The 144,179-nt window shown below is 42.6% G+C and overlaps 1 protein-coding gene across 1 annotated transcript; it reads left to right on the top strand.

Moving 5' to 3' along the window:
- Positions 1 to 58,358: 58,358 nt before the first annotated feature.
- Positions 58,359 to 140,952, top strand: LOC124722469 (feline leukemia virus subgroup C receptor-related protein 2-like). Its single transcript, XM_047247625.1, has 7 exons — positions 58,359 to 58,649; positions 78,314 to 78,538; positions 84,321 to 84,462; positions 102,988 to 103,208; positions 103,778 to 103,881; positions 131,848 to 131,958; positions 140,144 to 140,952. The coding sequence occupies exons 1-7, from the start codon at positions 58,359 to 58,361 to the stop codon at positions 140,487 to 140,489; spliced, it is 1,440 nt and encodes a 479-aa protein (XP_047103581.1). The 3' UTR covers positions 140,490 to 140,952.
- The last annotated feature ends 3,227 nt before the right edge of the window (positions 140,953 to 144,179 follow it).

Here is a 144,179-nt window from a genome sequence, read left to right as displayed (position 1 = left end):
TGTAGACTTAGAGAAAGCTTTTGACAATGTTGACTGGAATACTCTCTTTCAAATTCTAAAGGTGGCAGGGGTAAAATACAGGGAGCGAAAGGCTATTTACAATTTGTACAGAAACCAGATGGCAGTTATAAGAGTCGAGGGACATGAAAGGGAAGCAGTGGTTGGGAAGGGAGTAAGACAGGGTTGTAGCCTCTCCCCGATGTTGTTCAATCTGTATATTGAGCAAGCAGTAAAGGAAACAAAAGAAAAATTCGGAGTGGGTATTAAAATTCATGGAGAAGAAATAAAAACTTTGAGGTTCGCCGATGACATTGTAATTCTGTCAGAGACAGCAAAGGACTTGGAAGAGCAGTTGAATGGAATGGACAGTGTCTTGAAAGGAGGATATAAGATGAACATCAACAAAAGCAAAACAAGGATAATGGAATGTAGTCTAATTAAGTCGGGTGATGCTGAGGGAATTAGATTAGGAAATGAGGCACTTAAAGTAGTAAAGGAGTTTTGCTGTTTGGGGAGCAAAATAACTGATGATGGTCGAAGTAGAGAGGATATAAAATGTAGGCTGGCAATGGCAAGGAAAGCGTTTCTGAAGAAGAGAAATTTGTTAACATCCAGTATTGATTTAAGTGTCAGGAAGTCATTTCTGAAAGTATTCGTATGGAGTGTAGCCATGTATGGAAGTGAAACATGGACGATAAATAGTTTGGACAAGAAGAGAATAGAAGCTTTCGAAATGTGGTGCTACAGAAGAATGCTGAAGATTAGATGGGTAGATCACATAACTAATGAGGAAGTATTGAATAGGATTGGGGAGAAGAGGAGTTTGTGGCACAACTTGACCAGAAGAAGGGATCGGTTGGTAGGACATGTTCTGAGGCATCAAGGGATCACCAATTTAGTATTGGAGGGCAGCGTGGAGGGTAAAAATCGTAGAGGGAGACCAAGAGATGAATACACTAAGCAGATTCAGAAGGATGTAGGTTGCAGTAGGTACTGGGAGATGAAAAAGCTTGCACAGGATAGAGTAGCATGGAGAGCTGCATCAAACCAGTCTCAGGACTGAAGACGACAACAACAACATGTTGTTATGCAGGTCTAAGTTTTACTGTGCTATAAAGAACATGCATCTATGCTACTTTCGCTCGCCCGTCGTCCCTCCATCTCCGGTCTGTGGTTTGGTGACCTGAAAAATAGCATCTCAACAGGCGCGCGCCAAACACTTGTGGTAGAAAACCGCCACAATATTAAGGATCTAGTTATTGTAAAATACTAAAGTTTAATTTATCCTAGTATATGGTACTCTCTCTATTATATATATATATATATATATATATATATATATATATATTTTATACAACACTCTTACATAATTCCTGTTACGCTGAGATGTCTCGCTGCTCGCCGCTATTGACGACAGTGATGTGCGCGCCGTACGACATGGCCTCCGAGTTCTCACTACGCCTCATTGAAACTCCAGAGACTGGGTTAGCCATGGCTATACAAGACAATAAATTTATAGTTGCAACTTCTTTTTCTATGTTATGCAGTATTCGCGATCAAAGCACACCTTTCCAGAGGCAATGTAAAATGACCAAGCCAGGACTGGTTCCTGTTGAGGATTCAGTCGCCCAACACACGCCAGCTACACAGTATGTCACGAATATCCAAGTATAAGTCCCTGGTTATTCATCTGTGACAGTCACGAGCAGCACGCTAAATCCCCAACCAGCACATTGGCATGGTAGGCTTTATGCCCGCATTTCTCTCGTCTAGGGCACCATTGGAGTCAAACGCTCACAGGTTCACCCCGACTTGCAAGACAACGATGCTGGCGTAGCTCTGCAAAAAACTATACTGCCCATATTCATCCTCGAAATCACGCAATATACCACAATCTTGCAGTGCACTGACGCGTGCCTGCAAGCATTGGTATGAACGTCTCACGAACTGGTTGTGGCCGCTATGGAGCGTATCACGACTTCTCAGAACGCTTCTAAGAGCACGTTCTTGTATGCGCCCGTTTGTGCGACATCTCGTCACTCATCTTTATCCCTTAACATGGACACCAGATAGGAAAGGACAAAAACATTGCTCATGGAAAGGTAGTGCCTCTTATCGCAACGACAGAGGAGATCCCGAACATAGACAAAAAAAGTTAACAGCAGTAAATTCTTATGCGAGAAAACGCAGCGTGTTAATACTTTAACAATCTTAATCTATTAATGCAACGATTATTGTTCCCCGAAGAAAGGTTCATATATTTGCCTATTCTACTATGTACACCACTTACACTACTACTATAGCAAGGTTCATGTATTTGCCCATTCTACAATGTACACCACTTACACTACTACTATTCCACGAACTCATTTATGTGAGAGATGTGGTGGAGTCCTATGGACTTCTTTCCTTTCAGCGTCTCCAATTCATAAGCATTGTGGTGAGCTGCTCTCCTTATACGGTACGGGCCGTTGTAAACAGAATAGAATTTTTGGCATTTCATTTTTTGTTTGTTCGAAAGTCGGAAAGACTTAACGAGCACCTTTTGTCCAATTTGGAAGTGTCGTAGACGAGCTCCCCTGTCGGCACGTCTCTTCCTGACCTCTGCTGCAGCCCGTATCCTCTTGAGAGCCAAATCCACTATGGCTTGGTGCTGCGTTCGCGCCCATGGTGGGAAGTTTACGACCTCGGTTATCAAGTCCTTAGGAATCCGGTTTTTCAGTACTGTAATGGGTGCCAATTTTGTTATCCCATGGGGTGCCTCATTGATCACCTCCTGGAAGTCTTTAAGGAAAACGTCCCATGTCGTGTGCTGTTTGTTACAGTACAACCGGCACAAGTTTCCGAGTTCCTTAATAACCCGTTCTGCAGCATTCGAGCTCGGATGGTGTGAAGATATAAAAATGGGATCAATTTTACATCCACGCAACGTCTCATTCCATGTTTTTGACTTAAACTGTGGCCCATTATCAGAAATAATTTTACTCACATGACCAACCGGTGGTAGGAAATCCCGAATTAGGGCTCGTGATACAGTTCGTCCTGTCGCCCTCTTCAGTGGCGTAAAGGTAACGTATTTGGACGTTAGTTCAACAAACACTAATACGTAAATATATCCTCTTCTTGTTCTTGGCAAAGGTCCCATCAAATCTGTTGCTGCTAATTGTCTTAATTTGGTCGGTACGATTGGGTATAATGGTGCCTGCATGCTCACAGTGGTGTGCTTAGCCTTTTGGCAGTCTTTACACACCGACAGTACCCTCCGTATTCGACGCTCCATGTTTCGAAAGTAACACATGGTCCTTAGCTTGAGATTGCACTTGCGTGGTCCGAAGTGTCCATAGCTGAGGTGAGTATGCCATATAACCTTGTTTATTAGGTGTTCAGGGATGCATACCCCCCATTCAGTGTCATTGGCATAATTTCGGTGGAAAATTATGCCTTTCCGCAAGAGGTAGAACTGCCTGATGGTGGCGTGTCTTCTGTCTATCCACTTCTGTTTCAATAACACTAGGGCAGGATCCTGGTCTTGCTCCTTCTTGATGTCCTGCATACTACAGGTAATAAAATTTTCAAAGGCTACTTTCTGCATATAGAAAAGGCAGTAGTGATTTTCCTCCAGATCTTCTTCCATGTTGTGCTCAAATCCGATCGGTGACCGTGATAAGGCGTCTGCAATAATGTTCTGACTGCCGGGGATATATTCTATCGAAAAGTTGTACTGCTGCAGATATGATGCCCACCTAATGAGCCGCCTGTGATTAAGCTTTGCAGTCATCAAGAACTCGAGTGCCTTGTGGTCTGTGTAGACCCTCGTCTTGCGACCAAACAGAAGGTATCTGAATTTTTCAAACGCCCATACAATAGCCAGCACCTCTAACTCGGTTACTGAGTAATTCCTCTCACTCTTGGCTAGTACTCTGCTACCAAACGCAATTGTCTTCCACACCCTGTTTCCTTCATGTACATAGTCTTGGAACACCATGGCACCGTCCGCCCCCGTAGCTGAGTGGTCAGCGTGACAGACTGTCAATCCTAAGGGCCCGGGTTCGATTCCCGGCTGGGTCGGAAATTTTCTCCGCTCAGGGACTGGGTGTTGTATTGTCCTAATCATCATCATTTCATCCTCATCGACGCGCAGGTCGCCGAAGTGGCGTCAAATCGAAAGACCTGCACCAGGCGAACGGTCTACCCGACGGGAGGCCCTAGCCACACGACATTTCCATTTTATTTACCATGACACCCAGACCTGAGTATGAACTGTCCGTTACTATGCAAAGCTCTTCTGCTAAATTAGGGTGTGATAGGATGGGTGCCTGTAATAATGCGAATTTTAATGCTTTCCATTCGGATTCGGCCGCCTCATCCCATTCCCAAGGAATCTTATTTCCTGTAAGTTGATGCAACCTAGGACTGCTCTGAGTTTTGACATGTATAAAGCGGTTGTAAAAATTTATGATCCCCAAGAGCCCCCTTAACTGCTTCTTTGTCGTAGGAATGGGAAACTTTTCAATCGCTTCGATCTTTTCGGGATTTGGCGCAATGCCCTCACCCGTGATGATATGTCCTAGAACTTTGACAGAGGACGTCCCAAAACTCGATTTTTCGATATTGATGGTCACTCCGTATTCCTTGAATGTCGCAAGGAGTTCACCGAGGACCGCGTTGTGCTCTCCCCAAGATTTCTCCGCGATCAGCAAATCGTCCACATAGCTGGTGACATGACGTTTCAAATTATCGCTTAGTATGCCGTCCAGCCCCCGAATGAATGCGGCAGACGAAATGTTCAAACCAAATGGAAGACGACGAAACCGGTAACATCTTCCAAATGCTAAAAAGGCTGTGTACTGTCTGCAATTTGGATGGAGCTCGATCTGCCAGAAACTCCATTTTAGATCGACTGATGAGAAGATTGATATTCCATGGAAGTTTTGTAAGAGTTCCTCTAATCGTTCCGGTCTGTCTGTTTCGGGTTCTATTATGGTATTAATTTGTCGCGAGTCCAAGACTAAACGAATACTACCATCTGCCTTCTCGACTACTCTTAACGGGTTATTATAGGCTGAAGCTGTAGGTTCTATTATTCCTTCACTCAGCATTCGCGTAATTTCAGCTGCTACTTTCTGTCGATATGCCAAGGGGATTGGATAGGGTGGCACACGAAACTGGTTGTGCGGACGTACACGAAATTCATATTGGAAGTTCTTTATTGATCCTGTCTTGGGAAGGAAGACCTCCGTATGTTCTACTAGTAATTTATGAAGTTCTTTGCGGTGGTCGCACCTTATATTGTTTATTGCTTCCACTTTTTCTCCTATTTTCTCCTTTATTCCTCCCGTTATTCCGACTTCATTCTCATCCGTGTCCTCTGCCCTACCCGCAACGTCGACCCATTCTTCCTTTCTGTCTTTCAGACACGCATAGTTTATCCGTACACAGTTAGACGGTAGTTGAGCTGGGATCAGCTGGTCGTCGAACTTAATGTGGACGGGATTCCCTTTCCTCAAAACCACTTCACCTCGTCCTAGATCAACTATCGCTTCATGTTCATTTAGGAAGTCCGTTCCTATTATCATGTCTATCGCCAGATTTGGCACGATCCAAAAGTTAGACTCTATTTTGTGTCCTTGGCAGGAGAATTCCAGTCTTGTTTGTTGGGTGACCTCCGTACATTTACCCGCTAATGCCCCTTTTATTTTGGTTTTCTTAACCGATAGAACAGGCCAGTCCATCTCCTGAGAGCACCTCTTGTATGTTGCCTCAGATATTGCTGTTATGTAGCTTCCACTATCTATTATCGGATTCATACTCTTTTCAGCTATTGCTACTGACTCTTGAATGCTTCTATGTCAGATCCACACTTCCCGACAAGTGTCTGTTGGTACCTAACTGGCAATTTGGAAAAGCAAAATTTAATGATTTCTCCATTGCTATATGGACTATCTAAAAATTAATTCTTCTTGAGTAAATCATCAAGAAATTTGGTTGCGCTCCTATGCCCAGACACTTCCAGTTCAGGACAAAATATTATTTCCTCTTTAATCCTGTCTTGCGTTTCCTTTGACCAGTAGGTCCACAGGAATGCACCAACAAATTCCTGATAAGTCCGACACGTCACTGCCACACCCCGCATCTTTTCCGCGGCTTGGCCTTCGATGTGTCCACACATGAATTCTAATTTTGCCTGGGTTGGCCATGATGCCGGTAATGAATTTGTAAACTGCATCACCCAGCTCTTCGGATGCATCGACCCTCCATTTTCTTTGAACTTCTGGAATTTTAGTATCGACAGGAAGTGATTGTGATCAAAATCCTGTCTGATCCTCGCACTGGTGTTGTCACTCGTTTCCGATACTTGCACGTCTGCTGAGTGTCCTGTTCTATCTTGCTGATAACTGTGATGTGCTACCTCTGTATCACAGTGGAAGTGGCACTCAGAATGCACTCTCCTAAGTGGGCTGTAATTATTGGAGCTATTACTCGCTGTTTCTGCGTGTGCATTGTTAGTTCCGCACTCGGTCATTGGGCTAGAGCACGGCGGGCTTTTTCTCGGAGACACAATTCTGTGTATTCCATCATTGGTATCCGAACGCGCAGTGCTCGTGTGCCCGTTTTGCTCTAGTTTTGCTATCCGACTCTCTACTTCTTCCATTCGTTTCGTGGTGTTCGCAACCGCGATATTACCTTGAGTTTTTAAGAATGCTAGGGATTTTGAGTGGGATTGTGTTGTACGTCGCAAGCGCCCTGCGAGTTTAGAAGTAGCTTCCGCGACTTTGATGGCCCCTATTGCTGCCGTTTTGGCCAGGCCTGCCACTTTTTGTGCAGCCATTGACATTTGTTTTACTTCTCCACATTCTTTCTTTATTGTTAATAATTCCCCTCGAATTTCTCCTATATGCGAAATTATTTCCTGAGTGTCCTTCTTACGCTGTTCGTCAGCTTCTTCCATCTCCTTCTTACGTTGTTTCTCCTCTTCTTCCTTCTCCCTCTTACGCTGTTCGTCAGCTTCTTCTTTCTCCTTCTTACGTTGTTTCTCATCTTCTTCCTTCTCCTTTTTACGCTGTTCGTCAGCTTCTTCCTTCTCCTTCTTACGTTGTTTCTCCTCTTCTTCCTTCTCCCTCTTACGCTGTTCGTCAGCTTCTTCTTTCATTGATCGTAGGAAGCTCAGTATTGGGTTTACGTCATCTTTATGATCCTCTTCAAACGTGGGAGATGGAACTCTGGACACCTGGGCGCTAGAGCTCTGACGTGGCCGAGCTAGCCCCTGTCTGCTCTCGTTCATTTGATTATAAACTTCTGCTACCGTCTCGACTTGTGTGCCTGTCTCTGTTTCATCCTCTACCTCACTATCATAATCATGGCCGCGACGTTGCTCTAAGATCGCGTCCAAATCACCGTCCTCATCAATGACCCTGTCGTCCTGTCCTGCTAAAAATGTACCCATCTCATCTCCTAACCTATCCCCGTCAGTAACGTGCCTCTTATCCATTATAGTATCCACTTTTGTTTTAGCTTCGCTCACTAATAGTCGTGCCTTACTTCTCGTGATCATTCATGAGAAACAAAATTTATCTAAATTACACAATAAAAATAATCTACTCCCTGTATTGTTACACATAGACATAAAATTTCAACAACGCCACTCCAACGCTGTAATTATACGCACGATTTGTTGTGGTACAGAAACCGCACACAAACCCGACAAAGTGTGATGTGATACGGACACACCATCAAAGGAACACAAAAACAATGAACAAAAGAATATATACACCGAAAACAAAAACTGTAATCATGCGCTGCTACTTAAAACTAAACGTGGAACTACCAGAAAAAAACTTGGGTATTAATCAATAAAAAAATTAAGCAAAAAACATTCTGAGTGTCCCTACTACTAATAATACTTGCTTATCAGCGATTCACAGGAAAGATCCGAGGCTAAAGGTCGCCATTTTATGCGAGGTGCCGGGGCTAGCAGTGTATTTAACACTAAATTCTAGAATCTACACATGTAAATGATGCTCTAAGCCCCCCCTATTCTAACTCCGACTTTTGCTGTTGCACAAGGATTAAAAAAATATACGCGAACTGACTGTAATCAACCCTGCAAGTGGAGTAGAAAAGAGTTTGGCACCTGCAATAATTTTATTTGATAAATAAGTTAAATGAAGGAAGGTTTCATTAACGTAGTGAGAAATGATGGGTTGCTCTACCGATTAACAGAATGAAAGTTCTGTCCAAAATAACAATATGATTTATTAAGACAAAACACAAAATAATAAACAAAAACACATGAAACATTTATAATACATCAAATTGGCTCAAATTGGATACACAAACAAACGCTGTGAAGGTGAAGTTGTCCCTAAACTAGATTGTGAGGTTTATGACGAAGTGGTATGTGGAGCCAATTCCTTGCCACTCAAACCTTAAGAGAGACACACAGCTAACCCAACATTAATTGCTGCTACTCAAGACAGAATAAAGTTAGAAAAAGACGAACAGGCGCACTCTGCTGAGCTCTGATTATCACCTAGGAAAATCCCTATCTGCCGGTGCTGTGGACATACATTACCAAACTGTCTTCTTAACTGCCAGAACACGATCTGGCGTACCGGAGGCGATGGCTGGTTGCTTCGACGTCCTCGACCGGATGGCGAGAGCCGACTACCTAGAGCACCCGTACAGGCCGAACACACAACATTCCCACCCCCACGACAGTGGCCGTGGTTAAACGTTCCAATCAGCAACTCGAAAACCGGCGGAAAATTCCACTCCATTGCCGGAGCACTACCATTCCACCAATGGAGATTCTTGGCGCCAATTTCTGCGCTGATTTTGCTACGTCACGGAGCTATGCCCTGAGCCAGCCAATCACAGTTACTATTTTGCAGAAAGCGCGGGAATTTTCCCGCCACAACTGCCTGGGTACACAAGTCATTCCCACGCCTCGCTGGTAGCCCGCCAGAAAGTGTTTTCGCTAAGATTCTGCGAAGTAACGGAACCTCTAGCCCAGCCGCTACTTCAGACCCCTCCGGGCGTGTCTTTTGACAATGTCGGCGTCTGCAAAGCATTCACTCGACTTCCTCACACCCGTCGGCTTAACCCTTTCCAGATGAGGAGAGCCCGCCTGTCACCGGACCACCCGGGTGACGAGAGACGCTGCGTGGGAAGTCCGCATGTGAAGGAATAGCAACTTTTCACTGCATGCAATTAGAGACGAAAATCGTAAGATAGAAATATGAGAGGGGCTCATGCCACCTCTCAATCTTACTAGCCATACTTAGCGGTCTAAATTTCTCACCAAGCGCAGTGCAATGGTTTCGCTCATACATGACGTCTCGTCAGCAACGCGTCCTGTCTGGGAATATAAAATCACAATGGCGGAAGGTAGTGTCAGGCGTTCCCAAAGGCTTAGTATTAGGTCCTATACTCTTCTCTCTTTATGTCAATGATGTGTCATCGGTCCTGACCTATTGCAAATACCATATGTATGCTGATGACCTTCAGTTGTATCTAAGTGCGAAACCAAGCAATCTCAAGAAAGCTATTGAAAATTTCAATACTGACCTCGATGCACTGTCAAAATGGGCACAGGACGTAGGTCTAAAACTAAACCCATCTAAAACCCAAGCGGTACTTGTTGGTCACTCTAAGCTCATTAGCCCAAAACATCGGGAATCTGTACCACCTCTTATCCTAAATGGAACAAATAATAAATTCTCTCCCTCAGCAAAGAGTTTGGGAGTAATAATAGATGAAAATCTAAATTGGACAGAGCACGTAACTGCAGTGTGCAAAAAAGCATCAGCATCCCTTCATGTCCTACAAAAATATAAAAAACTCTTCCCTTTCGATCTGAGAAAGAAATTAGTACAAACGCTTATACTCCCAATCATTGACTACAGCGATATTATCCTACAAGGCCTCTCTCAGGAAAATTCCCGACGTCTAGAACTGGTCACGAATGCCTGCGTCCGATATATCTGTGACGTTCGACTTTTTGATCAAATTTCACCAGCATATGCTGCGTGCAGACAAACGCAGAGATTTCCATACACTCTGTCTCATCTACTGCCTTATAAAGGTACACTGTCCCTCATGTCTCTCCTCGTCCCTAACACCCATGTCAGAACAACATGACAGAAACACACTTTCCCATCATAATAAAATCCTCTCCGTTCCACTGCATCGCTCAGTCACCTTCTCAAAGTCCTTTACAGTAGCAGGAACCCGACACTGGAATAACCTCCCTCGTTATGTTAGAGAACTTAAAAACATGACTGGCTTCAAAAAACACTTAATGACGTATCTACTTAAGCAACAGTAATGCCTTCCTCTGTACATGAGTGCACTTCACGTCATTAGTTCCCTCTTTCCCCCTCCTTAAACCTCCCTTACCCAAAACTCGCTATACTAGTAAACATCTACTTTACACACCAAGATATTAATGTACATCTGCACAAACCTTCATTACTATTGCCAATCTTTCTCATGTTTGTCATTATTATTTGATTTTATTTACTGTTATTATTATTGCTTTCACCATAATCTGTATGTATAGCACCTGATGTAAAAATACTGCCAGCATTTACTTTATTAGGTCTTAGTCATGTTTATCATTATTATTTGATTTTTTTGTTTTACTGTTATTATTATTGCTTTTATCATAATCTGTATGTATAGCAACTGTTGTAAAAATACTTCCGCATTTACTTTATTAGGTCTTAGTCACTACTCTTTATTCATATTGTCACTAGAGTAAGCTAATTTTCTCATTTAAACTATGTTCATGATGTAACTTTGATGTGTGAAATGCTGCATGTGTGCAGCACTGGTCCGATGTAAGAGAGGGCCTGATGGCCCTAATCTGATCAGGTTAAATAAATAAATAAATACACTGTGAGAACGGCGGCTTGTGCACGCTATTTAGACTACAAACTTTCTCAAACGATTTTAAAGAAACTATTCGGTATACACATCTCATAGCCTCGTTTCTTAGTTTCATTATGAACTGCCTGTCATCTTGCTACCTTCGTGTCATGCAGTTATCAAGGGTACACGAGTGGGCCTTTGGCTCAGAAAACCCATATCGATGATGTTTCGTTGAATGGTTTGCACGCTGACACTTGTTGATGGCCCAGCATTGAAGTCTGCAGCAATTTGCGGAAGGGTTGCATTTCTGTCACGTTGAACGATTCTCTTCAGTTGTCGTTGGTCCCATTCTTGCAGGATCTTTTCCCTGTCGCGGCGATGTTGGAGATTTGATGTTTTATAGGATTCCCGATATTTACGGTACACTCGTGAAATGGTCGTATGGGGAAATCCCCACTTCATCGCTGCGTCGGAGATACTGTGTCCCATCGTTCGTGCACCGACTATAACATCACGTTCAAACTCAATTAAATCCTGATAACGTGCCATTGTAGCAGCAGTAACCGATCTAATTGCGCCAGGCAGTTGTTGTCGTATATAGGCGATGCCGACTGCAGCGCCGTATTCTGCCTGTTTACATATCTCTGTATTTGAATACTCAAGCCTATACCAGTTTTTTTTGCACTTCATTGTAAATCGCTCTCACTGATTCAATTTCTGTATAATCCTGTACAAATTGTGTTTTTAATAAGAAACGATTCAGTTGTCGAATTACTTGTCATACTGGCATAATCTTCTGTTAATACGATCCTTTGCATACTCGCTAGCCGTAACTTATATGTTCTGCGCGGTAGTCGTTTGTGCGAAGGCTTTCGGTGTAGAACTACACCTCTATCGTACTGTCCTGTCCTCAAGACAGCCCCATATAACAATCGTTGTCCCGTTACCTACAGCGCCTTCTAAGCAGCTAACGGCCAAGTAATACTGCACGCACTCTACATATGGTCACAAAATCTATCCCCCCTCCCCTTCCCTCCAAAGAAATTTCCTCTTCTGCTTCTACTACTGAGGGCAGATAAGATACAACTCTATGCAACCCTCTGCGCTGTTACTGATGGGCTCAACCCCCATATGTTGTGGTTGCTTCTTGGTATCAGCACTGGTTGATGACGGCGATTCTGCTACATCTCCTTCTCCCTCCTGGACTGCCTTGTTGTCCCCATCTCAAACTGAAAAAGATTTGTATCTTCTGGAATGAAAAAAGATATCGTGTACCATCCGTAGCTGATCCATATGCTTATGGCGGGTAATATCAAAGCACTCCGTCTTCAGGCCACAAGAGACCCATCGGGACCAACCGACCGCCGTGTCAGCCTCAGGTGAGGATGCGGATAGGAGGGGCTTGTGATCAGCACACTGCTCTCCCGGTCGTTATGATGGTTTTCTTTGACCGGAGCCGCTACTATTCGGTCGAGTAGCTCCTCAATTGGCATCACGAGGCTGAGTGCGGGTAACATCAACTTCGTCCATTATGACTTCCAAACCGCTCCTCGGTTTACATGCTACTGTCCCTGGGTACCATACTTTCTTCCGTATATGCACCGCTGAATATATGATTTTATTATAATTGTTGAATCACGTTTTCCTAGTTTCATTCTCTCCTGCAGTAATTATTTCATGCTTATGAGGTGTTGTTAGGGAAAATAAAGCTCTCATCCTCCATGCTTGCAGATGCTCAGTTGGAGAGTTTACTTTCGTGTGGAGTGTTCTGTAGAATATTAGAATCATCGTAGTGCATCTTCTACGTTGTATTCGTAACATAGATTTCTCATTCGTGCTTTAAATGTCCTGACGATATGTTCAACTACACCATTTGATTCATGGTTGGATGGTGTTACGAAGGTGCTGTATTTCGTTTCCCATACAAAACTTTTCAAATTCTGTAGTGGTAAGCTATAGGCCAATCTGGTGTAATGTAAAAGTTCTCATTTCTACCAGCAGGTAAACATGATAGGATATCTGTGTTATTGTGTATTGAGGAAGGAAGATGTTCTGTTAGATAACTGTACGCTAGTAGCAACGATGACCACCTTTGCAACTTAGTTGACTTTTTACCGGAATTCCCGCTTCAGGGTTGAATATCGTTACAAAGCTTTGTGGTCAGATAGTAGAAAAACTTTCCACTCATACAAATAATTATGGAATTCAGAATGAGATTTTCACTCTGCAGCGGAGTGTGCGCTGATATGAAACTTCCTGGCAGATTAAAACTGTGTGCCCGACCGAGACTCGAACTCGAGTTAGAGTCTCGGTCGGGCACACAGTTTTAATCTGCCAGGAAGTTTCAATTATGGAATTTCTTTGCAAGAAATATAGGGCCTATAACTTCTTTTTTTATCTGAGAGTAACCATGTTGCTCTGAATTGAAAGTTTGGAAAACTAAAGCAATGAGTTTATCCACATTTCCCTCTCTATGTGACTTCACTGAACCAAGTCCTCTATCGGAAGCATCGGATGCAACTACTTGGGCGTGCTGAAAAGTAACGCCTCCGAATTTTTATGTGAAAACCAACAAAATATTTTAAATGAAAAAAGCATTATTAACATCTAACATCTTTATTCTTCTGTCTACATATTTCCAAGCCTCTGCCTCAGAGGGCTCCGAAATGCAACCTGTAACATGGCGGTGTGTAATGTAGTTATGCCGGTGTGTGAGAAACAGCGTGCTGTAATCCAGTTTCGAATTCGAAAAGTTAGTCCACACGTGGAGCACCCTCTCCTTCAGCATGACAACATTAGGCCATACCACACCGTGTGCTACCACATCTACAACAACCTGACGCCTTAGGTTCACTATCATCGATCATTCTCCACACAGTACCGATTTGGCCACATCCGATTTTCACCTGTATCAAAACTTAGAGAACACCTTCGAGGACTGCACTTTCATAGTGATGAGGCGGTGCAAGCAGAGGTGAGGTTGTGGCTCCGTCAACAAAGTCAAACTTATGCAGTGACGGTATCTACAAACTGATCTCTCATTGGCAGAAATGTGTTCGTCGCCTGTGTTACTATGTTTGAGAAATAAATACTTAGACAGGAAGAATGAAGTTGTAGAATGTTACTAAAGTTTGTATTATTTAAAAAGGTTTGAGATTTTTCATATTGAAATTCGAAGACATTACTTCGCAGCATGGCCTCGTATTAACTGCTTCTTAGGGTTGTATGTTACAAAGTATTTAGAACACAACTGAGCACTTTTGAGTTTGTCAAAAGCCATCCGACAACCCTTCATCCAATTCCATTTTTCTCCGTTTCATAGCAGCTTGTGTAGCGTTTGGCTATTGTGATTGGCACAGGAATGAATTTTCTGTAATATATAATCTGATCTATGGTCAACGGCAAGATTTTCACATTTTTCGGTACTGGAAGCTTTGCAAGTGTTTTGTTGTAGGACGTGTACCCTCTCCTAATTGTACTTGGCCGCGCGGGATTAGCCGAGCGGTCTAGGTGTTGCAGTCATGGACTGTGCGGCTGGTCCCGGCGGAGGTTCGAGTCCTCCCTCGGGCATGGGTGTGTGTGTTTGTCCTTAGGATAATTTAGATTAAGTAGTGTGTAAGCTTAGGGACTGATGACCTTAGCAGTTAACTCCCATAAGATTTCACAAACATTTGAACATTTGAACAATAGTACTTGACATAGATAAGCTATCCCTTCTTGAAAAACGGAACTTTCTTCGTTATTAACGCAAAGCCCTGCTTTTGGTAGTCCTTTGCATAATTTCTCTAAGCTATGAAGTGTTCTTTTATAGTACTTCGTGATACTACTATGGCATATATGTAATTTGATGTTGCTGGATTCTTTTCTGATTAATTTATCTCGGTATATCTGATATATTCCGGAAGGTAATCTCTTATACAGTATTCATAGATGCCAAATGGTGTGTTATTGACCATTACTTTCTTGCTTTTTCCATCGAGTTGCAGCTGAAGATCAGTGTCTTTTAAATAGCATCTACCTCCATTTAATTTTGTCATTCTCTCTCTCGCTCTTGGGATTGGGTATGCATCAATTATAGACTGGGCATTCTCAGCTCATTCTGTTTCTCTGAAATTAATAAGAGTGTGGCCTGATGACTGTTCGTAACAGATTCAGTTACGCCCTTCCATTCCGAACTATTTACACTGAGCTGACAAAGGTCATAGGATAGCAACATACACATATACGTATGGCAGTATATCGGGCACACCACGTGAAAAAGGGCGGTGCATTGGCGGAGCTGTCATTTGTACTCAGGTGATTCATGAGAAAAGGTTTCCGCCGTGATTGTGGCTGCACGACGGGAATTAACAGGTTTTGAACACCTAATGATTTCCATTTCGGAAATCGTTAGGTACTTCCATATTCCGAGATCCACAGCGTAAAGAGCGTGCTGAAAATATCAAATTTCAGGCATTACCTCTCACCACGGATAATGCAGTGGCCGATGGCCTTCACTTAACGACCGAGAGCAGCGGCGTTTGCGTTGAGTTGTCAGTGCTAACATTGAAGCATGGAAAATCGTGTACTGGTCACATGAGTCCCGATCTCAGTTGGTAAGAGCTGATGGGAGGGTTCGAGTGTGGCACAGGCCCCACGATGCGATGGACCCATATTACCAACAAGGCACTGTACAGGCTGGTGGTGACTCATTAACGATGTGGGCTGTGTTTACTTGGAATGTACTGGGTCCTCTGGTCAAACTGCAACGATCGTTGACTGGAAATTGTTTTTTTAGGCTACCTCAAGACCATCTGCAGCCAGCAGCGATGCAATTTTTATGGGTGACAATGCGCCATGTAGCCGGGCCACAACTGTTCACGATTATTTTGAAGAACATTCTGGACAATACGAGCGAATGAGTTTGCAACCCAGGTCACCCAACATGAATACCATCGAAATTTTATAGGACATAATCGAGAGGTCAGTTCGTGCACAAAATCCTGCACCGACAACACTTTCGCAATTATGGATGCTTGCAAAGGGAGTGTGGCTCCATATTTCTGCAGAGGACTTCCAAAGGCTTGTTGAGCCCACGCCACGTCGAGCTGCTGCACTACTCCTGGGAAAAGGAGGTCCGGGGCGAAATTAGTTTGTATCTCATGACTTCATCGATGTAATTTATGTTCCACTTTATCATTTACTGCTTGAGGTACTGGCCTAGCCTTGCTACACTTAAGTATTCCGTTAGGTTTGAAGGTTATGCGCACCTTGCAATCCTTTACACTCCCTGCGGTTTCACAAAAATTTCTTTGTAATTTGTACATGGTTCTGCACATTCTTCTCTCTCATCCGTCACTTTTATTTATTTTGCTGAATCATGGAGTGTAAGCCCAAGGTTTCGAAAGAGGTCGAGTCTTATGATACTTGTAGCCGTTTGACACTACGTCACAACCAGTGTTGCTTCTATTATGATGTTATACTTCGCATTAACTGCGTAGTGTCGGTTTATTTTGATCTTTTTATCACTATAGCTTCTTAGCGTATTCTTAAATTTTCTTAATTTAGGTGATTCAAAAACATTAATAAATTGTAAAATTTATTATAGTTTTCGACGAACTTTCATCTACTTGGAAGTGTACGCTATTCGGATTTATTTTTTGACTACAGTTACTGCCTTAACACTACTCTATGGAGCTTTATGTATCTTACTTTCGAATTCTTCATCTGTCCTTTCATTTACTTCCTTACATGTATTATGCTTGATTTTCCTACCTTTGTTGTAGGTATAATTTTGCCTTATGACTTTTTGGCTACAATTAAAACAATTCCTTTAATTTGTAATGGCATACTTCTCTATCATGTGCAATGAAACGTTTGGAAAATGACTTTACTTAACTTTGCTTGTTATTGTCTGTATATCCAACCATTGTTGTATATCGACGTTTTTGCGGGTAATTTTGTGCTTCTGCCAAATGTCTATCTCTTTGAGATTTCTGGAGTCTTAAAATTCTGTTTTAAGGACTTCATTTTCTGTATTACCTAGAGTCCTTACTGTCTTTGTTCAAGTGCCTGAATTACATTTAAACAATCCTTTAATGTTGGGTTATTTACCATAATTAGGTCATTTGTGAAATTTGCGTCAGGAGCATGTACTGTTACCATCTCCCCATCTGTCGTATCCGCACATGACAGTTACTCTCAGAATTTTCTCATTTAAATTTACGGTGTCTGGTTGAATCCTGGAACACGACGACCAATTTCTGTCATATGATTTATTGTATGTCCTGCGAGTTACTGATAGACTGCAGCAGGTCCAATACTTGCATCGTAATTTCAAGTTGTTGCCACGTGTGAAAATCTACTCAACATAGATAACTGTTCGCTTTCTCGTACTGGAAGAAATTGGTTTAGTGCAGGTTAGGCATAAAATTTTTGTAATTATGTACAACTTATTTAAAATATTCTACTACACTACATTTTGTCATTATTGTGGCGTTCTGCACCACTGAGTCCTCGAGTCATTTTCACAGACTATTCCAACTGCACCAAGTCCGTTATATCCGTCTGTATAGCCTCGTCGCACACAAACAAGTTTGTCGCCAATGGGTGTAGCTACTGGCAATACTCTTTGTTGACAACAGTCTACGAGGTGCCGCTGGTACGTCTGTTTGAACAGGGGCGATATTCCTACCAAACAGTATCACAAACACATACACATGAATATTACAACTACCTAAATGCAGATAACTACATATGACCCAAACACCGATTTCCTCAGTAAATCGTTACGCAACTTTTATGTGTCTTTGTACAGATAGTCCTATGCTGTGCCCGTTTCTCATTTAGTGACTTAACTTCAAATCGATGAATACGACAATCTTCTTCTCGGCGTTGCCGTTGCTCCTTGGCGAGGTCTTGCAATGTCGCTGGAATACTTATTTCACATTGGACTCATCGTCGGTGAGTGTGGCCATTCCTTCGGCGAACAGGTCGATGCTCGTCAGCAGATAGTTGCGACAAAATTGCTGAGCTCGATGCAACTCAACACAACAACAAGCAGCGGGCCGTGGCTTCAAACCGATTTGCCCAGTCATATGAAACTGTGCACAATTAGATCCATGTGAATTCTAACGTGCAACATAGCTCCTACACTATGTGACCAAAAGTATCCGGACACCTGGTTGAAAATGACTTACAATTTCGTGGCGCCCTCCATCGGTAATGCTGGAATTCAATATGGTGTTGGCCCACCCTTAGCCTTGATGACAGCTTCCACTCTCGCAGGCTTACGTTCAATCAGGTACTGGAAGGTTTCTTGGGGAATGGCAGCCCATTCTTCACAGAGTGCTACACTGAGGAGAGATATCGATGTCGGTCGGTGAGGCCTGGCACGAAGTCGGCATTCCGAAACATCCGAAAAGTGTTCTATAAGATTCAGGTCAGGGCTCCGTGCAGGCCAGTCCATTACAGGGATGTTATTGCCGTGTAAGCACTCTGCCACAGGCCGTGCATTATGAACAGGTGCTCGACCGTGTTGAAAGGTCCAATCGCCATCCCCGAATTGCTCTTCAACAGTGGGAAGCAAGAAGGTGCTTAAAACATCAATGTAGGCCTGTGCTGTGATAGTCCCACTCAAAACAACAAGGCGTGCAAGCCCCCTCCATGAAAAACACGACCACACCATTACACCACCGCTTCCGGATTTTACTGTTGGCACTACACACGCTGGCTCATGATGTTCACAAAGCATTCGCCATACGCATACCCTGCCATCGGATCACCACATCGTGTACAGTGATTCGTCACTCCACATAACGTTTTTCCACTGTTCAATCGTCCAATGTTTATGCTCATTACATCAAGCGAGGCGTCATTTGGCATTTACCGGCGTGATGTGTGGCTTATGAGCACCCGCTAGACCATGAAATCCAAGTTTTCTTACCTCCCGCCTAACTGTCATACTACTTGCAGTGGATCCTGATGCAGTTTGGAATTCGTGTGTGATGGTCTGAATAGATGTCTGCCTATTACACATTACGACCCTCACCAACTGTCTGCGGTCTCTGTCAGTCAACAGACGAGGTCGGCCTGTGCGCTTTTGTGGTGTACGTGTCTCTTCATGTTTCCACTTCACTATCACATCGGAAACAGTGGACCTAGGGATGTTTAAGAGTGTGGAAATCCCGCGTACAGACGTGTGACACAAGTGACGTCCAACCACTTGACACGTTCGAAGTCCGTGAGTTACGCGGAGCGCCCCATTGCGCTCTCTCGCGATTTCTAATGACTACTGAGGTCGCTGATATGGAGTACTTGGCAATGGGTGGCAGCACAATGCACCTAATATGAAAAACCTATAATCACATAGTGTTGCAGGTGAACCACATGTTAGAGCCTGCGTAGTAGGCTATCCCGTGCAATCGGCGTTGCTAGAGGGAAGGCTAGCTTCAGGTGGAGTTGCTAACACGCGACTCAGGGTCAAAGCACATACCTAAAAGGGCTACAAAACGAGGCAACAGAAGGAAAAAAATGAATACAAGTGACGAACGACAGACGTGAACCGACTGTGGCGGTCAATTAAAACAGGAGAGTTGGGTCTGTTCATTTCATAAATAGAAAATAATGTTCATGGAAAAGAAGAATTTGCGTAGGCGAGGCGATTTCAAAAAGTAAGCTACGCACTGGCATGACAGGACAAGTAACTTTTATTGAATGATGCTCTACTTTTAATAGTGATGAACATACATGATTATTTTTCAACATAGTCACCACGTCTCTGTACTCGTAAGCATTGGTCGGAACGTTATACCAATATTTGAATTCCTTGACGATAGAAATTCTTTCCTGGACCACGGAGCCATTCGAGAACTACTGTGTAAACGTTCTCGTAGTTGGAAAATCTGTGATTACTGGGAATAAGTTCCTAGGTTGCCTGGAAAATGGCCTTCCTTCCCGGTCAGCATCATCCAGGCCTGTGCGGCCTTGATCAAATTGTTGACACTATACATTATGGACGGTCGTGATATTGCAGTTGGTCTATGTTCCGCCAGAATTTCACAGTGATTCAGTGTGCAATTTAGACATTTTGGCCTCAAGTATCATACTGTCTTCAACTTTGGAGTCCGTTTCCAGGTGCCACAGCACTTCACTCACACACTCTGGTCCAGTTATCAGTGCTGCAGCAGAACTGTGTCTGCAGGAAATCCAGTACACGTACTCACTTCTAACAATGTACCACACTTGTCGCGCAATGGTCTTAGTTAGCTTGGAACGAGATCTGTAACTTATGAAGAGCGTTCAATAAGTAATGCAACACATTTTTTTCTCGAAAGGAAGTTGGCTTTATTCAGGATTTCAATGTACCATATTACACTCCTGGAAATTGAAATAAGAACACCGTGAATTCATTGTCCCTGGAAGGGGAAACTTTATTGACACATTCCTGGGGTCAGATACATCACATGATCACACTGACAGAACCACAGGCACATAGACACAGGCAACAGAGCATGCACAATGTCGGCACTAGTACAGTGTATATTCACCTTTCGCAGCAATGCAGGCTGCTATTCTCCCATGGAGACGATCGTAGAGATGCTGGATGTAGTCCTGTGGAACGGCTTGCCATGCCATTTCCACCTGGCGCCTCAGTTGGACCAGCGTTCGTGCTGGACGTGCAGACCGTGTGAGACGACGCTTCATCCAGTCCCAAACATGCTCAATGGGGGACAGATCCGGAGATCTTGCTGGCCAGGGTAGTTGACTTACACCTTCTAGAGCACGTTGGGTGGCACGGGATACATGCGGACGTGCATTGTCCTGTTGGAACAGCAAGTTCCCTTGCCGGTCTAGGAATGGTAGAACGATGGGTTCGATGACGGTTTGGATGTACCGTGCACTATTCAGTGTCCCCTCGACGATCACCAGTGGTGTACGGCCAGTGTAGGAGATCGCTCCCCACACCATGATGCCGGGTGTTGGCCCTGTGTGCCTCGGTCGTATGCAGTCCTGATTGTGGCGCTCACCTGCACGGCACCAAACACGCATACGACCATCATTGGCACCAAGGCAGAAGCGACTCTCATCGCTGAAGACGACACGTCTCCATTCGTCCCTCCATTCACGCCTGTCGCGACACCACTGGAGGCGGGCTGCACGATGTTGGGGCGTGAGCGGAAGACGGCCTAACGGTGTGCGGGACCGTAGCCCAGCTTCATGGAGACGGTTGCGAATGGTCCTCGCCGATACCCCAGGAGCAACAGTGTCCCTAATTTGCTGGGAAGTGGCGGTGCGGTCCCCTACGGCACTGCGTAGGATCCTACGGTCTTGGCGTGCATCCGTGCGTCGCTGCGGTCCGGTCCCAGGTCGACGGGCACGTGCACCTTCCGCCGACCACTGGCGACAACATCGATATACTGTGGAGACCTCACGCCCCACGTGTTGAGCAATTCGGCGGTACGTCCACCCGGCCTCCCGCATGCCCACTATACGCCCTCGCTCAAAGTCCGTCAACTGCACATACGGTTTACGTCCACGCTGTCGCGGCATGCTACCAGTGTTAAAGACTGCGATGGAGCTCCGTATGCCACGCAAACTGGCTGACACTGACGGCGGCGGTGCACAAATGTTGCGCAGCTAGCGCCATTCGACGGCCAACACCGCGGTTCCTGGTGTGTCCGCTGTGCCGTGCGTGTGATCATTGCTTGTACAGCCCTCTCGCAGTGTCCGGAGCAAGTATGGTGGGTCTGACACACCGGTGTCAATGTGTTCTTTTTTCTATTTCCAGGAGTGTATATTCGGCTCTTTTGGCTACAAAACTCTATTATTCAACATGATCTCCATTCAGTGCGACGGCCTCATGCCACCTTACTGGGAGGGCCTGTATGCTCGCATGAAACCATACCTTCGATTACAGTAAGTGTTGGACGACTGTATTAGCACTACCAACAGAGACTTCCGGTTGTGCAGCGAGGTGTTTGATTGTGATCCGTCGATCACCTCGAATGAGAGTGTCCGCACGTTCCAACATTGCAGGCGTCACAGCTGTGAGCGGCCGGCGAGCACGGGGGACATCGGACTGGTTTGTGTAGTGTTGTTGCGATGATGACAGAAGTCTCGCCCAACGACTCATCGTGATTTTGTCTACAAACACATTCTACAGGCCCCTTTGAATATCTGCGATGTCATGTCTTACCCCGAAAAGAAACTCAATGACAGCTCTCTGCTTTGAATGTATCTTCGTTACAGGGGCCATTTTGAAGCCTATATATAGCGTCGGGATCTGGCGGAACTTCATGAAACTGTAGGGACTGAAGCGTGAGTATTCCACGGAGTTCCACTATAAATTCTTCGGTTTTTCAACCGAAATTGGCTAAGGAAATGAATGTGTTGTATGTCTTGTTTAAAACCCCTCGTACTTTTGAAGTGCAGTACTAAAATAATGAAGAACTTAAATACAGGTACAAAAGATAATATGTACACCGAAGTTATAAGAAAGTCACAATGGCCAGATTACCATAAGAAATTTTGGAAAAATAATATGAAGCAAATGGAAAAATACAAGAAGAGATTGTAGCACCTGAAGGGAAAGAATATGTATGACGGAATAAGAAATGTGCTACGTGAAACGTAAATCGGAAAGGCACCGGTAAGCACCAATATAAACCTCTAATTCGTCAAGTATGCGACTCTTCCCGGCCGGGTCGGAGAGTTTCACCGCTCGGTGACTGAGTGTTATACTCTCCTTATCCTCGTACCGTCATTACTGACACGAAAAAGCCGCTAGCTGGTGGAGCACGAGAAGTCTTCAGCTCATGAAACTTCGTACCAAGGTAGAATTCAAACTACTGTGTATTCTGAGTTTCCAAAACAAACACTGTCGTTTCTTATTTTCACTATTAAAATTGTCGTATAGGCACGAACCTGAAGCAAAACATTAAAAAAAAAGAGTTATGCATCTCCTCTCATGTAACACTGAGAGAATTATTGGGGCATCTCTTTATTCAGTACTAGATATAAAATATTTTATAAAAGAATAACACAAAGATTTGCAGTAATTTTAGAAAATATTTTGTTCGAGGAGCAAGCTATGGTTCAGGAATTATCTTTATTCAAGTACTACTCTTCAGATAATACGTCTGCCAGCAGACAAATAATTGAAAAGTATGTGGAATTTAATAGATAAACGCATCTGCTATTTGTTGACTGCGTGAAAACATTTGATAAGCTAGATAAGAGAATGTTGTGCGAAATATTACACGGGAAATGCGTACCATAGCACGTACTAACAGTTATTCAGCAGATGCACGAAGACTCCAAAAGTGTCATTGCCTGAAAGGAAAACGTTAAAGTAACAACAAATTTAGGCTAATGGGAAGGCTGCAGTTTGCTACCAATACTTTTTAATATGTATGCTGATGATATGTTGAGATAAATGCTAAAATAAATACAGTTTTACACCCAAAACTTTTACGGAAGACGTTATCTAATAACAACAATATGTACTGATGACTAGCTTCTTATAGCTGACAGTGAGGACATCTTTACAAAAGATTTTTAAAAAAATTAAGTAATACAATCTCGACGTAAAAGACAAAAGTCATGGCATTTAATGGTCAAGATCACGTCTCAAGAAAAATTGAAATAAACGACGACAACATAGAGAGAATGAATGAATTTAGCTTCTTGTGAAATAGTATCTCCTACACAAACGAAAAAGACATACCGAAAAAATCGAAAGATTCAAGTATGTTAATGGGACCATATACACAACAGCGAATGAAAGATAAAGGAAGAAACCCTGATAAATATGTATAGAGCACTGACAGTACTATCTATACTTTATGGCAGTGAGACTTGGACAACATTGCTTAGCATCTAATCCGATCTGATCCATTAGAAATGGTTTGTGTAAACCTGCGACTGTGAAAACAATAGGTTTTCTTATAAGTAATTTTTAATAAATATTCTTATAAATAATTTTTTCCAAATACAGTTTTCAGCAATCTACCTGCTGAAAAACTGCATATTGGCTTCTGTCTCTGGCTCTTCGGCCGACATTTGTTTGGTGGTTTTTCTGACGTTTCGCCACCACGAGTAGCTGGAATTATCAAAAACTTCACCCTCAATTGCTGGCGGTGGACTGGAGTCAACATCGCGGACGCAGATTGTATGTACCTGGTGCTCCAACGACCATGGGGCTTTTCCTTGGTCATTTCCGGTGCTGTTCTCCTCTTGCTACCTACAATGGACGTTCGCTGGGGACACAGGAATGCAGGATCAGTCCACCTTGAGGCTTTCTTCTTCCTTGTTGAAGGTATTCTCATGTTTGTAATTTCTGTAGCTTTTCTGAACAACCGGGTGTGATAGCTCTTCTCTACAACCAGAACTTATGTGCCGCCGAATTTTAGTATGAGATCGCCCTCACACACCGCGTGCTCTGTTTGCCACGGTTGATTTCTCCACCTACCCCAACATGCATTGCCACTTATGTCCTGTGATACTGGCGCTGACTGATCGTCCAGTGATTCCAGCATAAAGCGCATGTGCATGGTATGCGGTACATCCCGACAAATATGTGGGTCCCTTTTCTCCTTTTCCGACCTGAGACAATCTTTAATCTTCTCTGTCGGTTTATCAATAACCTTTACGTCGCGTTCGCGCAATATATGGCTGATTCCGTCCATCAGTCTGGATGATGGCAGAAAGGCCGCGCCCAACATTTCTTTTTCCGATGAATAATTTCGCCAGCTCTGTCTATGCCTGATATCTTGTGGTAGGACACTGCACCAGGTGCATGAAAACTACTACAACAATCAGTTTCTGTTTATCGTCGGATCACTACTGCTGTCGGAACCCATTGCTTCGCTTCTGCAATATACATTATTGTAACCTGTTGCGTGATAAAGTTTCAAGGATTGTTTTCACATTATGGTAAGTAAAGTTTAATATCGGTAACAATTACTTTTTAAATAAAGAAAAAATATAAAATAAAAAAACAGGAAACACTGTTTATAGCACATAACAGCCCACAAAACGGAAGTGGGAAACCCATTTACCATCATAGTTTTAATTCCTTACAAAGGTATCGTGGTGATATATGTATCACCATAGCTTTTGGTCCTAAATCACAAAATTAAAATTAGCAAAAAATAAATATAGTCAGTTGATCACAATTCTAATAGGATTGCAAAATTTTTTTTTCGTTGAGTTGCTGCAGAATTTGCGTCCGTGGAAGGGTCATTCCTCTTTTCTGGCTCGGGTAGTGATTTGACGGTCTGTGCAAGTATCGGACCGTATGTGCCGGTTTTAGATATATGCTGTGTTCCAGGTGTTCACCATCCTTTGTGATCAGAAAGGGTAGCTGTTTGTTCTTTTCTGCTTCCATCTTAAATTTTATGTTGGCATGGAGGCTGTTTAAGTGTCTTAGGAATTCACCGACCTGTTCCTCACCGTGGCTCCACAAAACGAAGGTATCGTCGACGTTTCTGTACCACACCTTAGGTTTACAGGGTGCCAAGACGAGTGTCTGTGCTTCGAAATGTTACATGAAGAGGTTGGCCACCACTGAACTAAGAGGACTACCCATGGCAACTCCTCCAAGTTGTTTGTAGAAGTTACCATTCCACTTGTAATAGCTCGAGGTGAGACATGCATGAAGTAAACTTTTTACCATATAGACAATACTGTAAGTACGTCATGCCATATTTCCTTCTATGTAGGAGAATAAATTTTCTATGCTTCATTTAACTGATGTGATGCAAAGGCGACCTTATGATCACTCCCCTCCCCTACTTCTTGACTTGAAACTCAATGCAACACATGATTGCTTGCATCACATGATTTGGAAGGCCAAGATTGCACTAGTTCCAAATTATTAAGGCTTTGATGGTCATTTGTTGACAAACTGCCTGCTGGCCTCGGTCTCGGGTTCTTGGGCCAACGTTTGTTTGATGATTTTCCTGACGTTTCGCCCCCACGAGTGGCTGGCTTTGTCAAAGCATCACCCTCAATTAATGGTGGTGGACTTGTGTCGAGCTCATGGCCGCAGTTTATATGTTGCTGGAGAGCCAACGTCCAAGGGCTTTTCCTTGGTCATTTCCGGGTCGATTCTCTTGTTGCCATCTGCAACGGACGTTCGCTGCAGCACACGAATGCAGGATCCGTTCACCTTGAGGCTTTCTTCTTTCTTATTGAAGCTATTCTCATGTGTGTGTATTTCTATAGCTTCTCTGAACAACCGGTGTGATAGCTTTTCTCTATAGCCAGAACTTCAGTGTAGGCGAATTTTACTATGAGGTCGGCTTACACAGCGCGTGCTCTGCCACTGCAAATTCTCCATCTGCCCCAATCTGCAAAGCTGCTTATGTTCTGTGATCCTGGTGTTGATTGATCGTCCAGTCATTTCAACACAAATTTTTTCCCATGTGTATGGTATGCGGTATATCCCCCGCGTGCTCGCAGAAGTGCCGCAACACGACGTGGCATGGACTCAACTAATGTCTGAAGTGGTGCTGGAGGGAACTGACTCCATGAATCCTCTTCTGAACAGCACGTTGCAAGGCACCCCAGGTATGCACAATAATGCTCATGTCTGGGGAGTTTGGTGGCCAGCGGAGGTGTTTAAACTCAGAAGAGTGTTCCTGGAGCCACTATGTAGCAATTCTGGACGTGTGGGGTGTCGCATTTTTCTACTGGAATTGTCAAAATCCGTCGGAACGCACAATGGAGGTGAATGGATGCAGCTGATCAGACAGGACGCTTACGTACGTGTCACCTGTCAGAGCCGTATCTAGACGTACCAGGGGTCCCATATCACTCCAGCTTCACATGCCTCACACTAATTATATGACTTCCACCAGCTTGAACAATCCCCTGCTAACAGGCAGTATCCATGGATTCGTGAGATTGTCTCCATACCCGTACGCATCCATCCACTCGATACAATTTGAAACGAGACGCCTCCGAAGAGGCAACATGTTTCCAGTCATCAACAGTCCATTGTCAGTGTTGACATGCCCAGGCAAGACTTAAAGCCCCGAGTCATGCAGTCATCAATAGTACATGAGTGGGCCTTCGGCTCCGAAAGCCCATATCGATGATGTTTCGTTGAATGGTTCGCACGCTGACACTCTTTGATTTCCCAGCATTGAAATCTGCAGAAATTTGCGGAATGGTTGCACTTCTGTCACGTTGAATGATACTTTTCAGTCTTTGTTGGTCCCATTCTTGCAGGATCGTATTCCGGCCACAGCGATGTCGGAAATTTGATGTTCTACCGGATTGCTGATGTCCACGGTACACTCGTGAAATGGTCGTACGGGAAATTCCTCACTTCGTCGCTACCTCGGAGATGCGGTGTCCCATCGCTCTTGCACCGACTATAACACCACGTTAACACACACTTAAATCTTGATAACCTGTAATTGTAGCAGCAGTAACCGATCCAACAACTGCGCCAGACACTTGTTGTCTTATATAGGCGTTGTCGAATGCAGGGCTTTTTCTTGCCTACTTACATATCTCTGTATTTGAATAGGCATGCCTATAGCACTGTCTTTGGAGCTTCAGTGTATTTCCTACTTACAGAATTGTGTTACGTCTGCGGTCTTGAATTTTTGGTCGGCAGCTTAGTTTTTAATACTAAGCTGTGAATGGCTGGAATAAAGGGGGTGAGGAAGGGGATGGGAGGTGGAGTGGAGCATTGGAGCAGAGGGGAGGGGCTGGGGAGGTGAAATGGGTATTGCTTGATAATGTCACACATAGGAGTGAAGATGTCACTGATGACATCACTCATGAGAGTGATGGCATTAGATCAGTTACCTTGGTCATGTTGTAATACCTATTTTGACCTGTTTTGTATATGTATCGTTATTTCTATGTCAGTTTGTAGTACTGCTTATGTATAATTTTGTATCTGTCATGGAAATTCTTTGACTATGTATACATGTTTCAGTTATGTGGATCTTTTAAACGATGTTGTTTAAAATGTGCTTTTGAATTTAAATAAGACTGAAATAATTGTTATGTAATGCGCTGTAAATGACTTGGTCCATAGTTAGTGAACATAGGGTTGAATGTAAAAGATGTGGGGAAGCCCCACAGCTACGGAAGTAGCCTGGCGGAGTGGAAAAGGTGTGGTTGGTGCGCAAGTGGCAACTCGTCCTTTGTGATGAGTAAGGAGTCTGGGCTGAGCAGTGCTGTGGTTAACACCTCTCTAGCAGTAGCGGATCATTGTGGCTCCTATTCCTGGAGTTTTGAGGCAAAAGAGCTTAAGGGCAGAATTTATGGGCCGCGGGTGCTGCATTATATAATTCCGACGCCAAGAAGATACGTAACAGGACGAGACCAACAGTATTGCTATGACTGCATCGCCGCCAGGTTAATAGCCACTGCAAATTATGCAACCAGTGCCACCAGCCTTCCACTAAATTGTTTATATTTGGCACTCAATAAATGGACTAGGTATTTGTGAAATTTTGTTGATTTTATAGTATTAATTGTGGTGTTGCTGAAAACTCTGTCTTACACCCGTAATTATCCCAAATCAAAAACCTGGATAGGAATCCTATCCTAGTAAATTTAATTCCGAGTGTCCTAGTTTCTTATGAAAAATTGGTTGAACTTGAATTTAATGTTGAGTTATCATTTGCACAGTGAATTATAATTTTGAGTAGGTCAATAGACTGTTTGTGAAAGCACATTTGTTATTTAAAGAGTTATAGTTTATTGTGCTTTACTTAATTAATAACTAATGATAAGAATACTTACCATTTCTAATACATACTGCTGTAGTCTTGTTAATCAGCATGGTTCTTCAAACCATGAAAGTTTAAGGATCTTCATGTCCAAGGCTAGTTAGTTAATGAGGCAATGCAAATGCTCCTTCAGAGCCAGTGTAATTAGATTTGCATTCTGTTTACTTGCTTAAATCCGAGTTTAAGAAAGAAATATTTACTGTGTTATCTGTTCTAATGCAAGCTGGTTTATGTACAGGAATAGAGACTCGGTATTAAGCAATGAAGTTATAGGTTGTGATGATTATCAGACGCCCAGATTTAAATTCAGAATCATTTAAAGGGTAATTGGTTTTATAAACTTTTACACCTAATTCATTTAAGGTATATGTTGTTGAGAGGCATCTGTTACTGTTTACTATCTCATTAGCCATTTCTTACTAGCCCATTTATCTGCAAGGTTAGATTACTGTGTTGTAATATGAGCAGTTGTAAGGAAAGAGTTTAGTCTCTCTCTGTGTGTGTGTGTGTGTGTGTGTGTGTGTGTGAAGGAAAGTTAGGTTAGCCTTAGCACTGCCTTCTGTTTTATCACTTTTCTTGACACAAGAATGCCTAATTAGGCTGGCGACCGGTTTTAGTACGTAATGTTACAACTTGCTTTTGTATTGGAAGGACGTCTGTTATTGACCCACCGTTTACTGCTGCTTACACTTTGCTGGAAGATTTTGGAAACGAATCCCAGTTTCATTTTTCTGTTTCCATTAGGTTATCTCACGGTCACATCTCAAACATTCCTCGCAGAGGTATAACGCTAGCATCGATTGTAGGTTAAGGTTGTCGGTGGTGCCGTTACATTGTGACACCACAAGTGTTAACAAGATGAGGCAGAATGCCCAAGGCATAACTACTTTCGTGTTTTCCCATTATTCTGCATATAATGCGTATCAGTATTTTGCAACCACGACTCTTAAACTGATGGTTTGTTATTATTCAAACCAGTCAGCAACTGCCTTCTTTATAGTTGGAATTCTGACGTTCTTGGTTCAAGTGGCTCTGAGCACTATGAGACTTAACATCTGAGGTCATCAGTCCCCTAGGACTTACAACTACTTAAACCTAACTTAAGGACATCACACACATCCATTCCCGAGGCAGGATTCGAGCCTGCGACCTTAGCAGTCACGCGGTTCCGGACTGAAGCGACTAGAACCTCTTGGCCACAGCGGCCGGCTATTACGTTCTGCTACACATTTGAAGGTATTTGGCCTGCCTCATACATCATACATATCATGTTGCATAGTCGTGTCATAGATGGCCCATTTAAGGATCTCAATAATTTTGAGGGAGTATCGTCTACTTCAGGGTCATGTTTTGAATAAGATCTTTCAATGCTCTGTCAAATTCTATTCACAGTACCAATTTTCAACTCTTTCTTAAGTACCTCCTTTTTCATAGCTACAATATTGTTTTCATTGCCTAGCTCTTGTATGCATTCCTTCAACAATTCAACATTCCCATGTTTGCCTAGCACTGACATGTAATCTGATCTCCTGATATTCGCACAGCTACTTGTCCGAAACTTTTCCTATAGACTATCTATATCTCTACATAGTCACATATATTTCTATAGCCTTGTTATTATATTCTAGCCATTCCCACTATGCCACAACTCACCAGATGAGCGTACGTAAGTAGCAGGGAGATTGCGGCGGTAGCGCAATTTTGATATCAAATAGATACGCAAATTAAGTAACTGATCGATTAATCTCCCTCTGACCCTACCCAGGCCCACCCCCGGATGGCGTCATGTGTTTTTTCTCAACCTGCAGGTGGGCTACCATCTCGTCCCCCTCCCCCTCTCCCCCACCAACCCTATTGTCGAGAATTTCGAATTTTGGCGGGAGTTTCGAATTTTGGCGGAAATTTCTTTGTCCCACGGCTGTGCTGACGTCCCAACCCACCCCCCACCCGGGAATTGGAGGGAAATTAAAAATAGCGGTACGCTTCCTGGGACTCGAACCCTGATCCTCCTGGAAGGAAAATCCAATTCCACTCCCCTAACACAATTATATCATCAGTGTCGCTTGAAATTGGCAGTAGCCAATAGAAACGCAGCATCCAATCACAATGGGGATATAAAGTGGTCCGAGCAGCTCTGCAGCCTCAGTTGCAGTCAGTCAGTCAGCATGAAGCACCCGTCGAGATCGTCCAGCGCCGTCCAGCTGCAGCAGCAACAGAATAGCAAGAAGCCGCAGAAGAGTCTTCGTGCTTATATCACCGCTTGTAACCACTCATCTTCTTTGCTCATCAGCAGATGCGACGTCCTCCAGCCTGTCGGGGTCAGCAACAGTGACGTCTCCCAGCCTGTTGCGACCCGCAGCCGCTGCAGCATCCGGGGATCCTGTCGCACACCTTGTCAGCTTGATGGAGCAGGACAATCAGCTGTTACTGTCGGATGAAGACACCCTGTGAGCCCCTGACTCGCTGATGTGCACCGGGGGTCATAATCAGCATGACGCAAGTTGATACTGAACTCCATAATACGCGCCATAGCAGAATGTTCCAGTGATACTGCATGGACAAAGTGAGGTTGTACTAGCTGAGAAGATACCAATTAAGCCTTGTGCACCACTACTCTTCTCTTATGTGTATAATCTAACCGCTAGTCGTTCGAAAGTTTACATATTGCAATAGAAGCAGCCATAGACAGAGAGTGGCGTGTTGTGACAAAGATCGAGAATGTAACTAAAAGTGTTAAAGTTCGGTTTACGGAGGTGGAATGAGATGAACTCTGTCGTCCAAAAGCCTACATCAAGCAGCAGTTGACCGTCAAGTATCATCCGTGCCGTCCTTCTCGGGACATTTGCTATGCTACTCTAACTCTCCCCTTTACAACAGTGTACAATGACTCAGCACTCCATGTGAAATCAGATGACACATCCATTTATCTACAGCACTCCAGCAACAAAATTTTTTTCAATCTACAGAGGGTGGCATCCATTGTGTTGGAAAGACTGAACAGATGGCTACCTTGTGTTAAAGCTGTGTATGGAGACATTACATAGTCAAGTATGAACAGAGAGCATGTAGACGACTTCGAACAGTGGGTCAGTATGGTGCTGGCGAAAACTAATGTACTATCAGTAAGTTTAAGATAAATACGTGCTGGAGTCTGTGCTTCAAGAAGGCTTTATTTTCTATATTCTGTATTGGTGTTAAAATAAAAAAAAAGAAAGAATATACATCATCACAACTGGTCTCTCTAGTTAACATGATTCACTTTCACCACGTAATGATGGAAAGGGAGAGGGGAGCGCGGATCTGGCTTCAATGTAATTTTATGTAGGCACACAATTATACCTAAATCCATGAATATTACAACCAATTACTAAAGGTCACTCAGAACAAGTTCAGTAAAGACACTACAAGCGAACTCGTTCAGGGCGGAAGAGTATTTGCCTAAAAATTTCAATTTTCGTTGATACGTACGCTGAAGAATCGGTAGCAAGTGCTGCACTTAACTATTAATGAATCTTGCTTTGAGAAACAACACCACGTTACTGAGCTGGGGGGAAGAACAAGCTGGCCGGTGTGGCCGAGCGGTTCTAGGCGCTTCAGTCTGGAACCGCGCGACCGCTTTTGTGGCAGGTTCGAATCCTGCCTCGGGCATGGATGTGTGTGATGTCCTTAGGTTAGTTAGGTTTAAGTAGTTCTAAGTTCTAGGGGACTGATGGCCTCAGATGTTAAGTCCCATAGTGCTCAGAGCCATTTGAACCATTTTGGGGAAGAACATTTACTATTTACTACTTTTTAAGTCTTTATTCTATCAATAGGCATTAAAATCTGAACTTTTCTGGATACAAGAGTTTAACCCGTATATTTTATGTAACGTGCAACATTGCCAGCAAATCAAATAGTTGGGGGCACAAGAATCATTAACTAATTATCACGTTAATACTATTCCACACACGTGGGCAAGTTGCACTAGCCAACAGAAATGCAAAAAATGCGGACACACGAGATTATACCTTCCCTGTCTTACACTCGCTCACTACCGTATGGTTATTCACTCGTCTACAACACATTTTCAGACCGAAACTGTACTTTACCAATGTGGCGGTTGCTCAAACCAACCACGTGGTGGGCAAGCAAGTACACAAAGAGAACATATGAAAAATAAGTAAAAGTCCCTCAAAATACTACTGTAAAAGAAAGACCTCATTAAAATACATTAAATGAGGGAACTTCCGTTAAACACAGAGCAAAAATACGACCGTGAGCTTAAGGCCCATGGTGCGTGGTCTGACCAAGGCACAAACGCAAAGTTCTTACTGAAATTTGACTAAATTATGAAATTAAACCCCCTTATGGGGTTTGGTGGTAATCTCACACCTGATTTCAACATCTGGACTTTATTATTAGCAGTTTTGAGATATTCTGATACCTTCGTTAACATTACCAAAATCGAGAGCTGCGTCTCCAAGTCTGTCCAGCGCCGCTACCCAGGAACAAGAGCGGCTGCGAACACCTCGCCTAACCGTTGTTCGTTCAAAAGGTGGTAGAGGGGATGGTTCGCCAACCTGACACAGCCAATACTCGTGTCTTCGCGACCTCTCTGACCTGACTTGCACACTATCTTTGCCAAACTTGTTCGCGTTTAGGGGTTGGTACTATCCTACCAAAGAACCACTCTACTCATCCAATGCTACGACCTCTGACCAAAGCTTTCTGCTACTTCACATTATATCTCTATACAGTCCAAGGTTGCATAAGGGAAAGGATGCAAGGAAACGTGACACACACGAAACAAAACTAAATAATTAAATAAACACCGCTTGGCCCATTCTCTACTGCTTGTTACTCACATACTTACTTCTGCAGAGTAAAAACACTCTCGCTATAATTCTCCTGTGCCGGAATTTATTGAGAAAAATATGGAATGCGACAAGAAATGGCTCTGAGCACTATGCGACTTAACTACTGAGGTCATAAGTCGCCTAGAACTTAGAACTAATTAAACCTAACTAACCTAAGGACATCAAACACATCCATGCCCGAGGCAGGATTCGAACCTGCGACCTCAGCGGTCGCTCGGCTCCAGACTGTAGCGCCTAGAACCGCACGGCCACTCCTGCCGGCTGGGACAACAAGTTCCGTTTCAAAACTACCAGTCAAATTACACATTCCTGGACATAACTACTGCGGACCTGGAACAAAACTTCATAAATGCTTGGCACGCGTTGATGAGGGGATAAATCTACTCGACGAAGCGTGTATGGAACACGACATCGCTTACGCAACAAATAAAGATCGTCATACCACCGATCGAATTTTACCTGATAAAGCTAAGACAATACGTACGAAAGGGATATTGGTATAGGTTAACGCACTGCAGCATTTTCAGCTGAAAAAACTGTGTGTGGTAAAGTTAAGTTAGGCTTGGGCGTGAAGAAGTTCAGCTAAGCTACGAACGCTGCGCGTAGGGTGCCAAGGAGCGTTGTATGCAGCTAAAAGCGCCCTGAAGCAGAAAGAAGAGAGAAAAAAAGATCGATTAAATCACCCAGTGTTCTACCAATACCCAAGACGTCGGGTGGAATTATTCCCTTCCTCATTCCTGCCCTTGCCGGTCTCTCAGTGGTTGATTCACTGGGTGGGGGTGCTAGGGCTATTGCCAGGACAGTCAAGAACGCACAAAACTCTTGGAGCAACTTCAGGAGGCACGAAGACATAACCGCACGACTTAGGCAGTAGCCATCGGAATAGGGCTATACTTGAAACAATATAAGAAAGGACTAGGTGTCTTCAAAAACAAGGCCCCCTAGCAGTCCTACCACACAGGGCGCTTACAAATACAGATCTATTTAAGTTTGTTACGAAGGAATTCAACAATCCGAGATTCCTAGGTGTGTTTATGAGGAATACCTTACCTAAGACTACGTGGAAATCAGGAGAATGCGGAACTGTGAATCTGGCTATAGCAGGGTAGCATATGTTAAAACAAGAAATGCAAATAACGTCTACTATTTCGACTTATTCGGTGACTTGCGACCCCAAGAAGAATTGCAACGATACTTCACAGGCAGAAGACATGTGTTCTACAATTTTCGACGCTACCAAGACTTTAATACATTCCTGTGTGGTCATCTATGCATCATGTCGCTCCTTACGTTTACGAATGATGCATAAGGACGGGTATTAAGCACCCACCTACCGGTCGATGTTAGGATGCAATGTTGTACACTCTGACTTTAAAAGAACGATCGTCTGTACTACGTGCGAATTACTTCCCACCAATTGATTTAAGCGTTGGAAATTGGAGCATCTCGCTGACTGGACTGGAGACATTCAAAACCATCCCAAATATCACAAAGCCTAACAATAAACTGCATCTGGAAATTATTGGTAAAAACGAAATTGTGGAAGCTGAACCTGGTGCATGCAATGTTAACGATTTAAACGAAGTTTTAAAACAGTCTGGAAAAAGGATTGAGCTCTGTGCAAACATCAGTACACTTAAATTTGAAATAAGGACGGTGAATGCATCGATTGACTTTAAGCAAAAAGGTTCAATAGGCCCACTACTGGATTTCACAAAGGGACATGTTTTGAAGACGGATCCCAATAAATTTTACAAATCTGATCAGACAGTGGATATTGTCCCTGTCAGTACAATCCGTGTTGAGTATAACGTCACAACGAACTCATATCTCAACGATAGATTGGTTTATTCAATTTACGGATTCTTCCCATCAGTTGGAACAGGGTATAACATTGTTGAGACTCCTGCCAACGCTAAATACCTTCCAGTGGCAGTTCAGACGCTGGACTACCTGGAGCTGCGTATTGTGGATCAGAATTATAAACTTGTTGACTTTCACGGTGAGGAAATCATTGTGCTACTACATCTAAGACAATATGGGCGTAAGATATAAAACCAGGCACACAGCACCGCACTTCGCATCAGAACGTGCGAACTACGAGTTTATTAAATCAGGAGGCTTGAAACCTCGCAATGACGGCGTCGCTCAATATATCTCACCCAGTGGAATATGATGAGCGAATCATACTCCAGGAATACTTCTCGTATAAACCTTATGCTTCAGCGGTATTTAACAAGAACACACCTACGGGTGTCCTGTCATCCAGCACCAAGGCGCTTTAACTCTTCCATGCAAGAGTTTCATATATTTGGATGGCTCCTTTAAGAAAAAGAATGGTAGTCATACAGTGGGGTCAAAGTTTACACGTAATGCCTTGGCATTCCTGTTCCAGGAAATACGTTATGGGGTAGAGATTGAGCACACACGTTATGATATCATAGCATCAATGCTTAAAACATATGTCTCATCATCACCCTCTAATTTGAATGGCTTAGAAACTGCAGAATGGTTCATAGACGAGCCTGCGGCAGAACAGCCCGCCGGAGTGGCCGAGCGGTTCTAGGCGCTACAGTCTAGAACCGCGCGACCGCTACGGTCGCAGGTTCGAATTCTGCCTCGGGCATGGATGTGTGTGATGTCCTTAGGTTAGTTAGGTTTAAGTAGTTCTAAGTTCTAGGGGACTGATGACCTCAGTAGTTAAGTCCCATAGTGCTCAGAGCCGTTTGAACCTTTTTTTTTTTTTTTTTTTTTTTTGCGGCAGAAGAGCAGAAGAGTACCACCTATTTACTACATGCATACCTCTAAAAATGCATATAGGGTACTTGGGGACATGCAGTGGATTATTATGAATGCTAAACAGGAGCTTATTCTGGTTCGGAGCGCAACGGATAGGATCTCATACATTCAAGGAGCTCAAGGTTTTAAAAGTTCTGAATACCGGTACATATCTGCCTTTAACTTTCCGCTCGTTGTAAGTTTTTGAGTACCAGTGCTATCGACAGCGATCAGACAAACATGGGCTATTAGAACATCAGTGCAGCTGTAAACACCAAGATTCATCACACTTGCATTCCAGACCAATAGAAGGTGGAATTTAGCAAATGATTCCACAGTATTTGACAACAGTAATTTAACTAATGCTAGAGTCTTCTTGAATTCCGAATTCCGTACGTATGTATGCAATGTTCCGTGCTTCTTACTATGAAGGTGTTGAAGAGGAAGGATGCGTACTCAGTCCACGGAAATCGAAGGAGCAGGCACCAGCCATCGTGATGGACTGTTCTAAGCAGAATGAGATAATTAAATCAGGACCAATAGATGTACGAATCGAATTTGAATCCTTATCAAATTTCCAAGAACACATTGCAGTCTATGCTCTAGTTCTACATGACTGTGTGATTAACTATTGCCCACTTACTGGTGTTATGCAGCGTACTGTATAAATGATGAAGTGCTGTGGCATGCCCAAATCATTTCACAATGACAATTTGCAATGTGAACGCCGTTGCCGACATTCAAGGTTTCCATGATGATGGGGGTAGACAATTCACATTTAAAAATGTTGCACTCATAGTATACACAGAAGATGCTGTTGTAATAGAGACATTCTCAACAAGAATTGCATCACCAAGGCCTTTCAAGGGCGTGAACTGTGTTACAGCACGGAGGAGTGTAAAGTGGCTAACACGTTTCTTTCATGGACTCTACTGGGCCGATCCTGGTATACCTTATAAAGAAGTGACGACGTCACTTCGAATATTCGATCATCGTGAGACCACCATCTATGTCAAAGGCGAGGAGAAGATCACATGGATGCAGCGAATCTTCAAGTCTGCATCTATTCAAGGCTTGGAATTCTACGGGTGTCCTGCTATCCGTAAGCTCAAGAAGAAGAAGATGTGTGAAAATAGTGCTGTATCTGCTTATGAAAATGTAAAATTATTTTTAAATTGGATTAATGAAAATAAATGAAGTTTTTACCTCACATTCTGTGTTTTTCTTTCTTTCTACCCAGCTCCTACTTAGATAGTAAGTAGCTTTGCCCAGATCTATGTCTGTAGCTTTGTTCAAGGACAGAAGATACAATTTCAGCCATGTTTGCTATGTGTCTTTGGAATCGGACACGAATACGGGCCGCCGTGCAGCACGATAGGCGAAATACCATGTAATCGTTTGCCTCCATCTTGAACGTCACGTCCCTCATGCTTTAAACTAATATCTTGTGCATCTTGCACAGCCTTTATATACATCTGGATGTTGTGAAGCAACAACAAAGATGTACGGTAACGAATAATAATTTTTTATTTGGACATAAAAACTCACAGTAGTAATACAGCTTTACATCCACAAATTTTGTTGTTTTTACAATACACGAAGTAATACTGATTTTAAATTCACAGTCCCTGTTACTGTTTGAATTATTTTTATTTGCAGTTCTTGGTTTTAAAAATAATAGTACTGATTGAAAAAAATTACTTTACATTGCAGTACTGATTACAGCTACTGCAGAGCTATAATTCTTCTCACGCTAATACTATTAATACTGAAAGTCCACCCAAACACAAGACTTAATTTATACTTTGAACTGGGCGGCTCCAAACATTTCCCACCTCAAGCAGCTGAAATAATTTAATAATAAAATGAGGCGGTTGGCTCTAAAATGTTCATCCCAAACATAATGCTTATATATTCGTGCCTAGATATTATGCTACTTATTCAGAAAAAAAGCAGAATATATTGTACACAGGCATACATATTTGTACAGGCGTCCACACTCAAACGCACTCACATGCATACACACAGACATACATAAGCACTCACACATGCAGGCACGCCATCCATCACACATACAATATTTTAACTACGATAAAAGGGCCATACTATAAGGTACAAGCTCTCACTCAGCCAGTCACTCACTCTCTCTCTCTCTCTCTCTCTCTCTCTCTCTCTCTCTCATTCACACCATCAGAGTCCTCCATCCTCTCTCCCGCTTCAAGTGAATAGTGTGAGTAGGGGAGGGTTTCAATCCCATAATCAGAAATGGCTCTTTTATCGTGAAGAGGTGATAATCAGGCTTTAGACTGCGACACAGTGTACACCTCATGACCTCACAATCGAATACTAGTATGCTGTGCCAAACGCGGAGGTTGCGGCGGAGCACCGCGAACGCTACTGTACTGGTACTGCAAGTAGTCTTCGACCGTGAGGACACGTGATGCCGCACATCGCACACTCTTAGCCCACCTCTGGCTCCATCTATTGTACGATATGCATACATTTTATATCTTAGACCCACAAACTCCACAATCGGTAAACCGTCGGCCTCTTCTTTCATTAAGTCGATAACCTTCTTGTCCTGAGGAACAATAACGTAAGGATTAACGGCTGCGTATCCCGACACGTCGAATACATTACCGTGACACATGATTACTTCATGTGGATCACAGTTCTTCACCCAATACATGAAGCTATCTGTATCCATATAAAGTAACTTTGGTTCCACGAAATGAGTCTTAGCAAATCCATAGTGGAAGCAGTCCATGTGGAGTTTGGAGATGTCCAGTACACACATACCAAAATAAATTGGTTTTGTAAATTCTACTGAAACCTTCGACATCTGCACAGCAACAAATTTCTCATTGAAAATAATGACCTGCTTAAAATTTGGGCTAGCGATGCACTTTCTGACTCCACACGGCACGTCCCATTTGGTCCTAATCAAAATATCGCATTCATATCTTACATTCTGTCTGGTTTTACTGAAAATGAAATTATTCATCTATTTTTAAAAATCTTTTTCGAAATCACTAGTCGCGCCCGCCCTCTTTTCGGTATTTTATTCAATATACTCCTTCAACCAGGTGGAATGATTGGAGGAGATAGCCCAGGTGATTCTACCTAGCTCCATTCCTAACCTGAGACACTGATGGAGAATATGATAATGAATTACACAAACCTCTGCTTGAGTCCAACAGAGATCATCAGTTTAGGGATAATGATTCCTTGCGGAACTTGTTGTTCTGGACATAATGTCAAATACCTTGTCATTTCAAGAAAATTAACAGCATATATGAGATCTGCCTCCACCACATACCCTACATCAGAATCAACTGCCAGACTCAATATTTTTTCACCTAATCCCTCTAATTCGTTTTCGGGCACCCACTGAAACCCACCACCCAGCAATGGCTGCATTATGGTGTGCCCATATAAGGTATTCAAATCTAAATATAGAATATAAGTTGAATCGAGGGATACGTTGAACCCTGCACACATACGTGGATTATTTACCTTGGCGTGTCTATGGACACATTGGAAAAGCCTTCCACGGATCCCGCCCTCAAAGAAAAGGAGCATATCAGTATCAGTCAAAAGTTCGTTGCTGCACCTCGTTTTCTTGAGTATTGCATCCAAGGACAACCCAGGTGCCATGTAATAAAAGATGGTGTCCAGAGGATGTGGCCATGCATACACTCCATAAATTTTCAGAAACATCCACAAGCAACCGCACGTCGGTGTCCACGTATAGTCTTGCGTATTCACCAAAATTTAGAATTTTGAATTCTCGCCAGACATTCACGGCATGCTCATAATCTGTACTAGTCATGGCATCGCTTGTGAGAGTACTGGTAAATGGAGAGATGTTGGGTAGCCTGCTTCCATCGAGTTTCGCCTTACTATCCAGATGCTCATAAGGGAAAAATCCTTTCCTAGCCACAAACTGAAACTTTTCCTCATTGGGGTATGCAGATCGGGTGATATGCATATCCTCCTGAGGTAGAATGTAGCCTTCATAAAACGTTGCGTGTCAAGGAAGCGGAGCGTAATTTTTGGCGTCATTCGTTTGGAGAATGAAATATACTTCTCAACACTCTCAGGCAGGACACTGACCTGACTTTTCTCCCAATCGAAGTTAACAAATTGTTCAACTAGAAAGTGAGCGTCTTACCCACGTAAATTATGGAAGAAAACGGGTATGTGCCATGGTAACTGATACCTCAAATTGCATGCTCTGTGAGCTGCACTGCGGAACTTTCCCGTTAGATAACAATGACCTCTATGGGGAGTTCCAGCTTTTCTATCTAACGGCAGCCCACAAATATGACGGTTAACCGCATCATTGTATAACTTTTTATCTTCCGCTGACTCGGTCATGGGGAAGTTGGTGCTGTAAAGCCCATCATCACCCCACGAGGGTTTTTCAAGTTCAGTGAGCAACCAAACCACAGGAATATCCCCGACATAAGACTTGATCATACGAACATGCAAGTTGGTATGCCACTGCATGCGGTACATGCTTTTACGTGAAGGTGGTATGTGAAGTTAAGGGGTTCTCTTCACAGCAGGTGATAGGGGCAAGGAGACATTCTAAGTCTGTGTATACAACAAACAGATATCGTTCCTGGTGGTGACCATTCTTGAATTTAATGAGCTCGTTTTCTTCTGCAGGCACAACAACACGTACCGGTTCCTTGGATTCACAGTCCTCTAGATGCGTTTTTAAATACTTTTTTCTGAAAAGGTGTTTAGAATCCTAAAGCAAATGTGTTTTTTATGTTCATGTTTCGACAATTGGCTTTAAAGGAGGCGGGCCATGTCTTTGATCCATATGTAATGCTGGTTATCAACTTCAGGGAAGAGCAACATGTTTACATGAATATCACGCTCACCTGCATATTTCGAAAAATGGAATAGTGCATCTAAAGTATGCTTGTCCTGCTCATTTGGCTTGCTTTTCTGATTCTTCTTCAGGCCATAAACATGAACTGATATTCTGGGATTTTGTGTCTCAAATTTTGGTATGTCCTGAATCTTTACAGGGAACTCAATACTGTCAAAGTTATAACATCCATGAATGTTAACATCTGTTCCATATCGAGATGTGCCCTCTGGATTTTGTTTAATTTTTCTTTCAAAAGCCAGGACTGACCATCCAAAAGAAGTGTTATACTTTGCATTTTGATTGTTAATACATACATGCTTATTCTTAATATCCTCAGGGAGTTTGATATAACTGGACAGCCCATTTAAGGGACTGTAGACACGAATATGGATGTCGAGATGTGGTATTTAGCTGAGTGCTTTAGCTGATCCTCTCATTTCCGTCTCGGAAAACCAGGCCAATATAGCACCCAAGGTGGCTTCACTGTGCCACTCGGCTATTGATGGACTCCAAAGCCATTAACACCCCAGTTGTAGTGCAAGTTTTCTCCTCAGCAGCTCCCTGCTGTTTGGGTGGGTGAGTCAACTCACTGCAGAGTAGTGCTTTGAGGAGCTCTGTCTCCAGCACTGGGAGGCATGCTTCTAGAAACCTGACTGGGTTGCGATACCCCCCAACCGGATCCTCAATTCCATTAAATGAGATACTCCCCTCAAAGGCCCTAGCAACCGCTAAATATTCTAGAGGGCTCATGACACCGCCAGTCTGATGTCCTTCACTATCAGGATGGGATAGAGCACTACCAGAGCCGCAGGTTCATTATCATTAATACCACAACTAGGAGACGACTGCGTCCAGCCGGTGGATGAAAGCATTGGGGGCGGGGCGCTTTCAGGTTGTGGCGAGGGTGCCCGTTGATGCTGCAGCATATTGAAACCTACACCATCATCATCCTGTCGGGTGGGAGATCGTTGCTCTGACTGAACCACACACAGTCGCCAGAGGGTATACAGTGGCTCAGGAGCTGGTACTGGAGCAGCTGTGAGCACATCTCGCACAGCAAGGAGTGGCACTTTGCACAGCGGTGCATGCTGCTAGGGTGCATGTTTGATATCTGCCCCCACAACTACCACTCAAGGTGCACATGCCACAGCAAGCTGTTGTTGTGGCAGTGTTGGTGGCACCTTTGTGACATGAATAACAGAAAAAATTAAGCACAATGCTCAAGATTTTTTGAAACATATGCTGTAAACAAACAATAACAATTAAGTACATAAGCATTCCAGAATAACAATTATATGCTGTAACGATAATGGTCACATTATAATCACCTTTTACACTCTGGACTCCAGGACTGAGCAGTTCAGACGATCTTCCTGGTTGTTCTCCCACCTAGTCAAATATCTCCAACTCCTGTTCCAGAATGGAGAAATCACAGTGCCTTTCAGGAGCCACCATCCCAGACTCTGACTCAGGCATTTCACCCTTGCCAGAAATGTGGTCCTTATGGAGCCACCGATCCATCTCATCAAAGTCGTCTACAACAAGATATTGATTGTCAGAAAAAACAGCAAGAAAGTTTGTACTGAATTTGACTACAGTGAGATATTGCTTATATATAACTACGAAAAAATTAAATAAATAGATTAAATATGTGGTGTCACCGCCAGACACCACACTTGCTAGGTGGTAGCCTCTAAATCGGCCGCGGTCCGTTAGTATACGTCGGACCCGCGTGTCGCCACTATCAGTGATTGCAGACCGAGCGCCGCCACACGGCAGGTCTAGAGAGACTTACTAGCACTCGCCCGAGTTGTACAACCGACTTTGCTAGCGATGGTTCACTGACAAAATACGCTCTCATTTGTCGAGACGATAGTTAGCATAGCCTTCAGCTACGTCATTTGCTACGACCTAGCAAGGCGCCATGTTCAGTTACTATTGATATTGCGAATAATGTACAGTCAAGAGCGACGCTCATCATTAATGGATTAATATTAAGTATTCCACCAGCTACGTCCGTTTTTCTAAAGTCTAATTTCCTTGTCCTGTTCCAGACCTCACGCCAGCCTGCGTGAGCTAAAACGCGTGCCTTTCGGCTTCCTCTAGTAACCCAGTGTTGGTTCTCCTGCCAACCCACAACAAAATAAATAAAAATTTCATACCAGATGAAATTGGTAGCTCCTCATCATCATTTTCGACGCATACCCCTACTAGAATCTCATTTTCCTCTTGATCTGCAGCATCATCTACAACAATGAGTAATATATACCTCGCAAAACTATATACAATGAAAAAAAGTCTAATGGCAATTTATTAGAATTGTACTTACGTTCTGCTGCATTTCAGTCTGCAACAGCAGCTCAATGTTCATCGGTAACTGCTCTAATGCTGCAATAGTGAGGTCAAAAGTCTAATAAACACTTGTTACGATCTGAATACATCAAGAGCTGTTTTGAGAACATGTTAACTATCAAACAGAATTTGGAGATGTAATTACATGATGTTAGCATAAACTCTTCCAGCTGCTGCTGCTCTAATGCTAGAACAACAGTAGAAATGTTATAAACACTTGTTACAATTTTAATACTTTAAGAGATACTATCACACACAGAATTTTGAGATGTACTTACATGATGGTAGCACAAACTCCTCCGCTTGCTGTAGACTTTCAGCTTCCAACTGGCGTTCTAGTTCTAACAAAATTTCGGAAATGAATGTTGTAATGGTAATGAAGAAGAACTTTTATAACGATTTGTTCCCAAAATGTATCACAATTTTGAAAAATTTGAATACTGTCGCAGTTTGAATTCATAATGTTTTTTTACAAACTCTTACATGGAAATTGCCCCAAATTTGGCCGTTTCCCACTAGCACTACCGCTGGCGTCACTGCTGGCTGACCATTTCATATTGCAAGAATTACACTGACACAACTGGGCAGCCGGCCGCTGTGGCCTAGCGGTTCTAGGCGCTTCAGTCTGGAACCGCGCTGCTGCTACAGTCGCAGGTTCGAATCCTGCCCTGGGCATGGATGTGCGTGATGTCCTTAGGTTAGTTAGGTTTAAGTAGTTCTAAGTCTAGGGGACTGATGACCTCAGATGTTAAGTCCCATAGTGCTTAGAGCCATTTGAACTACTAGGCACTGTCAAAGACTGATGATTATTGTAGTGGAGTTGCGTTTCATATACCTTCAGACTTCACCCTCTATTTTGCAGAGGACCAACAGGAACTAAGAGGGCCAACCAGTAGATTATAACTTGACTTATTTTTTTCTTCAACCAAGCTCGATGCAGGCGTTTGAGGAAAAAATTGCACCTGTGGGGAGAAGATAAAATCTAAGGAAAACATCCTTTGTTTGCTGGCAAGTGGCACCTTTCATGTCAAACTGCCTGCAGCAGGCCAGAAGACAGGGGCAGGCAGCCGTCATGGATGCGGCCTGGCTGGGAGGGGCCCGAGCCAGCAAGATTAGGTGACGCCTGCTACCTGTTGTGGGTGGGATGGGGGAGGGGGGGGGGGGGCTGGTGGCGCAGAGGCAGCTACAACAGTATTGAACTAGCCTGGCAGCGCACCGCGGAGTGTCTTATTGACTTGCAATCGCACTATACAAAGCAATGAAGCTATCGAAAGTTAAACGAGAGTATCCCTGTCCTTTGAAATGCAAAGCAAGGAAGCGATTAGCAGTCAAACAAGAGTATCCGTGTCCCATTAAATACAAATTACGTCCTTCCCAGAGCATAATTCTCCAATTTCCCATCCTATGAATTGTTTCATTCTTTCGATTTCTACCATCTATTTCGGTTTTAAAAACAATTTCTGTGAACAATTTCTGTTAATTTTATGTCCTCTGAACTGACAATTGATCTGTACAGCGAAAATTCGGAATTGGTGCCAAAATTCGAAATTCTCGCCAATACGGTAGGTAGGAGAGGGGAGGAGGGGGCTGGTGGAGAGGGTGAGGGCGCTGGAGCCCACGTGCAAACTGAAAAAAAAAGTTCAAATGTGTGTGAAATCTTATGGGACTCAACTGCTAAGGTCATCAGTCCCTAAGCTTACACACTACTTAACCTAAATTATCCTAAGGAAAAACACGCACACCCATGCCCAAGGGAGGACTCGAACCTCCGCTGGGACCAGCCACACTGTGCAGGCTGAGGAAAACACATGACATCGTCAAGGAGCGGGGGTGGGAGTGGCTAGGGGGACTAATTGATCAATTTCATTAATTTGCATAGCAATTTTATATCAAAATTGCACCAGCACTGCCATCTCCCGACTGCTTACATAATTCATCCAGGAACATAATCGAAAACGATAGTTTTTGCTCTCAGTGTGTTATGATGGGGGAAGCCATAATGTTGTATGGGTGTACTGACCTCGAAATTTTTTGAACCTGGTACACTCAGTGGTCAACGTTATTATGACACCTCACTGCTTCCCCATGTGCATCTTTTCAGGATGGTATTCAGCCGTGAATTGATTTAACGAATGACAGTGCGCCAACCCATCGAACAGTGCAGGTGCAGGATCTCTTGGCAGGAGAGGATATCGGCGAATGGGCTGGTCTGCCCGTTCCCTAGACTTAAATCCCACTGAGCACGAGTGGGGTGCCTTGGGGAGATGTATTGCGGCACCACCGTCTATATTTTGTCAACTGTGCTGGCAGAGGAATCGAGAGCTCTACCCCAAGAACTCCTTACCAACCTTGTATCCAACATGGGAACACGTTGCAGAGCATGCATTGTCGTCCATGGTGATCACTCAACCTGTTAAGAACCAAACCGGCCCTTTGTATTGTCCAGGGGACAATTATAAATCTTGGCGACTTCTTTGAATAAAAGCGTCGTTTCTGTTTGTCTCATTACGTACTTCTTCTTTCAGTTACTTTCTGTGCTGCACTGTAGCAGTTCTGTCTGTGGAAGGTCCAAGTTTCAATGAGGTATGTTACTTTTCATTGATACGGCATGTGAAAGTTACTTTCGTCCTTCAGTTTAGCGCACCAATGAATTACATTATCTCCACTGCATTTTAGGAGTAATTTAGTCACTCGGATTTAGTTGCAAAAGCTTCGCTAGTGTATCAGCTAGGATATTTATTAGTCTATTCGATGTCTCTGGCTGTAGTATTCCATTCGACTTGGAACCAATGGGCCACGATCAGTTATGGGGACAATGTTGCATATTGTGTGCTTCGTTGAAATTCCGCAAACAATAATGGCTCAATCTTCTCTGCCACTCGTTTTAATGGTCAAAATACAACCTCTGAGCTTAGATGACAGACAGCTATTGTTCTAACGTCTGACTCTTACTGTAGCTAGTTGAACCCAACGATACGCAGCAGGAAAGGAGAGGTAGTTGGAATTGTGGAAAGAGGCCAAAATGAGCGGCTGTCAGTTACACTAGAACACATATAACTTTATTTATTTGGCCAAACATTACAGAACAAATCCTTGAACTTAGTTATCGGCTGAATATGACACACTATCTTATGCCTTAAGGGCACAACCAATTTAATTTTTTAAAAAACGGCTAAAAGCCATTAACTCAAAATTCAGACGCCAAAGAGAATATTTAGAAGGCAGAAGTCATCGCCTCAAGTAAGTTCTATAATTTGGCTGAAGGCCCAGAAATTTAACACTTAAAAAGCAACAACCTTAATTTAAAGACGGCTCAAGGCCCATGATTTAAAACTCAAGGTAAAATTAAATTAAAAAAAAAACACAAGGCAGAAGGCCTTATCTTCAATTAGGCTTAAGGCTCCAAACAGTCTGATGCTCGAAAGACAAAGACCCTAAATTAAAAAACGGCTGAAGACCCCATGACTTAAAACTCAAGGTAAAATACACTACTGGCCATTAAAATTGCTACACCACGAAGATGACGTGCTACAGACACGAAATTTAACCGACAGGAAGAAGATGCTGTGATATACAAATGATTAGCTTTTCAGAGCATTCACACAAGGTTGGCGCCGGTGGCGACACCTACAACGTGCTGATATGAGGAAAGTTGCCAACCGATTTCTCAAACACAAACAGCAGTTGACCGGCGTTGCCTGGTGAAACGTTGTTGTGATGCCTCGTGTAAGGAGGAGAAATGCGTACCATCACGTTTCCGACTTTGATAAAGGTCGGATTGTCGCCTATCGCGATTGCGGTTTATCGTATTGCGACACATCGCTGCTCGCGTTGGTCGAGATCCAATGACTGTTAGCAGAATATGGAATCGGTAGGTTCAGGAGGGTAATACGGAACGCCGTGCTGGATCCCAACGGCCTCGTATCACTAGCAGTCGAGATGACAGGCATCTTATACGCACGGCTGTAACGGATCGTGCAGCCACGTCTCGATCCCTGAGTCAACAGATGGGGACGTTTGCAAGACAACAACCATCTGCACGAACAGTTCGACGACGTTTGCAGCAGCATGGACTATCAGCTCGGAGACCGTGGCTGCGGTTACCCTTGACGCTGCATCACAGATAAGAGCGCCTGCGATGGTGTACTCAACGATGAACTTGGGTGCACGAATGGCAAAACGTCATTTTTTCGGATGAATTCAAGTTCTGTTTACAGCATCATGATGGTCGCATCCGTGTTTGGCGACATCGCGATGAGCGCACATTGGAAGCGTGTATTCGTCATCGCCATACTGGGGTATCACCCGGCATGATGGTATGGGGTGCCATTGGTTACACGTCTCGGTCACCTTTTGTTCGCATTGACGGCACTTGGAACAGTGGGCGTCATATTTCAGATGTGTTACGACCCGTGACTCTACCCTTCATTCGATCCCTGCGAAACTCTACATTTCAGCAGGATAATACACGACCGCATGTTGCAGGTCCTGTACGGGCCTTTCTGGATACAGAAAATGCTCGACTGCTGCACTGGCCAGCACATTCTCCAGATCTCTCACCAATTGAAAATGTACATGTACACGCCATCCAAGCTCTGTTTGACTCAATGCCCAGGCGTATCAAGGTCGTTATTACGGCCAGAGGTCTATGTTCTGGGTACTGATTTCTCAGGATGTATGAACCCAAATTGCGTGAAAATGTAATCATATATCAGTTCTAGTATAATGTATTTGTCCAAGGAATACCCGTTTATCATCTGCATTTCTTCTTGGTGTAGCAATTTTAATGGCCGGTAGTGTAAATTTAAACAACAAAGCCTTATCTTAAATTAGGCTGAAGGCCCCAAAAAATCTAACACTTGACAAGCAAGGAACTTTAATTTTAAAGCGGCTGCAGGCTTCAGCTTTAATTCAAAACCATCGGCTATGAGCCATGCAAATACACACAACAGAAAATAAGAAAAGGCAGTGCAGCTAACGGCGCTCAGAAGTTTCGTAGGTCAGACAGCACTTGAAATACTAACTTTCACTTAGGTGAGACAGGCAGTCGGCTCAACCATTCTCGATCCGAGGACAACCCAACTAACAGACCCACCGACAAGGTAACTTGCGCTCCACTCGACCAGAACACAACCGGGAGGTCAATGCAAACGTAAAAGGCATGGACGCCCTCAACCACCCATATTAAGCTGTCGAACTACACACCGTGCTGGACAGCGACAACACGGTGAGGAAAGGACACTGCCTAAGTTTACGTCAACGGCCAGGGCAGGTAACCGGAACGTTAACGGCCACAAGGCAGAAAATTCCACTGGTGCACTTCAATTGCAAATAACCAAATACTGTTAGACTCCACTGTACGGTAGCTAAACCTTCGCCAACTCGAACACATACGGTGTTTCTCATGGGAATGTCCCAACAGCCAACGACGAGAACCAAATGGCACAATGTGTACTGTCTTGACTTGCTCGTAAATTAAATCCAAACTCAACTTTCGTTTCCAGGGTTGCGGTGAGCCACGGACCTCGTAGCAATGGGAACAGCGCCACACACTCCAACACTGCGTAGAGACCGCCAGCGGGGCCCGGCCAAACCAAGCCCCGCGGAGATTTCCTCGCTGCTCAACGCCAACCGACCGACTCCTTACACACCAGCATGGAGACAGCACAAAATAACTGAGCAGTCGACATCACAAGCTACACACAATTTCACAAACACTAGGGCGAAGAACGCAACCAATGCTAAAAGCAGTGACCGAGCAATGACATGGCCAAACCACGAGTTGAGACACACACCGCCCACACGTAAGGGACCGGCGAGCAAATACACGTCGTCTGGTAAGCCGACCAACCGACGATCAACCAAGACCGTCCCCAGTTCAAGTCATGTGTGCCGGCGACAGTCGGGCGCGTCATGGTTATCCAAGCCTCACTACTGCTCCAACCTGACCGACTTCCGCCGCGTCCCATCTCTACGACTCCCAGGTCCGAACTGCACTGCAGGCGCGTTCCAACTCGCTGCACGACAGATGTCAACGGGGAACTAATAGCAGTCTGTAAAGATAATACGGCAGGGCTATATTGATAAGCACTGCTGCTGCCGCTCACGGGCAGGCAAAGCAGCAACTCAGATCCAACAGAAATTGAAACAAACATAACGAGATGGCAGTATGGTAAAAAAAATGATGTAAAATAAGAGATGGCGCGAATACGAGCCACGCATGGCTCACCCAGTTCCCCCAATGGCTGCAGAAACAGCCTTTTCAACATGTTGAATGAGGCTTCCAGCAACACACACGGAGTGCTCTAGGTGAGCCTTCCTAACCCTTGTGCCATTTCCCCATTGGGTATCAGGTTCCATGTGCGTTCCTGCTTTTGATTCGTAGCATAAATTAAGACGAAAGGCAGGATGATGTTTTGATGGGTTTTCTGTCAGGTATCGTCGTGGATGTATCCACTTGTAAACAGCGGGTCTTGCAAACAAGGAAGTCTTTCTCTAAGATGTTGTTCTCCTCCCAAGTCTTACCGATTCTTCAACAAAGTATGGGCCTCTATTCTAAAAAGGCACACGTGTCTGCAGTGTTAAAGCTGTTGTCACAGCTGTTCATACATCAAAAAAATGGTTCAAATGACTCTGAGTACTATGGAACTTAACTTCTGAGGTCATCAGTCCCCTAGAACGTAGAACTACTTAAACCTAACTAACCTAAGGACATCACGCACATCCATGCCCGAGGCAGGATTCGAACCTGCGACCGTAGCGGTCGCGCGGTTCCAGACTTTAGCGCGCAGAACTGCTTCATACATCATTACTAGCAACTTGAAAGTTAAGAAGTATGTGTCATAAGGCGACCAGCAATGCATTCCACAAGTGGAATTTGTCGACTAGCGAGGAAAGAGAGTGGCTGTAATAGTTCAGTAATAGTTCTGTGAAGTTTTTATGGAAGTTTGAAGAAACGAAAGGTAAGGACGTCAACTTGACATTGAGGTAATTAGAAATGGTTTTAATATTAATATTATTTTTATTGTTTGATTGGTATAGTTTTGATCGTTGGAAGTTTAGATTTCACATCAATGCGGAGACAAAAATACCCTGGTAGAGGGCTGGTGGAAAGTGAGAGACTGAGAGTTGGAACAAGTGGCAAAAATATCACTGCATTCCTTGAAATGGAGTTGCAGCTCTGAACTAAATTGGCAGGAGGGAGAGCAGGGTGAGAGATTAGGGTTTAGTGTCTTGTAAACATTAAGAACATTATGGGCGAGGACAAGCTAGGATCGGAATCAATGTCGGCTGTGTCCTTTTCAAGGGAATCATTATAGTAACCGGAATACGACACGATCGGGAGATATTGGCGACCGGTCGAGAGCGTCGAAAGGTGAGTAGCCAAAACCCACCAAGGACAAAGAACAAAGCACAACGACAACGACAACGGTGGACGAACAACAGGACAACAAGACGGAATGACAGGTCCGGAGTGTAAACCAAATCGCGAACCTAGGCGTAGCAATATGTGAAGCTAAAGCAACGTTGCGTACAACGAGCGATACGTAGGCGCAGTCGGAACACGACTGAGATCTGGACCCCGCCACTGTTGACGGGCGGCGATAGGCTGGCGCTTGAGACGCGGCCCGCGCCTGGCGCTCAGGCTTGGACAGCAGCGCACGCTAATAAACACAACAAAAAAGTTTCGCATCACCCCGGTTCCCAGAACTCCTGAAGATAGACGTTGACTGTGGATATTGTATCACAGACACAGTCCCTTTGACTGTTCAGAGATGTCACTAAACACGCCCAAAGATGTAAACAACCATGCAAGAACAACACCTCTTAGAGAGAGGGGTCCGAGAGCCGATCAGTTTCAGTCATTCCACCAGGGAAAAGGTATACGGCTCGTGTTGACTGTAGTTCAACAACGCTTGGACGGTCAATACTGCGTTTCGATCGCGTCCGCGTTGTTACTTTGTGCCAGGAAGGGCTCTCAACAAGGGAAGTGTCCATGCATCTCGGAGTGAAGCAAAGCGATGCTGTTCGGACATGGAGGAGATATAGAGAGACAGGAACTGTCGATGACTTGCCTCGCTCCGGCCGCCCAAGGGCTACTATTGCAGTGAATGACCGCTACCTACGTATTATGGCTCTGAGGATCCGTGACAGGAACTCCACCATTCTGAATAATACTTTTCGCGCAGCCGCAGGACGTTATGTTTCGACTCAAACTGTGCGTAATAGGCTGCATGATGCGCAACTTCAATCCAGACGTCCAAGGCGAGGTCAATCTTTGCAACCACAACACCATGCAGCGCGGTGCCAAAAACATGCCGAATGGACCACTCAGGATTGGCATCACGTTCTCTTCACCGATGAGTGTCGCATATGCCTTCAACCAGACAATCGTCGGAGACGTGTTTGGAGGCAACCCGGTCAGGCTGAATGCCTGAGACACACTGTCCAACGAGTGCACCAAGGTGGAGGTTCTCTGCTGTTTTGGGGTGGCATTATGTGGGGCCGACGCATGCCGCTGGTGGTCATGGAAGGCGCCGTAACGGCTGTACGATACGTGAATGCCGTCCTCCGTCCGATAGTGCAACCATATCGGCAGCATACTGGCGGTGCATTCGTCTTCATGGACGACAATTCGCACCCCCATCGTGCACATCTTGTGAATGACTTCCTTCAGGATAACGACATCACTCGACTAGAGTGGCCAGCATGTTCTCCAGACATGAACCCTATCCAACGTGCGTGGGATAGATTGAAAAGGGCTGTTTATGGACCTCGTGACCAACCAATCACTCTGAGGGATGTACGCCGAATCACTCTTGAGGAATGGGGCAATCTGGATCAACATTGCCTTGATGAACCTATGGACAATATGACACGACGAATACAGGCATGCATCAATGCAATAGGATGTGCTACTGGGTAATAGAGATACCGGTGTGTACGTCAGTCTGGACCACCACCTCTGAAGGTCTCGCTGTACGGTGGTACAACATCCAACGTGTGGTTTTCATGTGCAATAGCAAGGGTGCAAATGATGTTTATGTTGATCTCCATTCCAATTTTCTGCACAGGTTCCGGAACTCTCGGAACTGAGGTGATGCAAAACTTTTTTTCTATGCGTGTATGAGGAGCGCCGCCTAGCGGCTGCCGTCTTGGTTCACGTATTGTGGAGGGCTTTCAGATTTGTCGGCAAAGGTATACCAGAATTATCATCATCATTATCATCATTATTATCACCATCATCATCATCATCACCATCAACATCCACATCGCCTTCGTAAGGTATCGGACACTCCGTTTTCGTCAAATCGAGAATCAAGCTCATTCACAGGCGTTCATCATGTCTCCAACCAGTGTGTTTGTAAAATAAAGCCTTTTTCGACGTCTTTTCGTCCGCCGTTCGTAATAACTCCCCGTCCAAACTGCAATTTTGTTCTACTTTCATTCTACCTTTCTTTGCATTAGATATCTTTAATTCGCATATGATACTTTCGTTTTTAAGAGTGAGCATAATGAAAAATGAATTAGTCACCCCCTCGAAAAGTAATTATAATACCGTGTAGCGCCGCCTCCAGTCTTGATAAGGGCTTGAATTCGGTAAGAAAGAGAGTCCACGAGTTTCTTGATGCGTCAGATATCCAGCTCAAGCCACTCGCACATCCCGTAAAGCTACTAAATTGCGGGAGCGATGCTGATTGCTACGTTTGACCTGGTTTTCCAAACAGTTCCAGGTATTTTATATGAGATTAAGATCCAGTGAATTACTGGGCCAGTCAAGATGCGATAAGGTGCCTGAGTTTTCATCAAACCAGTAGCGTATCCGTGCAGCCCCGTGCACATGGGTGTTGTCATTTTGGAAGACAGAAGTTTGCACAGCATAGTCATCATGTTTATGTAGAAGAAAGGGCAACACCTGAGTACCGATAATGTTGAGATAAACATCCTAGTAAATATTTATGGTAACCTGAAGGCATGGGCTCAAGCCACGGTACGAAAAACATCTTTCGAACCTCACAGAACAATTTCCAGCCTGAACTGCACCCTCCAAACATTGCTGATTGAAGGTCTCATTGTACGTCCCGTGCTGTATCAATTGAAAAGGCATAAAACAGCGACTCGTCGGACCACACTACACACCACTACTGTTTGTTATTTGGCCCATTGAATACGTGCAGATTTATGTGTTGCTGTCTGCAATGACCATTGGCGAGGTAGCCGGTTCAATTTGGCCGCTGCACGTTGTTTCGCAGTGTGAGCATGGAAACTGATTGGGGTGGACGTATATTGATTGCTAGCAGTAATTCGTCTCGGATTTGAAACCTATTGTATCTGACAAGGAGTGTCATTCATCTTCAGTCTTAGTCAGTTACGATCTTCATACAACCACTGTTATCACACAGTGTTACATGGCTGTGAGTGCTTGGACAGTCTGCTTTAGTACACAAAAATATCGGACAATCTCATTCACGGCGCGGTCAACGGTCGCATTGAAATACGATTGCTCCTTTCATCGATTTTTTCACGACCCATCGTACCGCGGTGATTCCATACACCCACCTGCCACGTGGAGGGTCACGTGATCGCCTGGTACCAGTTATACACCATCGACAGAGTGGTTATAACTAAACTTTCGCTACTTGAGTTAGAGTAGCAGGAAAGCTATTTTACGTATGGTTAGCCAACTTTATAGGAATGACGCTTAGTCTGTGTGCTCCTGGATTTGCGTGGTTAGTAGCGTTAGTGTCATGACTTGCCGTTAGGCACCGGTACTCTTACGGGGACGTATAGGAAACTCAGACCTCCAGGATCAAGGGCAAGCAGTGTGAATGGCAAACGTTACTGTGATCTGCTTCGCCAACACGTGATCCCTGCCCTACGCGAGAGAGGTACTTACGACTCAAGTGTTTTGATACACGATCGAGCTGCACCTCACGCTGGACGTTAGGTCACTCTGCTAATTCTAACACATTTGGAGAAAACCGAATCATTGGCCGATCTTTCCAAACTGCGTGGCCACCAAGATAACTAGATTTGAACCCGAGTGATTTCTGACGCTGTGGGGTTACCTGAAGGACAGGGTTTATCAGTGGTACACCAACACATGTTGGATGTTGAAGATGAGCATAGCGAGAAAGGTAGACAACATCACATGTGGATGTTTTAGGCACCAGTAGTGCGGTTTCAGACTGTTATCGATACAGATGATCGTCACACTTAGCAACGTTTCTAACCTGGAACGTGCACATGGTACGCAATTAACAAATGTAAGCCTCTGATTTGGAAATTAAAATGTGTTTGTTTCATTGGTTTATTCGTTATTTCTCTTCCACATGTCCTTATAAATGTTTCCACGAAGTTTCATTGTCCTACGATCACTCGCTTTCCATGAAGGCCCTCTCAACTAGGGAAAGTTTAATTATAACAACCCTACACGTCAGTCCAATGCGACCAAATAGCTCTTTTAACGGGGCGATTAAAATTTTATCCGGTGAGCTTATTAATCACTCACTGAAGTAAGATTTTACACTTTATAGTGAGTTTAGCACTCTACTTAGTTCTTTTGTCCGGAAGTGTATTCCTCCGTTACACTCCTTGTTGTGCTATCTGTCAGACAGGGGAAAGCAAATTATTATTTGTGGGGACTTCAATGTAGATTCTCTGAAAGAGGGTAATAGGAAAAATGACCTTGAAGTATTACTCGGTTCTTTCAATTTGACACCCGTTATTGATATTCCTACTCGGGTGGTAAAGGATAGCAGCTCACTGATAGATAACTTCTTTATAGACCAAGATAAGGTTAACCAGATAAATGCTCAGCCTGTTGAGAATGGTCTTTCTGATCATGGTGCACAGCTAGTTACAATATATGACATAGCTCCATTCAGCAATACTAAACAGTCCTCCAAAGTAGTACGATTTAACAATTGCAAATTTCAGGGAAAGCCTACAGCAGTTAGACTGGGATGAGGTGTACCGTGAACCTGATGCCAATTTAAAATATAATTTATTTCATGACATTTTTGTAAATGCATTTGAAAACTGCTTCCCCAAGAAAATAGTTAAATATACTCGTAAGAAACCTTGTAACAAACCATGGCTTACTAAGGGTATAAAAATATCTTGTAACCGGAAAAGGGAAATGTATCTGACAGCAAGGAAGAGTAGTGACCCAGAAACTATCAAACATTATAAAAACTACTGTGTTATATTAAGAAAAGTTATTAAAAAATCCAGGAGTATGTGTATCATGTCTGAAATCAGCAACTCTGATAATAAAATTAAAACAATTTGGAATATTATTAAAAGAGAAACAAGTCAACCAAGAGCAGAGGAAGACAGTATTACCATCAAATTGAATGAAAACTTTACGAAGTTGAAAATATTTTTAATAATCATTTTCTAAATGTTGTGGATATAGTAGGATCCAGGTGTTCATTAGAAGATGCCAGGCTGTTAATGGAAGAGGCCATACCTGTGCAATTTGATACAATTGAAATCTCACCCACTTCTCCCTCTGAAATTAGGAAAATAATAAACTTGCTTAAAAGCAAAAACTCACATGGAATTGATGGCATTTCCAGCAAAATACTAAAAGCTTGTTCTCAACAGATAAGTAAGATTCTCAGCCACCTGTGTAATAGCTCTCTGGAACAGGGCATTTTCCCTGATAGACTGAAATATGCTATTGTTATACCTTTGCATAAAAAGGGGGATAGATCTGATGTCAACAATTACCGTCCAATCTCCCTTCTAACAGCTTTATCCAAAATTTTTGAGAAAGTAATGTATTCAAGAGTAGATTCACATATCTGTAAAAATGAAGTACTAACAAAATGTCAGTTTGGTTTCCAGAAAGGCTTTTCAACAGAAAATGCCATATATGCTTTCACCAGTCAAATTTTGAATGATCTGAATAACCGAACACCACCCATTGGGATTTTTTGTGATCTCTCAAAGGCTTTTGATTGTGTAAATCATGAAATTCTGCTAGACAAGCTCAAGTATTGTGGCATGAGTGGAACAGTGCACAAATGGTTTAATTCGTACCTAACTGGAAGAGTGCAGAAAGTTGAAATAAGTAGTTCTCATAACATGCAAAGATCAGCACATTCCTCAAACTGGGGAACTATCAAGAATGGGGTTCCACAAGGGTCAGTCTTGGGTCCTTTGTTGTTCTTATTATATATTAATGACTTGCCATTCTATATTCATGAAGAGGCAAAGTTAGTTCTCTTTGCTGATGATACAAGTATAGTAATCACACCTGACAAACAAGAATTAACTGATGAAATTGTCAATACTGTCTTTCAGAAAATTACTGAGTGGTTCCTTGTAAACGGACTGTCACTGAATTTTGATAAGACACAGTACATACAGTTCCGTACAGTGAGTGGTATGACGCCATTAATAAATATAGACCTTAATCAGAAGCATATAGCTAAGGTAGAATATTCCAAATTTTTATGTGTGTCCATTGATGAGAGATTAAATTGGAAGAAACACATTGATGATCTGCTGAAATGGTTGAGTTCAGCTACTTATGCAATAAGGGTCATTGCAAATTTTGGTGATAAACATCTTAGTAAATTAGCTTACTACGCCTATTTTCACTCATTGCTTTCATATGGCATCATATTTTGGGGTAATTCATCACTGAGGAATAAAGTATTTATTGCACAAAAGCGTGTAATCAGAATAATAGCTGGAGTCCACCCAAGATCATCCTGCAGACATTTATTTAAGGATCTAGGGATATTCACAGTAGCTTCTCAGTATATATACTCTCTTATGAAATTTGTTATTAACAGCCAAACCCAATTCAAAAGTAATAGCAGTGTGCATAACTACAATACTAGGAGAAAGGATGATCTTCACTATTCAAGATTAAATCTAACTTTGGCACAGAAAGGGGTGAATTATACTGGCACTAAAGTCTTTGGTCACTTACCAAATAGTATCAAAAGTCTGACAGATAACCAACAAGCATTTAAGAAGAAATTAAAAGAATTTCTGAATGACAACTCCTTCTACTCCATAGAGGAATTTTTAGATATAAATTAAGAAAAAAACAAAAAAAATTTAAAAAAAATAAAAAAAATAAAAATAAAGAAAAACAAAGAAACACAAAAAAATAAAGTTATTATATTAACTTAAGTATGTTGTTAAATTAACCTAATTATGTCATGTATTGGAAAATTCGACTCGTTCCACATCATTATGAAATATCGTATTCATGATCCATGGAACTAGTATTAATCTAATCTAATCTAATCTATCGGTGCCCTCGCGCTTCTTATAGACATATATACTGTGTGTGTGTGTGTGTGTGTGTGTGTGTGTGTGTGTGTGTGTGTGTGTGTGTCTGTAAATCAGTGAAAACAGAGAAAACTAAATCCATTTGGACAAATTTTGAAGCAAACTTCCCTTAGATATATTTCTAACAAATTACCCTGTGACAGTACGTTTTTTTATATTAATTTTTGTTTTTGCACATTCAAATTTGTAGCCGCGTCGCTTCCCTTCACACTTTTTTTCCTCATACTGCCTTAAGCTACCATCATTTAGAGTTACACCAGTCAGTTACTCAGTCCTCATGATAAAATTTCAGTTCAAACAGCAGATCACAAATCCTTGTCCCAATATTGTACGTTAGTTTTCTTTTTTTAAGAATTGTTTGCCAGTACGTGCTAATCTCGAAAGACAATCGACTCGGCTTTAACACGTGACTCGGCTGAGAGCACGTGCTGGCGTACGTAAGACGACGGAGAGGAGTCGGGATTAGGCACCGGCATGTGACACTGGGCGCCAAGTACATAAGTGCCGGCACCTTGAGCCCGCCGGGAGTCCATCGCAAACGTCGCGGCGCGGAAGATGTCCATCAAGAATAATTACGGTTCGCGCACGACGCAAGATGCGGAGGCACGGCCACATGGCGACCAACCGACCGCGTTCAAAGTCTACCGCCGGCGATGGGTCATCCTTGCCATCTTCATATTGTTCTCCATGTGTAACACGTGGCAGTGGATACAATACGCAATAGTTGGAAACTTGATACAAAAATACTACAATGTTAGCAGCTATGCCGTCGATTGGACTTCAGTGATTTTTATGTTGGCCTACATTCCATTTGTATTTCCGGCATCCGCCTTCATCAAGCAGAAGGTAAGCGTAATTTCGATTTGGCTTCCGATAGTTTCATCTGTTTATTTATATTTAATCCAATATACCTCCTCTTCAATGACAAGTGGTGATGGAACAGGTCATTAAACTCCTAAAACTTAAAATAATTAGAAATATAAAACTACTGAACAATGAAATGCCAAAATGCAAATAGTAAACGACGTAGTAATAAATCAGTATAAGATTTTTCCTGTTTTAGAAAGGTTAATAATGCGAAAGGTCTCGTCCATGGCCTCTCAATAGGAACCACCCCTGAATTAATATAGAGTGATCTGGGAAAATTGCGTTCAACTTAGATCAGGGTAGCTGGGTCACGTAAATAAGCCTTATTCCTTTTTCCAAGAAAGAGTTTCCATTTTCCACTTCAGTTTGGTGTGCTACAAACCCAAGAACAATCGAGCAGACGTGAAGAACTCGTATATGCATTTCAGGGAACTACAGTCATCGTACCACAATTAATTAAACCTTACGTTTTTCGTCAAGGTATAGGTGGTGTTGGTCAGGAGAGAAGTTTTTACTTTGACTCTGAAAACTTGTGATTTGTCATTAACAGTCTTCTGTACATGAAAAATCTACTGAAAATGTTCGTTGAATAATGCTACATACTTTGTTGATTAGTAGTTGGATGCGGTTGTAAATTAAAAATCGTTCTTCATTCATATCTTTAATTATGGTGATGAGTTGGGACATCAAGTGCCAGTATGAACAGTAACTTAAAAGTTTATCTTCCTATTCATTTTTGTGCAAATGACATTTCAAAGCTAAATGTGGTTTCGCTCAGTAATATCTTCAGTGGGATATGAATGGATGAAAACAGGGAAATGAGCATGTTAACGTTCTGTTATTTTCTTAACACTGCGTAATATGCAGTACATAAATTAGTAAATTTGTCTGAAGAGATGTGGAACATGATTTCAGTGCCAAGTTGTTTTCAACACACTAGTGAAAAATGTTTAATTCCATTTTTAGTACCGATATTCATCCTGCTTATTCACTATTGTGAGGTCTATGTCGAGAATAGTCCAGAATTTTGTCCGAGCTGGAGAACCGTCCATTTATTAAAAAAATCACCATAATTTTTGTATTAATAACATTTGTCATCCCTCATGTAAAGGCTTCTTCACAGCAGATTTAAAATGGCTGAAGCATCCAGATGACACACTATTAAGACACAAAAAATGCGGTTAAAGATTTTATGTGCACAATTAGGACGTCCTTAAAATATACAAAATGCACGTGTTGTTTCCGCAGCACGGTCGATTTTATCTTAGACATGAAATGGTTTGGTTTGGAACAAGTTGTGTCAACACAGAATATGATTACTTCAGAGCAGCTTAAGATGACTTAACGCGATGTGTGGTAGTGTAAGTAACAATGAAACGAAGTGAATATCGTTATTAGTGCGAAGAGAATATTATTATTGCGAAACCAATTTCAGCACAACAGGTTACAGGTGGAGAACTCCTAGCAGCAAGGGGCTTCCAGAGAGAATCTGAAGACATTCTCTTCTGTATTCGGGAGATCAATTTTCAAGCACCTAGCGTTGAACTGTTTGATGTTTAAGATATTTTTTGATAAGACAAACTCTTTGTGCCCATACTAATGTTCTTGTACGGTAAAATGATCGTCCATTTACCTAATACGAAAGCGGTGCGACTATCAGCACAAAAGATGACGTATGAATTTTGTATAAGTCCTCGTCGTGAGACGTCACCTTCTCTCAGACGATCGCAGTGCCCAATATTCAACCAGTGATAATAGTGAATAAATACAGAAGAAATTTCGACGTCGGCAGCGTTATTTTGGTCATCAACGCTAAGGTTGATTTGATGCAGATGACCATATCCGTCCTTTGCCACAAACACTATTCATTTCAGCATAACTGTTGCGTTCCACATCGTCATTGAACTTCCATATCTAGGCCTGCTCCTGCCATTCTTTCCTTCTATCATCCATTTAGCTACAGTTTTCATACCAATGCATAATAATTATTTGTTCAGTCATTCCATATCTTCCATTTATTAAGTTCGTCATTTGATATTTTTATCGATAACTCGTTACATTATGTTTTAATTCCCTACTCGATCAATGCATCTGATCTTCGATAGTCTTCTGTAAAACCAATTTTTACAGACTTATGATTATTTCATTTCTGTCTGCCAGTCACTATTTCGTACCCATACAGAGTTGTGTTCCAAACATAGCTTTTTGTCACATTTTTCTGATCTCAAAGACTATAGTTTTGGATATTAGCAGCAGTTACTTGCTATACAAATCATTTTTACCTCGTGCAATTCTTTCTGGTATGTCTTTCCTAAATATTCCTTCTTTATCCATACTACATAACAGATAGAAAAATACGTCCTGTTCCTTTACAGTCTCTTTTCCACATTTAATATTTCACAATTCAGAATGTCCACCTCCTACACACACACAGTTACCTTTGTTTTAGTTTCGTTTATGTCTGTTTTATCTACATACGTACTCCGCAAGCCACCATTCGGTGAATGGCGGAGCGTGTTCTGTACCAATGCTAGTCATTCCATTTCCTCTTCCACTCCTAAACAGAGAGGGGAAAAAGCTATTGCCTACACTCTACAGCTACAAGGTGGGCAAAATAAAAGTGCCCCATAAATTTCTTCATGCACAGTAAAATAGACGAACCAACTTACATCATCTGCTTTGAGAGCAAATGATGTAATTTGGGTTGCGTATCTTAAGGTGCATGAAATATATTCCGGTCAAGTTTTATTTTGGCCACTGTGCATATGCTGCCGTACTTGCCCTGATTTCTTTTATTTTGTCTTAGTCGACCTTACTCCTTACTTGGTGGCAGCAGAATAGTTCTGCTGTCTGCTGCAAATGCCAGATCTCTAAACTTTGTCAACAGTTTTTCATGAAAAGAACGCCTTCTTCGATCCACGATTGCCATTTTAGTTCACGGAGTATTTACGTGGCGTGTTGATCGCAGCTAGCGGTAATAAATCCAGCAATACGCCTCTGAAATGCTGCAATGTTTTCAATTAATCCGACCTGGTGGGAAGCCCAAGCACTTGAGCAGTATTCAAGAATGGGTCACAACTCTTCTGTACGTGGGCTGATTCATAGACGAGCTACAACTTCCAAGAATTCTCTCAGCAAACTGAAGTCAGCCATTCACTTTCCGTACTGCCGACCTTACATAGCCGTCCAATTTCATGTCGCTTTGTAACGTTACCACTAGACATTTAATCGACGTGGCTATGTCAAACATCACACCGTCCATACTCTATTACAGTATTAGAGGATTGTTTTCCCTACTTTTTATTTTATTTATTTATTTATTTATTGTTCCGTGGGACCACATTTAGGTGAAGTCTCCATGGTCATGGAACGAGTCAATACATGAAATTATAACACGATTGCAGAAACAGATAAAATGAAATGTAAGAAACATATTCAGGCGACAAGTCGTTAGTTTAAATAAAGAAAATCAAGAATGTAACACTGGAATTTGCTTAATTTTTTAGCTCTTCCAGGAGCTCCTCGACAGAATAGAAGGAGTGAGCCATGAGGAAACTCTTCAGTTTAGACTTAAAAGTGTTTGGGCTACTGCTAAGATTTTTGAGTTCTTGTGGTAGCTTATTGAAAATGGATGCAGCAGAATACTGCACTCCTTTCTGCACAAGAGTCAAGGAAGTGCATTCCACATGCAGATTTGATTTCTGCCTATTATTAACTGAGTGAAAGCTGCTAACTCTTGGGAATAAGCTAATATTGCTAACAACAAACGACATTAAAGAAAATACATACTGTGAGGGCAATGTCAAAATTCCCAGACTATTGAATAGGGGTCGACAAGAGGTTTTCGAACTTACACCATACATAGCTCGAACAGCCCGTTTTTGAGCCAAAAATACCCTTTTTGAATCAGAAGAATTACCCCAAAAAATAATACCATATGACATAAGCGTATGAAAATATGCGAAGTAGACTACTTTTCGTGTTGAAGTGTCACTTATTTCAGATACTGTTCTAACGGTAAATAAAGCGGCATTTAGTTTCTGAACAAGATCCTGAACATGGGCTTTCCACAACAGCTTACTATCTATCCGAACGCCTAGGAACTTGAACTGTTCCGTCTCGCTTATAACATGCCCATTCTGTCTGATTAAAATGTCAGTTCTTGTTGAATTATGGGTTAGAAACTGTAAAAACTGAGTCTTACTGTGATTTAGCATCAAATTATTTTCCACAAGCCACGAACTTATATCATGAACTACATTATTTGATAATGTTTCAATATTACACACAAGATCCTTCACTACCAAGGTGGTGTCATCAGTTTAGACTTAAAAGTGTTTGGGCTACTGCTAAGATTTTTGAGTTCTTGTGGTAGCTTATTGAAAATGCATGTTGGCGGCACACAACAATACTCGCTGCGACGAGTTTTTAGGTACCTAAATTTGAAGGTATACTGGCTCAAACCACTCATCTAAAATAAATAATATTATGATCTAGGCTCTGTTACTCAGACATCAACTTTAACTTACATTTTTCCACATTTAGAGCAAACAATCACTTATCGCATCATTATAGAAATTCTGTTCAAGTCATCTTGGATCCTTCAACAGTCACTCGGAGGCAACACTTCACCGTACACTAGTTCGACCCCGGTAGCTGAGTGGTCAGCGCGACAGAATGTCAACCCAAAGGGCCCGGGTTCAATTACCGGCTGGGTCGGAAACTTTCTCCGCTCAGGGACTGGGTGTTGTGTTGTCCTAATCATCATCATTTCATCCCCATTGACGCACAAGTCGCCTAAATGGCGTCACATCGAAAGAATTGCACCCGGCGAACGGTCTACCCGAAGGGAGGCCCTAGTCACACGACCGTACGCTACAGCGTCATTAGGAAACAGTTACAGGCTGCAGGTCACCCAATCCGTCAGATTGTTTTTGCCTGTCTGGAAATGGAGGAAAAAAGGTCCTATGAACATGTGTCCGGAAATACATCAGTACCACGATAAATGGCGCTGACGAATGAAATTTCCTCTGATCACATGCCATGTCTGTATTATACAGCTGGCGATTATGCAGACTGATGATGCTAGTTCTAGTAAAGGTTCCTCAGTCAGTAAAGAGGACTGATGACAGAAATTCCATAATCATGATGGTCTGGTGCAAAACCAGCTATAAAATCCTTCCCACAGAGGGAAATCCGCTCGTGATAATCCTTGCACTCGTTGCAGATGATAGGGAGGGAGGAGGAGATTAGTGTTTAACGTCCCATCGACAACGAGGTCATTAGAGACGGAGCACAAGCTCGCGTTAGGGAAGGATGGGAAAGGAAATCGGCCGTGCCCTTGCAAAGGAACTATCACGGCATTTGCCTGAAGTGATATAGGGAAATCACGGAAAACGTAAATCAGGATGGCCAGATGATAGGGAAAGTAGCTGTTTTCGTGAAGTATACATAATCGTACTTTCGCTTGCACCATGTTGGCGGGCCACTTGCCTGGGGCTTATACTAGGGTTCGTCTCAACATCCTGGAGAACCCGGTCCTCCAAATCTGATGTACGCACAGTCCGCCGCCTCTCTGCACATTGATCTGTCTGAAAGGACCGATGAGCAGACAAATGTCCAGAAAAAGTGGAAACGTGTGATGTGATTGGGTTCTGTGATGGCACTTGTTTTGGTATAGACGTACTGCCTCTCGAACGTTTCCATCTGCTTGGCTGTACACAAACACCATCTTGGTTTGTTCCCGACGTGAATTCCGGACCATTCTTCTACTTACAGTACGCCGCGTCAGACACACAGCCTGCAACACACAAAGAACACACTGCAAGTGTTTATAGGACCATTTTTCCTCCATTTCCAGTCAGTAATCCGTCCCTGCAGTTTGTCGATTTTATTAATGTTCATCCTGTATAGAGAACAACAATGTTCCTACCACACCAGCCCTTTAACGGTCTGCAGCTTGGTACTGCGTAAAACACTTTCTGGAAGTCAAGGAATGCGGCACCTGCCTGTTGCCCTTCAGCAATGGTTCACAGGATATTGTGCGAGAAGAGGGAAAGCTGAGTTTCGCAAATGCGATGCTTTCTAAACTCTGCAGAAAACCGGCGTTAAGAATGTTGGTCTATAATTTTGCGGGTCCGTTCTTTCACCCTTCTTGTATAAAGGAGTTACCTGCACGTATTTCAAGTCGTTTGAGACTTTGCTCTGGGCGAGAGATTCGAGATAAAAAAAAAATGGTTCAAATGGCTCTGAGCACTATGCGACTTAACTTCTGAGGTCAACAGTCGCCTAGAACTTAGAACTAATTAAACCTAACTAACCTAAGGACATCACACACATCCATGCCCGAGGCAGGATTCGAACCTGCGACCGTACCGGTCGCTCGGGTCCAGACTGTAGCACCTAGAACCGCACGGCCACTCCGGCCGGCGATTCGAGATAAAGCCAGGCTAAATAAGTGGAGAATGCCGAAGAGTACTCTCTGTAAAATCTTGGGATACGCATCAGCTTCCACACGCTCCATTTCATGAAGCACTCAGTTCAATTTCTCTTCACTTTTGGCGACCGCTGTTATGTCAACAGCGTACCATATCATGCTGATTTTCTGGCTGCTACAAGTAACTTCCGCAACGAGACAATTCTTTACTTCTCTGATTACCTCTTTAACACACAAATTACATAGCTATGTTGCCAGTGATCAACCTGACCTTACACTTTCCTCGACTTTGGTGTCATGGACCATTCCGCCAGAGCCTGCTGCTGCAATTCGCCCTTCTATCTAAGTAGTTGATACTACCATTTCACGTTATAAAAATTTTTGTCGAACTCCAGAAATGAATGTATGTGTCCATGTTCTTGCTATATATGCCCTCTAATGTTAACTGTAGACCTAAAACAGCTTCTCGGGCACCTCTGCTTCTCCTGAAACCGAATTTGTCGTCTGGTAGTCTACTTTAAATTTTCCAATTCGTTGTTCCATACAATAACCTATTGAATTATTTGGTTACTGTCCATGAAAAACTGATCCGATTAACAAGTTCATTAATGCGGATGAAAGAGTTATTTATTCTTTGGTGCACAAGCATTGTAGAGCTGTCAGGCGTTGCTGAGGAGCAAAATTCGTACGAGCACGATTAACTCAGTTTCAGCGAGGTCATGTTGTGCATGGCTGAGTGTTGCTTCGAGCACTTTTCCAATACAACGGTTGAGACGTGTTAGTTCTTTGTCAATATTGGTTCTGCGTTCCAAGGAAAGAGGACATATTCGTCGTCCTGTTTCCGGTAGTGCCTTACACATGCTTGGTTGGGCCGCTCCATGAAACGAGCAGCCGTTGCTGATGACACGTCGATGGCCGCTATATCACACTCACGCTATCCGACTAGAGTATCAGGAAATGTATATCGCAGGCTGGGCTGCGAGCAAGGATGCCAATCGCCGGCTTCCTCTCACACTTCATGATTACACAGCTTACTTCCGATTGTATAGAAAGAGATCAAACTGGACGATGAATGATGCAAAGTTGTATTTAGTGTTGAGAGGAGATTTTGCCTTGGTGCCGTTGCTGGTACAGTGGTGTGCAAAACTTAAGGAAGGATGTAACTTCCACATGATGTGTCAGTGGTAAGTAACATAATTCGATGAAATTTGGATCATACGTAGAAAGAACTACTACAGTAAAGTACAGAAGGTAACTGAAAAAAATAAGCAGACTGACAAATAGAACTGACACTTTTGTTCCGTGACAATAATAACACTGAAGTCACAGGGAATTATAATGGCCCCTGGACATTACAAAAGCCGGACCATGATCCTTAATGCGATGAATGATCACAATGGACAGCAGTGCATTCTCCACAACGTGCTCCCATGCTGGCCACAAGGTTGTAAAGGAGTCCTTGTGGTATGGTGTTTGATTGCCCAACCAGCGCGGCTGACTAGTGTTGGACGGTCGTTGGAACATATGGACGTGCTGCAGTACGTGTACCCTACGCATATCACACGTGCTCGATGGGATTTGAATCGGGGGAATGGATAGGTCAGCGCCTACGTCGAATATCATCTCGTTCCAATGAGCTCCTCCACCTGCACATTTAGATGCAGTCACTGATTGTCATCCATAACAATGAAGTGAAGCCCGAAGACATACCCGAAAAGACGCACATAGGAAAGGAGTGCAGTGTCACAGTAACATTGACCAGTGAGTGTACCGTGTTCAAAAAAATAAATCTTTCATATTGGACAGTGCTGGGTCTGCCATCATATGGCCCTAGGAACAATGTCGAATATGATCGCCTTAGTGGTCCAAGCTTTACGATCTGGGACACACAATGTTGCATGGGCGTAATGACCTTCGAAGTTTTGAACACGGTACGCCTACCGCTCAACGTCACTGCGATATTGTACTCCTTCTCCATCTGCATCTTTTTCAGAGGTGCCATCGGCCATGACTTCACTTTTTGGACGACAATGCACGAACAGCGCAGTCGGAGGCGTTCTTGGGAAGAGAGTATATTCAGCGAATGGACAGACCTGCCCGTTTCGCCGACTTAAACCCCATCGAACACGTATGGGATGCATTGGGAAGACGTACTGCAGTATCTCCACAGGCACTAACTACCATCCAGGAGTTGTCAACCGCCATGGTGGAGAAATGGAGCGCCAAGCAGGACTTCCTTACTCACATCGTGGCCGTTGCAGTGCATGCACATCCGTCCGTGATGATTATACACCCTTTTGTAATGTCCATGGGACCATTGTAAATATCAGTGACTTCAGTGTAATTATTGTCTTTGAATAAAAGTGTCATTTTTCTTCGTCTCATTGCGTATTTCTTTCAGTTATATTTTGTGCTGTAAAGTAGGAGCTCTTTTTATTTATGGTCCAAGTTTCATCGAGATATGTCACTCGTCAGTGACACATCATGCGTAAGCCGTTGTTGTCAGCCGCGCTGGTTGAGGAATGCAACGCCATACCACAAGGACTCCTTTCAAACCTTGTGGCCACCATTTGTGGCATGGGAGCACGTTATGGAGAATTCACTGGTGTCCACTGTGATCATACATCCCATTAAGGATCATGGTCCAGCTTTTGTAATGTCTAGTGGTCATCATAATCCCTTGTGTCTTCAGTGTTATTATTGTCATTGAATAAAAGTGTCAATTCTATTTGTCTCCCTGCTTATTTTTTTAGTTACCTTCTGTACTTTACTCTAGCAGTTGTTTCTACGAATGGTCCAAGTTTCATCGAATTATGTTACTTACCAGTTTTGCTCGACACTTTTGTTACAAATATTGCAGCCACGGAGAAAGCGAAACATGAAATAAACAGTTTCCATCCAGATCGCTTAATTTTGTACTTGTTAAATGTAAGATTCTAAATATTTCTTGTCAAATTTGTCTTCGGTTTAAAAAAAACTATGTTAACTCGGTTTTACTCTATCATGACATAAACATATTAAGAAATGAGTAGGTTCCAGGTATGAGTTAGCGACAATTTTCCTATTCGACTAATTAATCTCTGTCTCCACTTTCTCATAAACTGACCAACAGATTTTTCCAAAGATGGATCTGTGTATTGTATATTTAAAAAACAGGATCTTTCACTGCAAACCTATGTTCCTTTTTAGGTACTGAATATAGGTACAATATGGCCGTTTTTTGTGATGTGGTAACTTTTACATCTACCAGATGTTTCAGAACAATACATTTCTTACTCTTACAATCATTAACGTAGCCGACGTCACTAAGACACGCCTGTACGACAGTGCTCTACTTGGATGTAGCTGGGCTGATTGCTGCTCGTGAAAAAGCGTTGAGTGTCTAGCAGGCAAGAGGATAGGTGGAGGTCGGGCACAACCCCAGGTCACCAGACATTACGCGGGGTTCTAAGTTAAATTCAAAATACCTCCACATTGTCTCAGGGAATAAGGACTTGTGACACTGTTGATGACCATCCGTCCTTCCGATGGGTGCGTTAAGCTAGACGAACTTGATGTTACTCGAGAGGAATGGCCTTTTTGCTAGCTCCGGATTTCATCCTCTCCCTAGTCATTAGCAACATCATCATCATAAACAACAACAACATCCTGCGCGCATTCAGTTTACTGTTAAAAACATCTGAAAAGTAAGTCGCCCAAGGGACGTCTGCTAGAATACTGCACCAGGCCGTACTCCACCCGAGTAAGCAAGAAAGAGAAAAAGTTCTGTCATAGACAGAAAGTAAGACATACTTTTGCCTCAGTACAAACGAAGATGTCTATCAGAATGAATTTTTGAATCGGGAAGAAACGCAGAGTGAAGTTCCACAGTTTCGTGTGACCACTTACGTAATGGATGAGGCAAATATTAGAGCACAGTTTTGCCTTACATCACTCAGATTCCAGGAATAAAATTCTGCTGGGATTTTTGTGATTAAGAAGATGAGATTGCGTGGTGACTCGTATTTCATTGCCTTGTTTACGCGCTGCAGGCGGACTCTTACAACCGCCAGATACGTATGGCTACAGCTCTGCAGTCACATGGAGGAAACACCATCTCTCGAGCGGGTATCAAGCACAACTCAGAGTCAAGTACCTTCACGTTTTTTCAATGTACAGCTCCAACTTATTTTATCCGTTACTCGCGGTAACAATCAGACGCCGTTTACCATGGACCTAAATAAGTAGTTTCAACAAAACGTTGTACGTGCATGTCGATAAACAAAGAATTAATCTTACCTTATCTACCCTTGATGCCCTAAGGATAGTATAATTTTTATTAATGCTTAGGTCACATAGACAGTGAATTCTTTTGAGGCCGACAGTTAACTCATTTCAGCGGCAGAAGTCAGCCACAATATTGCTTTAGGAAACATTATAAGCGTAAGTAGGATAACTCATTATACGTGTTCGGACAAATATTGCAGTCGGCAAGAAATACACAACAAGGAAAAAGTAGTATGAGGACCCTAAAATTAATTCCATGTTCAGAATCGAAAAAAGCGTAAAGAAAAGAAAAGTAAATAGATTATCACAAAAATTCACATACCCGTAACGGTCCATTATTGTCACCAAGAAATTGGTCTATGATAAATAAACAATTAAATAGTCGGGAGAAAAAGTGGAATCTGTGTCTAGCCTCAGTGCATGTAGTACACATTTTTTTTTATTTCCTAGCATCTCTGCGGTTTTCTACTTACAATCAAAAGCAAACCATGTAACTGCTGCTTCTTCTTCCTTCTTTTACGTAGCGTTTGTCCAGTGTATCGTGAGATCTGCTCTTTCAGGATATGGTAAATTTAATTTTATTATTTAACTTTGTGGCCAGATGCCCATTAAGACACAACAGCTGTCAAGATAACCTAACGGAGGGAAGTCATGTGTGCCATCCGTCTGTGAATCGTGGAAACTTTGTTCTGTATTTAATCATATTCAACTGTTTGTGTATCGCATTGTCAGAGGTGGAATTTGGTGACTAGCCCAGCGTTTGGCTAAACGAAAGTGGGAAACCACCTAAAAACGACACACAGGCATGCACGTCTACCAGCCCACGGTTGTTGTCTGCCGCGCGAATTCGGTCCAAACCTGTCTCATATTACAGGTCTCACAAGCTAGCTCATTGCGTGTTAAGCACTGGGCACATGGGAAGAAACAGCTAATGTACACATGCACGCAGACAGGATATCCAGCGTCACAAGACACAATGCCGTTGGCACTCGGGCGATCTGGTTAACGTGATTTTGCGCTCTAAGTGCTCTCCAACGACAGTTGTCAGCCTTATTTGGCCCGCAAACAAAATAGTTTGTTCACGGAAAAGGACGCGCGTAAAATTCCTACGTTAGCTCCATCAAAACCCACATTTCCACACTTCTGATAGAGAATGTACTTATATTTACATAACATCAAGTATTAAGGAAATTATTTTTATCACCTCCGTAAGATAGTCACATTACATTTTACGTGACAGTTAAATATTTAGATACAGCAGGACTCGAATTCTAAATAACCACATATGAAAATTCTTTAACCACCAATATGATGTTTCACGTCTTTTTATTACAACAAATCGTAGCAGTAACGATTAGTTCTCGAGACATTCATTGTGCTAGTGCTTAGAAACAGCATTTATTCACCTCCGTAAGAAAGTCACATTACATTTTACGTGACAGTTAAAAATTTAGATACAGCAGGACTCGAACTCTAAATAACCACATATGAAAATTCTTTAACCACCAATATGATGTTTCACGTCTTTTATTACAACAAATCGTAGCAGTAACGATTAGTTCTCGAGACATTCATTGTGCTAGTGCTTAGAAACAGCATTTATTCACCTCCGTAAGAAAGTCACATTACATTTTACGTGACAGTTAAAAATTTAGATACAGCAGGACTCGAACTCTAAATAACCACATATGAAAATTCTTTAACCACCAATATGATGTTTCACGTCTTTTATTACAACAAATCGTAGCAGTAACGATTAGTTCTCGAGACATTCATTGTGCTAGTGCTTAGAAACAGCATTTATTCACCTCTGTAAGAAAGTCACATTACATTTTACGTGACAGTTAAAAATTTAGATACAGCAGGACTCGAACTCTAAATAACCACATATGAAAATTCTTTAACCACCAATATGATGTTTCACGTCTTTTTATTACAACAAATCGTAGCAGTACCGATTCGTTATCGAGACATTCATTGTGCTAGTGCTTAGAAACAGCATTTATTCATGGGATATAAGGTGTAACATAAAACTCACCGAATATACGCTCTTCTACTGAACGTGACAAATACAATATGGCGTCTTGCTTTCTGCAGATTTCAGGCTTTCTACTTGTGACCTACAGAGCTTTCTTGCTTCCTATTGGTTCTATTCTACGTGACACGTCACCAAAATATCGCAGACCTCACTTTGAGTTTCACGTGACGAAAAGGCTCTTCAACACGAAATAGCAGGAAGTGACGTCATCATTAGGTAGCTTGCCCCGTATTCCGACAGCTTTAAGCTATACGAGCAGGTTCATACAGCTGCTACTATAATCATTTAAACGGGAGAAAGAGAAGAAAATGTATATTAATTACATAAAAAATGAAGTCTAGAAATGAAAACTTACTATCTAAATTTTTTCTTTATAGTTATTTCATACCCCTACACCACGTGGGTAGGGGTGGGCTGGCAGCAGCACAGTTCGCCACTCTTCAGCCAAGAGACTGAATAAAATCGCAGGAGAAACAAATATATAAAATATGGGAATAACAGATGAAGTTGATACAAGGAAAGGGGAAACAGAGGAAGTTAAAAAATTAAAAAAGGAATAGTTTGACGAGGCACGTTCACATAAAATCCATGTACAGATAAAATGACACTGGACTAGGATGTAGCAGATAAACACTGGCGGCATGAAGAGCACGATTAAAACGGCATTCACAGTATGAAGGCCACAAGGGACAATGACACTTCAAACACACTGCACTTGAGTGACAAGCACGGCAAGCACCAAAACACGATGGAGAGTAACTGGACTAAAACTCAAAGGACCTGCCAAGGGAGGGAGGCCAAAGAGGAGGGAAACAAGAGGGAGAGGAGGGGGGGGGGGTCGTTGGAGGAGGGGGAGCTGGAAGGGACGGAAGGGAAGGGGAGCCAGTAGCACACCAAGTGACAGGAGAGGTGGAGGGTGGGGAAGGGAACAGCCCAAGAAGGAGCACAAGGACTGGGAAAGGGGGAGCTGGAAGGGATGGAATGGAAGGGGAGCCAGTAGCACACCAAGTGACAGGAGATGTGGAGGGTGGGGAAGGGAACAACCAAAGAAGGAGCACAAGGACTGGGAAAGGAGGAGTGAGAAGGACAGGGGGTGAGAGGGGGAACAACAATCAGGGAGAGAAAGATGAGGGAGCCCTGGGAATGAGGGGAGAGGAAGAGGAGGGTCAGAGTTGGAAGGAAGGATAAATATTGGGTTGAAGTCATTATCCAGGATGTGGTTCAGTCTGGAACCACACGACTGCTACGGTCACAGGTTCGAATCCTGCCTCGGGCATGGATGCGTGTGATGTCCTTAGGTTAGTTAGGTTTAAGTAGTTCTAAGTCCCATAGTGCTCAGAGCCATTTGAACCATTTTTTATTATGATTGCCTGGGTTTTTGAAGGACTGATCTGAAGAAGCCACTGGTTGTACCAGGCAGTAAACTGGTCCAGGTCGGTCTGGACGGAGCGCTACAACCATTGAAGGCTAGGATAGAGGGCGAGGAAAGTTGTGTCATCAGCATATTGAAGGAGATGGACGGATGGGTGTGGTTTTGGCATATCAGCGGTGTACAGGAGGTAAAGGAGAGGAGAAAGGAGAGAGCTCTAGGGCACAGCTGCAGAAGGGTAGAAGGTACAGGAATTGGTATTATGGATGGTGACATAGGAAGGACAATGGGAGAGGAAGGTGGCAATGTGATGGATGAAGTTGATAGCAAGGACATAAGTATGGAGCTTGAAAAGGAGCCCAGAATGCCATACACAGTCATAGGTGTTCTGTAGGTTGAGGCAAATAAAGTTAGCAGACTAACAGGTGTTAAGTTGGAAGGAGAGGAGATGGGTTTCATATCTAACAAAAAACCTGCGTAAAATCTAATTCTAAATGAAAATTATCACCTGAGTACATGTGCTCGCCCACAGTAAATTCGTTTTCTCAAATTATAGTCTCATGCTCCGGTTCTCTGTGACACATGCTGCTGGCTCCCAGGTTTACTACCTGCCTATTATGTACCACACATCTTCTTGCTATAGACACAGTCCCGTCTGATTAATGTGATTACCGCCTATGTTCGACGTAAACGTGCAATAACCACTCACAGACGGCAGATGGCAGCACTAGCAGTGGAAGGTATATAAATCATGTTGGAGGGACACGGAAAACAGTGCAGCAGCTGTTGCTATGGGCAAATGGAGCGATTTATCAGACATCCAAAAGGGCATGATCATCGCCATTCGGGCAAAAAGTTGAAGCATTTCCGAAATGGCTAAGTTTTTAAACTGCTCGGGTGCTGCCGTGGCTAAATTACGCTGTGCGTGGCAAAATGATGCTATCCAAAAGCGGCGCTGAGGCCACAGTGGTGTACCACGGGCCATAGATGACAGGGGCTAACCACGGCTGCGGAGATGTGTATGGGCGAATAGATGTGCAACTGTTGAGCGACTGACCTCTCAGAGTAACCACTGGGCTACCAACAGGGTCTTCTCAAAGACCGTTAAGCGAACTTTGGGCCTCTCTACAGCAAGCGCGTGGTCCATGCATTCATGCTGACTGCTTTTAATAGACGACGCAAACTGAAATTTGCAAAACAGTACCGCAAGTGGACGTCCACTGAGTGGCACCAGGTAGCCTTTTCAGAAGAATCACATTTTATACTCCATCAGACAGGTGACCGTCAGCGTGTACGGTGCGAAACGTCTGTAAGCCAACATCCTGCAACCAGGAGGGAATATTGTGATTTGAGGAATGTTTTCGTGGCATTCTCTGAGTGATCTCGTCATTCTGGAAGGCACAGTGGATCAACAAAAGTACGCATCTATCCTTGGGTCAGTTTATTTTTCCTCGGCATGATGACATCTACCAGCAGGTCGATGCGACATGTCACACAGTTCGCAGTGTACGTGTGTGGTTCTAAGGGCAGCAAGATGAGGTTACCGGGCTACCGAATCCTCAAGTTTTAAACCCAATCGATAATTTGTGGGATCGACTCGATCGGATTGTTCTCGCCATGCATCCTCAAGCGGGAAACTTATCGCAGCTAGCCACGGCACTGGAGTCGGCTTGGAGCCGCATCCCTGTCGTTACCCTCCAGAACGTCACTGACCCTCTTCCTGCATGTCTCGCGCTGCAAAAGGTGGTTATTCAGACTTTTGACAGGTGTTCACATTAACGTAACTAGGAAGTGTATATTCATTTTCTTGTAATTAGTTGTAGTGATACGAAATGTATCAGGGTGCTTGCTTACAAATTTTGTGGACTACCACGTCTTTGTATCACCTTGCGTCCACTAAGATAAGCCCTCACCGGGTCTATGTTTATTGCAACTCTTGAACGCTGCTTCAGAAACTTGACATCGACCTGATGTTTCCACTTACTCTGAAACATGTAGGTTCAAAATGGCTCTGGGCACTATGGGACTTAACTTCTAAGGTCATCAGTCCCTTAGAACTTAGAACTACTTTAACCTAACTAAGCAAAGGACAACACACACATACATGCCCGAGGCAGGAAGCGAACCTGCGACCGTAGCGGTCGCGCAGTTCCAGACTGTAGCGCCTAGAACCGCTCGGCCATACCGGCCGGCAAACATGTAGGAAGTGATAACCTGGAGTGGCCCGCAAAGGGTTCTCCGTTTATCGACATCCTTACACGCTGCAAATATTATCCCACCTATTTTATACACTGCTCAATGGCGCATTATTACTTAAAACTTAAATACTATATGCAGTTAATGATAGAGGTATTTTTACGTGCCATGAGCTCCTTATTACTTACGAATTGTGTAGTACACTGGACAAAAATGAACACCGTGTTTAACTCATTCATGTGAGGTGTTAACGATTCTCCTGACTCGAAGTGTCGCTCACGATTTTAGGCGTTTTATTTCTATTGTTTCCCTTGGACGGTATCTTCCTAAATGTGTTTCTATGACATACAGTATCACTAGCTCTAGCTATGGTGCCTGTTATCTTCTTGTAGCCAGTCACTAACGACTGTGCATTAAACTCTAACCTTCCTTCCTTCGCGTCGGCCTAGTGGCCGAGCGGTTCTAGGCGCTACAGTCTGTAACTGCGCGACCGCTACGGTCGCAGGTTCGAATCCTGCCTCGGGAATGGGTGTGTGTGTGATGTCCTTATGTTAGTTAGGTTTAAGTAGTTCTAAGTTCTAGGGGACTGATGACCTCAGCAGTTAAGTCCCATAGTGCTCAGAGCCATTTGAACCTTCCTTCCTTCCTTCTTCCTGTGACTGGATCTTGTATTGTCAAATACTACCAAACGTCGTACAGTTTGCAACTGTTAATCGATAGACTCTTCTCCTCCTGCAGAGACTCAATGTTCCGCAGGTGTCATCTATAATTAAATCGACACAGCTGACCAATGTATGGGATTCAAACGTCTTTTCCCTCCTAGGAGCACACGTTTTTCATCGCTGGAAGCTGTTATGGATTCGCGTTATTACGGCCACCACGGTAATATTCGATTGCACTACGCGTAGCTATTTGATGAGCTGGCAGTAGTCAGGAAACAATGGAAAAGTATGGTTTAACGCGACGTCGACGAAGAGCTCAGTACAGACTAAGCACATTATGGATTGCAATGGTATACGTCCATTTCCTTTTTAAAAGAACCATTCCGATATTTGTCTTAAACAATTTAGGTAAACCAGAGGAAACCTAAATTTGAATAGCCGGACTGGGGTTTGAAGGGCCGTCCTCCCGAATACGTGTCCAGTGTCTTAACCATTGTATCACCCTGCACGTAAGTGAGTCAGATAGCTCCCATGCATACCTGGAACCAGTTTGTTTGCAACGACTACTACAGCTATTCAGAGATGCGTGATAGAGGATTCTCACAGTGTTTATGAAGATAGACATGGACCCTCAGATTTTCAGTCGGATTATGATACTCGTAATGTGTGACCCTAGGAAGTACTCTGAAGTCTTGATCATGTTCTCCCAACAATTTGCGAACTCTGTTACCCATATGGTGGATGACATTATCCTCTACGTGTTTTATATCTTTATTTACTTTAATCCAGATATTGTTAGGAGAATGACCAGTCTGGGAAGTGAATGAGGGAGTCCAAAAGCAGAGGGCACTATACACCTATCTGTCAAAAACTCATTGTATACATCTCTAGAGAGACCAAGGTGCAAGTGTTTAGTACCGCTGTGCGACATAAACGTACCTACTGCAACGACACCTGACGAACGTAGATGATCTCATGTTACGGTCTTTGAAATAAAAGCACTTCTGCTAATCTTCGGATCAACATTCATCAGTAGTGAATACAAACGATGCATCAGTGGAGAGGTGCAGTTGCTACACTTCAGGCCTAGCACAATACATACAGGCTGCCTCATAAGTACGGAACACAATATCACAATCAAATTCTGGGACGATCATGTGAATCTCGCAGTTGAGAAAGAAAATGCCTTCCTTAGGAAGGATTCTGGGGCGAGCAGTTTCTGTACGAAACAAACGTGCGACACTGGTATCTTTTAGCATTCTGTATTGGTAGTTTGTCGAGAAAATTATCAAGTCAGAATAATTGGTGAAAAAAATGGCTCTGAGCACTATGGGACTTAACATCTAAGGTCATCAGTCCCCTAGAACTTGGAACTACCTAAACCTAACTAACCTAAGGACATCACACACATCCATGCCCGAGGCAGGATTCGAACCCGCGACCGCAGAGGTCGCGCAGTTCCATGTTTGGTGAAATTGCATCTAAAAATAATACAGAGCTATTTTCGTGAAAACGTCAATCATTTGCAGTATACTGAAATTAAATAAATTTTTTGGAGGTTGTTGGCGTAGGTAAAAGTTCAACAATTTTGTCACTCCCCCCTCCTACATATTGTGTATGTCAGGTGGGTCCTATTGGTATAATTTAACTACAGTCTACTCTCCATGTCACCAGCAACAAAATTGCCATCCATACAGACTCAGAAACTTCACCTGTAGCCGTAGTTCTTCGGACGCGGTTATGTTTGCTGTATTCGTGACCGTACTGCACGCTGCGTTTTTACCGTTTATGTTGTGATAATCTCTGTAACTTTTCAGCTCTAGACACTACGCCCGATTATTGCAATTCTGAAGGCACTTTATCTTCGCGTATTGCGACATTTTAAGAAAATCTTAAAATTTTAAAAACTTTTGAAATTCCTAAACTTCTCTCGTTTTCAAATTCTCGTGACGATCACTTGGAGGGCAAGACAGGTTTTAGTGCATGCATCCTTCTTCAAAATAATCAATCGGGTCGCTGGAATTGGGAATAAATCTCAGGCAAATGATCACGTTCATGTACACATGGTGAGTTCGTGAAGTCCTTCATAATGATTTCACATAATGCGGTCGGAATTTCGGATGTGACACTGGCACTATCTTTCATCATTCGGCATTAAAACGAGACTGAAATGGAAGCACTATGTCTTGTTTTAATGAATTCAGTGGAATTTCGGATTACTTCAAGAAAATCCGTTGCTTAACTGAGTGTGAATTCTCCCCACATGTTTTCTATTTTAAAGACATTTAAACATGAAAATGGGAGTGTCTTTTGTCACCGATTTACTTTACAGGTATTCGTGCACAACAAAGTGACATACACTTTCATTGACCTTCAGTCAAATATTTTATCGGTTTTATCGTAGCGAGCTATACGAGGAGTTACTTTTAAAAATGCGAGATCTTCACTGCACAGTGTATTCTGAGAACATAGAATTTGCTTCACAGCTCGAACGCAAGGACACCAATGATACACTAAAAAACAAATACTGGATCACGTATGGAAGTTGTCAGGTGGTTGCTTACCCTGTGTGACCTCCTTGTCTGGATTATTAGAGGATAAGATAATGGTGGTAATAAACACCCTCAGTCAAGCGGTCTGTGCTGGGTGTGTAAGCGCTTACCTTGCTACCTACAGGGCTTGCGGCTGTCGATCGTGGTGGGCGCGGCTATGAACGCTGCGGCGACGTGGCTGAAGGTGCTGGCGGTGGCGCCCGACCGCTTCTGGCTGCTGCTGCTGGCCCAGTCCATTAGCGCCGTGGCGCAGGTCTTCGTGCTCTCCGTGCCGTCCACCGTAGCTTTTGTCTGGTTCGGCGCGGAGGAGGTGTCCACGGCCTGCGCGCTCGGCGTCTTCGGCAACCAGGTGCGTCGTTACTGTTTAGTTAGTCACTTCATACCAAAAACTGCATAAAGGAACAACCAAACCGTTCGTGTTGCTATTAGGAAATGACTACCTTGAAACTATCTTACAAGGTGCAAGCAGTGCATTATGAAAGATGCACTGAAGATACAATGAATATACATATAGTTAGATGTTCCTCAAGGATGAGTTTTAGGGCCACTGTTATTTTCGTGGGGGGGGGGGGGGGTGGGGGGGGGGGGTGTCTGTGTGTGCGTATATACATTGAATACACTGATGAGTCAAACATCGTGACCATCTTCTTAGTAACTTGTTTGTCCGCCTTTGGGACGAAATATATCACTGATTCTGTGTACCAGGAATTCGACAGTTTGATGGCAGGCTTGTGGAGGTATGTGGCATTAGATGTCTACGAACAGGTAATTGGCGTAAACAACGAGCCACTGATTTGCGTCGGCAGTGATGGCGCTCGATAGCGACCCAGATGGGTTCCATAGCATTTACATCAGCGAATTTGGTCGTCGAGACATCAACGTGAATTCACTACAATGCTACTCAAACCATTGTTGCACGCTTCTGGATCTGAGATACGGACAATTATCCGCTGAAAGATGACATCGTCGTCGGAGAAGACATCAAGCATGAAGGGATGCAGATGGTTCGCAGTTGTCAGCTTGCCTTCGAGTACTACCACAGATCGCATGCAAGCGCAGGAGACTGTCTCGCATAGAATAATACTACTGCAATCAGCCTGCGTCCGTGGCGCGTTGCACGTTTCACCTCGATGACGGCATTTGTGAAGAGGTCCATCGACCTAGTGTAGCAAAAATATGATTAACCCGGAGAGCCAGTACGGTCGAATGCCGATGGTCCCGCACCCGCTGCAGTCGTAATTGACGATGTGAACACATGGGGGTGGTCTACTGTGGGGTTCCATGTTCAACAACGTACGATGAAGGGTATGCTCTGAAACACTTGTGCGTGTACCAGCATTGTGCTCTTTCGGCAGAGATGCTATAGATCACCATCTATCCTACTTTACAGAGCAGTCAAGTCTCCCAACACCATGTTCTGTGAAGAGTCGTGGAATTCCGACCATTTACCGTCTACTGGTAGTTTTACTGTCCTTCCATTTCTTTCCATAGATACTCACGACAGCAGCACTTGAATATTCGACCACCTTCGCCGTTTTCGAGATACTCGTTCACAGGTTCTGTTTAATAATAATCTGCCCTTTGTCAGAGTCGCCTATCTCAATGGATTTCCCCATTTGCAGCCCATATCTTCATTAGGCTGATCCGCTGCCCATGTCTGCTCCGCTTACATATTTTTGTTACCTTGTCACGTGCTCGCAACGCCATCAGGTGGCAGCCAACGTCGCGGTGAGCAGTGGTCATAATGTTTTAGCTGATCAGTGTACGCACTGGAATAAATGGAAAATGTTACACCATGAATCACAAGTCAGATAGTTAACAAACTTTGTAAGGATATTCATCATATGACGGTTATTAAACGATTAAACTTTCATTCCAGTCGGAACTGATGTCCATCGTCAAAAGTCTATACATCTTCAGCGCATTTGTGATGAGAACTGCAATGTGGGCTCTTGTATTATCCTGTTGGAAAATGTCATTTAGTGCTCTGGTCATGAAGTACATGACAAAAGGGTTTACCATGCTTGCCTCATACTGGTACCATTCAGTCTCACTTCAGCAATTACCAAATCATTCCTGTTGTCATATTCGGTAGCTCCTCACGCCATTGTTAAAAGAGCTGGAGAGGTATGGGTCTTGAGAATCGCTGTTTTCAACAGATAGTCTACGGAAACGTTAGTGACGACGTGACTATCACAAACAGAAACAAGACTCATCACTGAACACTACAGAATGTTACTTATTATCCCAAATGACTCTGTCTACCAACATGGAAGTCTCTGTAGTGTTTGGTATGCTGACAGCGGTAAAAGACATATGGAAACTCGATATCTAACCCATAGTGGTGAAAATACGCCCGGATTTCAACTCTTACCATTCATTAATGCGTCAGGGCCAGTTGAAAAATTTTGCGATCCTTTCGTGTTGTAGTACTTGCCAGACAGCTGTCCTGAATCCATCTAGACACCACTCGCTCGGGACTCATTGCACTGCAGCCAACAGTCTGAGCGATTTGGCGGTATGATAAACCCATATTCCTTAAGCCATTGACTGAAAATCCGAAAGATGACGGTAAATTGCGCGTGCACGTACTTTGGCAAACTGTGCTCCGATCTCCACGTGAGAGGTTCCAGTATAGTTAATCACACCCAAGAGCCATGATGTTTTCACACGATTCTTCATCTGTAGGGCTGGCTGTTTTCTGTGTTGAAAATAAGTTCAAATAAGACTGACATTCTAATCAGCACACCCCACAGGCGTTGAGACACAAGAGTATCAGCTAGATTGCGTTCGACCAAGGTTTTCATGGTGTAGCTTTTGATTTCCGTCAGTATACGTAAAGTTGATCATCACCCACACAGAACTGAAAATTACAGGCTGCAAATGTGAACGAGCATCTCGGAAACGGCGAAGCTGATTGGACGTTTCTGTGGTGCTGTCATCATACAATGCGGAAGTCGGAGGCTTGCGCGCTCTGTAAGTCAGGAGAGGCGGCGATCTGTTGCAGATTTGAAGGCAGAGTTCAATGTTAGTGCACGAACATTTATTTCGGGGCACGCCGTTCAGCGCACGTTGTTCAACATGGGGCTCCACAACAGATATTCCCTACATGTTTCGATATTGACTCAACGAAATCGCCCATTACGATTGCAGCTGGAACGTGATGATCGAGATTGGACCGTGTATTAGTGGAAGTGAGTCGCCTAGTCGGATCAATCACGATTTTTGCTACACCAGGTGGATGATTGTGTCGGGATACGTTCTCGTTCGAACGATAGGCTGCTCGAAACATGCCAAGCGCCATAGACGTAGGCCGGTGGGGGCAGTATTATGCTATTGAGGACATTCACTCGAGCTTTCATGAGACCTGTGTAGTAATCGAAGGCACCAAGGCAGCTGTCCAGCAGGGTAAGTATCATTGTTACAAGGGCACAATCGTGCTACAGTGGTTTGAGTAGCATGGTAGTGATCTTACGTTGGTGTCTTGGCCATCAAATTTTCTTGATATTATGCCCATGAAATTATCTGGGACGTTACCGGGCGCCAGTTACGCACCAACAAACCACCGTCCTGCAATTCACGGGACTTGCGTGAAGCCATATTGAAGGGGAGAGCTACCAAGGACTTGTCGAATCCATGCCACGCAGAACCACTGCAGTCTTGCATTCTAAACGTGGACTGTCAGGATATTAAGCACGTGGTCATAATATTTTGGCTCATGAGTGTACGTATCCTAAAATATGTCCTCCTGCAAAACATGATTGCTCCTGTGAATAGCTCTATAGACAACAGCACACATAATAACAAGGATGACGTTTAGTTCCTGTCCTACTGGACTATGATAATGGCTGTTAAAATCGAATGACTTATGGTGAGGATTACAATTCAGTGTTAGATAAATGTATATTAGACAATTACAACGGAGTCTGTGTTGCGCCCATTAAAGAACATGGAGAATTACGATGCACGTTATCAAGCAGTACTGATGATGTGGCTCAGGAAATTCCTATACAAGGCATGCATACTAGTACTGCAGAAAAGCAAAAATATAGAACTAAAAACCAAGATCAACAGAGAACAATTTCTTGGAAAAACACATGACATCGTAAGGGCTTCCTCAGGGCATAAAATATCTGAGATGCTATTCGCAAACGTACTTCAGTTTCACCTAGTGGAGCAACAAATGGAAGAGAAAAACACAATGCGTGCATACGAGACATCTATACGCGATTATTCTTTGGACATATCAGGGACAGGTATTTCCTGCACTTCTATGCATTTATTTCTCCCCAGCTAGCCCTCAGTACACGCTGAGACGATGACACATCAGAAGAACATTGTGTACATGAAGTGCAGAATGTTTCATAAAGATTTATCCTATTTTACAAAACTACATCTTTTAGATTAATGAAGATAGAAACTTCAAGTAAATTTTAAGTTACGCATAAGATTAAGAAGTTTTATTTTAAAAAAGTACCTGCTTCTACTATGGTACTTCTTTTACGTGCAGGCCTTTTTAATATGTTCTATGTGCCTTCCACCGGACGCACAAATAACATCCAGACGATAGTAGAACTCGACCCATACTTTTGAAAGCATGCTTAGAGTTACTGCACCGAACGTGATGGTGCAGTGGTTAGCACACTAGACACGCATTCAGGAGGACGGCTGTTCATATCCGCGTCCGGCCAATCAGCTTTAACTTTTCCGTGATTTCCCTAAATCTCTCCAGGCAAATGCCGTACTGATCCTTTCGAAAGGGCCCAGCCGATTTTCTTCCCCATCCTTGAAACAATCCGTCTCTAATGACCTCGATGTCGACAGTCTGTTAAACAATAATCTCCCCTCCTTCCTTGCCTTGAAGTTACCGCATTCACTGCAGCTTCTATGTAGCATCGCTCTTCCCTCAAAGTTGTTGGAAGGGGAAGCATATCATCTGAGTCTGTGACGAGTCCTGCGACAATTTTGACGCCACTGGAATCCCCTGGTGAATCAGACGTCGCTGCATTGTCTGATACGCAACATCTGACTGGTCCATCCTCACTCCAGAGTGGGTGGCAGACAGTGGTGGGTTCACGTGTCACTGGGCGGAAGGCGAAAGAGGGAGCAGGCCGTGCGGCTGGCTCCCCACGTCTTAGCAACAGGTACGAGGTGCTACTCAGTGTTGCTGATAACTCTGAGCCAGCACGGAATGCCTCTCCTGTTGGGCCAGTGGTCGAGTTTCCTGCCCAGTCCGGACAAGTACAGAGGGTGGGTACGCTAGTCATTGGGAGCTCCAATCTTAGGCGGGTGATGGAGCCCCTCAGGGAAATAGCAGGCAAGGCGGGAAAGAATTCCAGTGTGCATTCGGTATGTTTGCCGGAAAGTCTCATCCGTTATGTGGAGGAGGCCCTGCCAGCGGCTATCGAGCGCACTGGGTGCAACCTGTTGCATGTAGTGGCACATGTCAGCACGAATGACGCCTGCCGCTTGGGTTCTGAGGCTATCCTCGGCTCCTTTCGGTGGCGTCTGTGTGTCTGTATAGGTGGATCATAAAGTGCAATGAATAATCTCCTAAGCATGATAAGGTGGTGTGACCTGTAGGAAGAGATGCAGGTATGTTCTTCGAGAGTATATTCAGTGGAAGCATACCTAGTACTTGGGATGACAGAGAAGCTATTAATTAAGCAGCTGATAATGGTATACGCTGATTATATTATGTCTTGAGGAAAATAATACACTATTAGGCAGAAACATAATGCTTAACCCGAAATTCCTTCTAAACTGCAAAAGATTCTGTCTGTTTTTGAAATATAGGTACCAACTGCAGGATGAAATTAACAAGAGTAAAGAGTAGGACATGAAGTTCCTGAAAAAAATGGCATTCACAAAAAAACCTGTTGTGTTAGACAACAGATGTGTTATCACACTGCACCTAGCCACAGTTGCCAATCAGTGTAAACTTCCATCACTCTTCAATAAAGATCAGCTACTGAAGCGCTATTAAAGCTAATGGACGATTTGCTCTATACTATAGACATCTAAGAATAGAAAGCATTTTTCAGGGGCAAAGAGCTTTTAACACTGATCTAATTAGCTGTTATGCAAGACGACAAAAGTACAGCTCACGAAAGAATGGATGTCTGTTGCAGCTTGGAGTATCCATTAGCTTCCTAGTGAATCCCCTCGTAGTACGGGATCACGAGAGCGTGGAAGACATTGGATGGGACCTCAAAGTGGCAGCCTACGCCTTCGCTGGTGGATGCACGTTAGTGTTCCTGCTTGCCCTTGCATGTAAGTAACGCCAGCCCGACTAGCAAGTACATTTAAATTTATAATAACATGGATGCCATTAAAACATTTGTAACATTGTAAACTGTTAGGTAGATGCTGAGAGTTGCTACACATAGCACTAGAATTTCAAAGACATCTTGCATTCTGTAGGTTTCCAGTAGTTTGTGAAGAGGAAATACTAAGTTAAATGTATCATGTACTCCACCATAAAGACCGACCGAGGGAGATGGAGGCTTCATTAAGACCAATGGAAACTCTAGTGACAGTTTTTTAGGAGCTCGCTTTGGATGAGACTTTTGCAAAGATCGGTTTTTGTGGTCAGGACAACATTGGGAGGCTATGTTAGGTAATGGTCAGTATGCTAGTGCGACTCTAGAAGCTAATTTATGTAGTGGTGCATTTATTATACTACCAAGCTTGTTTCTGAAGAGGAAATACTAAGTTAAATGTATCATGTACTCCACCACAAAGACCGACCGAGGGACGTGGAGGCTTCATTAAGACCAATGGAAACTATATTGAAAGGTTTTTAGGAGCTCACTTTGGATGAGACTTTCAAAGATCGGTTTTTGTGGTCAGGACAACATTGGGAGGCTATGTTAGGTAGTGGTCAGTATGCTAGTGCGACTCTAGGAGCTAATTTATGTAGTGGTGCATTTATTGTACTACCAAGCCTGATAATCTCTTTTATATTGATAACGTTTTTTAACTATAAACTTTTTCTCTTGAGTGACGCATTTGTAATTAATATGAGGTAAATGAATTAGGTGTGCTAGCTGCAGGAACGTTTTATTTCACTAAACTTCAGCTGATTCAGGACTACAGATTAACTGATTCAGTTACCCTTTGGAAAACTTATTCTGAAACAATTATCATCTTTTCGCCATCATTAAAAATTAAAAAAAGATAATATACCCATTGTTTCATTATTATCTCAAGGTCGCTTTCCTGTAAGTTAGTTACAGAATAATTGCAAGTGGACTTCTACTTATGTGCATTAATAGATGGGTGTTGACAATGTGAGGTCGTGACGATTTGTGGACAGGACAGATTATCCTATGTAGCAGGTGCATGATGACGGCAGCGAGCTGTGTGTACAGTGGCTGTGTCAAACTAGGGTAGGCATTTAGTGGCTCCAAGTGATGGACATAATTTATGTCCACGACCAAAGTCTAGAGTCATCGCCTAACAAATGTTGAAATATTTTACATCTGCAAAAACAGTACGGTGTCCTAGTAGGGTATGTCACACACGACATTCCACTGAAATATGCCATTGTAAAACCATTGCATAAAAAGGGGGATACATCGGAGGTCAACAACTATCGCCCAATCTCTCTTCTGACAGCTCTATCAAAAATTTTTGAGAAAGTAATGTATTCAAGAGTAGCCTCCCATATTTGTAAAAATAAAGTACTAACAAAATGTCAGTTTGGTTTTCAGAAAGGCTTTTCAACAGAAAATGCAATATACGCTTTTACTGATCAAATATTAAATGCTCTGAATAACCGGACATCACCCATTGGTATTTTTTGTGATCTCTCAAAGGCCTTTGATTGTGTAAATCATGGAATTCTTTTGGATAAGCTAAATCATTATGGTTTGAGGAGGGCAGTGCAAAAATGGTTTAATTCATACTTAACTGGAAGAATGCAGAAAGTTGAAATAAGTGGTTCATATAATGTTAAAACAACAGCTGATTGCTCAAACTGGGGGGCTATCAAGTACGGGGTCCCACAGGGTTCGGTCTTAGGTCCTTTACTGTTCTTGATATACATTAATGACTTAGTATTCCACATTGATGAAGATGCAAAGTTAGTTCTTTTTGCTGATGATACAAGTATAGCAATAACATCCAAAAACCAAGAACTAAGTGATGTAATTGTAAATGATGTTTTTCACAAAATTATTAAGTGGTTCTCAGCAAACGGACTCTCTTTAAATTTTGATAAAACACAGTATATACAGTTCCGTACAGTAAATGGCACAACTCCAGTAATAAATATAGACTTTGAACAGAAGTCTGTAGCTAAGGTAGAATTTTCAAAATTTTTGGGTGTGTCCATTGATGAGAGGTTAAACTGGAAGCAATACATTGATGGTCTGCTGAAACGTCTGAGTTCAGCTGCATATGCTATTAGGATTATTACAAATTTTGGTGATAAGAATCTCAGTAAATTAGCTTACTATGTCTACTTTCATTCACTGCTTTCGTATGGCATCATATTCTGGGGTAATTCATCGTCGAGTAGAAAAGTATTCACTGCTCAAAAGCGTGTAATCAGAATAATTGCTGGAGCCCACCCACGGTCATCCTGCAGACATCTATTTAAGGATCTAGAGATCCTCACAGTAACCTCACAGTATATATAGTCACTTATGAAATTTGTTGTTAATAATCCAACCCAGTCCAAAAGTAATAGCAGTGTGCATAGCTATAACACCAGGAGAAAGGATGATCTTCACTATGCAGGGTTAAATCTGACTTTGGCACAGAAAGGGGTAAATTATGCTGCCACAAAAGTCTTTGGTCACCTACCAAACAGCATCAAAAGCCTGACAGATAGCCAACCAACATTTAAAAATAAATTAAAAGAATTTCTAGATGACAACTCCTTCTACTCATTGGCTGAATTTTTAGATATAAATTAAGGAAAAAAAACCCCAACTTAAACATTAGTGTCATGCAATATTTTGTGTAATGTAATATCTTGTACAGACATCTTTTATTAACCTGACACGTTCCACATCATTACGAAGTGTCGTATTCATGATCTATGGAACAAGTATTGATCTAATCTAATCTAATCTAATCTAATCTAATCAAGCTGTTCTTTGGGAATGTCCCTACATTTTATTGGATAATTTGTACTCTGAGTTCCGCCATTGAATTTATTTTTTAGGAACTTTCTTGCTTTTGCGTAATGACCTTCTTCCCTGTGTGAGGAAACTCAATCAGCAAATACGCTCATTTCAAAAAGCATATTAGTCTTGTGTAATGTTTAATTTCTGTGATATCTGCAAACTCCGTGTCCTGTTGGGTCAAAAATTTTGTCAGTGTCCTTGGACTGTCTTCTCCATTGTAATATTAGTGTACTGGCGTACAGGTAAAAAAGTAATAAGCACCTATTCGATTCTCAGGCTACTTTGGTAGTATTCTCCAGAAAGCGACTGCAACGTCATTGCCTGGTGAGTCCCTCTGTTTCCCATGCCTGTGACTCAGTTGGCTTGGTGTCCCTTCAAACAGACATGCAGACATGTTAAGACTCGTATTTGAGGCACTCGTGGTTCAAATTCCGGTCTGGCCGACTAAATTTAGCTTTTATGACTTCTCTAAATCACTTGAGGGGAATGCCGGAATGATTCCTTAAAACAAGACCAAGTGCTTTGTCCAGTCCGAGCTTGCGCTCCGTCGTTGATGACGTTGACATCGATGGGACGATACAGACTGACCTTCCTTCCTTTATCAGAGCGGCTGAGATTCTGCACTTGGCACATTGGATGGCTATACAGGCAGCCTAGTGATGTGTACAGTGGTAGAGAAGCTACACTGCAGAATCACAGCTGACCTCATTGCGGCATTATCATCCATATGTTAAGCACCTCTGTGACACAGAAGAAGCATCTAAAACGAAAGTATGCGGTTGCACAGCGTCTAAGATTCAACACACTATAACGACCGCACAATTTCTGATTCGACTATGGATTTCGTCTCGATACATGCCACAGTACGTAATTACATAATACATTCATGAAAAATTAAGTTACAGACTGCTGATTTGTCGGAGAGAGACGTTTATGTAGCTGCAGAGAATGTAATGGTTCCACGTATCACGTGACTGGGATGTCAAAAGACGTTACACTGGGTATTTGTGTGACAGATGGGCGAAATATGGGCAAGATGTGCTATACCAAAGCATTTCCTTGTTGCGATATAGTGGGTAGCTGATGCATGGTATACTCTAATTCCGATCTCGCACAGACACGGGACTTTCACGTGCAACCGTGTCAACGGTCTTAAATGAGTACCTCCATTCGTGTAAAACAGCTTGCGTCGTATAAACTAGCCTGGACCGACCAATGCCGAAGATACAGGGTGCTGTCGACTATTGCGGGTCGCAACAACGGTTTGACATGCAGCCGTATCGAACATCAGTCGCCAGTTCGAAGATGAGAGATCTGCCACATCTGGCTGCAACAACGGCTCTTATCCGGCTGGACATCAAGTCGACCCTTCTTTCCCGGAAATATTTTCCGGCCTTTGTTTTCTCCCTGTAACGTAATGCTTCTCAGGATGTTCTGAGTCATGAAGAGATGCGGCGCGTTGCCGCAAGAGATCCATTTCCCACTTAAGATAACTTTCTGTGGTACACAAGAATTGCTGATGATACTAACAGTACTAGTTTACCCCCACCCAGAAGGACGAACTTATCTCAGTTTTCATAACTAACAATAAGACAGCATCAAACCACATAAACTCAAAAAATCTAACAAGTACAAAATATGTTATCACAGCTGTGCTGTTCAAAAACCAGCAACACTGTGATTTGCTGGAGTCCTCTAAAACAGCAGAAAATACCAAATTTAACGGAAGGGTAATAGATTAAGCTTATCCACTATAGATGTTTATTCAATATAAAACAGAAAACTGCGACAAATCATTTGCTTAAAATACACGTTTATCCCATAAACCGGTTCTGAACTTTTCAGGCTCATCTTCAGATGGTGCACATGGAAGCTACATGACTATTTCACAGCGTGATTCTGGGTACTGGCTCTGTGACAAGAAGAAACAGTAATACACACATCAAAAAAAGTTTTGCGTCACCTCGGTTCAGAGAGTTCCAGAACCTGTACAGAAAATTGGAATAGAGATCAACATAAACATCATTTCCGCCCTTTTTATTGCTCATGAAAACCACAAATTGCATATTGTACCACCATACAGCGAGACCTTCAGAGGTGGAGGTCCAGATTGCTGTACACACCGGTACCTCTAATACCCAGTAGCACGTCCTCTTGCATTGATGCATGCCTGTATTCGTTGTAGCATACTATCCACAAGTTCATCAAGGCACTGTTGGTCCAGATTGTCCCACTCCTCAACGGCGATTCGGCATAGATCCCTCAGAGTGGTTGGTGGGTCAATTCGTCCATAAATAGCCCTTTTCAATCTGTCCTAGGCATGGTCGATAGGGTTCATGTCTGGAGAACATGCTGGCCACTCTAGTCGAGCGATGTCGTTATCCTGAAGGAAGACATTCACAAATGGCTCTGAGCACTATGGGACTCAACTGCTGAGGTCATTAGTCCCCTAGAACTTAGAACTAGTTAAACCTAACTAACCTAAGGACATCACAAACATCCATGCCCTAGGCAGGATTCGAACCTGCGACCGTAGCGGTCTTGCGGTTCCAGACTGCAGCGCCTTTAACCGCACGGCCACTTCGGCCGGCAAGACATTCACAAGATGTGCACGATGGGGGCGCGAATTGTATTCCGAGAAGACGAATGCCTCGTCAATATGCTGCCTATGTGGTTGAACTATCGGTCGGAGGATCGCATTCACGTATCGTATAGCCGTTACGGCGCCTTCCATGACCACCAGCGGCGTAAGTCGGCCCTACATAATACCACCCCAACACAGCAGGGAACCTCCACCTTGTTGCACTCGCTGGACAGTGCGTTCAGCCTCACCGTGTTGTCTCCGTACACATCCCCGACGATTGGTTAAAGTCATATGCGACACTCATCGGTGAAGAGAACGTGATGCCAATCCTGAGCCGTCCATTCAGCATGTTGTTGGGCCCATTTGTACCGCGCTGCATGGTGTCGTGTTTGCAAAGATGGACCTCGCCATGGACGTCGGGAGCATCATGCAGCACGCAGTATGCCCATCATGCAACCTATTGCGCACAGTTTGAGTCGTAACACGAAAAGCATTATTCAACATCGTGGCGTTGCTGTCAGGGTTCCTCCGAGTCATAATCCGTAGGTAGCGGTCATCCACTGCAGTAGCAGCCCTTGAGCAGCCTGAGCGAGACATGTCATCGACAGTTCTTGTCTCTCTGGATCTTCTACATGTCCGAACAACATCGCTTTGCTTCACTCCGAGACGCCTGGGCACATCCCTTTTTGAGATCCCTTCCTGGCACGAAATAACAATGCGGACGCGATCGAACCGGGGTATTGACCGTCTAGGCATGGTTGAACTACAGACAACACGAGCCGTGTTCTACCTTTCTGGTGGAATGACTGGAACTGATCGGCTGTCGGACCCCCTCCGTCTAATAGGCGCTGCTCTTGCATGGTTGTTTACACCTTTGAGCGTGTTTAGTGACATCTCTGAACAGTCAAAGGGACTGTGTCTGTGATGCAATATCCACCGTCAAAGTCTGTCTTCAGGAGTTCTGCGAACCGGGGTGATGCAAAACTTGTTTGATGTGTGGATTTTAATATATCGCCATGAGTAATGTTGATATAGTATTTGTAGTCAAAAATTAATTCTGTACTTACTGCGACAGTATGGGCGCCTTTGTAATTAGTATCCATCTAGCAGCTTCCATTACAGATCATTTACTTTTCACTAGATATGAAAATATATACAGATTGTCACAATACATTTCCAACATCCAGCATGTAATGTACAACTGGTGCTTGTTACAAAGATCCCTCACTTTACATCCTATACATCCTAACTACATTTATGTCTATGTCACTAACCTGCCAAAGAATACATCTTGTACTATGAAGATAAATATCCAAGCCTTCTACTGCTAAAATAATTTAATACTCATATACATATTATCATGTTAGGTGCAATAAACCGAATTTGATTTTATATTAAAATATTTTTCTATCTTGTTACAACAGAACCAGCACCTAGCATCACGTTATGAAATGTTCATTTAACTTTCGTGTACACAATCTGAATACCGGCCTGAAAAGTTTAAAAAACTGGTTTATGAAATAATCGAATATTTTTAAAAAGTTACTGGCTTCAGTTTACTGTATTTGTGTAGAAGGATGACAGTTGTTACTCTGAGAGCAAAACATGGCAGTTGGAGTAACCAAGTTGGTAGAATGGCACCAAATGCAATGGAAGGTCATTGGTAGAACAGTATCAGATCAAACTCAGACAGCTGGTTAGATGTTCGTCCCATTGTTCACAGTGAGTGGCAATAATAGCTAAATATAAATGGTTCAAATGTTTGTGAAATCTTATGGGACTTAACTGCTAAGGTCATCAGTCCCTAAGCTTACACACTACTTAACCTAAATTATCCTAAGGACAAACACACACCCATGCCCGAGGGAGGACTCGAACCTCCGAAGGGATCAGCCGCACAATCAATGACTGCAGCGCCTCAGACCGCTCGGCTAATCCCACGCGGCAGCTAAATACAGATACGGAGCCTCTCTAAAATAGTAAAAGGGCTCGACGACCGACGTGTTAGGCTGAGAGATCTGAGAAATAGAACCGCAACCCCGTAAACAACGCTGTGCTCACCTTCAGGATTGGTGATATGATCAACTACTGTCTACAGAAATCTTCATGACTATGGCGTGTATGCGGTGAATTATCTTCATTGAAAGGATCGTTTACAGTGGCCACGTAAACATAACCACGCGACTTCAGAACAATAAGCGACGGTACTCTTCTCGGTTTAGCGTGTAAAGTGATGGTGAATTTTGATTTGCTGCGAGAGTGGAGCACATAGTTATCCAAAAGGCATTCGTGAAAGGAATGTTTTCGGACGTGACATGATCTGTTTGTGGAGTGCCATGCGTATTGGTTAAGTGAAATTTTTCAGCTATGGGAAGATGACTAGTTGATCACGAGGAAAAACCAAAGAACACCGGAGCAGATTGGTCTGGAACGAGGAAACAATTTTACAACGAAGGAATGAAATAAACGTGGGCACAAAATAAGGTCAAATGACGTTTCCAAGTACTTTGTGCAGCTCTAAATAGGTTCATTTTCATAAAAAAAATGTATGTGCCCGATTAGACTAGTATATCTTCCCGCGTGGAGCTGTAACTGCTCAGATATGCAGAGATAGCGTCTTTTTGCATATGTACGTCCGTATGTCAGTGAAAACGCTGATGCCGTTATCCTTGAACGCGACAACGCTATGCGACATATATTTTCCTTGGTGAATGGCTTCATCAACAAACAATTTAGTGAATAGAGTGGCGAGCTCGACCTCTGAATTCGGAATAAATGGAATAGAGGATCCTCAGTGTTGTTGATCGGTCAGCCCTCAGCTGCTGATATTGAGTCAGCTTTTTATTTTTGTCTTTGTAGAACTGAATAAGTGGTATTTAAATTTAATCAGATGCGTTTCTCCTCGGTTTACTGAATCATCAAACACATATATTCTACAGGTGGCCACACTGCAAAAACTAAATATAATAGCATGTGGAAAGGTATGTGTACAGTTTGTATTGCTGGAATGACAAATATTTTTAGTGGTTGAGGCAGAGGAACAGGTCACCTGTAACATAACATCAAAACATACTCTGACTTACGAAACATACCTCATCAGCGAGAAAGAGCCGGGGCCCGACTTTTTATATATTTTCCTTATAATGGAACATTAACTATATGAAAAGTCCTGCATTTAAACGAAAACGTGCAGTGATTTCATAACAATGAAGACACCTCAACATATAGTGGCGACCCGCATTTGGTAAAATGTAAATTGCATTTATTCCATTGCACATAGTCACAAGCTAAAAATAATTAGTATAATGAATAGTACAACTTCAGCACGCTCTCAGATGGCATGTTACTGCTTGCAGTGCACTTCTCCAAAGTTTTTCAGAACCGAATGCAGCTTTACAAACCGTGGGAAATTTATTTACTATAGAACTCGCTCATGAAAGTTAACAGCACAACAATTCAGGCTGAATGTGGTTTACTAATGCACGGAGTGACAACACTCTATAGCCTTGAAACATCCACTTTGAATACTTCAAAATATTCTGTTTGAAGATAAATTTTAATTTAGAATTGTGGTTTTACTTTCATTTATGCCGTCTTATGTGCTCTACAATGCATTTTGGTTAAGTTTCATCGCATGCGAAGTACGAAATTTTGAGTTATTATTTACGGAAACCTGCAAGTAATTAAAATCACAATGTGGAGTTAAAATACAAACCTGATAACCATATCTCTGTACGTGCCCAGCAGAGTGGCTATCATTGCTAATATTTCCAGAGCAACGTGGTGTATTTGTAACGGCAGTGATTAACTGATGAGCACTGAGTGGTAGTACATCAGAAGTACGAATTTAGAAGCAAGTGAATCATTGATAGTTACCACCACTACAAAATAAAAGCTAAGCATCAAGAAAGAGATGTTCATCGTATGAAGGGTGTTGGGCACGATTGCACACTATCACTACATTTTCGTTACGCTTTTGTCGAAGAAGTAACGAAGGAAGTCAAAAAAAGTTCAGACCACAGAAACATGAAGAGGGAACTGCAACCTATGACTAACCGATGACGCAGTCCTGTACTAGAGGAGGGATATCGTAATTGATTGAATGAGCTGGTAAGGTAACTTGGCAGTCTTTCGGTTAAAGGTAAACAATTTAATACATAGTAGTAAATAGAGAAGACAGTGTTTAAATCTCATAATTGGGGTGATGGTAAAAGAAGCAGAAGTTATAATCTATCTAGGAATCTAAACCACAAAAAAAGAATAACAGAAGTAGTTTCTTATAGGCAAAGAAACCTTACTTTCACAAATGCACGTTACCAGTACAAAATATCTACATAGAATTAAAGAAGACATTTCTGAGACTGCAGATCTGGAGTACAGGGTTACTCGCAACTAAAATATTGCATATGGGGAAACTGGCTAGGAATAGACTGGAAGCATTTATTGTTATTACTACAAAGGGAGCTGGAATGAAGCAATGAGATAAAGGACGAAACGAAGATGTACCACTAAGAACTAAATAAGAATAAATTTATCAGAAGCACTTATAAGAAGAAAAGGCTGGCTCTAACACATTTAGGATAACCTAGTTTGCTAAAAAAAAAAAAGCTCTGAGCACTATGGGACTTAACATCTGAGGTCATCAGTCCCCTAGAAACGTAGAACTACTTAAACCTAACTAACCTAAAGACATCACACACATCCATGCCCGAGGTAGGATTCGAACCTGCGACCGTAGCAGTCGCGAAGTTCCGGACTGAAGCACCTAGAACCACTCGGTCACCGCGGCCGGCTTTAGTTTGTCAGTGGAAGGGGAAAATCATTGTGAGAGACAAAGATTAAAATACATGAAAAAGATTACTGAGGATGTTGCATGTAACAGATATGAAGATATCTAATGTGTGCTACAAATGGGAAGTGGTGGAGAATCACGTCAGTCACACTAAGAAAATTGAAACAGAAAACAGGAATATTTGTGCCGTTTAGACCCACGTCGTTTTGCAAGACTTCCTTCCTATTTCATTAAATAGGTATTTTTCGTATGTATTTCAGCTTCGTCCAATACGTGTGAGATATTCAAGGACGTATACGACGGCAGGAGACGTGAACAACAAAGAATGTTTTACTTCTCGCTTGTGATAAGCTAACCATTTCATGAAACTGTCGAGATAAGTCTCCGTGATTGCTTTATGAAGTTCCCGGCAGACATTCCCCCGAAGGTCTTCTACATCTGTGTATCTACTCGACAAGAAGTTATGATGCTCATGGAGCAGAATAAGTTGTAATGCAGTTGGGGAAATTGTTTGGAACACCGACTCTGAATGCTTCCGTAGGCTCCATAATCTTCCTTATCTTGACGCCATTCTTCTTGCTCGATATATACTTTGGAGGCCACAATATCGCTCTGCGGTCTATCTGTCGTAACGGTTTTCAAAATATACTTACCGTTGTTTTACGCGATGACTATGGCCTTGGACTGGTGTTCGACAAGAGCAGAGTTCAGATCCCCTAACTGACATTTGTATTTAGGCAAGGAGTTACAGAAAATGTCGGAATGCTTACACGAAAGCTCTACAACTTCCTTCGTTCCGAGAGTACCCTTTAGGTATTAACAATATTCTTCTCCTTGTAAGACGTTTTCTATAGAGTGAAGCGGAATGCATGGTTATCACACAAATATCGAACACCGTGATAGTGGACGGTGATGTTAACGATTAAGGTCAAGAGCGTAACCAATATCGCACTTGAAATGAAAAACCTAGGCAGGCTTGTAATATTTCTATCCGTTCCTGAAAAGTAATCTCGTTTATCGCTGGCAGCAATCAAGTCAGATAGTGGAAACATGAATATACAAAAGTTGTGGTGAGGTCACTTTCTCGAGGAATATATTCAACTTCGTGGACGTGTCCCGGGAATTATGAGGTGTGTCAACCCTAAAGACGCAAAAGATAGCTCTGTGAACGTCTCAGGGAATGAAACATAACTATATGGCATGTGTGACACTTCCATAGTAAACTGGACAATCCAGCTTCTTTAGCAGACGACATTGCTACGAGAAAGAAGAAGCGTCGACGTATGTGAATAAACATTGCATATTACTAGCCTCCGAAAAGATGAAACGGATGCGGAACACAGGTACACTGCTATTTTTATACGTATCTTAATAGTAAAACGAATTCTGTGGTATATAAAGGACCTCATTGCAACAATTACCTCGGAAAGCTAGAGTGAGTGCAACTCCCTAAAATTACCACGTCTGCGGAAGGAATCCTCTGTGGCTGTAGGCAGCAGACCTTGCAGGCATTCGGATGCAGCAACTTACGAAGTTCCCTCAGGCAGCTTAACGCGGTTTCCGATTGTAACTGCGACTGGGACCTGCTGCTTGACGTATCTCTACTGAAAGGAAAGACTCACGTGTCCTTCCTTCGTACAATCGCGTACAGCCACTCGTCAAAAATTACGATTCTCACACAGAAACCGTTTTCACAATGTTTGCTTGAACGTTTTGTCGTATAGTTTCCTCCGTGTTAGTTTTCGATACTGTTATTATACACTCTGTATTTTAGTGACGAACAGCTGATTAAAGAAGAAATACATGGTAAATATGACCCAGGTTACGCAAACTATAACCGCATCCTTCACAGTCAAAATGACTGTAGGGTTTTTCTGCGTTATTGTATTAATCATATTGAGTTACGAAATAAGAAGTGATTATAAATGAGTAGCTTAGAATCCTCTGCTCAATTTACGTAGAATATATTGCCTATTTAAGGCCACAGAAACATGGTTTTTTTCGAATGCACTTCCGACCAAAAATTGATTCTGGCAGCTGAAGTCAGAGGTTTCTGTTCACCCTGCCTGTTGCGTTTCCTTGTGGTGGTATTTCCATAGGAACTTTCATCCACGAACACATATTTCTTTATTTCTAACCGAGATCCTTTATTTCGCCACATTAAGGGCTGAATTTCCAAAAACACTGAAACACATATTTTTTTTAATTTCTAACCGAGAAATCAAATACCAATTTTAATAGATGTAGCTTTTAGTAGTTCTTTAATAATGATTTATTTAAAAAAAAGTCCACACACTATTTCACAACCTTAGGGATTGGATTACCAAAAATGCTGAAACACTTATTTTTTTTACTTCTGACTGAGAGGCCTAATATCAATTTTCATAGGTATAGCTTCAAAATTGCCTTTAAGCGAAATATTTTCGAAAACCTTTCAACCCCGGTTTTCTTTATCCCCATAAGGGTGAAATTCCTAAAACTTCCTTCTTAAATGATGCTTACAGTATAACTTTAACACCCTCAGAAAACTTCAAGTTTCTCTCCGTAGCCTTTTGGTCTTGGTGATGATGAGTCAGTGAATTAGGCATGACATTTCCTTTTACATATAATTATATTTTTATTGCAAGTGATTATCTATATTCTACTTGCAAGGAATACAGGTACACGAAAAACTTCGTCATTTGTAAAAATATTTGCCTGTTTATATATTAAAACAACACTAAACGAATTGCATCATACATAAGGAGTGCTGTGCCACGGCCTCCTGCAGACTTACCGGTTGTTCGATTGAAAATAATTCGAAAGTACAGAACGTTTTCCATTTGTAACACTTGTGGCAAAGCATTGCTCTCATCAAAAACACTATACCTACAACGAGACAGCAAATTCACTATTCCCAAGACGACACCTGGAGGAAAAGTTTCCAAACTGCTAGCGAGAGGGTTGCTGACAAGACGCTCACCTGGAACACTCTTCTGTAGCAGTGTCGTCAACGGATGCGTATGCAGTGCTTCTCTGCCTGAATATAAACAGTAGGAATCTAAATAACGAAAAAAAGTAATCATGGAATTTGGCCACGAAGGGAAGGAAACATTGTGGCATAAGCTTCCTGATCAACATGCGAAACCCCCGCTCTGCTCCCTCTCCCTCGCTATTAAAAGAGCATGAGAAACGATGCTAGTTAATTGTCTATCTAGATCTCTCCCCTGTGAACCACGCCAAATAACTGTACGAAATTCAAAGATACGGTAAATTCCTGAGTTTATTAGCACAAGTTGATTTCGTTAAAACTTTGCCAAGTAATTTATTAAAAGTTACTCCAAATACAACGACAACAATAAACACAAAACAAGAAAAACTGAAGTGACTTATGGTTGGCAAAGTCCAAGAAGGGAAGCACGTGATAGTAAGTTCAGCTCTCGAACCCATTCAATTTTAACTGAATCAAATCCGCGACTCGACACTGGTGATTGCATTCATACTTGGAATATAAATAAAGTTGTGCAGCTGTGCCTACCACAGTAGCCAGGTAGAACCTAACTGAAATTGTTAAAGGTTCGCAAATTCTTAGCGACCTATACCGCTGGTGTTGCCCGTAAATCTCACCATCACTAAAGTGTGAAGGTGCTGGCTTCGGGAAATGCTGATGGCTTGCTAAGCGCGGCTGCGTAGACACTTCTGCTGCATCGCCCTCGGACGAGTTCTGACACAATAGTATGCTATAGAAGTTTCCACCTAGAGCGTCGTGAACCCGAAGTGCCCCAGCTGCGTGCGGAACCCAAAGTATCTCTATCGAGTGTACGACGCGAAGTGACTTGCTGCAAACAGAGGCCGAAGTGTCCCCTCTGGAAGCAGAACCTGAAGTCACTCTGCACAGAGCAAAATCCGAAGTGAAGATAAAATAGCAGAGTGCGTCATTGCTGAGGACGTTTCCCGCGTCTCAAGCAGAAAGTAACATTTTTGTTCCGCCAATGAAAAGTTTGAGCAGACGCCACTGTACTCCCAACTAGGTAGGAAAATTCGCCTCCGTAGCGTAGCGGTAGCGTTTCCACCTACCACACAAGGGGCTCGGGTACGATTCCCGGCAGGGGACTGGGTGTAGTGTGTCTTTCATCATCATTGACAAGCAAGTAGCCGAAGTGGCGTAAACTAAAAAGGACTTGCCATACGGCGGCTGAACTCCCCCGCATGGGGCCTCCCGTCCAACAATGCCACACGATCATTTCATTTTTAGGTAGGAAAAATGCCGTCCTTCCTGTGAAGTGTACAGAAACCCCTCTACCAGAAACTTACGCGTAAATAATACTCCATACAGTCCAGAAGTCTTATATTTGGCGCCTTTTAAGTATTGTTTTTTAGCGTAGGAACGCATAAAGAGAAAAAAGAAAAGTGAAAAATGTTGAATTAGATGCTGAACAGGCGGCGAAGCCTGTGACCGTCATTTCGAGGGACTGCTCGTGTCTTAGAAAGCTTTTAGATCGATATCTCCCCTGGAAAGTGTACGTGAGCGACAATGCCGAGCTCTTTCCGATTTAAACTATTACTAAGTGCAAGGCGGCAACTGTCTACAGCAAAACGCGTCCGCGACGGAGACGCTGCATCTGTTGGATGACATCAAAACGGAAACTGAATGGACTGGGGCGGTGACGGTCAGGCATTTTATGACTTCGGAGATGCCACCCCGTAGTGAGTCACCGACCCAAAAAAATTGGGTCATTGCCAACTTACATGCAGGAGCAAGGGCCAAAGCCTACCTGCTGTGATGTAGTGAACTGACCAAGTATTTTGCTGGCAGAAGTTTCACTTTATGGCTCTGTCCCAACAGTCGGAAAAGCGGTTCTCATTTTGCTCCTATATGCCGTTTTGAGTAAACTAACAACTCTAAAAATGACCGCCTCGGTAGCTGCGTGGTAGCTGGTATTGTTCATGACATAGAAAATCTTTGGTTCGCATTGTAAGCTGGTAATACCCTTTGACTTGTAAGGTACTGTATTTCTACATCTCTACAACCTCTGGACGGTGTGTGTTGTCGTTTCGTGTTTCTGTGGCACATAATGATGAAAATGTATGTACATGACGTCAGTCAGGATTCTTTTAGCTCGACCACCTTACAAATAACTTTGTTATTGTTTTAACATATATAACTGAAGTGCTATATTACAACAAAAAGTAGCAAATTATACCTTATTTGCATCGAAATGAAGTCCAAAACAGACGCTTTGCTACACCCAGCCAATGACATTGGAAGTAAATAAAAGTGGCTGTCACACATAATTAGTTTGATTTTTCTTCTAGATTGAAGACCCAGATTCTCGGAAGTTTCTATGAACAGCGATAAATTTCTTCCAGTTACAATTACGCCTGTTTTGAAAGTTTTCTATTTCTATTCATTCGATTTTCGGGGTACAACATGCTGCTGCATCACACATGATGAGCCTTGAGTAAAAGTTCCTTTAATGTCTAATGCTCCATATTCAACAATCAGATACAAACAATAAACGTCGGTAAACCACATCGTGGACACATCACAGACTATTATGCATTGATTTTCAGCATCCTAAGGCCGATAGTCATGAAACATTGGCAGTTTACGAAGACGTGCCTCGCATGCATAACTCATGAAAGACCACGAAAAGCCGGCCGGCGTGGCCGAGAGGTTCTAGGCGCTACAGTCTGGAACCGCGCGACCGCTACGGTCGCAGGTTCGAATCCTGCCTCGGGCATGGATGTGTGTGATGTCCTTAAGTTAGTTAGGTTTAAGTAGTTCTAAGTTATAAGGGACTGATGACCTCAGATGTTAAGTCCCATGGTGCTCAGAGCCATTTGAACCATTTTGAACCACGAAAAAGGTAAAATATTCATTTCCGGCTATTGTTTCTTAATCTTAGAATGCTCAATTTAGGATCTTCTACAGTCTGTATATTTTTAAACCTACAGGTTTGGCGTAACATACTAACGTTAAATCGTTGGTATTTTAATATTAGGGTACACTTGAGTTATGAGATGTCAGTATGCCGCAGCATACACGTAGATATGATCATGATGTTTTGAGATAAGGAACCAATGATCGGAAAAGAATATTGTAGGCTGTATGAGAATGTGAATGAACAATGCAGTTGTAATGTGTCCACGGCGGAGTTCACCACTGTATATAGTTAATAACTGGGTGTCGAAAATGAAGAATTAATCGCTATAGGAACTTCCACACATGCATTTAATGCATGCTGCAGCTGTATGTAGAACCTGGGAAGCATAACGAACGTGAAGAGAGAAGCTTTGAAATAGGCGTCAACCTAATTATCGAGAAATTTAGCGCCTTTGACAGAAACTTATGAGTAGCTAATAGTTAAGAAAAGTTCGAAAAATATATGAGTTTATCTTCTTGCGCGAGAAATGTACAGTACGAAGAGCATAATGCGAAAGATGCTGGTGGAGCACGGATTACACCCCTGTCTGGAAAATCAGTCATATAAGAAATCGAGCAAAATGATTTTGAATCCAAAGTTTTTTCAATGGATTACGCAGTTGCAATATATGCAATGAAATCGTCAGTCATCACTTCGAACCCATGCTATGATCATACGTTATTCCTGTAAGGTGTAGGAACTTTATGTCAATAAAAATTAAGTATTCATGATTTGCATTTTTCTGCTACCAGTCACGTTTATTTATTTTACGTTAAATTAACCTAAAATAAATAAATAGGATTCTTAGAAGAAAAATACAAATAATTCTTCTGCGCTGTGCTATTGTGTCCGAACGTGGCCATGACCACTTTGTGAATGAAGATGCGCGATTTGCTGGTGTCGACGCAGACTATCCTATGTGTCTACAAGGAATGGTTTGCCACTCGTCACCGTGTAACATGGCATAAGAACACTAGTCGTAAAAAGATCACAAGCGACAGGAAATGGAGATGGCTGTGGCGACTCGTCAATGACAACCCGTCAGAAATGGATGGTGTCTGAGAATGCTCGTCCAACTCAACAAGTTCCCGAGCGAACATGGAGAGAGAAAACTGCATGCAGTAGATATTTAGAGTCGAGTACCTCGCAAAGACAATTATTCACAGCGGCACGTAAAATTAGACTTCTTCGATTAACCAAACCACATGGAAACTGGACAGGTATGGGACGGTCACACGAGTTGTCGTTTTGCCTTAATTTCAGATTACACAAGGCATCGAGTATGGTGTCGTCCAGAGGTCGCAGTGCTACATTAAAGTCGTGAATCGATACAACAGACATTAGCGAGTGCTCGCTGCAATCCGCAACAACATATGGAGGGCGCTCCTGAAGATCACGTCTCTTCCCTGGTACTGCAGCGCCCTCACACTGAGGTCAATATAGTGCTGAGCGTGCAAAAGCTCTGCCCAGTTTGAGACCTCACATAGAGCAGTCAACATCATAGTATAGGACCACGAGTAGTTATGATTTAAGATGAACTTTTAGTGTTGTTAATGTTGAACTTTGTACCTCATGATAGTTTGCTAATTAGCGCGTCGAATGGTGCTTTGCTAGTTCATGACAGTAGTAAATTTTCCAGTACTGTTGTGGCAAAGGGGTGTGTCAAGTTAAGTGAATCTTTTATTCAGCAATGTAATAAAGTTCTCTAGTATTTCACGTGTTCTAGTCTGATGAGCCTTCTCCCATAGCAATAAAGAATCCACAGTTGTGGCCAGATGAAAGTAGTCATAGCTTCGCGTGCGCATAACATCGAGTGGACTGATGTGCCAAAGAGGCTTTTCACCTCGAGTATATGGAGGGTGTAGTTCAAGGCGGAGATGGTTCTGATATGTTTTGGGGTTGTTTATTGTTGCATGACTTGGAACCGCTCATTCAGGTTACTGTGGACATGAACCAGAACGTTTATTTCAACATTCTAGTGACCAAGTGTTTTTCTTCTTCATGTTTATGATGCGTGCACTGTGGACACTTGGGCCTTCCAAGTTTATTACACCAGTGTTCACAGGGCTGCATTATACATATGTGGTTTGACGAACACTCAGACACATCATTGCACCTCGACAAGCCCGCTAAATCATGCAATCGTAATCCTATAGAAAATATCTGGGACTACCTGGAACAGGCAGTGAAATATAGTAGTCAGCATCTCCGCAGTGAGGTAGTTCTGTGGAATCTAGTCATCAGTGAGTGACTTCAGCGGGATAGGACATACACGAACAAAATTGTGGCCGTACTGCAACCTTTACCGAGGGCAGAGGCGCGGTTTCATGGTATTAGCTTCATGTTTCCTCGGGTGACTATCTTGTTTGTGGCGCTTAGTTTTCCAGGACAAGCCGAAGACGCCGCCGAGCGCGGCAATGGCGGCGCGGGAGGAAGTTCCTGCGGGGGAGGAGGGCCCCGACCTGAGCACGATGGCCGTTGTTCGCCGCCTGATGCGCTCTGTGCCCTTCCTGCTCGTCGTGCTCTCCTTCAGCCTCGTCCTACTTGCCTTCAACGCCATCGCCACGCTGCTCAACCCGCTCATCCTCAAGTACTTTCCGGTAAGTCCCCTACAGTTCACTCACTCCCTGCGCTGCTCCCACTCCCGCCCGAACACACCGGCTGAAATCAGGTAGCATCACGTTGTTTCCAGATTGAATAGTTCACTCTGCAGCGGTGTCCTGAAATTTCCATTTCCTCACGGGACTCGGACCCGGAACCTTGTCTTTGTGGAGCAATGTTATTACCGACTGAGCTAACCAGGCACAATTCACGCCCTGCTTTCACTGCCTTACTACCTCTCTCCTACCTTCCAAACGTCACAAGAGAGGATGGGATAAGAGTCTCTTGTCCAAGCCTAACATTAGCATCCGACATTTCCACCTGCCACACACAATGTTGCCGTAGCTTAATTTTTGTTAACGTGCCGTTAGGTTGCGGTTGTTCCTTTGCATTAAGCACGAATGTGCAACTGAACTACTGCTCTGTGTCTTAAGTAGCTGAGGCCTTAAACTCTTAACTTGCTTTTCTAAATGTAATTTACATGTGATATTGTCTGCAGAGCAACTGTACTGTATGTTAACCAATTTAAAGAATTTAATTTTTAACAGAATTGTCTTGCTTTTTCTAGGGCGGAGAGGCATTTGCTGGACGCGTTGGACTGCTTTTCGTAGTCTCAGGAACTGTTGGTGGTGTCATCAGCGGATATATTTTGGATAAAACACACAAATTCAAGTACGTATTTACTGTCAGTATCGATCTACATCACTGGTTATGTACGCAAATCGCTACACTGATCAGCCAAACCATTATAAACCACACTCGTAATAGCGTGGTTGCCACACAGAACCGCTTCACTTCGTCACAGGGCGAATCTCAAAATTCTTAGTTTGTAGCTAGGTGGTGGCAAGTGTCCACGGACACATTACACGCACGCTATTCACATACTTCGGATAACTCTCGAAGACATCGCCATTGCGTTCAGTAAGTCTGCTATCTGGTTAGTTTGGCGGTGTGGATCTCACCTGAAACTCCTCGGCCTGGGCCTCTAACCATAGTAGCATAGTTCTTGACTTCTTAGGCGGAGACGTTATTCTCCTGGAAGAAAACACAATATTCATTGGGGGATACGCTTGATTAGTACTGATATTGAACTAGTTCACTGTTTTCGTAGTGTCTTGGAACGACTGTAGGCGGTTGTCTCCCTTGGGACAACTCTGCAACCATCGGACCATGTATTATCATGGTCAAAAGTATCCGAACTACCTGAATTGCATTTCTCCTGATTCGCATGCAGCCCACATAACGTAACTGTCTTGCAGATCTTCTAATCTCTTTTCGGTACAATCGCTTGACTGCACAAAATGGTTACCACAAATAACCACTATAAAACATTGCTCTGTATTGCAATAACTCCAGGTGTAAATCAAAACCACATAACTCAAAATATCAGAAAACCCGAGCCAGTCCTTAACGCTTGTATACACACATTTATTACAAGAAGTGACATTTCTAAACTTTTACAACTCTCATTAGTATCTGACTCAAACAATGCCAGCAACTCTTGAAACATCAATTATTCCGTAATCCGTACTCAAAACTACATTGTTTTGTGAATAAGACATTTTCAAGAATATCTGGACTTCCAAATCTCTGTGATTACCCGAAATATTCTTGCTCTCTTAAAGGTTTACCAACCACTTATTAACCATCGTTCACTAAGAGAGAACTTCTGCATAAACTGAATAATGAACTAACCAGTTACAAAAACCATGATTAACAACGTCACATGTTCCATCAAAACTTCACTATCAACAACGTATCACCAGTAATTTCACTATCTTCATGGTGGCACGTTAATCTATGTACGAGGGTTGCTCAGAAAATAATGCACCACATTTTTTTTTTCTCAGCCGAAAACAATGCCACGAATGCGAAACGTCACGTAAGAATTATTTGAAAGCTCCCGGGTGAGCTCGCCAAGTTTCCGTCACTTCCGACAGATAGCGTAGCTGCAGAATAGTTTCAAAATTGTGTCTGCAGGTGATGTACATTACAAGCAACGTGCCGTCATTGAATTTATCACTGCAGATAACGAAGCTGTGAGGAATATTCACAAGCGCTTGTGCAAAGTCTATGGAGCATCTGCTGTCGACAGAAGTACAGTTAGTCGCCAGGCACGGAGCGTGAGGTCATCAGAAGGTGGTCCGGCGGAGCTCCACGATTTGCAGCGGTCGGGGAGATCATCCACAACATTCACACCTGACATGTTGCAGCGAGCTGATGTTGCCATTCGCCATTAAAGGATGCCATTCATGGAACACATATTGAGGACGATGAGGAGGTGATTGACCCAGTGAAGCACTGGCTCCACCGCCAGGACAAGGATTGTTGTCGGCAGGGCATACATGCCCTTGTTTCGCGCCGGAGGAAGGCCATAGAACTGGACGTGTGCGTAAATAAAACACCATTCTTTCGTGTGTGTAATTCTCATTATGTTCAGTAAGGAACTGTTGAATAAAAAATATGCGGTGCATTACTTTCTGGCCAACCCTCGTATAGTTCAAAAAACACCTATCGCACTTATTATCTAACACAAAGTGACATAAAAAAGTTATTAAGGAGCATGTAGCTGTGGATATGTTTGAACTTTAAATGACATGATGAACTGTTTTGTTCTGGATATGGAGTGAGACCCAATACTAACTAAGCAAAATATTCGTACCTGACCGAGATTCGATCACATCACTGATCGTCATTGATGACTAACTTTAAAGAGACTGATATAATATATTTTTATCCAGTATTAGTTAGCATATCTGAACTTTAAATTACACAACGGAAAGTTTTGTAATGGATCGAGACAAATATCCAGAAACTGTTAACTAACGAGGAAAGATGTTAAATATGGCTTCAGTCCCAAATAACAAACCTGAAATGACGCAATGTTTGTGTTGGATGGCGATTCGAACCCAGCGCCGAGTCCGATTGTTATGTAAGCACAGTCATGTTCCAGATATCGAATTTTCTTAGCAGTAGCCAGATTTTTGGAACTGCAATGACAATAAAAATAAATAATATATTCTTCCCCGGGATTCGAACCCGGAATCTATGGCCGTTGTTTTGAGCCACGAAAGGACATTAAATGTAGATTTTTTTTCACAAGAAGCGAGATGAACGCATGTTTGAACTGGAAGTGACGTGACGAAGAGTACAGTGATGACTGGGAGTCGAACGCCACACATATCATCGTTTACTACACGCGAAGACACGTTAACCATCGAATTCTTTTTCACCAGTATCTAGGAGTGGCATGTTTCAAGATGGAATGATGTGACGAAAAGATCTGTGTCTCTCTGTGAGTCGACTTTCTCTTTATCTGGTTGCTTTTCGCTAGAAGCTTCTGATATTTAAAATATAATTATCTGTTTATCTCAGTATCAGAGTAACCATTTCTTCTGAAAGTAATTTTTAAACGATTGAGCTCTTCCTCCAATTACTGTGGCTCACATATTTTTCCAGTCCAGTACACAAACATATTAATTACTCCTGTTTTGTGCTCGGGAGGATGCTGACTAGAATTTTTGTGGAGGTATTTGTCAATATAGAGGGCTAGCTTTAGGTCTTGTAGCCTAAAATTCCGCCAGTTCTCCCATTTATTTGTACTACCGTTCTCAAACGTATCCGGAAGATCTGAATTGCGTTCTATCAAATTTGCATGCAACGCACATAGTTTAGATTCCTTGAAGGCACTCTGCTCTCTTTTCGGTACAGTACTATAGAAAACGAGTACTTTGTTCTGTATGAAAGAGAGAGATGAAAATCAATACCACAAAATGCAAATATCAGTAAGAACGTTATTACAGATTATACAGTCTTTAAATGTTCTCAACTCAAATTTATTACAATAAATGGCATTTCAAAAGACTGTTCTCACATTAAATTACATGACGAAAATTTTTGTATTGGACCATGACCCGGGACTCTTATCCAGCGACTGTTGTCCCAGTTAACCAACCACAAAATAGCTTACATATACTTTCAGTCATTGGTAACAATGTGTGAGCATCTTAAATCTTGAAATGACATGATGCAAGTTGCGGATTGTTGACTTGTCACAATTAAATATTAGACATAGACTTTTTCCCCCAGTACTGAGTTCACAAACTGAAAGGACGAGACAAAAAAAATTTGCCTTACCGGTATTCGATCTCTCACTTCTCTGGCCACGAATAGACGTTAAATATCGCTTTCTCTCACCGTAGTGAGATGTGTATGTCTCTGAAACGGAATTAATGTCACAAAAGTTCGGCGCTGACTGGAAGTCTAATCCCACACCTATCATTGTTCTTGACTACACACAAAGGGACATTAACTACTGAATTATTTTTCACTCTTAGCTAGGAGTGACATGTTTGAAACTGAAATGATGTAGCGAAAAGCTCTGTGTTCGACTGAAAGTCGAAACAGGCACCTATAGTTATGGTTGACAAAGCACAGGAAACGTTAAAAGTCATAATAATTTTTCACCTGCTGTTTGATGTTTATATGGTATAGCTTGAAATGATATGAGGAAAACGTTTGTACTTGATGACCTGGGAGACCCGTATAGAGGCTCTGGACCTTCCTGTTACATTGGTTTCTTTCTGTCTTAAGCAGTCTGAAACTGGAGGCCTCATTCAACAGACACCTTTCACTTTTACTGACAAAGCATCACCAGCTGTTAGATTGTAATCGTTATGAGTAGATAATACTTCCTTTGGGTTTTATAGACTGAATGTCAGTTTCCCTTAAGGATGACATATTCGAGACGTTATTGTCAGAATTTTATGTTCCTTGTTCCACGTTCCCAACAAAATTGCTTTTCCTTCCGTATTATCAAAATCTGGAATCCATCCTGCGCTCCAATCACTCATTTCTTTCATTTCCTTCACAGTTTTTTGTGTAATATTTTTCGGTCATGCTGGAAAGTTTCCTTCCACAGTTTGCTTCTCTGGTTTAAAACTATATTTTATTCACAACTTGCAAAACCCCGTATGCGTAAGTGAATTCACTTGAAACTCAATGCCGAATTGAATTTACATGACTGATTTACTAACACTATAAATTTTTTAGGCCCTAGCAGTGAATCTTAAGGTGAGGGACTGACATAATATTTATCACTGAAAAAAATAAATGTGATGGTAAACTCATGATTTAAATGCACTCTATGGTTTATTACAAACAACTTTTAAAAATATGAAGCTTTCAAAACAACTGTGAAATTATCAACGTTACAATGACATACTTTCCGATGAGAATTAAAAAACTAAGACTATCAGTTGGCAAAGTTACTCTATGGGGTGGAGTTGCTTAATAATCTCTTATCTAACTCTCCGGAATGTATCGCAGCCTCACTGTATCACGATTACAATGACTGTTGGTGTGAACCAAAAACTGAAGAATCCCCAAGATCTGAGAATGCTCTGACGAACATGAGACAGTGGAACCTATCATGAATCTGAACTCTAAACCCTTGCTCGTCTAATATTCCAAAGCTGTAACACGCTCACTATAATGTTGGTGTAACATGAACAGAGTGGAGACACCGCACCTCACTGTCATGCAGCTCACCACCATGATCGATCGTCTGAGACTCGAATATTGGACTGGAAGGTTCCGCCACATGAGAGAGTAGCCTCCAGAGCACGGATCTGTTCACCTCCAAGCCCCGCAACGAAGTCCCTACTTTTCAGTTCCGTAAAAAGCTGCTTTCTCCCTTCTTGCTGCCAGTAAAATGCGACCAACAATCCTCTCAAAATTTACTACAGCCCTCCAATGGCGTATTTGTCTCTTTAACAAAGTATACTACCGAGAAAAGGTGAAACGTGAACAGGGCAAGGAACTGAATTTTCTCCCCTCTTCTTTAAAAAAACTTCCCACTAAGTGTTACGTCGTGCAGTCGCCACTTCTATCACACCACCAGCTTACCTTCATATTACAGGTAATGAGAAATGTTAAAAAACTGTCCATAGGGCTAGCTGCTGACTCGGTCCAACTTCTAAACCTTTAGAAGGTCAGAGATGTTTCACCATCTTTTATTGTAAAGCCGGGAGCTGTTTATCTGCTGAAGTATTTCTACTTCAAGCTGAGAAAGTTCCGCCCTCCAGAATGAGTGCTTTTATTTCAGTCATCCACAGTGGACCCATACTGCAAACTGCACAATGGATCCTGCACGAGCAGGAAGCGACTTAAGCTTCGGCAAGGCGAGGCTGCTTTACTTGTTGCTCTCCTGCCCTCAATTCTAGGAAAAACGTTTCATAAAGAATCTACGACTAATCTCATATCCTATGTTGTGAATTACACTGAAGAGCCATAGAAACTGGTACACCTGCCTAATATTGTGTAGGACCTCCGCGAGCACGCAGAAGTTCCGCAACACGACGTGGCAGGGCCTTGACTAATGTCTGAAGTAGTGCTGGAGGGAGCTGACACCATGAATCCTGCACGGCTGTCCTTAATCCGTAAGGGTACGAGGGGTGGAGATCTCTTCTGAACAGCGCGTTGCAAGGCATCCCAGATACGCTCAATAAAGTTAATGTCTGGAGCGTCTGGTGTCTAAACTCAGAAGAGTGTTCTTGGAACCATTCTGTAGCAATTCTGGACGTGTGGGGTGTCGCATTGTCCTGCTGGAATTGCCCAAGACCGTCGGAATGCACAACGGACATGACTGGATGCAGGTGATAAGACAGGATATGGGACCCCAATACATCTAGATACGACTCTGACAGGTGACACGTTTGTAAAAACGTGTCACCTGTCAGAGTCGTATCTAGATGTATTGGGGTCCCATATCACTCCTACTGCACATGCCCCACACCATTACAGAGCTTCCACCAGCTTGAACACTCCCCTTCTGACACGCAGGGTCCATAGATTCATGAGGTTGTCTCCATACCCATACATATCCATCCGCTCAATACAATTTGAATCAATCCAATCAGGCAACATGTTTCCACTTATCAACAGTCCAATGTCGGTGTCGATGGGCCCAGGCGGGGTGTAAAGCTTTGTGTCATGCAGTCATCAAGGGTACACGAGTGAGTCTTCGACCCCGAGAGCCATTGTCGATGACGTTTCGTTGAATGGTTCGCACGCTGACAGTTATTGATGGCCCAGCGTTCAAATCTGCAGCATTTTGTGGAATGGTTGCACTTCTGTCACGTTGAACGATTCTCTTCGGTCGTCGTTGGTCCATTTCTTACAGGATGTTTTTTCGGCCGCAGTGATGTCGGAGATTTGATGTTTTACCGGATTCCTGATATTCACGGTAGAGTCGTGAAATGGTAGTGTGGGAAAATCCCCATTTCATCGCTACCTCGGAGATGCTGTGCCCATCGCTCGTGCGACGACTATGGCATCACGCTTAAACACTCTTAAATCTTGGTAACCTGCCGTTGTAGCAGCAGTAACCAATCTGACAAATGCGCCAGATACTTGTGTTGTCTTATATAGGTGTTGCCGACGGCAGCGCCGTATTCTGCCTGTTTCCATATCTCTGTATTTGAATATGCAAGCCTATACCAGTTTCTTTGGCGCTTCAGTGTATATGTTAACGATCACTATGGCAATAAGAGCATACTGCAAGCACTACCGGCTTGTTAGCTAAGTAGTAACACTGCTGCTTGGTGAAGATACGTCAGCTATTGGTTCTAATCGCGCTGGAGACCTCCACAATTTTTCGACTTTCTACTCGTCTTACCAAGCTACAAGGTTCCAGATTGAAAAGCATTAAATGAATCTTAATTTTTCCATCTTAATTCTCCTCACCATTTTGATTTAGTATCCCCTAGACCTACAGGTGAGAAGTATAAGAAATTGCGGCATTGCACCATTATTAAAGCTTTGTCCCCTTATACCAACATAATATTTAGTTTCTAATGAATACACAATTGGATTGATTTATGTGTGGCATTGAATAATTTGTGAACTGTGTTTCTTCTTGGGTCTACTGTCACTGTCAGATTTACATATTTTCATGGTAGTTCCAAAACACTTCTCTGGCAGGGCTCACGTAGATACAGACCATACCGAAGTCAGACGTACATAATATCTCACTAATCCATTAAGGTTTGGACAGGCTCGTATTACAGACACTATTTGTTTTATTAAATTTGACTTCTGTTGTGAGGTTCTCTTGTAAGTTGCGATTCAATAATACTAGAACTCTTCATAATTCTATAATGTTTCTCGTCTGTCTATTGAACAGATTTTATACTACTTCTCTTTTGTTTATTAGATAACAGAAAAACTAAAGATAGAAATTAATCTTCAAAAATATATTCTCTCACATTAAATAAAGAAGTCTTATGATGCACAGAAGTTTTTGGATTCTCTACTTGTAGAAAGCTATTCCTGAGGAGATTAAGATAACGTCAATCCAAGTTTAGAGTGCATATTCTTCCACAAAGAAATTTTCTTGAGAATTGTTCGATAAGGAGCAAGAAAGGTAAACATTTAAGGGTGCTAAGTTAGAAGAGATGTGTGATAGGGATAGCTTTCCAGTCAAGTTCCAGCATAGGTTCTTTTGTGAAATAAGAAGGGTGTAGACAAGTGTTCTCGTTCAGTAGCAACACCTTATGTCGTTTCGTTGTTCGTTTTTATTATATGGCCACCGCAAGGCGTCTTTATTATTAGCAACAGATGCCAGCTGAGACGGGCACAGCTCCGGGATGTAGTTCATAACATAATACACCTTCCTAGCGCCACCAATATGTGTACTCACACTGACCTTTGATGCAAATATTTTTTGCTAGGGCCGACCATTATTTTCATTTTATGAAGTTAACGCACAGTGCGTCTTGGCGGGATTTGAAATTCCGTGTGCTGTGCAGGCTGCAAATTAGAAATTCACCTACCTCAGAACGGCGTCTGCTCGATGTCCCTTCACTCGGCAACGTAGATACTTACAAGATGATGTAAAGGCAGCGTTGATAAGAAACACCATCTAATATCTACAGTTACTGAGGTCGCACAACTCTAGTAATGAAATAAAGTTCTGCAGGAAAACTGTCAATAAAAACTTTATCGGGCAGTAAGATAAGGGATTGGCTTCTGGAAAATAATGTCCGAAATTTCCACACAAAGATGTTAATTTGTTCTTATAACCAAAGAAACGGTACTATTCAGTCTACATTTAAACTATTGGTTATTTTCGTCAAGTTCACAATTCATACACTCATTTCGCACGCACAGCATTCAGAAATCTGTCCAAATCCGACCCGAGTTAAACAACATTTCCACATTCATTAATTTCACCACTAACATGGGTTATTACGTTCGGTCCTTCTGGTGGATTTGAAAAAAGAAATTGCTCGCCAAAAATGCTCAATGGTTGAATGCTGAAACATGCCACGCGGATACTATGAAGACCAAATTTTCACACGCCAATATCATTCCAACAATACAATTCTAAAACTTCCAAACTTCACATAACTGTCCGTAACTACATCAGCGTTAGTCACGACACGTATCAAACGCAAGGAACTCAGTATTCCTTCATGTTACACATTATTGTGACTCGCACTAGTAACATGACCGTCTGCATTCAAAGCTAGCGAGAGACTCCTTCTTGTCGCCTCATTCCCAGTATAACTCTCAGGTAACGAGTAGGAACCGTCTCAATTCTGATTGGCTTACCATACTCGCTGCCAATCAGAATGCTTGCTCATGATCATACTCGCGCCAAAACTGGCCTGCACCAATCCTTTCATACAGACGCATCTCGGTCATTCTGATGTGCAAATATTAAAGTTATGTTTAATAAATGAAAACGAAAAGGCAACAAATCTGAAAATTTCTTTAGACAGAGATAATACTTCAGCTGACTTTCTGGCTATTCTGTTACAATAGCAATCACACCTAGAAATATGTCATCAGCGAAGTGGGTAAACTCCCTATGAACATTTTCCCACGACAGGCTTGCATTAACTCTTGCAGGTTTCTTAAGGCGGTATATAATGCAACATTAAAATTCGACGAATGTCTCACGTACACACTCTCATTCATTCACATATACTCCCACAACAATCTTAGACACCTATAATAATTTTGTCCGATTTTTATATTACGAAACATAAAGTTTTAATATGAAAACCTCAATTAATTATTTCTGCACCCTGCGAGTTCTGTTTATATTTTCAGATAATACCAAAGGATAAACTATTATATTTCCTAACTGAATTTAGTTTCCTAAGTGTTGGTTTTTTACTTTTTTAGCGATTTTATATCTCTGAAACTATGATTGTTATAAAGCTGAAATTTGGATACAAACTTCTCCTGAATGTCAAAAGGCAGTATATCGATTTTGAAAATGATTGAATAATATTTAATATCATTTATTTAGGTTCTTATAGGTGGTGAATGTACGCGTGCAGTAAGAGACATTGGATAGCTTTCCCACGGCAGGTAGTGACAGATGGTGTGTCTCCCGGTTAGGCCGGCAGATGTCAGCCCCCGAAGTTACAAGCATTCTAAAACAAACGTGCGCTCGGAACAAACTTGCGACGCTACAACAGTAATTCAAATTCCCGTCTGGTTATCCTGTTTTATGTTCTCTGTGATTTCCTTAGTATTTACTGGAATCTTTCCTTTGAAAGATACAGTCGATATCCTCCTCCTCCTTCGTTGCCAATTGTAGCTTCTGCTTCGTCTGTAATGACTTCGTCGTCGACGTAGTGCTTAACTATAATAATCTTTCCTTCTTTTTCGCCCAACATTGCCTATTGAAAGGAACTGTCTCACCAAGGTTAAATGGTCGCAGTTGATCACATTTGTCAATAACAGGGTGGATCCTAGTAGTAAACAGTAAAAATTCCCTTCATCATGCTCCCATTGGTCTTCTTGAATGTGTCAAATAATTCACGTCGACAGGATCGTAATTGAAAGGAGAAACGTAGGTTGTGTCGTGATTTTTTTCGATACACTTACTCCAAACATGACAAAAATATTTCTAGCTGCCTCCGCTGCCTGCAGCTCTCCTTTAAAACGAAGGAGAACAAAATGTCCCAAGTGTTAGAAAACGGAGTGTGGAATGGAAAAAAAGTTTAATAATGAAACAATGTCTCATATAACCTTCAACTGTACAATATTCAATAAGTCACGCAAGAACAATTACAGAACCTTAAATAAAATTGTTATATATGCTTACCTGTGTGATAAAACACCAAACAAAATCACCAAGAACTCATGCACCATGTGATAAAACACAAAAAAAACACCAAGAACTTATACACCAATCTACTTTTTTCAGGAAGATTTTATCTACAATGGTAAAAACGTAATACAGTATTGGTTCAAATGGCTCTGAGCACTATGGGACTCAACTGTTGTAGTCATCAGTCCCCTAGAACTTAGAACTAATTAAACCTAACTAACCTAAGGACATCACACACATCCATGCCCGAGGCAGGATTCGAACCTGCGACCGTAGCAGCAGCGCGGCTCCGGACTGGAGCGCCTAGAACCGAATACAGTATTCTTCATGTGTCATGCTGCAGAAACCATGATGACAACGCCTACACAATTGTATCAGAAGAAATGCCTTTTACAAAGTAACGACATCAATGCCCTCCATATTTCGGCTTTGCATCTATACTGCACCACGTTTTACACTAGACACTATTACATACAGCACCACAGCACCACCACAGCAATATTTCCTGTAGAAATTTTCGCGTCGTACCGTGCTGCCAGTTCGTGCAGATGTCTGTTACATGATTTTGTTTCAGTGATTACAAAATCAAGTCGAAGTACTCTTTGGGTATCCGAGGCAGCGATGAATGGCGATGTGGCAAAACAAGGAAACTGTTTTGATAGGCCTGTATATCACTTCAGGGTGTCAAAGTCCAGTGTGGACCATCTTTTGATACGACAGAAAACAGTAAACTAGCGCTATATTTACTTGCAGAGATGCTTTTCGTGCTTAAGGGTTGCATTCGAGTCTCACGTCAGGCTAGCTATTTTAACAAGCAGGAACAGACACTCCTCACCTGTGATAACGCCAACTGAACAACGTAGGTTTGCGCTGTGGTTCCAAATCCACCTTAAACATTACGTCCCTTGGTTATCGACTGGAGGAGAGTCAGTGTAGGCTGGGTCATGAGAGAGACAGAAGTCGAATCAAGGTTTCTTGGACCAGAAATTTTGTTTCATTTATGGACGAATCGTCGTGTAATGTCACAGGGCAATTATTTCTTGTTGTATTTGAACTCGAGGTTTTGAAATATTGGTCCTGGATTGGTATTAAAATTCAGATTTACCTTTCATGGGATTTGACCTCTTCGGGATGATACAGTTCCATCGTTTCAGTGTTTCTTCAAGGGTCCAAATTCTTCAAGGTCTCCACGAAAAGCTCATGTCTAGATGGAATCCTAGTCCTGCACAAGCAAACTATAGCTGAAAAATAATAAAATGGCTCGAGCACTATCGGACTTAGCGTCTGAGGTCATCAGTCCCCTAGAATTTAGAGCTACTTAAAACTAACTAACCTAAGGACATCACACACATCCATGCGCGAGGCAGGATTCGAACCTGCGACCGTAGCGGTCGCGCGGTTCCAGACTGTAGCGCCTAGAACCGCTCGGCCACCCTGGCCGGATGAAAAATAATAACGATTTTTAACACCTCCCCGTGCATTGTCAACAACAACAACTGGTGCTTGTTTTGGCTCCCAGTGCAACGCAGAACTTATTTTTATATCATTCCAGATTCAAATATACCACTCCCAGTTACTGGTGAATATCGTCTCATCGTGAGTAGTCAACGACGACGATATGTGCGGGTTCTACTCCCAGTCAACACAGAACTTTTCGTCACGTTATTTCCAGTTTAAATGTGCGCACATCTCTCTGCTGGTGAATAGCCTGGTATTTAACGTATAATCGTGGCTAGAAAACAAAAGTGATAGGTGCCAGTTTCGAATTCCGGTAAGGTTATACTTTTTCGTCTCGTCATTTCTGTTTCAGTCATCTAGCTACTGATGAAAAATATCGTTAGCCTGCTTTTGACTGTGTTTAGTTAACAGTCGATTAGGTGCTGGCTTCGAATCGCCACCCAATACAAGCTTTACGTCACATTGTTTCAAGTTTAAATATTCACATACTTTGTTACTTGTGACTGAAACCTTATCCAAGATATTTTGTTGTTGGTTAAAAAAGGCAATAACTGCTGGATTGGAGACCCGGGCTCCATTCCAGCACAAAAATTATTGTCATGTAACTGAAAGGTGAAACTTGTTTTCTAGAAGTGTCGTTTATTGTAATAAATTTGAGTTTAGAGGCCTCTTGTAATGTGTTTCCTGATATTTGCATTGCCATGGCATTAATTTGCATCTGATCCGATTGCCATACAGAGAAATGTTCTCCGGTGGTCTCTAAAGAGGATAGAATACGTGCAAGCAAGTCACGTTATATTCCTTGCATGCAAATCAGGCGGAATGCAATTCAAGTCGTTCGGATGCTTTTGAGCGTGATAGTACATCCAAAAGTGAAATTTGTCTCTTTTTCTCTTTTTCCATTGAGAACTTCTTTTAGAACTCATTCACTAAGAAAATTTAGAAATTTGGATAGTTTATTTTCTCGATGAGTCCATGAGACGAAAGCGTCATCAAAGAGACGAAACCAAAAAGTGGGCTTCTTCTTGGCCGTCTAAAGGACTACTTTTTCAAATTTCTTCATGCAGAAATTCGTTACAACAGCGTTGAGGTATTCCCCATAGGCAAGTTACCAGTTTGCTCATTCCATTCGATTTCTGTAGTACTCATTTTACGCGATCGTCCCATTTCATAGCACATCCCTTTCTTTGTATTGCCCCTAAATACTTTCACGATGTGTCGTGCTCAAGATGTTCATCCCTAATCTTGTAATCAGAAACTAACATGCTCTTTCTCTTTGTTGTAGCAATTTTCTTACGTTTATTTACATCCAAGGAAAACTGCCATTCATTACACCAAGCGAAAACGCTTTCCAAGCCTTTCTGCGTTTCCTTACGTTCCCCCAACGACGATACAATTCGGCAGTTTCCAGTTGCTAAAGTTTGAATTTGAAAATTAACTAACTTGCAGCGTCTACGGATGTCTCCCGTAGTTGGAGATGAAAGTTTAGATAGAAAATGGTTCAAATGGCTCTGAGCACTATGGGACTCAACTGCTGAGGTCATTAGTCCCCTAGAACTTAGAACTAGTTAAACCTAACTAACCTAAGGACATCACACACATCCATGCCCGAGGCAGGATTCGAACCTGCGACCGTAGCGGTTTCGCGGTTCCAGACTGCAGCGCCAGAACCGCGCGGCCACTTCGGCCGGCAAAGTTTAGATACAGAACATGCCTTAGAACAAGCCTAATGTCCATAAAACTATTGTCAACTAGCACATATTTCTGTTATTGGAATAAGTTCCATCGTACAGCTGGTGATACTATCTGCATATTCGTCAGTGTGGCATGCTGCATGCAGAAGCTTTAGCATTATGTTGGGCATAGTCAGGCCACCTCACTCGATAGAGATCGAGAGAATCCGCCGACGTAGAGTAGCAGACAAGACACAGTGTGATATGTGGTGACACCATAACTACAGTAAGGCTCTTGAAATACGAACACCTGGCCTTTCAGTTTCGACTATGTGAAAGGTATCCTGCAGGGTTAGTCTTGGGCCCTCAGCACCTCAGCATCGTTTTCTCTTCTTCAACTCTTTGGATCTGGAAGGATAGCAATGGCGGCACATTGTAGTTCGAACTTGATGCAAGTGGTGACCGTGCATTTCCGTGCTGCAGCAGGTTCTATAATATTACGGCGGTGTTCCTAGGTTTCGCATCCCAAAAGGTAGACGCCACACCAAGCTGCACTTCTGTGTCTCTCCTTGGCTTTTCAGCTGATGGTATTTAAATTTTATTTTCAGTCTTTCGTTAGCATCAGTAGTCTCAGAATTTTTTCGTTCTGCATCATTGCTGGGGAACTAATCAGACACAAAGCCGAATCCTACACGTGGCTGCACAGACGTTAGCCAAGGGCCCCTACTTGATTGTTACTGGTAGAATTTCCAAAGTATCGTAATACGTTCTTCATACAGTAGGTTAGCAGGAAACCGAAAGTATACTTTACTTGTGCAGGAAGAATGACATTTTATCATACTTACTCCTTGTTTGATGAACGCATTAGTTTTTCTGGACCCAGATTGGAACATTGAGTGGTACCTGAGTCTCACATTCGATTACCATAAGCTTTTTCTTCTTCTTGTTGTTGATAATTTGAGTTCTGAATGACGACTGCGTTACTCTTCCAACAAAGACTGCCAGCTGGTTCTTACTGAAAACAAGAGTGGTAGCACCGTTAACAAACCAAAAGTCGAGAATGAATGTTTCCTCTGTAGCTAAGTATGCACTGATATGAAACTTCCTGTCTGACTAAAACTTTGAGCCGGACTGGACTTGAATCTGGGACCTCTGCCTTTCGTGCGCAAGTGCTCTGCCAGCTAAGCTACCCAATCACGACTCACGACCCGTCCTCACAGCTTTACTTCCGCCAGAACCTCATTTCCAACCCTACCAAATTTCACAGAAGTTCTACTGCAAGTTTCGCAGTAGAAACTCTGTGAAGTTTGGAAGGTGGGAGATGAGGTACTGACGGAAGTAAAGCTATGACAAAGGGTCGTGAGTCGTGCTTTAGTAGTCCAGAGCACTTGCCTGTTAAAGGTAAAGGTCCAGGGTTCGAGTCCCAGTCCGGTACACACTTTTCATCTGCCAGGAAGATTCGAACACCAAGTAGTTAATTTTTCTTTCATCAATCTATACACCACCAGTCAGCCCTTCTAGTGCTTTCCTTTATGACATACCGCGATAGCTGTTGTATAGTTGCTGATTCAACGTATAATCATACTTGATGCGTTTTGATACTTGTGTAAATTTAGATGAATCACAATACATTTTTACCACAGCAGATAGTTTCACAAAACACCTCTCAGTCAAATTTCAAATTAAACAGAATGCAATATAACAGAATTCGTTTCGGGAATACAGGGGTTCCCGCAGCAATGTGAAATCAGCATCCTCATTTATGTGTAAAATTGACAGAAATTTGAAGTCATCCAAAAGGTTCAGTAGGAAGGAGAGTATAACAAGAAACGAGCAATGAATTTTCCCCCTCGTCCAGGTTGCCAACGGTAAAATACGTCATTAATACCTGATGTTGTGGTCTTGAGTCCAGAGACTGGTTTGTTGCAGCTCTTCATGCTATCTTATCCTGTGCAAGCTTCTTCATCTCCGAGTTACTACTGCAACCTACGTTCTTCTGTATCTGCTTAGTGTATTCATCTCTTGGTGTACCTCTACGGTTTATACCCTCTATGATTCCCTCCAGTACTAAACTGGTGATCCCTTGGTGTCTCAAAACGTGTCCTACCAAATTGTCCCTTCTTTTAGTCACGTTGTACTACAATTTCCTCTTCTCCCCAATTCTATTCAGTACCTTCTCATTGGTTACGTGATCTACCCATCTAATCTTCAGCATTCTTCTGTAACACCACATTTCGAAGCTTCTCTTCTCTTCTTGTCTAAACTATTTATTGTCCATGTTTCACTTCCATACATGGCTACACTCCATACAAATACTTTCAGAAAAGACTTCCTGACGCTTAAATCTATACTCCATCTTAACAAATTTATCTTCTTCAGAAACTCTTTCCTTGCCATAGCTGGACTACATTTTATGTCCTCTCTATTTCGACCATCATCAGCTATTTTACTCCTCAAATCGCAAAACTCATCTACTACTTCAAGTCTCTCATTTCCTAATCTAATTCTCTCAGCATCACCTGACTTCATTCGACCACATTCCATTATCCTCGTTTTGCTTTTGTTGATGCTCATCTTATATCCTCCTTTCAAGACACTGTCCATTCCGTTCAAATGCTCGTCCAAGTCCTTTGCTGTCTATTACAGAATTACAATGTCATCGACAAACCTCTACGTTTTTATTTCTTCTTCATGGGTTTTAAACCCTACTCCAAATTTTTCTTTGGTTTCCTTTACTGCTTGCTCCGTATGCAGAGTGAATAACATCGAGGATAGACTAAAGCCCTGTATCACTCTTTTCTCAACCACTGCTCTCCTTTCATGCTCCTCAATTCTTATAACTGCCATCTGGTTTCTGTCAAGTTGTAAATAGCCTTTCGCTCTCTGTATTTTATCCCTACCACATACAGAATTTTAAAGAGAGTATCCAGTCAACATTGTCAAAAGGTTTCTCCAAGACTACAAATGCTAGAAATGTAGGTTTGCCTCTCCTTAATCTGTCTTCTAAGATAAGTCGTAGGGTCAGTATTGCCTCGCGTGTTCCAACATTTCTACGGAATCCAAACTGATCTTCCCCAGGTTCGGTTTCTACCAGTTTTTCCATTCGTCTGTAAAGAATTCGTGTTAGTATTTTGCAGTCATGACTTATTAAACTGATAGTTCGGTAATTTTCACACATGGCGACATCTGCTTTCTTTGGAATTGGAATTATTATATTCTTCTTGAAGTCTGAGGGTATTTCGCCTGTCTCATACAGCTTTCTTACTAGATGGTACAGTTTTGTCATGGGTGGCTCTCCCAAGGCTATAAGTAGCTCTAATGGTATGTTGTCTATTCCTGGGCCCTTTTTTTCCTTAGGTCTTTCAGTGCTTTGTCAAATTCTTCACGCAGTATATCTCCCAACTCATACTCATCTACGTCGTCTTCCATTTCCATAAAATTGTCCTCAAGTACATCGCCCTTGTATAGACTCTCTATACACTCCTTCCATCTTTCTGCTTTCCCGTCTTTGCTTGGATCTGGTTTTCTATCTGAGTTTTTGATATTCATAGAGGTGGTTATCTTTTCTCCGAAAGTCTCTTTAATTTTCCTGTAGACAGTATGTATCTTACTCCTAGTGATATAGGCCTCTACGTCCTTACATTTGTCTTCTAGCCATCCTCACTTAGCCATTTGACACTTCCTGACGATATCATTTTTTAGGCATTTGTATTCCTTTTCGCCTGCTTCATTTACTATATTTTAATATTTTCTCGTCTTATCAATTAAATTCTAAATGTCTTCTGTTACCCAAGGATTTTTACTAGTCCTCGTCTTTTTACCTACTTGATCCTCTGCAGCCTTCACTATTTCATCTCCCAAAGCTATCCATTCTTCTTCTACTGTATTTCTTTCACCTGTATTTGTCAATCGTTCCCTAATGCTCTCTCTGGAAATCTCTACAACTTCTGGTTCTTTCAGTTTATCCAGGTCTCATCTTCTTACATTCATACCGTTTTGCAGTTTCCTCTGTTTTAATATACAGTTCATAACCAATAAATTGTGGTCAGAATCCACATCTGCCCCTGGAAATGTCTTACAATTTAAAACCTGGTTTCTAAATCTCTGTCTTATCATTACATAATCAATTTGAAATCTTCCAGTGTCTCCAGGCTTCTTCCACGTATACAACCTCTTTTCATGATTCTTAAACCAAGTGTTAGCTATGATTAAGTTATGCTCTGTGCAAAATTCTATCAGGCAGCTTCCTCTTTCATTCCTGACCCCCAGTCCATATTCACCTACTATTTTTCCTTCTCTTCCTTTCCCTACTATCGAATTCCAGTATTTATAACCCTGTATTCATCTGACCAGAAGTCGTGTTCCTCCTGCCACCGAACTTCACTAATTCCCACTATATCTAACTTTATCCTATCCATTTCCCTTTCTAAATTTTCTAACCTACGTGGCCGATTGAGAATCTGACATTTCACGCTCCGATTCGTAGAACGCCGGTTTTCTATGTCCTGATAACGATGTCCTCCTGAGATCCGAATGGAGGAGCATTTTACCTCCGTAATATTTAACCATACAGTAAAGTTGCATGCCCTCGGGAAAAATTACGGCTGTAGTTTCCCCTGCCTTTCAGCCGTTCGCAGTACCAGCACAGCAAGGCCGTTTTGGTTAATGTTATAAGCCAGATCAGTCAATCATCCAGACTGTTGCCCCTGTAACTACCGAAAATTCTGCTGCCCCTCTTCAGGAACAACACGTTTGTCTGGCCTCTCAACAGATACCCTCCGTAGTGGTTACACCTACGGTACGGCTATCTGTATCGCTGAGGCACGCAGGCCTCCCCACCAACGGCAAGGTCGATGGTTTATTTGGGGGGGGGGGTATTAATACCTACAGAAACATATTCTGGCAACAGTTACTATTTTGACTTTTTTCCACGTTGAATGACCCGTTAATTGAGAAAGTCTATTTGCACATGTGTTCATATTTCTTGGAAATGGTGTTGGAAGTGGTGTTCAAATTCTGTATATTTTTCATCTTTCGATTATTGTAAGCCTCAAAACGGGAATTGGTTAAGAAAGATATTTTTTACGAGTTATATACAATTTTAATTGTTTCTTTCGACAGTTTGTAATATAAACTGTTTTCTTTCTTTTTTGCTCTCGGCAGACTAGAGATTCTCCCATCTATTGAATCTTTTATGATTCTTATGAATTCCTGTCGATCAAACGAATAAATGAGTATGATAATTTCAGGCCACTGCGGGAATCTGAGTGTTTATGAATGGTACTGTATCATAAGGCATTCCTTGGCACTTGACATCGTTGTGGAGAACCATTTGTTGAGAAGCAGTCTACTAAAGAACAACTGGATGGCCATTCATCTAAATCTATCTTGGAATCAAAAGCCACCAACTACGATTGTGACTGAAATATAATAACAATTATAATAGCTACTGCGGAAGGTGACCACACAAACAAACCTTCTGACGATGTTTGTGTCTTCACATATAGCCACCGTCCATAGGCACGATCACAGCTGGACAACTGAAATGGGGCGAAATAACCCCTTGAAAATATTAGATATTTGTGTTGTCGATGCTTTACGAAACAACTATCTGCTAAAGAGCTGGAATGGCACAGCAACGCGTGCAACAAATGGCCGTGATATCACAACACGTGGTTTAGTGTGCCTTCAGTTAATGTCGTGAAATAATTTGGCGCCGTCTTTACGGCACTGCGCCTGCATTCTGGTGGGTCGTGAGTCATTTACACCTACATCGTTACTTTGCAAATCACACTTAAGTGCTGGCAGAGGATTCATTGAATCATCTTCACACTAATTCTCTATTGTTCCACACCCATATCTTTCCGTGCGAGCTCTGATTTCACTTATTTTATTATGATGTTCGTCTCTCCCAATGTAGGGATCATCTTTCAGCCATCCGGATTTAGGGAATCCTTGGTGTAAGTAAATAAGTGATACTAACGCACATGAATACACGAAATGTAATCGCAATATCGCGAATGTGGACAACCTTCAGCTGTATAATGGAATGACTAGAACGAAAATTTGTGCTGGACCGGGACTCGAACCCTTACCAGTTTTTTTTTTTTTTAATTAAAATTTGTGCCGCGGTCGGGACTCGAACCCGGGTCTTCTTGCTTGCTTTTTTTTTACTATTAAAGAACCATATGAAGAACATAAGCACAAAAACAAAATAATGAAGTATTGGAACTGTTTCCATACAAATTATGTCCTACATTAGACGAAAGAATACATTTGGATATACTTAGTGTCATTTCGAAGCCTATAAAACATAACAAAAATTGTAAACTGACAACAGCATCTTCAGTACAGACAGAGACATAGAACTAAAACGCAAACATATTAAAGAGAATTACAAAAAAATAAAATATAATTGACTGTCTTAACTAGAATTGTAGCTCTGTCAATTGATTCACACCCGTCCAAACTGTTCACAGAAAGCCATTTCGAGCATACAAACTAATAACAAAGACTGGCACAGGCAACATAAATTACGGAAATGGTCACAATGAAGTTAATAAACACCGTTGAGAGGTTGGGAGCAATCCAGCGAACAGGTGTATCCCCTCATTTGTTGCGTATTTTGACCGATACATCGTCGTGTATGTGATTTGTGCCCTTACCGATGTCGAGAATTACCCTACGCCTTGTTTTTCAAAAATTATGTCTAACATGTTACCAAACATCGTCCTGACATTTGGGTAACGTTTCATCTTCCAATGTGCCGTCCTCATATAAGCCTCGATACTAATGAGATTATCTTCACTATTGTGGACGATGGTATATGTCACACACTGCCCTAACAGCCACATCAAGGTGTTGTTCCTGATAGCGGGAAAATGTTTCATGTCCGGTCAGAGCAGGATCTCGGTGCAGTGGCTGGCTGGGGTGCTTCGGGTTATCAGGCCCAGCCTCTGCTGCATCTATTTCCAGTTAATGATATGACCGCCATAAGTGAAGCGATGGAGTAATGTGTGGACCAGACCACAGTGGACGCATTTATCACTGTCACACAAGCCGATTCTATGCAACCTTTCATTAGTGGGGATAACATCGTTTACCACTATATACCATGTGGATGCCACCTCAGCAGTGTGGACGGTTAAACTGATGTTGTCCCAAACTGCTTTCCAATGAATACTAGGGTATTTAAGTTTAATGGGATTCCGGACCATTGGAGATGTCCATCTTTTTAATAACAGGTGCGTCGTCGGTAAATCCTGCGTGAGATAGTTTCCATCTATATCGCTTACTTCAAGAAAAAACTACTTGACATGTCGTAGTTTGTATTGCATTTTACCTGCATCAATGGGTGGGTTCATATCGGTGGGTTGTAAGGTTCGGAGGAGCCAATTGGTTACGCTGAGAAGTTCCTTGTGCAACAAGTGGGTGATTCGTTTACTATATATCGCCGTACACTTTCGGTTAATGTCAGGCATATTGAGTCCGCCGGCCTTCTGGAAGACGTCAGCGTGGTGTATTTCACTTTAAACAGATGCCCTTGCCAGATAAATCTATTAGAGATTTTGTGTTTGGCCTGCACCCTGGGGACTGGAAATATTTGGGCCGTATAGTACGCTTTACTGAATATATAGCTGCTGGGAGTCGTATGCGTTGGAGAATGTCAACGTACCGCCAATTGTTTTCATAGATGGCCCCTTGCATTTTATTGGTGACCTGCTTCCAATTTTTTGCATTCATTTTTAGCGGGCATTTGTCAATAATCATCCCCAGAGTGTTGTGGGCTTCGACACGCTTCGCCCAAGGTACAATAACTGCGTCGAATCCCCGAAAGTTGACAAAGGTGCATTTATCGGCGTTGATTTTAGCACCGAAAACAAGACAGTACTCGTCTACCGCGGTCTTGAGGGTTGATACGTCTCTGTCGTTGCGCAGTAACACTCCGATGTCGTTGGGGCTGGAGTAGCTGTACGGGGTACTCGTAGCTGACGCGGTCAAATGCCTTGCAAAAGTCGATAAACAGCACTGCAAGATTCACGTTAGTAACTGACGCTATGGCTATTACATCTCTATATTCCGAAAGGGGCGTCATAATAGTGTGACCATGATTGATGGTTGTTAATCACTTCCTTCATTAATGGAGACAATCTGCTGCTGAGTGCTCTGGCAAAGGTTTTGTAATCAAAATTGAGTAAAGTAACCGGTCGGACGTTATCTAAGGTTTTTCGGTGTTTGCTTTTTGGTAACAATACAATTCGACCTTCCTTCATTTCGGCCGGCACGTCACTCCCTAGCATTACTTCAATGAGAACATCTGTAAATGCGTGTCCGATTATGAGCCAGAAACGCACATAAAATTCCCGTGGCAATCCACAAGGGCCTGGGGATTTATTCGATGGTGAGGCAGAAATCAGTTCAAGGTCTTCGTCTGGAGCAAAATCGTGTACGACCGCCGAGTTCTCCGCAGGCGTGACCACGGGGGGCAGAGTACTCACGATCTCGCCACCGACATCACCATGTGTATCGCATTGCGAGTACAGATCCGTGAAGTACCGGTAACTGCAGTAAGAATATCACTCTGTCGGGTCGAACGGAGTCCATCATGTGTCCAGCTCCCCGATAAAAGCTCGCTTGCGATTGGCACGATGTTTTATGAGGTGATACAGCGATGCAAGTTTGTCCTATTGAAGCGATTTTGCTTTAGATCTGATCTTCAGTCCTTGAAGCTGCGTTCGCTTTATGATAATAAGCTTCGCCTTCATTTGTTTGATGGTCGCCAGCTGCTTGTTGGTTGGCGACATAGTCGCATACAACTCTCGCAGAACTGTCTGGTAAAAATCAATCGTGCGTTTGACATCTTGTGCCCGTTGCCAACTGTGGTTTTTTAATGGTAATCGCATTTTCTGTTTGACCACAACATTCCACCAGGCTATCTTGCTCGGATATCTGCAGCATTGCTTGAGACAATCCGCCCATGTCGTGGAGATGACATCTCGTAGCGCGGCATCGGCGAGAGTAGAAACATTTCGGCTCCACGGAATTCTATGCCATTTAGTATGCTGTTTGGCCAGATTTATCCTGACACAGAGGGTGCAGTGGTCAGAGAAACTAGCCGGAATGACATCAGCGTCCAGAACATGTTGGCAAATGTTCTCAGAGTTGCACAAACGATCTGACGGCTACATGCGGTGGAGGTGAGGTACGTGTACTTTACTAGGGCAGGAAATTTTAGATCTCACGCATCCTTTAGCTGCAGGTGACGCACCAGATCATGTAGTTCTCTACAGTAATTAAGTTAGCTCTTTCTGATTTTAGAGTCGTTCCAGATGGAGCATAGATATTGACGATGGTGACGCCAAAAATTTGGCAAGCTATGCCTCTACCGGAGTCCAAAATTTCGATATTGCTCACTAGGATTCCGTCTCGTGATAGAATGGCCGTACCTGTATCCTCGTCCGGCGCAGTGTTTACGATTGTTGCAAATCCTGATACATGAAAACTTAAGATAGACACACTAACATTCTGCGTGGTGTCTGTTTGTTCTAAGTCGTGTCTCCCTACCACTTTCGCGCAACGACGCTCTGAGCGTGTTTTTTAGGGAATTGACTAGTTTGAACCTGGGACCTGTTGCTGGTAAGGAGACGCCAGACCATACATGACATGTAGAGTTCAGAAGAGTTCAGTGAGACTAGCGATGATATAATCAAATACTTAATGATTTCAGCGTCAGCTCCACTGCACTCCCTGTAAAAGAATCTTAATACTAACTAAATTTAGTAGAAGGGGTTCAAGGCTCTCCTATTTTTAGTTAGCTGGTAATTTAACTTCGAAAAATCAGTTAAGTTTACCATTGGAATTTTTATTCTACTCACAAAACATTGTTTACAAATTGTAGTATTGATAAAAGGAAATGTTTTAATACAGGATGGTAAAAACCAACTGCGTTCAACAAAAACGTGAACGAATATTCCCTGAATGGGTTTCCAAGTTCTATAATGGATCGAAGGATGACCTATGCCATATCACATCTATAATCTAGGTTTAAATTAAGTTTCATAAAAAAGACAACTTCCAAAAATGGTCTACAGTGACCCTCAATCATCTTTAATTACTTATTTAATTTGTCGTAAATTACAGTGGCTGATGTGGCTTCTCAATAACTATATAACAGAAAAATCATCGCATTTTAGATTTTAACTTCAAGTAGCAAATGTGAATACCACGAAGTTTAATTGACGATCGACACTAGTATAACATAAAAAGGGGATGTAACAGATGAGATTTCTGCAGTTCTGAGTGAAGCCTTATGCGCTCTTATGCGGCATCGCGTGCGTTCATTACCTTGTCGGTGGTTAGGCAGCGTCACGGGCGGCTGGCAGCGCAGCTCCACACACCTCGCCGTCTTGGTAGCAACTCTCTCGAAGTTATCCTTACTGCTGTTTACCGAAGTTGGTTTAAGAAAAAGGTATCTGGCTGTGTTTTCACCTGACCAGTCAGCGTCTCAATGTTAACCTTAGGCTCCGCCTACAAAAATTCCGTCTATCCAGTGAGAAATGTTATACTTTTTGTGGTGGGGCAATGTTTTTAATGTTTGCTACATAACAGAGACACGTATAGTCTCACGCTAAAACTTGCAGCTGGTGTGGCCCTTTTAGTGTAAGATCTATACTGTCCTTCTGGAGGGCTCTTTTAACATGGGCTGGGGGATGGACCTCTTGGCGGTCGGCTTGCGATGTGTGTCTCCTATTGTCCCGCTCTTATCGTAGGGCCTTTTAGCCTACACGGCTCTACTCTCGGCTTCTGTTCTCGTTTCTCCCATCGGAACTGCGTCTGTTTCACGGTGGGAAGGTATGACATGCATTTAGACGTTCTTGTGTTAGTCTGTGGTATTCCATTTGCTCACTCGTTGATCGTATTACTTTGGTTAATTTAATGTCAGCATTTATTTGGAGCTATGTGACATATTGCCGGATTTGCTATCATGTCAGGGTTTTCATGGAAGGTGTTGGATTTGCCTGACACCTTACAACACTTCCTGTAACAGAACTATATCAGCTTCGGACTCATAGATAAACTGCCGGAGCATTGCTAATTTTAGATCTGTCATAACCCTATTACTGTTCAGGACAAAAACTTATAAGCTTGACTCATGATCGTCAGAGACGTGTGGGTGTTGGGAAGTGTTGGAAGCCCAGCCCGTCTCACTGTCGGACTTCGAACCTACATCCGCAGGTTTTGTACCAGTTTTTGCGCAGACTTTACTTTTTGACTTACTTCTAGCCACGGAGTCATTTCGTTTAACTTTATTTTGCCGTCGTAGAGTCGTCCGAAGTGTCATAGAAGACGGCGGAGCGAGTCATGGCTGTAAGCAGTATGTGAAAGTCCTTGTTTCGGAACGGGTGACGGCAAGTCCGAAGGAGCGTCTTTAGTAGGCTCAATGTGTTTGTTTGGAGCCGCACTGGCTGTTTGTATACAGCTTTCCGGTTCCTCGCGTTGTTTGGAAGCAGTTCCGAGGTGGTGGGTGTTTATGTTATGCTCTACACCGCGTGCATCATCCTCTGTGTTTACGATTGTCAGTTGACTGACCTCCGCCTCTTGTGTGTTGACCCCTGTGGCAAGTGGAGAAGCGGCATCGCAATGGATTGCTGTAAACACTAGACTGCACTCGTATTGACAGTTTCTGCGACGGGAGTTTCGATGTGAATTTGGCGGTTCGTAACTGAGCCGTCCGACATATGCGTGTCCTGTGTGGAGGCGCGTGTCTCCGCGTTATCGGTCTGATTTTTTACGACCTGCTCACCGGAGCCACTACCGTCACTAGTACGGCGCCGTTCGTTACCGACAGATAATGCGACGCCTGCGACTAAGGGGGGACTGGTCACGGTTTCTGAGGTAAGGGTGGAAAGGTGCCTTTACCGAGATCGTTGTCCTCTGACACAGACGCACTTGGTTGCAAGTCAATCACAGAAAGCGTCTGATTTTAAGTTAGGACATCAGCCAATGATAATCTCGGTCATTGTTGCAGATTGTTTCGAAGTACGTAAACGCGCCTCATAAATGGCCACTCTTGTTACAGATAAAACAAGTGTCTACTTGTCCTTCGTAAATGACATGAGCCTTAAAAAACCTAAAAAAATTACCGCAAACCATTATATAGGTTGAGATATCTACTTTAATGGCCATGACAACTGAGCGAACACCACTATAACATTGGAGTTTGTGACGGCTCGACCATTTTTCATTTCTAATCTGTCGGATGACACCGTATTTGGCAAGGACATCTCTAAGAAAACAATTCTCAACCTCAGGTGGCAAATTGAACACTCGCACTTGTTTATATTCGATGTATGCGTTAGTAATTGAAGCGGTACTCACCGACTGATCACGATGTCGGAACTCTGCTTTCCCACCGGTATTCACCAAAATTTTCTCCAGTTGTATCTGATCTAAAAACTTCACAAAGAAACAGTATTCCGCCATGTCATAATATGCTGTGTGGACCTGGTCGGACGTGATGGCGATAATATCTACTATCCAGTCATGGACTTCTAGAGAACTCGGTTGCACAGTCATAGAAGATTTCTCAAATGCAAAACACAGGGTATTCTTACGGGGTACACTGGGAGCCATAACTGCACTATATGAGCGGCTGAGACGGCTGTGAGTTAATTAATACGCGTGTGTACGACTGTAGTGAAGAAGCACTGAGAACATCATAGGTCACAATCCAAGAATTTCTATAAATATGGCTTGCAGCGCTACGACTACGACGAAGTACCGGCACTTCCGGTCGCTGTCACGTCCCAAGCGGAACTGTCACTAGGCTACACGAGCACACGTCATGTCCAGACCAAAACAGGGGAGACCTTTTAATTGAAAGTCGTCTGCCCGTTATCAGAAGATAAATGCTTGAATGTCCGAAGGAACACTGCATCGTACTTCTGAACGTCACAGGCACTGCAATATCATAAATCCCGTAAAGGCAGTTTTGAAAAAGAACGTGCTCGTTTTTCATACAGATCAACATTAGATCTAATTATGAATTCCGCCTCTAATATCCTCGTCATGTAAGCTTCACCCATACCCCGATACTCCGACCTACATTTCATGAGTATTATGGGTCGAAAATTTGGTTAAAGGCAATCGGAATTAATTTAATTTGAGGGCAGAGTTCACATACAGGTAAAAAGGAGACCATTGGGCTAGTACCAACAACATGTCTCTCTTTTTAATTTAGATATAATATGATCATTATTCATTTTAATTGAAAAAGTCGATAGCGATCACGAGCTAAATACATAAATACAGTCACTGTTTATTTAACATGCATTTGAATCCTAACAGTTGCATTTCGCTCTCATACTCATCACTGTTTTTTTCACTATGGCAAGTATCGTTCTGAATTATTCTCCACGAAAACCACGAAAATTTAGTCTAAACATCGTATGTGAAAATTACTGTTTCTTATTATTCACACGCGGTTGATGACTTTAAGCACTTGAGCCACTAATGAATCAGCACAGTATTTCCTTAAAAATCTAATCACCCATATTACTAATTAATATTCATATTCTCATGACGTTCCCTCGGCTGTATTCATCACCTATATTAATCTCACATTTCATGTTCAGTACTATTCCGTGTAATACCTTTGCTCAAATTTCTAACTGCCTCCACCCGACTCCAACGACTCACTCGCATGCAACCACACGAGCACTCGAATCAGAAACCTCCCATTGAAAACACTACAGTTGTTACAGAACTGTTATAGCTACTGTCCGTCAAGTTACCAGAAAATATGGCCTTCGTAAATATGGTACATTTTCAGTTAACAATGGGAAGGTAAACCTCTACCTTCTTCTCTTGGCCTAGCGCAGCCACAACAAACAAAAATTTAGGTGAGGCACTATAATCCTATCTGGTATCGTTCTGTTTCAGCAGACACAGTGTCATTCTGAAATGACTGTGATTGCGCACATTACCCTGTAGACTTCTTGAGAATTTTTGCGAGGCGATAATACGTCTTCTTTGTGTTTACAGATCTGCACTAAAAGTGGATTACGTAGATATTCAGTGAAAATAAAACTGCTAGAATGTGTCTTTGGCTCTATATCTGGAATACACCATCGAAATGCTTTCTATAAATTCGTGGAAGAGACTCTTACTTTAAAAGTGGTTTCCTGCGTACTTTAAGGGCAAATCAACTCCAGTGCTATCATAAGCTAGCTATCCGTGGTGATTTACCACCATGCAAGTAACTGCAGTACATCTATCAGTATATACGTCTAGTAGGTTAACTAAATACATATACATGTACAATGTAGTATAGTTTACAGTCTGCTTGTGAATCACCTTAAGTATTCTTTTAAACAGGGAAACCGCGGTGGTTATGGTTGTAGCCATCTTTGTGAGCATGCTGGTCTTCACGTTCACGCTGCCCCTAAGAAACCAAGCTGTCGTCTATGCCGTCCTTTGGTTCATGGGGTAAGTACATTTAAGACATTTACACTGCGAGACACTGAGTTTATTTGTAATCTCACCTGAAATTTCATTTATGGAAATTGTCACTATAGCGCACTTGCTAATATTTCGACAATATTGTTACTTTATTATAAACAAATTTTATGTCACTACTGTGCACAATTACGCATTGTCATCTTACGTCCGCACTTGGGTGATCTTGTCTGGCTGAAACGTGTCCCAGCAGCGTTGTGTACTGATACTACAATTTCACAGAGAGAGTACCCAAACTTTTAAAATCAAACTTAGCAGAGGTCCTAAACTGAGTACATTGAGATGAGGAACTAATTTTCGGAAACGAATATTTATATTTTATTGAAATAAACACCCTTCACCTTTTAGCAACAGCTTAAGGTCCTAGCAACTGTTCAAAGTGGCGGCCGCTGTTCTGATACATACATTACAAAAGACACATAAAATTTCGCCGCAGTTTCTGAGATACCCTAGCTCTGTGATGTCAAATGAGATAGAAAGGACGAAAATTATCAACCAGTTCCTACTGAGGTTTCATTCACTAACGATTTCATGGGACCCAACAAGAAAAAATTCATAGGAATGAGTGTCGGCCATCTCGCCTTTCAATTCAATGATGATGGTACGCTGTTCAGGTGCTCGCAGGTGTTAACACGGAAGTAGAATGGTGTTGCAAAAACGTCCTTTTGCGGCCAACAAGTGATGAAGTCTCCAACAACTGTGGTAGCTCGAATGAGCACCAGGTAAATTGCACTTTTAGACCGGAGTGACAGCAGATAAGATCCTATTAGTTAATCTGACACTATTACGGCCTAGTGTTTCCTCCTCAGAGCCCGAAATAACAAGTCGCAATAGCATTACGTACACCATGCCAACATGCATGGATTTCGAAAACATCGATCATGTGAAACCGTATTTGCACATTTCTCACATGACATCCGGAAAGTCATGGATCAGGGAAGTCAGGTAGACGTAGTATTTCTCCATTTCCGAAAAGCATTTGACTCAGTGCCTAATCTACGCTTATTATCAAAAGTACGAGTGTATGAGATATCAAGCAAAATTTGTGTCTGGATTGAGAATTTCTTGTCAGGGAGCACACAGCATGTTATCTTGAATAGGAAGTCATCTATAGGCGTAGAAGCAACTTCTGGTGTGCACCAGAGAAGTTTGTTGGGACCCTTGATGATCATGTTGTATATTAATGACCTTGCACAAATTATTAATAGTAATCTCTGACTTTTCGCTTATGATGCAGGTGTCTATAATAAAGTACTGCCAGAAAAAAGCTCCACAAATATTCAGTCAGATCTAGATAAGGTTTCAAACTGGTGCAAAGGTTGGCAATTTGCTTTAAATGTTGTGAAATATGAAACTTTTGCTCTTCACAAAGGGAGAAATCGTAGCATCCTATGACTACAATATTACTGAGTCACAGTTAGAACCGGTTAGGTAATACAAATACGTTTAACAACTTTTAGGTGTAGGGAATGGAACGATCAGATACGGTCAGTCGTAAATAAAGCAGGTGGCAGACTTCGGTTCATTGGTAAAGTCCTCGGGAAATTTAATCAGTCTACAAAGGATATTACTTCAAAACACTCGTGTGACTCATCCTAGCTTATGGCTCAAGTGTGTGGGACCCATACCAAATAGGACTAACAGGGATTATTGAACGAGTACAAAGAAGGGCGGCACGAATGATCACAAGTTTTAATGATCCACGGTAGAGCGTCACGAAAATGTTGAAAAACTTGAATTGGCAGATTATTGAAGATACACACATATTATTCCGTGAAAATCTACTTCAAAAATTTCAGGAATCAGTATTAAAAGGTAAGTCTAGAGATGATCTTGAGCCCCTTACACATGGCTCCCATAGGGACCTTGAAGACAAAATTAGGCTAATTACATCTCGCACAGAGGCATTTAAGCAATCATTCTTCTCGCGCTCCATACACGATTGGAACGGGAACATGGGGTACCATACTAAGTACCCTCTGCCACGCACATCAAAGATATTTACATAATATGCATGTAGAAGCAGATGTGGAGTCCTACTGGGCCACACTCAAGTTCATCTCCGGAAACTGACCTTCAGTTCGAGTACAGAATGTAGCGTCCAGTTCCTGATAATCCATTGGCTCTAGAAACAAAAAGAATTGTCCATGGTCATCAGTCCGTCTGGTATAAATGTTAAGCTTAGTTTGATTCAAAAGATCAGTGGACTGAGCTTTGGCACAAATACGTCGCCTAATATGTAAGTCTAAACACATTCTGCGAGCCATGGTGCAGAGTATGACAGAGGTTACTTGGTAACAATATTAGCCACTCTGTGTATAATTCGATTCGTGTGCGGAGGGAGGGGAAAATGACTGTGTGTGTGTGTGTGTGTGTGTGTGTGTGTGTGTGTGTGTCATAGCATGCACCCTTCCCATTTCTCTCTCTCTCTCTATCTCTCTCTCTCTCTCTCTCTCTCTCTCTCACACACACACACACACACACTGTGTTCTCAGCATCTCTACGTAGCATTTATGGTGGAAGCAATTGAATTGATGCACAATCTACTCCAATCACAAGCCAAAAGGGTTTAGCGAGAACAATAGCACCCTTCCTCCGTGCAGGATGGGGCGAATAAAAGTGTCCCGGACGAGTGGATACAATTGGATGTGAATGTACGCATATAACCACACTCCGTGACGCGCACACCACGTGTACGCTAGTTACGTGATTCACACCGGTTCAGAACGTAGTGCATGCTGTGTCAGTGCGAGTGAAGCAGTGCAAAGGGGACGATGGTACTCACAGTAGAGTAAGGGGTGTTCGTTGGGGAAGGTTATGTGACAACAGACCGGTGGAAACGGTGTGGTCGGTTGTTTGCCGAGAAGTTCAATGGTATTAAAGGTCAAAGAGTGTCATGCAACGCTTAGACCGGAAATGGCGTCAGACATAATTTGTTTTGAACAAGTCAATAAAACATTCCGAAACGTGCCTGCACGCCAGAAAATGTGTCTGCAGTTCACCAGAAAATGCTTCAGATTCCTACCAAATCAACCCGACGCCTGTCGCAAGAGACCGGCATATCACGGCGACTATGTGGACGAATAGTCCACCTGGACTTGTTCTCAAGGCCACTTATTTGCCCCACCCTGTGTATAGGCTATACCAAATGTTACAGTGTCAGCTCGGCGTCTCTGAATGCCTTTGGCACATTTCGTGAAGTATACTTCGTGTAGATGTCAACAACTGGTGCAGTACACCAAACCATTAGCATTAGAGTGTTGTAAACAGTTTCATTAACCGATGCACATCATGTCCTAGAATCTTGCCAATAAGTCTAACTCTTACCAACCAGGAAAGTACTTGGGCTCGAACAAACACAAATACACCAAAATCGTGTGAGAAATAATTTAAAGGTCTCTTATGGCACTAGTGATACTCCCGCATCTGCAAAACTCTGCAGTCGTCCGTTAGAGGCCTCTGCGTATGCCATGCCGCATTGCTCACTGATGTGCCGGTACGCCAGTCGGGACCAGTAGGGACGGTGCAGTGTGCCTCTGAAGTTGCGTTTTGTGATTTGTGTATTGAAGCGTCAGATGGCTCGGCGATTGGTAATCAATCCTGCTAATGTATTGCGATTCGTTGAGATGAAGTTACGAAGAACCCTTCTTCGTGAAGATGGTATTGGTGTAGAAGACGAATAATTCGCATGTTTTCTGGTATCTATTATAGTGCAGAAATATAAGCATAAGTTAGAAACAGATACTGTTGTAACACTAACACATAATTATGATGATAGGGATGATAATGACGAACAACTCATTGCAAACGGTAGTGCTACGGCAAGTGCGGGAAGAGGCGATGTAAACAGTGACAGAGAATACCAACCGTCTCCTAATAAGAAGGTTAAATTTGCAAGTATCATCACGGCGTTTGATGACAACACATTGGAAAACATGTACTATGATTATTACGTAAGAGGTTTCGACACATGCGACAAGCTTCTGAAAAGATACGCTAAATTGAAGTCTAAAAGGAATATTAAAAACATACTGGATTACGTGGCAAAGAAAAGAGAAGGAAATACAGTTTTCAAAGGAAATAATACACTACTGTTCAAGACCATCAAGGAGCGTGTAATGGCGAAATTCGATGAAGCGTGAGAATGCGGTTCCGCCGTTCATTATTGGCATTTACAACATTGGGCATTGGACGTAGCCAGAAATCTCGGGTGTACAAACTTTACGGCTTCACTAGGATTTATTACTAATTTGAAAAAGGAGTTTAGGATAACATCACGCCGTATCACTATGCTCCAAGCACGAAAAGATAAGGATGACGAAGAAGAGCTGATTGAAAGAGCTCAAACGTTTGTTTCTGACGTCAATGAGCATATCACGAGAGAAAACATCGATATTAGTTCTGTATGGAACTGTGATCAGAGTCAGTTCAACTATGAGCTTTCTTTTGACAGAACACTATCCATGAAAGGGGAGAGAAACACTGTCGCGATGTTGCAATCAGTTAACTGTGCAACACATAGTTGCTATATCAATGGACGGACGATTGGCAGACAAACTCTATATTTGCTTCCAAGAATCCAGTGGAAAGTTTGGACCCCGCGTGTCAAGGGAAATAGAAACGCGGTGCCCTCCAAATGTCGTCGTCGATGCAAGTGTGAGTGGGAAGATGGCGAAACAACATCTGAAGACGTTTTTTCTGTCAGTTTTGAATCCACATTTGTCGAGAAAGTCATTAGTACTTTGTGACTCCTGGTCTGGACATAAGGATGAACGAGTACTACTGGAAGCATCTGGCAGAAACATGTAGATTTAAAAATCTAAAACTACAAAATATGCACAACCTCTGGATGTGTATTTCTTCAGGCAATACAAAATATATGCCAAGAGAATAACAGACTTCATTAAACTACGTTCCAGTAATATGCAGCCGAAATTGCACGACAGATTCTTTATCATGAATATGCATTCTGTCATTTACAATCAGTTATCTGCGGGAGTATACAGACCAATGCCTCGTTGTGCGTGGCAGAACGCTGGCTACGATATTGGTGAACCAGTGAACAACTTCAAAAGTGTCATTGGCGTGGCGTTCAACACTGATATAGAATGTGCAAATACGCTATGCGACCAACTTGCATTTCTTCACTGTGCGTTTTGCAGTCATTCGTATTGCTCGGAGCATTTTATTGACATTCCGCATTTACATTTATAGTTAAGATTGCTGCATTGCGTATGGCGTCTACAATTACATCTACAGTGATATCTAGAGCATGACTGCAGAGTTTTGCAGAAAAACGACACCCACCAGCACATTCAGAGGTGCATAATGGTCCTGTAACCAAACGTTCATACAGATCCGTTTGTTCGAGCCCAAGTACTTTCCTGATAAGTCTAACTCTTACATACTTTTTCCGCCCTACTGATTCTACCTGTTCATATTGCTGCGTACTATTAACCCTAAATATTTAGACGCTGTGGTACGACGTAGAAGTTTACCACTAATGGTATAATCTGTCACTATCAAAGTCTTCTCTTGTTTATGCGCATTAGGATGCAGTCATCGACACTTAAAGTTATCGAACATTCGTTTCACCAAGTGTAATTCGTTTTACATTTTAATACAACTATACTCTCCCTGGATACGGTATCCTCACCAGTAAATAAAGGCGCCACCACTACTGGTTGACTCGGCTGTAAGTGTCACGTCAGTGGTAGGTCTTGGGCTCTGTACATGAGAGGAAGGCAAAAGGAAGAATTTTATGTCCATTCCAGAAAATCAACACGTTTGAGATGCTGTTTCCCACTGAAACTGAAACTGAGGCGTTGCGGCACACTTCGTCTCTTGGAGGGCCTGCTGTGTCCCATGTCTGTGGAAACCAAGAGCAAAAAGATTTCGTCAGTTAATCCTCGGCACTCTGAACGTAAGGAAAATAATGGTCTCTTAAAAAAATGACAGAAAGGGATAAGAAGGTTCACCATGTGCGATCAGTTTGTTTGTCCGAGGGCTTCATTTAACATGTTGAAACGGCATTTTCAGCTGCCACTATGAGAACAGTATGTAACGTGCTGCAGATTTTAGAGCACAATGGAACAAATTATACATGTTGTCTTGGCTCTGAGGTGATACCTGAATTATTTCAGTTACATAAAAGATTCAGAAAGCTTGCCTTGCTCACGGAATTCTAACGAAGCTCATAATCTGCATCGTTGTTCCAGAACTGATTGTGCGCCCTGGTTTTGAGTCGAGTGGTAGGCTTGAACTAGAGGTTTGCAAAATAAGGGGTGAGAAAATTAGGGTTCTCCTAGCTGAATGTTTGAGGGGTGCATACAATGTTTCGAGCCCAGATAGTGGTAGCTGCAGGTGACACCGAAGTGGTGATGTAGGACTCAAAGAAATATCCCACACAGGTCAAACATTTAAAATATTAGTGATCGATTGTCGAAGCATTGGCGACAAAATGCCAGGTTTGCAGCGCTCCTAGAAATCACATTATTATGGGTACAGACAGCTGGCTAAAACACGAAATTGAGAGCAGTGATATTTGTAGGGGGAATCTGAGTGTATACTGAAAAGACAGTTTTGTGGAAAATGGAAATTACGTATTTGCTGTAGTAGACAATAAACTCAAATTCTAACGAGATAAACATTGAAGTTTCATCCGAGACAGTTTAGGCAAGGGTCAATATTAAGGGTGGACAAAGGCGTATGATTCGGTCATTCTATCGACAGCTCGACTCAATTTCAGATGTAAATTTTAGAGAAAACCTCATCTCACTAATACAAATGTTCCCCAATAATACTGCATAATTAGAGGAGACGTTAGTCATATAACAGTCGATTGGGGTAATTATAATATCGTTTAACTGGTGGGCGTGACAAACCATCTTGTAAACAAATATTAATTGACTTCTCAGAAAATTACTAAGAACAAATAGTTTGGAATCCCACTCTTAAGGGTAATATAGTAGATCAAATGGCAACACACTGAACTGACCTCTTTGAGAAAGTCCACACTGAAAGTGCATTCAGTGACCATGGGGCAGTAGTAGCAACAATGATAACGAAAGTGCAAACAGCCACTAAAACCAGTAGAAAGATATACATATTCAGTAAACGAGATAAGGAGCCAGTAGCCATATGGTCACCCCTGCCTGCATGCATCCAACCAGTGCATTACCATCGCATAAACTACGGCTCAAATACAGGAATGCCGTTGCGTCACCCATCTGTTCCAATCGTTCAAATGGCTCTGAGCACTATGGGACTCAACTTCTGAGGTCATTAGTCCCCTAGAACTTAGAACTAGTTAAACCTAACTAACCTACGGACATCACACACATCCGTGCCCGAGGCAGGATTCGAACCTCCGACCGTAGCGGTCGCGCGGTTCCAGACTGCAGCGCCTAGAACCGCACGGCCTCTTCGGCCGGCACACCCATCTGTGCGTCACCCCTCTGTGCCCATAGGCACCCAGCTATTCGCAGGCGCGCAGGGTTAGACGAGCGGTCTAAGGCGGTGCGGTCATCGACTGTGCGGCTGGTCCCGGCGGAGGTTCGAGTCTTCCCTCGGGCATGGATGTGTGCGTTTGTCCTTAGGATAATTTAGGTTAAGTAGTGCGTAAGCTTAGGTACTGATGACCTTAGCAGTTAAGTCCCATAAGATTTCACACACATTTGAACATTTTTACCCGCAGGCGGGCACTCAAGCTGGAAGAGCCAAGTCTAATTGGCCATATACTAGAATCAAAGTCCCTCCGGTCATCCAGATTTCCCCCGTGATTTCCATAATCAGTTAACTTTAGTTCCAGAACAGTTCCTTTGAAATGGACATGACCAGTTTTCTTCCTCATCTTTGTCCTACATGAGTTTGTGCTTCATCTGCAGTGTTCTCATCGTCCAGACGATGTTAAACCTCAATCTTCCATCCTTTACGTTATACAGATTGTCAAGGCAAAACAGCCTCCGTAACACAAATATATTCAACCGAGAATCTTGTCCACACTTATTAGGGCCTGGATCACCAACTGTTAGTTAAGACTGTGCCGCTAATGATTAAACATTCGACAAGACGTTACTTATAGACCTTAATTCTTTTTGCGGATGGGTTGTTTTGAAGAAGCATATGTTGGAGATGCAGTGTGTTCTGTTGACAGGATGAGTGCTGGTGGCTACTTCCCGGTGAGTATGGAGTTCGTGGCCGAACTGACGTACCCAGAGCCCGAGAGCACTGCCGAGGCCTTTCTCATGGCGGTGATGATGGGCACCAGCTCCGTTGGCACTGTGCTCTACGGCTGGATGGTCAACGTCACCGGCGACCTGTGGGCAAACGTGATGCTCAACGTGATCATGTTCTCCGCCATCGTGGTCACCGCCTTGATTAAACCTGACCTGCGCCGCTTCAAGATGTCGCTGGCAACCAACGCTCCCGAGGCGGTGCACATGCTGGCGACCGTGGGTGACTCCCGCAAGAACAGCGTCAAAAGTGACGCCCATCACTGACACCTGCCACGTGGGGACACCTGGCGGTGCAAAAGTAGTTGGTCCTTGTCGCAGGCAACACATTCTAGACTGCAAAAACGTGAGAAGAATAGAAATGATGGAGGCTAACGTTTGCGCCGAATGAAGTCAGTTTATATTGCGTGCACTGCAACCGAAGACTTTATAGTGTTCGGGCCTACAGAGTGACACATATGTGAAGGGAACATTTTCCCCGTTTCTGGCTCAGATTGTAAGTGGCACCTGCAGGCGGGTGTCTGAATACATGTGTTACTAGACACAACAGGAGTTCGCAACAGATTCGTGTCTATACGATGTGAATCTGCACTGTTTACTTAGTGACGTGACATTTCGAGTTAACCTTAATTTCGATGTACTAACTGACATAAAGACAGTACTGTATCTAGCACTGCTTCTTCTTCTGTTGCAATCGACATAAAAATAAATAATGCTGTTTTATTTACAAGAGAAGACAAATTATTTTAATTATAAAAGTCGTATGTAATTTCATGAAAAATTCCTTAATGAGAACAAGGTAAGCGCTAAGAAATAGAAATGTACTTTCTCAGTCACTACATTATGTTCGAGATCGGAAACTAATTATAAGCAAATTGTTTCCATCATCCTTGACTTTTACTGTATCTATTACATATTGTACTGGTACACATCAGCAAACATTAATATCTATATACTCTAGCACCATTTTGGGTTATGTTAGTTAGCTAGGTAGGTGGCATAGTGGTTAAGAAACGCAGTTCAGATCCTCGATCGGCCGTCCAACTTATCATTTGCGTGTTTTTCCACAAGTTCTTGATGCTAATACCAGAATGGGGACTCAAACTTTCTCCAAAATTGTTAAGTTCTAGTTTGTTGTGCTCTGTCTCTAATGACCACGTCGCCGACGAGACGGTAAACCCCTATCTTACATCATTTTATATACAGGTGGTATGATCCTTCCTTCTGATTTAAAGTAAAAAATGTACCCTGGTACATAAGTCTCGTAGTCTGTATCTGAAACTGTTTACTTGCAAAAATACACGCAACGTGCACATGAATCTTTATTAACGTGAAGGATGACCACAGCGCTGCAGTAGGTGTTGCCCTTCCAAGAATTGTGTGCCCTTCTGCTGTCCGACATGTAAAGTGACTTAGCCAGTCAGTTATAGTGGGACCTACTAGTTGATGTGGAATCTGAACTACGATACTATTTGACATTTTTCATCTCCTGAAAGGTTCGCCATAATGAAAGTCATTTTAAGCAGAAGAAAAATGCTAGAAATCACTATATCTATTGTGGATGCCGAACTGCAACTGTGATTTAAATTGGCAAGTTTTGTGGGTATAGTACGTATTATTTTAATAAGATTTATTGTATTGTACTAATATTTAGTTTCCAAGCCACTATAGGCTCATCTTCAGATGGAGGTGTTAGAGGAACATTGTCTGGACCACGTGTAGCTAGACTCTATGATCGCAGTGACTGTGATGCCTCGTGATGCCTATAACGCTTTCATCCCGACAATGTACATTTTTCAGGTTACAGACACACACACACACACACACACACACACACACACACATACACACGCACGCACGCAAACACAGACACACAAGCGCGCCAGCGAGGACATGCGAATATACTGTATTATGTAGCTGCACTTGTTTTTTTTTCCTCATTCACAGTAAAAACGTACTTTGAGCTTCTCAGTCACTTTGCAGCACATAGTCAAACCTACTGGACAAGGACCGCTAGCGGCTTAAGCCTTATTCTGCTATAATACGTTCTACCAACCTCTTGTGAGCACTTTGCCTACTATGTGCACTGCACTTCCGTAGAACTTTCTTAACTAACGAAAATCTACCATTCACCATCACTGCTGCAAGTCTCACGTGTTTCATAATTTTTTAAACTATGAGACAAGATTCAGAACTTTGCTACTAATCTTAGAATGAGATATCATCGTATTTTTTCTGTTGTAGGAGAAGGAAGAAGAGATTAGTGTTTAACTTCCTGTCGACAACGAAGTCATTAGAGACGGAGCAGGAGCTCGGACTGGCTCAAATGGCTCTGAGCACTATGGGACTCAACTGCTGAGGTCATTAGTCCCCTAGAACTTAGAACTAGTTGAACCTAACTAACCTAAGGACATCACAAACATCCATGCCCGAGGCAGGATTCGAACCTGCGACCGTAGCGGTCTTGCGGTTCCAGACTGCAGCGCCTTTAACCGCACGGCCACTTCGGCCGCCGGAGCTCGGATTAGGGAAGGCTGGGGAAGGATATCTGCCGTGCCCTTTCAAAGGAACCACTCCGGGATTTGCCTGAAGCGATTTAGGGAAATCAACGAAAACCTAAATCTCGATGGCCGGACACTGGTTTGAACTACACGCATACTGCAGAATATGAGCTAGATAAAAACAAATGTATTGTATTTGAGAAAACATGTCTAACCTTTCAGACAACTTAACATTTTGCATAAAATCCTTTCTGTGGTTGAAACAAGCACATCTACCGTGTAACATGACCGTATCCTTCGACGATCAGCCACATAAAACTGAAGCGTGTCCACGCGCCCAGGCTGTGTCCAACGTACCAAGTATGGTGATTCGACAGAAAAAAGGCTGGGAGCTCTTTTGCAGTACTGTTCTGCAACGTGTTGCATCTTTCTTGAATTTCAGTAAGCGCAAGAATACGACTGCGCGGAAAGAAGCGGTGTGATTTTCCTTTAACAGCGTGACAACCAAACATGTTATGAAGCGATATAAGATGGGTGAATTACAGACGAATTTCCCTAACAGCGGTTTGCTGCAGATTTGTTGAACATATTCTCAGTTCGATATAATAAAATTTCATGAGGCCAAGAAGCTTGTGTCCACGAATCACCAAAGTTTTGGAAAGCATTGTTACGGTGAAACTCAGCTTGCCATTTTCTCACATGACATATGAGAACTACGGATGAAGAGAAACAGGTAGATTCCATGTTTCCAGATTTCCAGAAAGCATTTGACACTGTGTCCCCCAGCAAACTGTTAATGAAGGTACGAGCATATGGAATAGATTCCCAGATACGCGGGTTGGTCGAAGATTTCTTAATTAATAGATCCCAATATGTTGTTCTTGACGGCGGGTGTTCATCAGAGAGAAGGGAATCGTCAGGAGCACGCCAGGGAAGTGTAATAGGAGCGCTGTTACTTTCTATACACATAAAAATCTGGCGGACACGGAGGGCAGCAATTTGCGGTTGTTTGCTTGCTGATAATGCTGTGGTTTAGGGGACGATGACGAAGTCGAGTGACTGTAAGAGGATACAAGATGACTTAGACAAAATTTCTTTGGATATGATGGAAGGCAGTTAGCTCTAAATGTAGAAAAATGTAAGTTGATGTGGATGACTACGAAAAACAAACCCGTTATGTTCGGGTACAAAATTAGTAGTGTCCTACTTAACACAGTCATTCCGTTTAAATATCTGGACGTAACGTTGGAAAGCGATATGAAATAGTATGAGCATGTAAGGATTGTTGTTACGGAAGAGAAATAGTTGACCTTGGTTTTTTGGGAGAATTTGAGGAAAGTGTGATTCATCTGTAAAGGAGACAGCGTATAGCATGCTAGTATGACATATTCTTGAGTACAGCGCGAATGTATGGGATCCATATCAGGTCGAATTAAAGGAAGACATTGAAGCATTT

This window comes from Schistocerca piceifrons, chromosome X (genome assembly GCF_021461385.2).
Source record: "Schistocerca piceifrons isolate TAMUIC-IGC-003096 chromosome X, iqSchPice1.1, whole genome shotgun sequence".
Classification (NCBI taxonomy): Eukaryota; Metazoa; Arthropoda; class Insecta; order Orthoptera; family Acrididae; genus Schistocerca; species Schistocerca piceifrons.
The sequence above is the reverse complement of the archived record's forward strand: the minus strand, read 5'-3'. Positions and strand labels throughout refer to the sequence as shown.

Bases quoted from the DNA above. Each gene is read 5' to 3' on its own strand.
- LOC124722469 (XM_047247625.1), top strand. From the start codon at position 58,359: ATGTCCATCAAGAATAATTACGGTTCGCGCACGACGCAAGATGCGGAG. The intron at 58,650-78,313 runs GTAAGCGTAATT...TGCTACCTACAG, and splicing joins CCGCCTTCATCAAGCAGAAG to GGCTTGCGGCTGTCGATCGT. The intron at 131,959-140,143 runs GTAAGTACATTT...TTCTGTTGACAG, and splicing joins GCCGTCCTTTGGTTCATGGG to GATGAGTGCTGGTGGCTACT.